This window comes from Xyrauchen texanus, chromosome 32 (assembly GCF_025860055.1).
Source record: "Xyrauchen texanus isolate HMW12.3.18 chromosome 32, RBS_HiC_50CHRs, whole genome shotgun sequence".
Taxonomy (NCBI): Eukaryota; Metazoa; Chordata; class Actinopteri; order Cypriniformes; family Catostomidae; genus Xyrauchen; species Xyrauchen texanus.
The window spans coordinates 34,116,012-34,260,190 of record NC_068307.1 but is presented as its reverse complement, the minus strand read 5'-3'; the positions used below and the strand labels follow the sequence as shown (position 1 = coordinate 34,260,190).

The 144,179-nt window shown below is 38.0% G+C and overlaps 5 protein-coding genes across 7 annotated transcripts; 2 read left to right on the top strand and 3 right to left on the bottom strand.

Annotated features, from left to right (window-relative positions):
* Positions 1 to 33,521: 33,521 nt before the first annotated feature.
* Positions 33,522 to 47,999, bottom strand: p3h1 (prolyl 3-hydroxylase 1). 2 transcript variants are annotated; one of them, XM_052101601.1, is made up of 15 exons: positions 47,499 to 47,999; positions 44,776 to 44,928; positions 44,457 to 44,646; positions 42,837 to 42,968; positions 42,131 to 42,270; positions 40,782 to 40,871; positions 40,638 to 40,690; positions 40,429 to 40,550; positions 40,122 to 40,279; positions 39,739 to 39,834; positions 38,471 to 38,612; positions 37,832 to 37,925; positions 37,674 to 37,749; positions 35,309 to 35,449; positions 33,522 to 34,413 (listed from the first exon to the last, which is right to left on the bottom strand). In XM_052101601.1, exons 1-15 carry the CDS (start codon positions 47,949 to 47,951, stop codon positions 33,850 to 33,852), a joined length of 2,604 nt encoding a protein of 867 aa, XP_051957561.1. In that variant the 5' UTR covers positions 47,952 to 47,999; the 3' UTR covers positions 33,522 to 33,849. The 2 variants fall into 2 exon arrangements, with proteins under 2 accessions (XP_051957561.1, XP_051957562.1); XM_052101602.1 differs by having other exon boundaries at positions 40,122 to 40,219.
* Positions 48,000 to 50,218: 2,219 nt separating this feature from the next.
* On the top strand, positions 50,219 to 53,465 carry LOC127626366 (uncharacterized protein C1orf50 homolog). The gene is made up of 5 exons (XM_052102105.1): positions 50,219 to 50,373; positions 50,679 to 50,794; positions 51,391 to 51,477; positions 51,589 to 51,720; positions 52,028 to 53,465. The coding sequence occupies exons 1-5, from the start codon at positions 50,325 to 50,327 to the stop codon at positions 52,211 to 52,213; spliced, it is 570 nt and encodes a 189-aa protein (XP_051958065.1). The 5' UTR covers positions 50,219 to 50,324; the 3' UTR covers positions 52,214 to 53,465.
* Positions 53,466 to 53,569: 104 nt separating this feature from the next.
* Positions 53,570 to 57,638, bottom strand: LOC127626365 (AP-5 complex subunit beta-1-like). Its single transcript, XM_052102104.1, has 3 exons — positions 57,582 to 57,638; positions 57,293 to 57,448; positions 53,570 to 56,360 (listed from the first exon to the last, which is right to left on the bottom strand). Exons 2-3 carry the CDS (start codon positions 57,434 to 57,436, stop codon positions 53,700 to 53,702), a joined length of 2,805 nt encoding a protein of 934 aa, XP_051958064.1. The 5' UTR covers positions 57,437 to 57,448; positions 57,582 to 57,638; the 3' UTR covers positions 53,570 to 53,699.
* Positions 57,639 to 58,850: 1,212 nt separating this feature from the next.
* Positions 58,851 to 96,637, top strand: cdc42 (cell division cycle 42). Of its 2 annotated transcripts, none has more exons than XM_052101391.1 (6): positions 58,851 to 58,920; positions 80,068 to 80,210; positions 80,894 to 80,966; positions 83,434 to 83,543; positions 84,167 to 84,364; positions 95,374 to 96,637. In XM_052101391.1, exons 2-6 carry the CDS (start codon positions 80,106 to 80,108, stop codon positions 95,461 to 95,463), a joined length of 576 nt encoding a protein of 191 aa, XP_051957351.1. In that variant the 5' UTR covers positions 58,851 to 58,920; positions 80,068 to 80,105; the 3' UTR covers positions 95,464 to 96,637. The 2 variants fall into 2 exon arrangements, with proteins under 2 accessions (XP_051957351.1, XP_051957352.1); XM_052101392.1 differs by lacking the exon at positions 95,374 to 96,637 and adding an exon at positions 92,435 to 93,163.
* Positions 96,638 to 114,667: 18,030 nt separating this feature from the next.
* LOC127626360 (protein Wnt-4a-like) lies at positions 114,668 to 136,902 on the bottom strand. The gene is made up of 5 exons (XM_052102097.1): positions 136,386 to 136,902; positions 120,567 to 120,802; positions 120,180 to 120,311; positions 117,788 to 117,930; positions 114,668 to 117,698 (listed from the first exon to the last, which is right to left on the bottom strand). The coding sequence occupies exons 1-5, from the start codon at positions 136,460 to 136,462 to the stop codon at positions 117,228 to 117,230; spliced, it is 1,059 nt and encodes a 352-aa protein (XP_051958057.1). The 5' UTR covers positions 136,463 to 136,902; the 3' UTR covers positions 114,668 to 117,227.
* Positions 136,903 to 144,179: the final 7,277 nt, after the last annotated feature.

The following is a 144,179-nucleotide window of genomic DNA, read 5'->3' as shown; positions in this document are numbered from 1 at the left end:
TCACTTGGTCCATACTCAAGACACGCAGCTGACAGACAGCGCGTGAAGGTCTCCCACACGCTTGACTGATGACAGGGCAGTCAGAAAACGGTTTTGAGTGAAAGGTATTTCAAATCCACGGATTGAAGTGGTTCGAAAGGGGGCTTTCATAGTTTCGAGAACTATAGAAAGATCCCAGATAGGAACCGATGGGGGCGCGGGGTTCATCCTTCTAGCTCCCCTAAGGAAGCGGATGACCAGCTCAATTTTTCCCCATGACTGGCCGTGCAGGGTTCAGCTAACGCCGCAACGGCTGCCACATACACTTTGAGCGTGGATGGGGATCTGCCCTTATCCAGCAGCTCTTGTAGAAATACGAGCAGCTGACGTACACCCCACATGTCCGCGGGTCCAGGTCTCTGTCGGTGCACCATTTTGAGAACACAGACCATTTGGACGATAGAGTCTTCTTGTGGAAGGGGCTCTAGCGTGTATAATGGTATTTATTACTCCTTCTGGCAGAGCGACGGGTAGTCGCTGATCACCCACGCATGCAGCCCCAGCTCTGGGTGGGGATGCCAGATTGTGCCGCGAGCTTGAGAGAGGAGATCTGCTCTCACTGGGATGGGCCATGGTGCTGTCAGTGACAGCTGCGTAAGCTCCGGAACCATGTCTGATTCTCCCAACGCTGGGCTATGAGGAGCACCGAGTGACGCCGCTTCCTGATCCTCTGCATTACCTGTGGCAATAGCGAGACAGGGGGAAGGCGTAAGCCGGCGCCTGGGCCAGTCCTGGGCCAGCTGCCCTCGCTCGAGAAAAATATCGGGCAGTGAGAGTTCTCTTCTGACGCAAAGAGGTCTATCTCTGCTCTGCCGAATAGGTGCCATAACGCCTGGACTGTTTGAGCGTGCAGGGACCCTTCCCCTGGGGGAATATTGTCTCTGGACAGTCTGTCCGGGCCGCCGCTCAGGTGGCCTGGCACGCGCGTCGCCCTCAGCGAGCGCAGGTGGCACTGGGACCAACTCAGTATGCGCTCCGTCAGATGGAAAAGGTTCCTGGATCTGACACCGCCCTGACGGTTTAGCTAGGATACCACAGATCTGTTGTCCGAACGGACCAGGACGTGGTGACCCTGAATGACCGGGAGAAAGCGCACAAGCGTGTACTCGACCGCTATCATTTCCAGACAATTTATGTGAAGGAGCTTTTCCTGAACTGACCATAGGCCGAAAACCGGAGAGCCCTCGCAGACCGCGCCCCAACCCGTGTTGGACGCGTCTGTCGAGATGACTTTTCGGCGAGATACAGCTCCCATTGTCACTCCTCGCTGATACCACTCGGCCACTGTCCAAGGCTGCAGAGCTGAAATACAGGTCTGAGTCACCTTGATGGGCTGGCGGCCTGTGGCCCAAGCCCGGCGAGATGCGCGGGTGCTTAGCCAATGCTGAAGCGGGTGCATGTGCAGTAAACCCAGCTGAAGTACTGCTGCGGCTGAGGCCATGTAACCTAGCACTCTCTGGAATTTCTTCAGAGGCGTGAGGCTGTTCATCTGAAAAGATGCGGCTAGTCGCTGAACACGGCATGCACGCTGTGTAGATAAGCGAGCCGTCATTGCCACGGAGTCTAGTTCTATCCCAAGGAAGGAAATTGTCTGACTGGGCTGTAGTGAGCTCTTGGTCCAATTGACTGCAAGACCCAAACTGTTCAGATGGCTGAGGAGAACTGCTCTGTGAGACAGAAGCTCCATATGTGACTGAGCCAGTCGTCCAAATAGTTCAGAATTCGCAAACCCTGAGCACAGGTGCACAGAAGGCTTGCTATTTCTGAACGAAGCATGCACGCTGCTTCCGTGTTCACAGTGGTTTCGAGCCGCGCTCTGAAGCGAGGAGGGCAGCGATCGAACTGTAGCAAATAGCCCTGTTGTATTGTGCTTAACACCCACTTGGATATCCCTGGAATAGCTTCCCACGCTTTGAAGCGTAACGCTAGAGGGTGAATGGCCAATTCGCTCTGATTGCCGCACACAGAGCGCTGAACAAAATGTGTGAGCGCGTTTAGTGTGTTTATGCATGATTGCTCGCAGACAGCATGAACAGGCTGTTTTGTGAGTGACTTCCGATTGGAATGAATGGGGAAATAGTCACATCTGTTACGTGATGCGCAAGCATAGTCATGGGCATGGGACTTACACACAGAGGAATGTTTGCTGGCCGTGTAACAGAGCGGGCAGAGAATGGGCGCACGACGTATTCGTGGGCGCATTTATTGACTCTAGCGCTCGAGCGGTTCAGTAATCGCTTTATGTGAGCGTGCTCTGGTGGGGACACGAGACATGCAGTGCTTGTGTGCAGAAGTGAACACTGGATTGTGGGCACGCTTTCTACACATAGGGCTGGTCGTGGTGACAGAGCGGCCAGAGAATGGGCGCACGCACGCATTTGTGGGCGCTTTCATTGACTCTGACGCCGAGCGGTTCGTGAATCGCTTTATGAGAGCGTGCTCTGATAGGGGCATGGGATGTGTTATGCTTGTGTGTAGGGGCTGAACACAGGGTTGTGGGCACATTTTCTACACATAAGACATGTTTGCTCTTTACAAGATTTATTTGGGTCGCCGTGAAAACGGCGCTTGAGTGCAGGCAAGCGGGCAGTGTCACCGGCTTGTTGGCTGCTAAATTCACCACTGCAGTAGCCTGAGAGAAGGGGACTGACAGGGGCTAAGCTTTGACGGTGGTCCGGCCGTGGCGGACTGAGCCGTCGCTTGTTCAACAAAGCTAGGAGGACTTCGGTTGTTCAGGTTTCAGTGCAATCTTAGGCCGAGGCCCGCTGGGGGCGGTGGTCTACGGCGGCTGTCTGAGCGCGATCTGGGGCGGCCACCCTGTCGGCGCTGGGAAGTCTGGCTTTGTTGAGCTGGGCGCTGTGAAGATGCTCGTGCAGGAGGCTGGTTACGTGGGCGGCCTGCAGAGGAGCTAGCGCGGCGAGGCAGGAAGAGATTCATGGCTTGGGTGACTTTCTGGACTTCCGAAAAACGGTCAACAATGCCACTTACCGCGGAACCGGAGAGACCGGACGGAGAGAGCGGCGCGTTGAGGAACGTGGAGTGCTCAGTTTCTCCCATGTCGGCTAGCGTTAGCCACAGGTGTCTCTCGGTTACAGTCAGCGAGGCCATGCACTTCCCTATAGCTTGGGCTGCAGCTTTGGTGGCGCAAAGGGCGAGGTCCGTCGCGCTCCTTAGATCTGTAACAGCCTCTGGGTGCCTGCCTCTCTCATCCCACTCCCGAAGAAGGTCCGCTTGGAGGATCTGCATGACGGCCATGGAATGCAGAGCAGATGCGGCTTGGCCGGGCGGCGGAATAGGCGCGCCAACACAGGCGGAAGTAGTTCTGCAGGCCTTAGACGGGAGCACTGGTTTAGACCGCCATCTCGCGGAGGGCGGGCAAAGGTGTGCTGCTACCGAATCCTCGACCGGGGATGGAAGAGTAGCCCTTCTCGGCGGCGCCGCCCACTGAAGCGAGAGCGGTGGAGACGTGGGATCGAAGTCCTGGCCGAGAGAGCGCTGCTCCACGATTTAGAGAGCTCGGCGTGGAGTTCCGCAGGAAGGAGCGGCCCGGCCGCTGGCGCCGCGTGGTGACGGCTTTGAAGAAAACAGCCGCCGAGTCTGTTGGGAGCCTGCTCAGGGGCGGTGACCACTCGAGCCCGAGGCGGTCGACGGCCTGTGTGAGGAGGCGTATCAGTTCCCCTTCGACTCGGGCGCTGGTCCTGCTGGATTCCTGGGCCGCTGAGGAGGCTTGTGACCACTCCTCGCTGTCCGAAGCCATGATGGAACAGCAGCCTTTGTCCTCCGCCTCGCTCTCGAGGTGGCAGCAGTGCGGCCGCCGGCGGCAACTGCGCGTCCCGGGGCGGGGAGGGTGAACGCGATGCTCGAGGGAGGGGCTCCGGCGAGACAGTCGCTTCTAAAACCGGTTCCGCAGCCTTTGGGAGCGGCGCTTCTCCGGCGCTGGCGAAACAGAAGCGCGCGGCAGCTCCAGTTTTGCATACTCGAAGTCGAGCCCGCAGGGTCGACATCGGAAGCTCCTCGCAGAGGTCGCATCCGCCATCAGCGAGGGCGAGCTCTGCATGCCCCAGTCCCAGGCAGAGAGCGCAGATGATGTGTCGGTCTCCGGCGCTGAGAGGAGCGCGGCATGAGCCGCAGGAAGTGCGAGGCATCTTTAAAAAGACGCTCGATACTCTTTTGTGAAGTTCGCTGAGGAACATAGCTTGAACTAAAAAAGGATAAATCGATGGATGGCGTAGCTCGCAGGATGGCTGAAGGTGGCGAAGACGGCCGGCTTCTTCGAGCGCTGTCCACGCTTGCTAGATGCCCCTCGAACGGCGACGCGGCTTCCAGTTCAGAGATGCGAAGAGCTTCGCTGAAGAGATGAAAATCAGGGTTCCAGCCTACAAACTACACTTATATGCACTCTAGTCACGCCCTTTTTGGCGGGCTTTGATGCAGTGAGCGCGCGGACGCCTCTCATTGGATGCGAGTTCGCCCAAGCTCGTCTATAGGCTGCAGCAGTTGCCGCAGAGCAACCAATGAGCTCGCTAGCTAGCCCGCTCAAGGTCTGCAGCTGCCGCACTGCGTTGACAATGGATACAAAATTAAGGATAATTTTTTGGCTTCAATATCTCAGAAAAGATGAATCTTTCCCGTAGCGTAAGCTAGCTAGTAGAACCTCTCGTAAGAGAACTTTTATTCAGCATTGGTGAATTACTTCCAAAATTGGAGCCGCTCATTGGAGAACTTAGAAAAACTTGAGTGGGCCCTACTGAGTGACATTCCAGAGTGGAAAGAGCATTCAGAACAGCATCGAACATATCTACCCCAGAATCCCCGCTCTCAGTTTGATTGACGAAACCATGCTCTTTGATGAGTGGGCTTGTGCAAAAACATTGTCACTCGTCGCATCACTGAGTGGAACTTGAACAAGACGGCTATGTCTGAGAGATGGGCAGACTTTTTCGTGAGCTGGAGAGCAAGACCATCAACTTCGGAGTGTTAGCCAAGGTCGTGAAGTTTGTTTTATGCCTGCCTGGGACATCTGCATCTGTGGAGTGAGTGTTCTCATTAATGAACACAGCAAGAACACCGGGTAAATCGCAGCTCTGTGTAACAGTCATGAAGACATTGCTTTTAGTTTGTCTTAATTTTGGACTGAACTGCTCTATCTTTTTATGCTAAACTCTTGAAATACAAGTGCACACTGAGAAAAACTGCTGCCAGCAAAGGTACAAGGTGACAACAGTTACAACTTTACATTGATCTGCATCTAGGTAAGGATACGTCAATTTCATTTTTGCTGGGAGGGGGCTGTCCCGTTTTCCACAAGCAGGAATCTGGTCACCCTAGACATATGGTTATTTGTCAGTCCCACCAAATTGCCAAATAGTTGGGCCAACGTAAAAGGTTGTGTAGGTAAAAAGAACATCAAACTTTTCCTCATAAATCAGCACGCTTTGACCAAACACAGGGTATTATGGTATTGTTCATAATTCGTAGTGTTTAGCCTTACAAGTTTCCCACAGATTTTGACCCATGCATTTTGAAGGCCTTTCCATGACTTTAGTAGATGGATAACATCCTTAAAGGTGCACTCAGTCACTTTTGTCTTTTTGTCATCTTAGACTTATGGTGCGTTCAAATACAATGCAAAGAACATTTTCGCCTTGCATTGCTCGAGCGAGTTTGACCGCTGGATTATAAATTTGTGTTTAAACTCGCGTTTGAGTGAGTAACGCGAACCCACAAGTATTCCCCCTTCTCTTCCAGAAAAGGACAGGAGGAGGGGCTTCTACAACTTGGTTCATAGTAAAATACAACCAATAGCTGCAATCAAGTAGATGCGCATATTTTCAGAACTTACCAGGTAGTCTAACTTCGTCCATATTTCTAGATTTCTTCTGCTACTACATCAGTACGTTATTGACATCCAGATCACTGCAAATTCACGTCTATTCGCATCTATTCGCATCTTTGCATTGACTTTGTTTGTAATCGCACCGCGTGAAACGCTTGCTTCATATTGTATGTGAACGCACCATTACTCTGACATGTAGCGGCTTGGATGCAGCATCATTTAAATTAAATAGTTTTCCATTTCAGATGCCACTGTAGAAATTTAGTATTCATAGTCAGTCATGATTACTTAACAATGAGTGAAAGTGTCTAATTAAGCGAGTAGTATTCGACTGGTCATGTCATTCTAAAATGGCAGCCCCCATGTGTGGACCCTCTCAATGTAGAATAAAACAGCTTTCAAAAGGTTACTGTTATGACTGGAGTCTTCATTTTAATGTGAGTGGTCATGAGTTCCAACATACATTGCAAAATTACAATACATATCTATAGGAGTTAAAACATTTTAATGAGTGTACCTTTAAACAAAATACAACCTTTTACAGCAAAACATAATTAAAACACATATAGAGCTAAAAGATCTATTATTTCAAAACAGATTATTTGCATATTATTTACATATCCTCATAATCCGTCTCTCTCTCTCTCTCTCTATCTCTCTCTCTCTCTCTCTCTCTCTCTCACACACACACACACACACACACACACACACACACACACACATCCTTCCATCCTTGTTTATCCAATTACTTGTTCGAGACAGCACATGCCGTGATACTATTTCTGAAGTGACATTTTTTAATTACTAATGGAGGCTTGGACGCATCATTTGGTTTGAACCAGCAACGGCAGATTCTGATCCGTCATGTAAGAAAGTAGTTCCATGCACAAATGCGTTTTTATGAATTACTTACATTTTTTAATATACTTGTTCATTGAACTGTTGTATATAGGCAATATCACACTCGCAATCGTGCTATATGGCCCTAAATTAGCACTGCTGTGATTACCTGCAGTGCTGATGTAGGGTTATATCGCACTCTTGTGAGTGTGATATTGCTTTATATCACACTCACAAGACTATTTACTAGAGTATTATTTTTCAGTGCTCTTTCCACACCTGATAAATATATGATATGTTACAGAAGAAAATATTTAATAAATATAATTATTTATATATAATATATATATATATATATTTTTCGATGTAGGCTAGGTATAGTAACAGACCAGGTTGTTAGAAAGTCAAAGGGGTTCAGAACAACTCTTGGGTCAGTAGATTATGACAGTATTGTCATTTTGAGTGAATAATCCCTGTAAAAACTCACTGTTAAACGACTCAATAAAAGGTAAAAAGACCACATGTGTGAAGACCTGTAATGTCTTTGCAAAAAGCCTCCCAGTGTTACTGTGTAAGCAATGTGGCATCTGCTGTTGAGTAAAGTTGTTTTCCTCATTTGAATGTGTTCCTGGATTGACCCATTTGAAGATACAGGCTTGTCTTGGAAGCACTAGAGAGGCACATATATCAGCTTTTAAACTGTGCTCATTTGAAAGGAAATGTCACCCTTGCACAAAACCTCTTGCTTCTTCTGGAGATTTAGGGGTGGCCAGAGACGGCTGGACAAATCTCCATGGGAACCTGCTTGGTTTAATCACCAAGTGAGGGAAACACACAGCGGGTCTTAGCATGGAATAGAGGTGCCTTTTGGATCTGATAACAGTGCAAATGCTGAATTTCTGTCCACTCTAGAAAATTGAACAAAGTTCTTACATTTGCTGGACTGAGGCTTGCCTGCTCAAAATTCGTCTCCACGTTGCCAGGGCATTGCTATTTTTTGCCAAGTTATTCTGACTGTTTTTTAACAAGTTGTTATGGAGTTGCTATGGTGTTCTGTGTGGTTGCTACTGTAGGTGGTTGCTTATACAGGCCCAAGTCAAAAGCGCTTACTCCTAAAAAAAAAGCTCTATGATTTTCCTTAGATTTCTCAGAACACTACCTTCAGTGTAAGTATAAGGGACTTTTTCAGCAATTTCATTGTCTGCAGGGTTGGGGAGTAACGCAATACATGTAACGGGGATACGCATTTAAAATACAAAATATAAGTAACTATATTCCACTACATTTACAATTGGTATTTAGAATAGAGTTACATTCAAAAAGTATTAATATTACTGAAGAGATTACTTTGCATTTTATTGTCATTTGTTATTGGAATATTTAGTCCTGTCAGATGGAAAACTTTTATACATATAAATGATGTGATCCAAAGCATATTTGAGCAGCGGTGAAACACTTTCTTATGATTTGTTACATTCATACGAGCCGTAAGTTTGGAGCAGAAGAAATAGAAATAAACCTTGTGTTAATTGTCAGCTTTACACCAAACTAAAATGCTATTTCTAGCCATTTTACATGCACGTTACTAGGCACAATCATATTTGTTATCAAGAAAATTCACGTTTTTTCTAGTAAGACATTTGATATTAGGGCAAAACTTTTTTATTGTTTTGCTGTAAAAATATCGAGATCAGTTATATTTATCTTGTTTTAGAAACAACACTGCATAAGATATTTAGGTTCTTCAGAGAATGTATTTTAACATGTATTTTAATGGCAGAGATTTTATAGTCAAAACAAGTGAAAAAATCTGCCAGTGCTGAAGAAGTAATCCAAAGTATTTAGAATACATTACTGACCTTGAGTAATCTAACAGAATATGTTACAATTTACATTTGACAGCATGTATTCTGTAATCTGTATCTCCCAACCCTGATTGTCTGCCAGATGAAAATGAAAAAAGTCTGATTGCTTAGAAAAGAACTAGACATAACTGGACCATAGCACAAATGGCACACCATTTGGGCGAGTTACACACCAAAGGTAAATTATTACGGTTAGGGGTTTGTACCTATCCCTAATTATAACTATGAGCAATAGTAATGTTGATGCTTGTCTTATCAAGCACCACTAATAATATATTTGATATAAGAAAGGTAAAGAACAAAATAATCACACAAAATAATCTCCTGAACTCAGACTGTAAACAACTTTTGGACTGATTTAAATTACATAATTAATCTGGCATCTGAAAACCATATTGTTTGCTATTACACAAGGCTGTGAGCCTTGAGAACTTATAAAAACAAGTACCGGTAATTATTTCATTGACATCAGAGAGGTGGTGCACTACTGTGTTTTTTAAAACGTCTCATTAGGTTTTTCTTTGAAGCATCCTTCCGAAACAGGATTAGCTAACACAGATTCAGGGGTCGGAAACACTCTTGCAGGCCCCTTGGATTGGTGTTATTACAAGGAGAGGGGTTAATTATCTAGATAGGCATGAAATAGAGACCACAAGACTGCCCAATCCATCCCTTTCATCCATTCATCCATAACCCTAAATACAAATCACACAATGATAAATTAGCAACCCTAGCCCTGTCAAATGTACCGAACACCCCAGGTTTGCTGTTTACATTTGAGTGGGTCTATGAACTATGAATTTAGACAAACTGTTCTACAAACATCTTGTCAGGCCATTAATCTGAATGGATTAAAATCCCATGCAAGCATGATTGTATGCATCTATTTATCCATTTATATATGTACTGTGGGAAACCATACAGATCCAAGGATTATGGCAGTCAGTAGGTGTTTCGTTCATGGATGGATGGATGGATGGAGAGAATTCACTGTGGGAAGACAACAAGCCATTGGAGGGAATGTGATGCTCTGGGCAATGTTCTGCTGGGAAACCCTGGGTCCAGCCATTCATGTGGATGTCAATATGTCACATGCCACCTACCTAAACATTGTTGCAGCCCAGTTACACCCCATCATGGCAATCATATTCCCTGATGGCAGTGGCCTCTTTCTGCAGGATAATGCACCATGCCACTCTGCACACATTATGAAGAGTTCAAGGTGTTGCACTGGCCTCCAAATTCCCAAGATCTCAATCCAACTGAGCATCTGTGGGATGTGCTGGACCAACAAGTCTCCACCTCGTAACTTACAGAAATGAAAGGATCTTTATCCAAAGTGTCTTACAGTGCACTTATTACAGGGACAATCGCCCCAGAGCAACCTGGAGTTAAGTGCCTTGCACACAATGGTGGTGGATGTGGAGATGGAACCAGCGAATTTCTGATTACCAGTTATGTGCATTAGACCACTACACCACCACCACTCCTTCAGAGGTCTTGTAGAGTCTATTCCTCAGCGGTTTGGTGCTGTTTTGGCAGAACACAGAGGACCAACAGCATATTAGGCAGGTGGTCATATTGTTTTGCCTCATCTGTGTATATAAAAATAAATATACAGACTGACAAATGCATAGATAGATAGTCTGTTCTCATCCACAGCCGATTGGATCGCTTCATAAGACATTAATTAAACCATTGGAGTCGTATGATTACTTTTATTGGTCTTTATGTGCTTATGGAGTTTCTACAGAAGAGAAAAGGTATTTGGAATAGCATGAGGGTTTGTAAATGATGAATGAATTTTAATTTTTGGGTGAACTATTCATTTAAGCCTTCACATTTACAGCTTGTGTTAGTTTGGACTATTTTCACTATTCTCAGCTTTATTTAGCATTATTTTATCAGAATAATCTGTATGCCTATAAGTATTCAGGAACAAAAGTACTCAGACTTTTTCCATTTTTGATAATTACAGTCGGAACCACTGTAGTAGTTTGATTGTGTACTTCACATTAATTGGGACATATAGATATAAATGATTGCTTGAGTAAGATGTTGGTCAATCATTGCACAGATGGCATGTATATTGAAGTCTTAAAGGGAACAGCACAGAAAACCTAGTGTTTTCAGAGAAATGGCCAGATACTGGGTGGAAACAGGTAATGTAATACTATAATGTGCCAAAACCTTTAACATTATAAGCAAACCTCAACAAAAATAATAAAGTTAAAAAAAAATGCATGACATGACCCCTTTTATAAATACGGCACATTCTGTACATAATTTAATATGTCAAAACATCAAATATGTGCTAAGCAAACAGTAGAATACAGCTATTGGTTCAGTGTGAGGGTCCAGATGGAAGTAGATCAGACTGAAGACAGGGTTTCCTCACAGTGGAGAGCTTGAAGTGGATTGTAGAGAAAGCTGCCCTCCTTAACAAGCCCAAATTTCAGCGGCTTAGTAGCTCTCTGGAAACTCTGAACATTGAAAAGACCATCTGGTCAAGTTCACTGCTGGCTAATTAGTGATGAGACATTCAAAGAGTTTTTTCACCTACTGTATGTAGATAGCAGACTTGCGTAAAAACAACAACAACAACAACAAAAAGGAAAAAGTTATTTGCATTTCAGATGAAGTTGAGGGAAAAATTAAGGTGTGCATATAAGACATTCTAAAAACACTGGGTTTTAATGCAAAAAGCTGTCTTTGTAGGAACTGAAAAAAAATTAATGTGCCATAGACATTGATGTAAATAAATGATTATTTTACTTATTATTATTATTTTGTATATTTATGTGCAGTGTATGGTATAACACTGTTATACAATTCAAATATATGACTGTGCTTTTGACTGTGACAAATCACATGACTCAGTGTCAACAATGTCTTCTAAACAGGAAACTGCTTAATGAGGTTGATGAATTTAGCAAATTAGGGTGTCAAATTGTCCACTTGTTTTAAAATTATTTGGCACCATTGTGTTTATGTGGTTAGAATCGTGGGAATCCTGCTATGTAATCTTTTTAAAAGAGACATTTAATTATGATGTTAGCATGTCAGCAAATTATTCATTTTGATTATTTGGAGAAAAGATGCAATCATAGTGAATGGTGTCAAAGGCTAACATTCTGCCAAGCATCTTCTTTTGTGTTCTGTGTAAAGAAAGTCCAAAGTTTGCAGGGTAAATTAAATTATGACAGAACTAAGAAAAACTAAGAATACCTTAAATATTGTACAGGGAGGCACATACAGTATATATGCCAGCAGTCCTAGATGTATTGACTTAAAATATGTATGGTTTTATATATTTTATATATTTTTGCTTGAAGATGTCAGTAAACTTCAGACAATGTGATTGTCTTTTCAAAGAACCAAGCTGTCAAATGTCAAGAGCATACCTGTCAATTTTTGGATTTGAAAATAAGGGAAATTTTCCGGCGCCCACCGCGAGCAGTCCCACCACCCCAACCAAGCTCCAGTATCCCTTACATTTTAAGAGAGGTGTTATAGCCTAAATGAAAACACAAAAGGGGATATATGAAGAGCATTTATTTAAAGGCTTATTTGCATATTTTCTGTTCATTTAACATTGCTTGTCTTTACATTTACATTTTATTTTCATTCCACACATTCTTAGCATTTCATATTGCTTTTCTTTTACAGTTTTTCTTTTCATTTCACATAACTTTCGGATTTCTCGTGCTAACATACATCATTCCTTCCCCCGTGTGAGATGCTAAAGTCGCAGTTACAAAACTTACAAAACGCGTGACTCTCCCCCACCCTGCTCCTCTTCGGAAAAGTAAATTCGCTGTCCCATTGATCGTGGTATTTACATGACGGTTTTGTTTTTTTGGCAGGAGTGCCTTCCATCTCTGTCGTAGCGTCCATCATCCGTCTCTGTTTTTTTTTTGGTATTTTTCCCCGCGTTGTCACTCATCATCTGACCTCACACACTAACCTCACGACAACTGCCACCTACAGTACCTGTAGTAGGTTACTGCAGGTGGCAGTTATCGCGAGGCTAGTGACAGAGCTCAGATTGGGAATGTTTTTTTTTACTCCGCCCAGGCCCGGGGTATTATTTTTTAATAACGCAGGTTAAAATACAGGAGATTTACGGGAAAATACTAATACGGGAGGATGGCGGGAAAGAAGGGTAAAATACGGGACTTTCCCGGCCAAAACGGGATACTTGACAGGTATGGTCAAGAGAGTCAGAAATGTATCTTAAAGTTAACATTGTCAATTTGATTAAGGTAAGTAGAACTAACCTAAATTAAAAGTGCTGTACTTTGTTGGACGTGGATTGAAACAGAACAATTCAATGCCCAGCATAAGCAAAGTGGAACTGGTGTAGTGGAAACACTTGCCAATGAAGCATTAACAGTGTTATTGAAAAGAGGAAAGAGAGGCTTGACCATGATCAAAGAAGCCATCTCATGTGATGATGCCTCGCCTGATCATCGTTCGGAAACTCTCCTGTATGTGTCTGCATGACCCCATTCTTAAATTTGCCACTGACCTGCGCTGAGCACGAAACCCTTCCTTGAAGGTAGTCAGATCCTGTCTGTTTTTTCACTCATTCTCCAGGACCTTACAACACTAAGCTGAGCTTAAAAGTCAGCTGACATGATCAAAGATACAAGACATATTCCTGTTAACAAGACTGGAGTGTTCCCGAGGCATGGAAAAGAGACCTCCCAGCTGAAGGGGACCTGCCTCCGTGTGCTCTGACATGGGAAAGGACCGACTTTTGTTGCGTAAGCTCAGGAGCCCCATTACTGTTTCTGTAATTACTTTTTCCATTGTTCTCTTCCACTTTTTTTCCTTTAGCTAAGGAAAGCCTCTTGCATTCTTCTCGCTTGGATAGAGGGATTTTTTCTTTGCCCACTTCCATAATGTACATTTGGAGGGTCCATGTTGTGTGCACTTCTTGGAACATCGGAGTGCACTCAACAGTAGCAATGTCTAGAAGGTAACGAGCACAACAGGGGGCCTTATTATTTATCAATGCACTTATCTAAGTCTGGATAGACTCTTTGTTGTGGCCCCTGAATTGCCTCTTCCACCTGACCGACAGAAAAACAGCAGGCTTGAGTGGTTTCTATAGAACATTCTACTGAAGAGTTTTCACCTGGGCCAAAGAGGGAGAGACGGTGGGTAAGGAGGGCCAGGAGGGGAGAGCAGCCAATGTCAACAACCCCTCAATGAAGGAGCCAAGCCCTGGGGCACAGTAGCTGAGTTGGACACAGAGGCTGAAAATGGGGAAGATTAGAAGGGGAATGTGATGGGCTAATCCACCATTATACTGCATCCCTCAGGACTTTAGCAAACTCAAAGACTAAAAGTGCATATTATATGTTATCATTTTAGCATAAAACATTATGCACGCAATTCTAAGGTTGCATTTTCCCTATAAGATTACATTTTTAATCCACTGATGGTTACGTTAATTTCTGTTCTGAATGACATCATTTACCACTTAAAAACAAAGCTTTGGGTGCCACTCTGTGGACATTTCACCTAGAAACTGGAGCTCACACATACCCTTACATTCAACAACCCTTCCAGCTTCAGCCACTGGGACAGTGATTTGAATTTCAGTATGCATAGACCAATTTAAGCTAAAAAAAACATAAAAAATACAAAGTGAGATCATTTTGAATTCTCAGACTTGCAACAACATACCACTATGTCTCGCACACAGTTGAGCACCCTAGCCTTTCAAAGTATACTCTTTTGACGGCAAGGACAGACACGTTCGATACACAAAGATATTAACAGTCTGCGCACACAATGCTGATGACAACATTTTCGTTAAGCACACAACTCACAGAAAACTGGTCAAGGACGGAGACCAGTCAAGACAAACAAACCACCTATGTCTGGTAAGCTTTTAAAACCTAGCAATGACAACATTAAGTCTGCTCTCTTCTTGTAGATGCACCTGCCTTTTTGAAGTCACTAGCTACTAGCCCACAAAGCCAGTAAGGATAGTAGCTTGCACACCCAGGATGAGCTTTACATAGATCCCAAGCACAATCACACTGACTTGGAGCCTGTCCCAGGCCGGCACTGGAATGATCCAAGTCTTAGGGGATATAAGAAGACAGTTCATTGTAGTAACCACTGAAGTCATCATTTCGGAATCCATCAAAATATTCAAACAGTACCACCCTCTGTTTCCATTAAGACACATTTTGGTTAAGCTTTTAAGGATCTTGATAAATGAAATGTAATTACTGGCATTATCATATCAATGTTGCTGTGTGTTTATGATTCCAGTGGAGTAAAACTGTCAATGGTTTAGGCACAGACAAGGACTTTCTTAGATGAGTATTACAACTATTAGCAAACCAACATCAAGACTGAGACAACTTTTTGCTCAAAGGGATACTTCACCCAAAAATGAAAATGCTTTTATCGTTTATTCACCCTCATGTTGATTTAAGCCCGAATAACATTCTTATAATCCATGGAAAACTAAAGGAAATGTTAGGCAGAATGTTAATGTCTGATCTGAAGTGACACCTTAAACTCAAAATTTGCTCATATATCTTTCTATTCAGAACTAGAGATGTTTTATAAAACATCCATTTCATTGCTTAAATATGATTTACTCACCTGGGTAAATGTAACTGTCAGGCAGGAGATGGTAAAAATCTGACATTTGATGCGTTTAGCACCATTTTCACCAGCTCAGATAAAAACTCCACAAAGTGTTTACTGTCACATTGCATTTTTTCTCAAGATGATTCCTATTAACATTTGACAGAATATTAGGATATGATGAAAAGGATCACAATCAAGGGTTACTTAGGTCCTGTTGCTTTGGCCTCATGAAAACTTTGGCTGATTCCATGTCAGGTCTTGTTAGCCTACTAGTTTTTTTTTCCCCAGTCACTTTTTATGCTGGAGAGTTGGAATTAATTTTGTCAGGACGAGTCCTGCTGCGTCCTGCTAAATCCTGTCCCGGGAGAGACATGCTGAGTCTGTCTCCGTGGAAACCACTAATGGATACTTTCAACCTCCTCGCTTTCATCTAACGTTTCTTCTGTGAACAGAAGGAAAACAAGATGAACACTGCCTGTTTAGACTTAAATGGCTCTTTCCTCAAAGGGCACATCATTGACTTCTCAGAAAAGGAGCTCCTTTCACTTTTCCTCCACTATTTTGTTTTTGAAGGACTAATTCCATCAGATTACCATATTATGGGACTCAACTTTGACAACTTTGACCCCAGTGCCATATAAATCACCTAGCTCTAAAAATGTCTTGCTATAAGGTGCCAGCAATTTTCTATTCATCATAAGGGCCCAATAAGAAAGATGGTCTGATGGTCAAAACATCTTACATTCATTATAAGCAAATTTAAACATTTGGATTTCTGCATGGTATGAGGGCTGAATCGAGGGGTGTGCTAATTGTCCCTATGCCCTACAAGCGCAAGTGAGGCAAAGGGTCAAACAAAGGCTTATATGTCCACATTAATCCGGATACATTGAAAACGCTGTTTTCGTTTTCAAAATTCTCACCGTCCACACTCCCTGAGTAAACTTCCCATCACCTTTGAAGGTATGCAATGTGAAGGTTGAACAAAGGTTTATCATTTATCTTTAACAACGCTATCAAAATTCAAAGATATCAAAGATAGCAGGCACAACATTATAGGCCACCATCTTGATTGTTTTGGGTTGAATGGATCGCATGACTGCATCAGATGACAGCAAATACGTCATCTCCGTTTTCCCTTTCCACTGTACAACACGCAGACAGCATTTTCAAATGTATCCAATTATTTATCCAGCATTTTCAAAAAGCTCAAAAAGTCTCAGTGTGGACGGAAGGCCAAAATGTAGAGAAAAAGATGCATTTTCAAACTAAAAGATATTAGTGTGGATGTGGCCAAAATTTGCTGGAACTGAAGACTCACTTATTCGAGCATTCCCAAGATGGACACCGAGTGGACTGGCTTGCCCTGAAAGGTATTTTGATGTTTTTTAAATTGGAGTTCAGTTATAGCAGTATATTTATCAGCTATTATTGCAAATTAAATACAAATAATTTTATTTATATATTTAATAGACGCTGCCCTTTCGGCCGTTCTGTCAGCCGGTGGCCCACCCCACCTCCTGTGAACCTGAACATGAGGGGATGTGTGGGAAGAGGGAAAGGGCGGACAGAGAGAGAGAGAGAGAGAGAGAGAGAGAGAGGAGAGAGAGAAGAACTTGCTTGCCGGCTCCCGGACGCGCTGTTGCCTGGTCCTCAACCGCTCCTCCACCCTCTGGCGGACGCCAGCTCGCTCCTCCCCCAGCGGACTCTGGCTCTGGAACCGCTCCTCCCCTTCTCAGCAGACGGCCTAGGTTCCTCAGGCTCTCGCCAGCCAGCAGCGACCCCTCCGTTCCCAGGCAGATGGCAGCAGCGAGGACTCCGTGACAGCACATCCCGCATTTCGGCACCACTGTAACAGTGTAAAGACAAGGAGGAGGCAAGAACCAGATGAACAGTAAACATAAACTTTAATGGTAAATGTAAAACCAACATAAACAAAGGTGCAGTGCGGCCACGTGCGTCTCGAGAGAGAGAGAGAGAACCGGCGTTTCCGGCCGCTCCTTATCTCGCTCTCTCGCTGATCAGCTGATTCACACCGGCCGTGCTCCATATCGGCACGGCCACGCCCTCTTCCTCGTCACAGATAGTTCACCCAAAACTGAGAATTCTGTCATTATTTACTTATCCCAATGTCCTTTTAAATGCATATATTACTTTCTTTATTCGGTGGAACACAAAACTAGATGTCAGGCAGAATATTAGCATATATTAGAATGCTAATTAGTGTGCATGTGAGCGTGTATTTATCAATTTGTGGGGACCAAATATCCCCATAAGGATAGTAAAACCTAAATGTTTGACATTGTGGGGACAATTTGTCAGTCCCCATGAGGAAAACAGCTTATAAATCATACTAAATTGAATACATTTAAAATGTAAAAATGCAGAAAGTTTTCTGTGAGGGTTAAGTTTAGGGTTAGGGGATAGAATATAAAGTTTGTACAGCATAAAAACCATTATGTCTATGGAAAGACCCATAAAACATGGAAACCCAACATGAAAGGGAAACAATATTTTAAATATTAGAGTTTTTAGAAGAAGGTTAAAATACACTCCGTATCAGATATATTTCTTTATTTATGTCATTTATGTCATTACATAATGATACTGTACATCTGAATATCTAACAAAAATGCACAACAGTGTCATTTATACTGCAAAGTTTTTGATTAATACCAGCTGTGTTTTAATACGTGAACTAATATTATTGTTCAAATTCTTGTTCACGATATACTGATTCACGACATAGGGAGCTGATTGAGACGCACCCAAAGACAGGTCCTGTGATTTCACGGAAATCACTCACTGGAACCTGTTGACAATCTGTAAGGCAAGGGGCAATTGCTGTTATGAACGTCTAATAATGGAGTAAGACAAAAGAGCTTGTGTGGACATAACAAAACATGTTTCATAGTACTTGGTACACTCCAATAAAAAAGGCATAGATCCATGCAGTACTGTTTTGTATGCAGGACAAAGTGTTAAAGCTTTGCTTTTCTTTTCGGTCCGAACAATAGCCAGCCACATACACCACGATCCCTGAAGCAGACAATGTGCTCTGTGTCTCCAAGCGTTAACCAGAGTTTGTGCGACATGGAGGGCAGCCCCACACAAAGACAGTATACAGCGAAGACACAAGGATGTAAATGCCCTCAGGCCACCAAGAATCATTTCAAAATGCAAACAAATTTTAAATGTAAATTTGTAACTTTGTCATCGTTCACTCACGCTCAATTTGTGTTCCATAGAAAATAGAAAGTCATACAGGTTTGAAAGGACATAAGCGTGAGTAAATAATGACAGAATTTAAATTTGGGTGAACTTTTCCTTTAACAGTTTCAAGACCAAGTCTCAGGAACATGATCTCTACTATAATTGTACATTTTATGGAAAATGTACAACAGGTTTTTTGCTGGCCAACAAATTCTAATTGATTGCAGGCCTTTTGCATAAGAATAGACATAACCCTAGTAAGTGTTTCCAAGGCCCTCAACATAGACCTCTGAATTATTTTGCATTTGTTTAACATCTCATCAACTCAAACAAAAGACAAAGGATGCGTGGTAACAGTAAAGATCTACACAAAGCATCAGAATACTCAACACTACAAAAAAGAAAATACAAATAAATAAATAAATAAAAATCACAATGGAAAATCTAAGAATGGAATGGAAAGAATGTGTTGTCATTGGCATGTAGCCACATTCAGTGGTGGATTCCCCTTGCCTTTTTAGTTATTGTTGGCTAATGCTGTTACACAAGAGTAAGAACATGGTGTAAAATGATTATTTCCTTGAAGAATTATGGATAAACCTTCAAACAATACAGCGAAGTGGTGGCTTGCAAGATAATTTCTTTCCACAAACCGTAAGACATTGTTTACTGGCTAGCATGGATGCTAAGCATGCTAAGTGGCTAAATAAGAAGTATGGTGTTTTTTAATCCAAAAGTAATTTTCTGTTCCCTTTCAAAAAGCTACACTTTAATTTAGTGCTTTGGGAACAACTTTAGGTGTGACCAGCTGTGAATATGTGTGCAACACGTCAATGAAATTGACCAGAATTTATAGCCTCTGCTGGTGACATCATTGGATGCACCTGTAGCAGGGCTATAAATAGATGCATCACAGGTGCATCATCAGATCTTTTGTCTTCAGATCATTCTGTGTGTGTTATGCTTCTTGACTCTCAGAACTTTCTACTTTCCTCTGATAGGAGTTAGAATTTTTAGGCAGTGCGCAGAAAAAGAACGACTGATAAACAAAGCAAGCGGTGTGTGTTCCCATGTTTATGCTCTATGGCTGATACGGACACACACCAGTTTTGTTTTGTGTGTTTGGGGGAAGAGCATGCTGCTCTTGCATTGGGGCAGGGCGGGTGCAAGCATTGCGATCTGTTTACAGTCAAAATGCTTCACACTCGTCTCACTTCCAAGAGCCAGTGCCCACTCTTTCATTGTGGGGCTCTCGCATAGATCTGGCTGAGGAGCGAGAGACGGGTCCGTCCCTATCGCTCTCTCCCCAGATCCAGCTGATCCTTCTCGTAAGCCTGAAGCACGCTTCGGCGTCTCTTCGGTTCACGAGGGGGACGCTGAACCTCTGAACATTCCACACACAATAATAAAGCGGCTGAGGAATTACTCGAGGTGGTTACTCGGGCTGTGGTCAGACTACAGTTAGACTGGCCAAATGAACAAGAGACCCCCAAATGCTCCAAACTAGAAGACATATTTCTGTCTGGTTGCCAAAAAAAAAAAGGGGGAAGGGAACACTATATCAGTCCCTTCCTTTCTTTGATGACCTCCATGACGAGCTCTCTCGTTCATGGAGGAAACCTTATACTTCCCATGTCTTCGTGCCGTCGACGTCTACATATTCGACTATTGTGGGTGCCGAGGCACGGGGGTATTTAGTGATGCTGCCGGTAGAAGAGACACTTGCAGGTTATCTCTCACCTGGCTTGGCATCATCACTAAAGAGACCCACTCTCCCCACAAAGCCGTGCAGGACCACCTCCACGCTTGTGGGGAAGGTTTATCAGTCAGCAGGTCAGGCTGGTGCTGCCCTGCACACTATGGCAGTGTTACAGGTGTACCAGGCTGATCTGTTGAAGGACCTAAGTGCGGGCACTACGGTCGACGAAGAGGCTTTCTCTGAGCTTCGTCGAGCCACGGATCTGTCTCTCCGCGCGACCAAGCAGACGGCCCGCACCATTGGCTGGTCTATGTCAGCTTTAATCAGCACGGACAGACACTTATGGCTCAACCTGTCGGGCATCAGAGAAAAGGACAAAGATTTCCTTCTCGATGCCCCGGTTTCACCTTCTGGCTTATTTGGTGATGCTATGAATGTAGTTTAGGTTCCAGGAGGTGAAAAGTCACGAGGAAGCCATTGGGCAAATTCTTCCTCACCGCACTCAGGGGGAGGGGTCATCGGCCACCCAGCCCCACCCCGGTCCTTCTAGAAGGGAGGCTCAGAAACAAAGCGTGGCGAGTCGATACCGTGGGACGGGGTGCATGTATCATCCACTTCGACCCTCCCGATACCCCCATGAAACCTCTCCATTAACGCCGCCTCTGGTGTTTCGGGAGTTAGAGGCTTCCAGCGAAATGTTGGGTGTACCGTTGCTTCCTGCCTTAGTCCAGGACACGGAACACTCAGCATCCCCTCAACAGAATGTGTCAAAATGAATTCCCATCTCAGAGAACCCGGCAGTGTGGAAACTTCTAACAGGTATTTCTATGTGGGTCCTAAGAACAGTAGAAAAAAGCTACAGAATTCAATACGTTCGCCATCCTCCGTATTTCAACGGCATGGTTTCCACTACTGTGAAACCGGAGCAAGGATTCCTACTGTGGAAAGAACTGCAAAATCTCTTGGTCAAAGGGGCCATAGAACATGTTCCCCTTCCAGAGAAAGTGTCAGGTTATTACAGCAGATACTTCCTGGTTCTCAAGAAGGGTGGGGGTTGCGTCCGATCTTAGATCTTCGAGGCTTGAATTGCTGAGTCAGGGCGTTCAAGTTCAAGATGCTAACTATCAAGACAGTCGTGTCCCAAATCCAACATCACGATTGGTTGGTCACGATCGATCTCATGGACGTATACTTTCATATAGAAATTCTGCCACAACACAGGAAGTTCCTGAGGTTCGCTTTTGGGGGCAAAGCCTTCCAATATCGGGTTCTTCCATTCGGCCTAGCCCTATCACACCGCACATTCACGAAATGCATGGATGCAGCACTGGCTCCTTTGCGACTCCAGGGCATCCGCATTCTGAATTACATAGACAACTGGCTGATACTAGCACAGTCTCAAGAACTGGCTGTTCAGCACAGGAATATCGTCTTAGCTCATCTGGTTTCTCTGGGTCTGAGACTCAACGTCAAAAAGAGTGTTCTCTCTCCCACTCAGGGAATTACCTATCTAGGCATTGTATGGAATTCGATCACGATGCGGGCACAATTATCTCCCACTCGAATCGTGTCCATTCAGAACACCCTGAGCAAAGTCAGGCTAGGCCAAGGCTGCACTGTTCGTCAGTATCAACGGATACTAGGTCTCATGGCATCTGTGTCCTCGGTGATCCTTTTGGGCCTTCTGCACATGAGACCTTTTCAGTTGTGGCTCAAGCCAGGGGATTTCATCCAAGGGCCAGTCCTCTAAGGCTAATAACGGTCACGCGTCACGTGCTTCGTACCTTTCTATGTGGTTCAGACCCCGGTTCCTTACTTTGGGTCCCACTCTAGGTGCGTCTTGCTGTCGCAAGTTGCTAATAACAGACACCTCCCTGACGGGCTGGGGAGTGGTCTTAAGTGGTCGTCCAGCTCAAGGGGAATGGGAGGGTCATCAGCTCGATTGGCACATCAACTGCCTCGAGTTGATGGCTGTATTTCTGGCCCTGAATTACTTCCTCCAGCATTTGAGAGGCTGCCATGTCTTGGTGTGGGTGGTCTATGTTATGTAAGAGACTACAGCAGCAGTCTCTTACATAAATCATCAAGGAGGTCTATGTTTACGCCAGCTGAACACTCTGGCACATCAGATTCTCCTTTGGGCCCAGGGCAAGCTCCTATCAGTCAGGGCAGTTTATATCCCTGGATGCCTGAATGTGGAGCAGATTTGCTGTCCAGACAGAAAATACAGATGGGGGAGTGGAAACTCCACCCCTAGGTAGTGGAACAAATCTGGGTGAGATTTTACAGGACAAAAATGGACCTCTTCACCTCTCAACAGACAGCGCAATGTCTCCTCTACTTCTCTATGAGTCACCCAGCCCCCCTGGGTCTGGACACGATGATGGATATATGTCCCAGAATGCGCCTGTATGTGTTTCCCCCAGTTTCTGTGCTCCTGGGAGTCTTGGCCAGAGTTTGCCAGCAAGGGTCTTGCCTCTTACTGATAGCGCCGCACTGGCCGAAGAGGGTATGTTTCTCGGAGATAATGTCTCTCCTCGACGGCTCGCCTTGGGCAATTTCGGACAGGAGGGACCTTCTGTCTCAGGTGCAGGGGACAATATTTCATCTCCAGCCCGAGCTGTGGAACCTTAACGTTTGGCCCCTGAAGGGTACCAACTGAGGGACACTGGGCTTTCACCTGAAGTTATCGATACCATTCTAAGTGCTAGGGCTCCCTCTACTAGAAGAAGTTACGCCAATAAATGTGGTGTCTTTGAAAGATGGTGCAGTCCACATAATGCAGATCCAGTTAACTGCCAGATTGCTTCAGTTCTGGACTTTCTGCAGGAACAATTGTCAGCAGGCACATGCCCCGCCACTCTCAGGGTTTACTTGGCCGCTCTATCGGCTTGCTACACCTTGATTGTCGGGGTGCCGTTGGGGAGACATCCTCTGCTCGCTCGCTTCGTACATGGAGCCATGTGACTGAGACCTCCAGCTAGGACCAGGATCCCTTCATGGGAGTTAGCAATAGTCCTTGAGGGTCTGGTTGAGACCCCCTTCGAACCTCTAGAGTCAGCGTCTGATAAACATCTGACTCTCAAGATTGTTTTTCTTATGGCAATTACTTCTCTAAAAAGAATTGGGGATCTACAGGCTCTGTCTGTCTTTCCAGCCTGCTTAGATTTTGTGTCCCTCTGCAGCATGTTCGTGATGCGGCAGGCTGGTCCTCTCCGCACACATTCATACGATTTTATAGTTTGGAAGTTCATGCCACTCCGGGCTCTTATATCCTTGAGTCAACATCACAAGCTCATGTCTGAGACCTCTCGTGCTCTTGTGAGCTCAACTACACAACCGTAAGGGGTTCGGGCATCCCAGTGAGGCACTGAAGCGCAGCATCAAAGTGTAGCTTTTTGACTTAACTGTAACCCCTGTTCCCTGATAAAAGCGGAACGAGATGCTGTGCTTCAGTGCCTCACTGGGATTCCCCAGGACTGCTCTTCAGACAAAATACCTGACGATGTACCTGTTACACATCTATTTATAGCCCTGCTACAGGTGCATCCAATGATGTCACCAGCAGAGGCTATAAATTCTGGTCAATTTCATTGACGTATTGCACACATATTCACAGATGGTCACACCTGAAGTTGTTCCCAAAGCGCTAAATCAGCGCAGCATCTCGTTCCGCTTTTATCAGGGAACAGGGGTTACAGTTAAATAACCCAAGACGTTACCTCTCTACTTGCTACTAGGTAAATAAGATGATCTTTGCTTGAACAACCCAGTTAAGTGTTTTTATTTTTTTTCATGTAACTTTTTTGCCAACACTAACTTGATTGTGAAAAGGATAGAAGCTGGTTTTAAAAATGGTAGCTTGTTTCTAACTGATCCATGCTGGTTTATCTGAATGGTCAGCTCGATTGCAAGTTGAAAGAGATCTGGCTGGGCTGGTATATAGACCACCTTAAACTGGCACAACCTGTTTGTTTAATGTTTTTTTTTTCTAACTAAGATGGTCTCCGAACTCATCCAGGTCCAAACGCTGGTAGTCCAACTTCTCAACTACCTAAATCAGTTTGGACCACCTAGAAACCAGCTACCATGTTCAAAACACAGTAACCACCTTTTTGTAGTTTTTTTAAAGATTGACTTTCCACCACACACCAACACTGTGAACTTAAATTTAACTGAAACACACTAGCATGTAGCCTTCTTCCATAGAACTTGACATGTTGACTAATATAATACATTGGTAATTTGGATATCTTAAAGGATCTGTAAGCAATTTTTTTTTCATGGAAGGGTATGCAAACTAATTTTCCCTCTCCCGTTTTCATAGTGTTGTAGTTGCAGCGAATTATTGAGGCATAATGCAATTTTATGTCATGCTGTTTATTACAGTTGTCAGTTGAGGGCGCTGTTTGCTTCTGTTTTTCTCAGTTGCTTTGGCTAATTGTTTTGACACAGTCTTAACATTATCTAAATTGTAAGTTTTTTTGTAATCGTGTGAGCAGTACTGAATAAAATGTTAAAATGTTTAAATTGTTTTTTCACCATGGCAGTCAACCCTGGAAATGTTTGTTATATACAAATGTCATTTTGTTCTACTTTTTTGCTGACACTGACTGCTTACAATACTATACAAGAATGTCAGTTTTGTCTAGCTGAATGCTATTGTGTCACATGCACTGAGATTTTTAGATACCAATTTCAACAGTAGGTAAAGGTTTACTGGGAAAAGTCAGTACTGTACAATACTGTAGTACACAGAAAAATGAAATGCACATTTGTATGTATACAGTTCATTTATTTTTATAGCAATGTAAACAGAAAATTCATGTATGTCTGACAGATTTTGAAAATTGAATGGATAATTTTGCATGCGATGGCTCACACGATGATAGAATGTTTAGAAGTTGTGAAGAGTGACAATTTAACTGAGAACCAACTCATCAGTTTTGATCAGCAAGCCATGTGCATTTAGTTTTTATGCAAATTGAAGACAATTGTACATACTCTTTTGCACACATGTGCTAAAACAAGTGCAATTTGCTTAAATATATAAGAAATTCAAATCTGGTGTGAACAAGAAACAAATTGTACATAGATCTGAACATATGGTTTTAAAAATATATATATTCTCATTCGAGAATTGACAACCATTTCTGCTCTCAATAACGCTCATTTTGCTATATTTGGAGTGCTGGGTTTTGGAAAGAGGGGGCGTGGCTAATCCAATGGCTCAGTCTCATGAAAGAAGAATGGCTGAAATCACTTACAGCAACTTTAAATAAAATTTGATGTTTTTTGGTAATTTACCTTACGCAAATCACCCGCTCATTATTTTCACATGAACATTACCTTGCGATTCACCGCAAATGTTTGTCAGAATTTGCAGGATTCATTCACAAGTCGCAGCAAACATTTGGCAACAATTAAGATTTTTCCGCAAAGCTCATTTGCATTTGAAAATAATGAGTGGTGAATTTGCTAGTTTGCCAGAAGTCATGATTTTTATAAGTGTCTTGAATATTATTTAATGTTAAGATATAAGCCAACTTTATAAAATTTCACTTAAAAATTAAAATTCTGTCATTATTTACTCACCCTAATGTCGACCCAAACCTGAATTACTTCCTTTTCCATGGAAAACAAAAAGGAGAAATTTGAAGAACTTCAAACTGCTTTTTGCCATTTAATGGAAGGGGAATATGGCTGGTTTGAGAGGCAATAATTACTTCCATTTTTGTCTGTTCATCAACAAAGTGATCATATGTCTTCAGAGGACTTGGAAAACTTTTTCGTTTTTGAAAGCTCAGATTCCCTATTAACTTTCATTATATGGCAAAAGCCTTATTAAATTCTACAAATTTCTTCCTTTGTGTTACATAGAATAAAGAAAGTCACACGGGTTTGGAGAGACATTAAACAGTAAATTAAGACAGAATTAACATTTTTGGGTGAACTGTCCCTTTAAATATCTTAACACTCCAGTCTAACGGGCCCCTAGAGTAACATTTTTACTGTAAAAGTCATTGTGTCCATCAGTTGCTGGCATTCTGGTCATGGCTGGTTCTACCCACTCCTCAGCAGAAGGGACTGTTTGTACCACTAACACAGGGAGGGAGAGAGAGTTGAGGGGTCAGTGAGGGATTCACTGCAGCTGTCACAGTTCAACGTTTACTTTAACCTCCACTATTCAACTGCCAAAATCAGAGTGATTCTGTATCTGGGTCATTCCTACTATACAGTAAATTTTTATGTCAACATGAACACAAGTTAGGCTCAATCGACAGCATATGTTATAATGTTATAATGTAACACTTATGGTTACAGTAAGGCACTTACAAGGAAAGTTAATGTTTTATAAAATAGACACTGTGTCAAAATTATAGCCACTAGACATAAAAACTATACATGTTAACATGATTTTAGTGTGTTTACATATTTCTAACCTTATCTGTTAAGTTGTATCCAATTTCACAACTTTGTTATGACGATGTAAAACCCTGTAATCTGATGAACACCGTAATGCTGTAAAGTCCCTGATTTTATCACACTAAAATCATGCTAGCACATATAATGTTTATGTCTGTGGCAATAGTTTTGAAACAGTGAGTATTTTAATGTTTATTGACTGGGAGTCCTGGGTAGCTTAGAGAGTACTGACGCTGACTACCACACCTGGAGTCATGAGTTCGAATCCAGGGGGTGCTGAGTGACACCAGCCAGGTCTCCTAAGCAACCAAATTGGCCTGGTTGCTAGGGAGGGTAAAGTCACATGGGGTAACCTCCTCATGGTCACTACAATGTGGTTAGTTCTCTGTGTGGCGCGTGGTGAGTTTTGCATGGATGCAGCTGAGATTCGTCCTCCGCCACCCGAATTGAGGCGAGTCACTACGGCACCACGAGGACTTAGAGCGCATTGGGAATTGGGCATTCCATATTGGGGAGAAAATTTAAAAAAATTATGTTTATGGACTGGCCCCATTCACATAAACGAGGGACAAGTCAAAATAATTTTTTGTAGTAATCAATGCCTTGCAACAAATGCCATTAAGCTTAACTTGTGTTAAAATCTCAAAACAAATGGCAATTTTATAAGACATTTACATGTCAAGGTGTTTCTTAATTATTATTATTTTCTTTTCTGTAATGAAAATGTTTCAGTGATCCCAAACATGATTCCTTGTTTTAATGTTGTTTTTAATTGGTAATCAAATTATAGAGGTTTTCTATGTCCTCAATATAACATTCCATCCAATCTTTTGAAAAAACCTTAAACAAAAGCTACTAACTTAAAGGAATAGTTCATCCCAAATGAAAATTCCTTACCAAATGTGTGTCTTTCTTTCTTTTGCAGAACACAAACGAAGATTTTTAGAAGAATATCTCAGCTCTGTAGCTCCATACAATGCAAGTGAATGGTGACCGAAACTTAAAAGCTCCAAAAGGATATAAATGCAGCATAAAAGTAATACATAAGACTCAAGTGGTTTAATCCATGCCTTCTAATGCAATTGAATCATTTTAAGGGAAAACAGACCAGAATGTAACAAATTTGCACTGTACATCTTACCATTGCGGTCTCTAGACATGATCATGATTTCAAGCTTGATTACACTTCCTAGTGCTTGATGCATGTGCAAAGCGATACACGGCACTAGAAAGTGTGATTGACCTTGAAATCATGATGGCCAAGGAGACTGCTGATGTCAAGATTTCTAGATTTACACTCACTGAGCACTTTAGGAGCACCTGTAAAATTACTTATTCATGTGATTATCTAATCAGCCAATTGTCTGGAAGCAGTACAATGCTTAAAATAATGCAGATACAGGTCAGGAGCTTCAGTTAATGTTCATATTAACCATCAAAATGGGGAAAAACTTAATCAGTGATTTTGACTGTGGCATGATGACCGTGGCATGTTCCTAATAAAGTGCTTAGGGAGTGTATATAGCTAGTAGTATACACTAGTAACTGTCCTGAGGAATTTGAAATGGTCTGTAAAGCATTTGTCTTTAAAATCACTTTGGGTTAAGCAGGCATAAAGAATAAACAAAATATTTTTTAAACAGAAGAAAAAGTAAAGAAATTACCATTTCATAATTCCTATTTTATAGAAAATTGTCTCAACAACTACAAGCAGCATATCATGTCATTGAGGACACAACAACCTGAGAGACGCATTTCAGAAATGGAAAAACATGGAATGTACTTTCAGCTCTCTGCTTCCACCTAGTGCAGAGTTACGTCAGTACATTTTAATATGCATTTTCCCCTGTTTGCTTTATTTCTCTTTAATATGGCTGTGCAGGAAGGTAGAAATTGAAAACATGGATGATTGAGTTGCTTGTTGTTTTGAGGTAAATTCAAACAGATTTTTAGTGGTTCTTGCAAAGGCAAGAATAGCTATATTGATCATATTGATGGTTAAACTAGGAATGTTCCAGGTTCAAAACAAGTTAAGCTCAATCCAAATCATTTGTGGCATCATTTTGATAACACACAAATAAGTATTTCAACTTGTACCTTGTTCATAAAAATAAAATAAATAAATAAATTGTGGTGACAGAGGCACTAACAATGGAAGTGAATGGTGTCAGTGTCAGACAAAAAATATAGCCACAAGATGTAAACATTATACGTTAACATGATTTTAGTGTGATAAAATAGCTTACTAACCTTATTTGAGTAAAGTTATATCCAATGTTACAATATCGTTGACATGAAGTTGTAACGCCGGTAAAGCCTGTAATCCAGTATAGTGCATTTAACACGGTAATTCCCTGATTTTATCAGACTAAAATCCTGTCAGTACATATAATATGTATGGCCTGTGGCTATACTTTTGAAACAGTGTGTATTTGAATGTTTATGTACTGGCCCCATTCACTTCCATTTCCAAGTGCCTTATACTGTAACTGCAACATTTATCTAATATTGAAACATTCATTAAATTATAGAAACTTTAAGGTAACTCATCCTGAACCGTCCTAATACCTCAAATTGTGCGGCTTGTCGAAAAGAGGAGTGCCATTAATTATTTACTTAGTATTTAAATTTTTTCCCCTGGCGAACAATAAACTGGTGAAACAAATCCTATAGACTTACATTGAAAGAGGGATATTTTGACTTAAGACAGTAAGCAACTACCTAACAACCACTCAGAACACCTTAGCAACTGCATAACAGTGCTCTACAACCACAAATAACATACTTGCACAACCAGCACGCACATTTTCTTCAGAAAATCTACAAAACTAGTTCCGTTATTAAATATTTACATTTATATTTTTGTCATTTGATGAAAATGTTCTCTAAAATTAGTCAATATTTTATGTCATATTCATGAATTGTAGTATATTTTTCTCAGACTAAAATAGCACATAATTTTAGTCAACAATAATGCTTTTTTTATCACGAAATGGTCATTTTGAGAAGAAAATAAACTTCAGACTTCACAAAACAAGAAGTTCCTAAATGTAACAACAAAATAAACAATAAAAATGCTGTAAATAAACCTGAAAACAGTGCATCCATGCAAGCAAGATCGTCTAAGTTACTATTGTAACCTCCGTTCCCTGATGGAGGGAATGAGACGTTGTGTTGAATAAGCGACACTAGGGGTCTCTCTTAAGAGCCTTGCGCATCTCTGAACTTGAGAAAAGGCCAATGAGAAATTGGCAGACAGAATTGGCATGTCCCTCCCCCGGACATACGGGTATAAAGGGAGGGAAATATGCATCTGTCCATTTAGGTTTTTGCCCTGAGGAGCCGAGAATGAGGTTCGGCCATAACAGTGGCTCGGTTCAGCGACGTGCCCGGGAGGACACAACGTCTCGTTCCCTCCATTAGGAATACATCACATGGGTTTTCAGGCCCCATGTGGAAATGCCGCGGTGGTAGATCCTACCTGCTGAGAGGGAGGAATTGCTACAACATGGCGACTGGGGGGCAGCGGGGACTGCCCATTGGAGATGTGGGTCCGCCCGTAGGGGGACCGTACCACGGAAAATACACACAGGGGGATTAATCCACACAGGGGCCCGTCCTGTGGAGTACCTATACCAGTTAAAAGTAGTTTCAGTACCTGCAGTAGGTCTGGTCGGGGAATTCCTCTGCTGAATTTGCAGACCAGAGGGCTAGGGAGTCGTCCAGGGAGTTTGTGGGGTCTTCTGGGATAAGAGTGCAATTGATCGCCTCAGTGGAGGGGAAAGGTGCTGGGTGCAAGCGGTACACCCGGTCATTTGTTCCACGTTACCGAGTTCTACCGATTCGGACCTGAGAAAACACGGAACGATACCGACTCAACTCTGAGATTGTAAAATCTCGAAAAGGTATTGGGTGTTGCCCAGCCCGCTGCTCTGAATATGTCTGCTAGGGAGGTGCCATTTGCCTGTGCCCACGAGGATCCCACACTTCTCGTCAAGTGTGCTCGAACCCACATTGGAGCGGGCACGGCCTGGGTGTGATAGGCCAATGCTATGGCATCAACAACCCAGTGGGGAAGCCTCTGTTTAGAGACAGCGTTCCCTTTCCCCTGTCCCCCAAAGCAGACAAAGAGCTGCTCAGAACATCTAAAGCTCTGCGTGCGGTCTACATAATTACGCAAAGCACGTACTGGACACAGCAACGAAAAGGCTGGGTCTGCCTCCTCCCGCATTTGCGGGTTTACTACTTGGTCCCTGAAGGAGGTCGTAGGAACCTTGGGCACGTAGCCCGTTTACGGTCTAAGGACGACATGAGTTTCTGCCGGACTGAACTCCAGGCAGGTGTCACTGACAGAGAACGCTCGTAGGTCCCCAACCCTCTTGATGAAAGCGAGCGCGATCAGGGGGGCCGTCTTCAAGGAGAGGGCCTTGAGCTCGACTGATTCTAGCGGCTCGAAGGGGGTCTCTGAAGGCCCGAGAGGACCACTGAGATATCACAGGAGAGGAACAGCCTTGGCCGGGGAGGGTTCAACCTCCAGGCGCATCTAAGGAACCTGATAATCAAGTTGTGCTTACCCAAGGACTTACCGTCCACTTTGTCATGGTGGGCCGCGATAGCGGCTACATACACCTTCAATGTGGAGGGGGACAGCCTCCCCTCCAACCGAGAGCACTAACCTCTTTGCACCTCTGCGGGTCTTTGGACCGGGAAGAACACCAATTTGCGAACAAGCGCCACTTCAGGGTGTAAAGTTGCCTGGTAGAGGGAGCTCTGGCATGGTTAATCGTGTCTACGACTGCAGGTGGTAGGCCTCTTAGATCTCCCGCATCCCATCCAGGGGCCAGATAAGGATGTCCCCCGTCCCTGAGAAAGAATGTCCTTCCTCAGGGGAATTCGCCAGGGAGCATGAGATCTGAGAACCAAGTCCGAGTGGGCCAGTAAGGCACCAACAGAGTGACTTGTTCCTCGTCCTCCCTGACTTTGCACAGCACCCATGCAAGAAGGCTCACTGGGGGATATGCATACTTGCACATCCCCCGGGGCCAGTGATCTGAGATGGCGGGCGAGTTGTGACATGATGTGCCTTGGTGATTTATGAACGCTACCATCACGGTGCTGTCTGAGCAGATCAAGACGTGCTTGCCCCAAATTAGTGTGAGAAACCTCCGCAGGGCAAGGAATATAGCCAGCAAGGACCTTGTACTGATACGCCTGGCCGTCGAATGCAAACCGTAGAAAGGGTCGGTGTTGAGGCAAGATAGAGACGTGGAATTATGCGTCCTTCAGGTCTACCACTGCAAACCAATCTTGATGCCGAACGCAAGTTAGAATGTGTCTTTGCGTGAGAATTTTTTAAGTGATTCTGTGCAAGGCCTGTTTGAAATCTCGCAAGTCGCCGTAAAAACTCGTAAACCGCTGCCTTTCTCTTACTTCATCTTATGATGAAGTAAGGGCTGTAGAAACCCTTCTTCATCTCGGCTGGAGAGACAGGCTCTATCGCGTCTTTGAGTAAAAGTTTGCAATCTCTGCACGCAACTGAATCGTGTAGCCGAGTCGGATGGTCCTGGCCAACCAACGTGACGGGTTGGGAAGTGAAAGCCACACGTCCAAGCTCCACGCGATGGGCACTAAGGGACGATCATTTTCGACGTACCCGTCAAGGCTTCTCAGCGGGGTGGAGCAGGTAGTATGGTGTCGGGAGGCAGAAGCACGTCCCGAGGCTCTGGTGCTAAGAGAAGACTCAAAGCACTTACACCCGGCAGGGGGCGGGTTAGTGACTGAGGAAGAGGTCCCATGTAGGCGTCCTCTGGACTCGTCATCCTACAAGCCTTGGAGGGGAGCGCGGGGTCATCCTCAATCCCGTGGGAAGAATCCTCTTTAAGAAGGAAAGCCGTGACTGCAACCTTGCCATTGGTAAGGTTCTCGCAGTGAGAACACGAACCATCCACAAATGCTGCCTCGGTGTGATCGCTGCCCAAACACACGAGGCAGCGTCTGTGACCATCAGGAGCAGAGAGAACTCGACCGCATCGAGGAACTACACAGGGACAGAAGGGCATCTTTATTAAAGACGTAGATCCAACAGCATACACTCTTGTAGAGATGAGTGAAACAGTCTGTGAATACAGCTCGTTGATCACACAACCTCTCCGCTCCGAAGGAAAAATCTGAATGGACAGACGCATATTTCCCTCCCTTATACACACATGTCCGGGGGAGGGACGTGCAAATTATGTCTGCCAATTTCCCATTGGCCTTTTCTCAAGTTCAGAGATGCGCAAGGCTCTCAAGAGAGACCCCTAGTGTCGCTTTTTCGACACAATGTCGAAGTGAGCGACAGACGGGGAACATTAATTATTCAAGTGTGTTGCATTCTGGGAACACCAGCTTGGAAAATTTACTTAATTTACTCAAATTAACACATATGACAAGGTTTTCTACTTTAGAATTGATACATGCCTATGGATTGTAAAGATTATAAATCACAGTCATAAATAATATTTACTTAAAAACTAAAGCAATAATTTCTACATTTTTGAGTACAAATGTAGAATTTGCTTAATATTTTCAAGTTCACCGTTAAACTAACGTATTCAATTTAGAAAGTACTTAATCTTTTCTCCTATATTTACTTCACCACACACACAAAAAAACAAATTCAGTGTTGTGGACTGTTTAGGATTTTGCGTTACATGTAGTGCGTTTTTATGGAAACAGACTATAACAACACGTTACGATACGACTAGCGTGAAATTTTGTTTACCTGATATTCACTTAATTGTGCAGACATTCTTTTTTTTCTCGTCATATTTTCGTCAACAGTATGGTCTAATTAAAATCCTTTGATTATTGTCATGATGCCTCTTTTCTGCCCAATCTTCATTATCCTTGATGAAATCATAAAAACCCTTCAGCAACACACATTTTCATCAGTAGTTTCGTTGACAAGATAAACACTGCTGTTATAATTAAAAGATCTTGCTTTTATTGGGGAATTGTAACGGAAATGCAAAGTGACAGACTGTATGTAATCTACGAAAGCTACCACACACTTTCAAAAGAGTATGAAATGTTTCTAATTCTGTTCCTGAGAAAATAATTGATTTAAGTACAATTAAGGCACAACAGAAAATACAACACTCAATTTGATTGTCACACAAAAATCTGCAATCATGTGGCTTTGATTTCCAAAGTGTTTTATAAAAATAAAAAAAAACAGCTCCAACAGTCCAAAGAAAAAAGAAAAGTTCAAACTTCAAAACAAATTTAAAAAAGAGAACCAGTTCTAAAACAAAAAGATTGCCCACGGCTCATAATTCCTCCTTGTGTTTTTCTGCTTTAGAGTCTTTAGCCTCTGTGCTCTTTGGCTTAGTTTTCTTGTCATGGGTAGTTTTTTTCACAGTTGCTTTATCTGTCTTCTTGGCAACTGGTTTCTCCTTTTTGTCTGATGTTACAGGTTTTGTTTTGCTGGCTGTCTTTGATTTCTTTTTCTCTGCTGTTGTGTTTTTTGTTTTGTCTGACTCTTTGATTTTTGTTTTGTCTACATTAGCTTTTGATTGGCTCTCTGTTTTGGTTGGGTTTTTTGATGCTTTGGCTTTTGGTTTTAGGTTTTTGTTGACTACTTTGACATCAATCTTTTTCTCTGCTTTTTTGTTGTCCTGCTCATCAAGGGTTTTTCTGGAATGTTCTGTAGGTGTGCTTGTCTTTTCTTCTAGTTTTTTAGTTCCTCTAGTCTCTTCTGGCTCTGCTGTTTTAACAGGTGTTGCTCCTTCTGGTTCTGAGGTTTTTTCTTCACTGTCCTTTCCTGTTTTCTGGACATCAGATTCTAGTGGTTTTGACAGTGTTTTCAGAAGGTCTTCAACCTGTAAACGCTCCTATGGACCCCAAAATGCAACAAGGTTAGAACACTGATGTACGAGACACCCCGAAGCACCCTCCGCCCCCCTATAAGGGCCCCCCCCCCCCCAAAGGCACGATGAGCCATTTACATTATGGTTAAATTTGCTCATATACAGTGATATTACTCTGCATTTAAGCAGCATGTAGTGACAAATACACAGTGTTTTTACATAGTTCTGATTTATTTTTCTGACTATTAGCACTGCTATTTTGCAAGTGCACACATTATATCTGTCTGTTCAAGTAGACCCCGTTTACACCTGGTATTACGATGCGTCTCTAGTGATACGATCACATGTGGTCAGGTAAGACACATCACTGTTTACAACTGGTCATTTAAATACGCCTCCTGTGACCACATGTGTTCAAATTTGGAGGGGAGGGTCTTTGTTCAAGACACATCCATCAATCACTGTGTCAGTGTATTACTGCGTGACATTAATGCGCAACAAAGTCAGTAAAGACAAAGAAAGCGCAAAAAAGGCGCTTTCCCCCCCCTTTAAAGTTGCTCGTAATCTGCAAAATGTAAACTCTTCTTTAAGCGCAGCGGTTGATTGACATGTGAGGGATAGCGCTTCACTACCGCTGGGACGCATACAGGGCGTATTGGTGTTTACACCTCAATTGTGATGTGGTCACATGCATTTTTGACCACATTCGTATGTGGTTTTTGTGATCTGATCACAAATCATTTTAGATCCTGTTTAGACCTGTATTTAGGGCTGACCACATGTGATCAGATCACCCGAAATGCATCTTAATACCAGGTGTAAACGGGGTCGTAGTGTAATTATTTTGCCTCTAAATGTGTCAATCACTGGAACTCGCTGCTAAATAAAAAATAATGTTGAAATTACAAATTATACTTACCTTCTCATTTTTATGAGGATCTTGGGTAAACCGAAGTGCAAAAGCACACCTCTGGCCTTTGGTTACTGCTGTAACTCCATGAGGGTTCTCCTGTCCTGCTCCAAAACCAACAACTCTACCACACTGAGGCTTCACCACAGCCTGGAGAGATGATAGATTGAAAATATTGGTTTCTGACTGAGTTTTAGGAGAATTAATGCCCCAACAGTTTGATGAAATTACAGTGAAAATTGTATAGAAAAAAGATGCAGTGAATGGTCACTGAGGCTAAGATTCAGCCAACCAAAATTTTGTGTTTCACAGAAGGAAGTCATATGAGTTTGGAACAAAATGAGGGTGAGTAAATTATGAAAGAATTTTCATTTTTTAGTCAATTATCACTTTTAACTACAGTAAAGCTACCCATTTAAAAGAGTACTTATCAACACTAAGTAGCTAAAATGTGTTTTTTACATTTTAAATATTTTTAACTGAATATTTATTAAGCTACAAAAAAAAGCATACACAAAATGCAGCACAAGGACTTTTGAGTAATATCACAAATTAATGAATTAACCAACTTATATAAATAAACTCTTTGCTAAAAAGGAATTTGACTTCCCAATGCAACTTGCGAGAGAAAGGTTATTGTAAGAGAGAGTGTTTGATTATCACCTCACTGACATATGACTTCCAGTATTTTAGCATATTGTTTTGACATAATATACTGCTACTTGATTAAAAAAGCTAGTAACCATAAAATGGTGATTTTTATACTGACATGCTACTGAAAAATTAGTAAAGTTGCTACGTTTAGTTAGTTTCTCCTCAACAGTGCTCACCGGTTTGACCAAAAATTATGTTACAGAATTAGAGCTGTCAAACGCATGCGATTAATTAAAAATGTTTATAATGCATCATTTTTCATTTCCCAATTTTGACATAGATTCTAACATTTTATTCAGCTCTGTGTGAGTTCGAAACACTGGTTGGAATAGGACGGAACCTTTGTGATGTGTCCGCCCAGGGACATCCATGGATCCACACACCACAACAGAGATTCTGTGTGTGTTTATCAGCAATTGGGAGGTGATGGAGAAAGTTCCTCTTACAAAACAAACCCAGGTGGAACAAAAATTTTGTACTTTGCATCCTTTGTAAGGCAGCATTTAATTACCACAGAAGCACATCAAGTCTTAACCTTCACCTAACAGCCAAACCTAACAGCTTGTTGGAGTTCTCTATTGGAATGTCTGTTGATGTGCTGCACAAAGTTCTAACAATTTCAATTAAACTGTTGCCTCTGATCTTTAATGATAACCAGAACATTTGGATGAATGGCAGTAGTGCCAGCACTAAAAGCTCTTTTCACTGGAGTTCAAACTTCAAAGCACCGCTCTACACTGGTGTCGAGTGTTGCTTTTAACGTCCTTATGCGACTCATGTGAATTTGACTTTTTAAATGTAATGTTACTTGAACTGGTGCTATTGAAAGTGATAGTTCACCCAAAAATGGAAAAAGAAAATTCTTACCCTCATGCCATCCCAGATTTGCATGACTTTCTTTCTTTTGCTAAACACAAACAAAGATTTTTAGAAGAATATATCAGCTCTGTAGGTCCATACAATTCATGTGAATGGAAGCCAGATCTTTTAAGGTCCAAAAGTCACATAAAGACAGCATAAAAGTAATACATAAGACTCCAGTGGTTAAATATATATCTTCAGAAGCGATACGATATGTGTGGGTGAGAAAAATAGATAAATTGTTTTCATCCTTTATTTTCTGTCCCTGCCCAGTAGATGGCGATAAGCACAAAGAATCGCCAAAAACAGAATATGTTAACAAGAAGAATATGGAGGTGAAGTTACAAGTGGACATTTATAGTAAAAAGCACTTAAATATTTATCTGTTTCTCACCCACACCTATCATATCACTTCTGAAGATATGGATTTAATCACTGGAGTCGTATGAATTAATTTTATGCTGCCTTTATGTGCTTTTTAGACCAAATATCTGGCCACCGTTCACTTGCATTGTGAGGGCCTAAAGAGCTGAGATATTTTTCTAAAAATGTTCATTTGTTTTCAGCAGAAAGAAAGTCATACACATCTGGTCTGGCATGAGGGTGAGTAAGTGATTAAATAATTTTTGGGTGAACTATCTCTTTAAGTGCATTTCTATCTTTGTACTGTGGAAGGTTTTATTTGGAAATTTTAATAAACATTATTGTTACATACTCTTTTGTTTAGTTTTTTTTCCTAAGAAGGAATATTGAAAGTAAAAGAAGTGTATATAGAGAAAATTTCAGCACTTTCAAAATCATACGATTAATTGCAATTACATTTTTTAATGAATTAACTAACAATAATTAGAAATCTTACAGTGACAGTTTTGGCATCCAGCTCAGTAAAGACAACATCTCCCCCTTCAAAGTCGTCATTGAGGTACAAAATGGCACTAAAAGCAAAATAGAATATATTAGTGAAAACACTGTGAACAAAATATCCATAAGACATTAGGTGATCTGTAAGTGGTGTACCTGTAATCTTGATGTGTGTATGCTGATGGATCTTTGATGCACTCATTGAGCTCTGAGATAAGCAGGCAGTTGTTCTCATGCTCTTCCTGTTTCTCTGGATAGAAGGTAACACAAATATGAGACTGAACATGAACTTCATGAAATCAAATAGAATTATGGTCAAGATTCTACAATAATCTTTTCTTTTTGCGCCACTAAGAGCAACAAATGGAATTACAACCTGATCAATTGAGCAGCCCTGATTTTAATGTACATAACAACATTGGCTCAACATAAGAATTTAAGGCCAGTATTAGACCAAATATGTAAACAAAATAAAATTTAAGCAACTGACAGTTAAATACCCCTAACAAAAAATAATCTAGAGTTCTGGCAAAGTAGCCTCAATCTTTCTGCATATTTGCCACCCTTTATTTTCGCATGCAAATGGGCATGTGATTCGCCGCAAATGTCTTTGGCGATAGTGGTGAACCAGCAGCAAACCTTTGGCAAAAATGGACAATCTGCCAAAAGTTTGCAGCAAAGCACATTTGCATGTAAAAAATAAACAGTGGCAAATTTGCCAAAAATTTGCCATGAACTCTTGATTTTTGTAAGGGTCTAGATCAGACTATACTGTATACCAACAACTTTGTTTACCATTAATGGCAGAGCGGCAGACCAGGTTTGAACTGGAGAAATAGAGGGGCGATTTCAGCCCAAAGTAAGACTCCAGAACCTTGCTGATCTTCTCACTGAGGTCGAAGAACAAATGGGCACTCCTCAAAGGAATCACACCATCCTGTCCAAAGGATCAACATAAATGAAAGGTATTCGCAAAAATAAACTTTTTTCCAAAGAGTACAAAGAGTATCACGTTTTTATTTTAAATACAAAGCACAAATTAGAACATATTTGAAGTTTAATATACAACTATGTGGAACAGAATTTAGGACCAATTCGATTTTACTGTGAAACAAATCTACTCAACATAAGCAAATTAGAATCCAAGCGACGGTCAAAATGTGTCACATCTCGTTAGGACACATTAGCTGTGTTGCACTATCGGGCCAAATGATGCATGCTAGTGCATGCCAGAGCCAGTTGCATTCCCACTGTCACTTCCGGGACTTTATCGTGCCAACAGTCAAACGCCCTGGCTAAGTCAGGTGAGGGGTTTCAGCACCAAAACACACATTTTCCAATCGTTCATATCTAGCTACCAGCATACGTTAACAGATCATCGGAGAATCATCAGGTAATGGTCCGTAGATGACATCAGGGCTCTGATTTCAGTGCTATTGGCCCTGGCTGACCAGTTGATAGCTCTGGATCGCACTGGCCCAATAGTGGAAAAGTGGCTATTGAAAACCCTAATAAGTTGACGCTACTACATTTTTTAAGTAAAATTGTTCCCTCAATTGAATTGAGTAATGGCATCCCCAAAGTTCAACATTGCATGATGTAATTGTTATTTGCCTGGGTAGCTCAGTAGTAAAAATGCTGGCTACCACCCCTGGAGTTCGCTAGTTTGAATCCCAGGGGGTGCTGAGTGACTCCAGCCAGATCTCCTAAGCAATCAAATTGGCCCGGTTGCTAGGGAGGGTAGCGTCACATGGGGTAACCTCCTCGTGGTCCCTATAATGTGGTTTGTTCTCGGTGGGGCATGTGGTGAGTGTGGATGCTGCGGTGGGTGGCCTGAAGCCTCCACACGTGCTATGTATCCATGGTAACGTGCTCAACAAGCCACATGATAAGATGCGTGGGTTGACGGTCTCAGATGCTGAGGCAGCTGGGATTCGTCCTCTGCCACCCGGATTTAGGCGAGTCACTACGCCAATACAAGGCTTAAAAGTGCATTGGGAATTGGGCATTCCAAATTGGGTGGAAAAGTGATCATAAAAGTCATACATTAAAGAGGGTCTTACCTGCAGTGCTTTGAGAACTGTGATGTCCTGGAACATGTTGCTTGGTGAATAAGGGGAGGGTTTTGCTTTATAACCATCATCTTGAAGCGCTGCTGCCTGTGAGGTTTACATTTTTAATAAAACATTAGACTGAAATGTTTTGTTGATTGCAGTAAATACAAACATGACTGATTTCATAAGAATCACAAAAAAAAAGTCTGCTCATCTTGGAAATCAAATAATCAAGAGTCGTGGTCAAGAGTAAACAATTTTGTCAGATAACCTAAAAAAACTCCTAGAGTAACTGGTTTTAATATAACTGACTATCAACCTGACTATTTTAGATAACACCAACTACACATTGTCATTTTTTACAGTGCACTACTAAAGGATGGAAAACGTACATTGGAGAGGTGGTGAAGTTCTCGACACACGCTGTCTGTGGTTATGCCATCCAGAACGACTCGTTGTGAACCATTCAGGGCCGTGGATGTCATGGTTTCTGTTATGTCATCAAACGGGAGATTGTTGCCAGTTGTTGGGGTAGGGGTTGGAATAATATCTGCAATAGCACCAGTTGGGTAGTACTGAATAATTTAATCAGTATTGAACTAGGACAGGTACATGAACTGGAGGATTCGGTCATGTGAGCAGTTTATCCCAACACCAACTGTATGCTGAATTTGACCGATTCTGCACCAAAATTCTTACCTTCTTTTACCACCTTGGTAAGGTCTGATGATTCTTTGCTCTTTTCTACAACAAGTGTTTCGATCTCTTTCATCAGGTTACCAATCTCCTCTGTAATACGTGCAGCTGTCTCTTTGTCCGCCCTATGTGCAAGAAAACACGTAAACAATAACAGAACAACTAAATTTCATCTCATGAATATTCTACTGTTTGAAACAAAAAGAATGTACTTTTGCTTGTCTCTTAATTTCTTGGGCATGACATCCTCAGGGGTCCATGTGTCCTGAGATCGAATGAGATAAAGATGATTTTATGACTTGTAAATGAACGAAAAACATATATGGAAAGTTCTGGGCAAATATGAATACACTTACTGGATCCACAAATGTTTTACTAAATATTTCATAGCCGAAGTAAAGCAGCTCTTTTTCCAACAGAGACCTCTTGATATGCAGTGTAACAACCTGCAAAAAATAAATAAAAGAAATGCATGTTGTGTTCAAATTGAATGAAGCTAATTAGTAGTGTATTTCGTCTTTTTGTCCAATTTTCAAATATGTTTTGCTTCAAATCAAAGTTTGTAATGTTGTGATTCCCCTCTGAGTTGGATGGTTCTTTTATGAGTGAATTAATGAAATCCCTATGGGAAAAAAGAATGGGAAATATACTCCTGGAACCAAGATGGCTGAGAAAGTTGGCCGGTGCTGTTGCGCTCTATTGGGTGGACCAGCTACAACAACCTAACATTGTGACAGTGAGTTTTGCATGGGTAAGAAGAACATGTGAAAACCTGGTTTCTGTATCCGTTAATTCCTCGGTTTTCTCCACTACTTTCTAACCTAGTTTTTCAGATAAATTATTGAAAGACTTACATTTGCCATATTTTATTAACTGATTGGACAAATAAAAACAGCTGTAGAACAAAAGCATGTTTGTGTATCAGTGCCATCAGCAGCTACTCTTAAAAAAATATATATTTTTGCTGCTCGTTCAATTTACTTAATTAAAATAAACTTAAGCAACACATTTCTAGAATGTTTTTTATTTCATTGCGTTCTATCCATTTAAACTTGTAAAATAAAAGTTTACTTAATCAATTTGAGTTGGGACTACATTTAGTACTTTTAGTGGTGCTAATATAACATTGATAAAACTGGGCAGGGTTTTCCATTTCCAAACATGCTTGGCATAGATATGCCAACAAGAGTTGAAATTAAGTGTCATTTTAATCTTTTTTGAGCAAGATGAGAATATGTAATTTGATAATGTTTAATGTTCTGTTATATTTGAATTTACAAAGAATTATGCTGGAATTTTTGGGGTTACCATTGTGGTGAAGAATGGCGCTTGTGCTTAGGTTCAGGATGGACTTCAACATTAAAGCAATACTTGATTTGAGTGCTGGTTAGCTCTATAAGCAATTGCTATTAATTGACAGAGCAACAGTTTCATTCTCCTTACAGTTTTTCACCTGACATATACTAATGAATAATGAAATTAATTAAGTTGGACTAACATAAGACATTTTAGTAAATTGAGTTTGACAAATCTAAAGAAGTTTAGTTAAAACTACTATAGTACATTTAATTTGCCCTATTCCAAATTATTCCTAAATTATGTTGGCTCCATGAAATTGACTTAATATGAACAAAAAACATTAAATTACTTGTAAAAAAACGTTCTACAATTAATTTAAGTAAGGGTAATGACTTTTTGAGTGTACCTCTCTAGCAGAAATGTTGGCAGCTTTGTCCTCTCCCAACACAGCAGAATAATATGCTATATTCTGCGCCATGACCTCATCCTCAGGATGGAACAATAGGTAGGTTTTAGCACACTCGATGGCTTGCTCGTATTTCTCACCTGAGAGAGAAACAAATGGATTGAAACTATAAAAGTGAATTCAAACTATATTATACACCATAAATAATCCAACATGCACTCCAAACATTCTGCAGTTCACAATAATGAAAAACTTTATTAGCAACAACCCAGGGCCTCTAAATGTCATGCAAACTTAGTTTCAGGGAAAAACTAAATTTCCAAAAAATAAAGTTACAATTTTATATGATAAATATTGTGCTTAGTAAAATATTATGCTGATAGAGACAGTGTTTATGTATTTTATGTAAAAGATCTAATTCAAAAGAATGATTTATTCGCAAATCAGTGATTGCTAGTTCTGATTCCAAAACGTTGACAGAAAATTCAGGACATACAACATGATTTTGAAATTTGTATTCCTTTTTTTTTCTGAAATCAACATTGATATTGATAATCATGACATTTAATTGCCATTGTTATTGACTACTGAAATTTTTGTATTGTGACAACACCACAAGGCACTGTTCATTGTAAAGCTGCTTTGGAACATAATGTATTATGAAAGCGCTATACAAATAATGTGAATTGAATTGACTGTTGCGTACTGTTATAGTATGAGAACTGAAGATAGTTAAAATGCGATGGCAAGAAATCTTCAAAAGGTTTCTCTCTTCCAGCGGTTGATGCCAGCTCCATCGCACAGTTCTGCTTACAGCTCAAAACGTGCAGGTAATGATCTGTAATCAAAGCAAATACAAGCACATGAATGCCTCACAAATTCATATTTACAACCAATTTAGTGTAACAGATATTCATACAATGAACACAGATATAAAAAACCACATCAAACCAAAAATATTAATATCACAAAAAAATGATCTCGTAGAGTAGGAATCCTAAACTACTACTTAAAAAAAAAATGCTGAAAGTAGTTTGAAATGAGTTTCTTAACTTAAAATGAATATGTAATATCAACACAAACAATTTGTGTAGAAAAACCCTAGTTGAATTTGGAAAACCCAACAAAGTTAGACGTGTCAATGTAACTTATTTTTCATGTTCAAACTTGTGATATTGAATATAATCATGCAAAAGAAATGCTGGTTGGAAAAGCTACAGAATATAGTTTAGTAACTGTGCTATGGTTAGAACAGCAAATATTAAATGAAACAAGCCATTAATGTCATGTAAGACCTGTCCTCATTGTTAGTTCAAGCTCATCTCTTCACCATTATGGTAACCCCCAAAACTCCAACATAACAAAAAATCTTCTAAATCTCAACATAAAACATTAAACACTAACAAGTACACCCCTTTATACTCATCTTGCACAAAAACAAATTAAATAACACTTAATTTGAACATTTACTCTCCCTGTTGAGACCCATGCAAAGCATGCTGGGAAATGGAAATCCCTTGCCCAGTTTCAACAATGCTACATTAACACCACAATGGCCCTGTTTCCGCCTGGTATTAAGATGCGTTTCGGGTGATCCGACCACATGTGGTCAGCCTTAAATAGAGGTCTAAACACGATCTAAATCATTTTATGATCGGATCATACAAACCCCATGCAAATGTGGTCAAAAACGCATGTGACCACATCACATTTGAGGTGTAAACGCTAATCCATCCTGTGAGCATCCTGGAAGCAATAAAGCATCACCCCTCACCTGTCAATCAACCGCTGCGCTAAGACAAGAGTTTAAACTTTGCCTGTTAGAAGCGGCTTTAAAAGGAAATAACCGTCCGATCTGAAAATTTAAAAAAGCGAGATTCACAGAACTTCTTTAGTGTGTCTGATATTAACACAGATGACAATGACACGAACACCAAAAGCTCCTTTAATACATGTTATCCACTAAACTAATGGATAATTCTGCTTGAAATGTTGCGTTTGTGCTTAGATAAAATTTCAACTACATCCGGGACGTCTTTACTTACTTTGTTGCGCTTTATTATCATGCAGTAACACACTGACATAGTGACTGAAATATGTCGTCATGAAACAGAGACCCTCCCCTCCAAATCTGAACACAAGTTGTCACAGGAGACTCATTAAGTTGTCACAGGAGACTCACTTTACCAGATGTTGTGATTGGATCACCCCAAGACTATTGAAATACCAGGTGGAAATGGGGCCAAAAGGTATTCATGAATCCCCAACTTCATGAATTGTTTTCTCAGGACTGAAGTAAGAAGGATAAGAGCAGAAGTCTACTTGCCTGTCATGGATTGAAAGAGGTCAGCATTGTACTCCATGTAGTTGTAACCGTCATAATCGAATGCCCCCTCGCAGAGAACTCTGCACTCCTCATACACAGTAAAGTATTCTTCAACAGCGGCCTCAAAATGCTCGATGGCTGGGGCAAATTCTTCCGCACTGTAACGCATCTTGCCTTCTAAAAATTCTGCCTGAAAATGTCACCATGTCAATGTTATTTATTGTCAAGCAAAGTTACTTTTAGTCAATTATATTTCAGCATCATAAACATGTTTTACAGGGCTTAAAATGCAGCTGTCAGAGTGCATGAATTTTTTTACCATGTGCGGTCTCTCCTCCAGGTCTTTGAAATCTGTCTCTTGCACTCCGGCCATCATCCTGTAGTACTCTAAATTCTGTTTCATCTCTGCATGGTCGGGATTTGCTATGAAAAATGTATTTGCTGCTGCCACCGCCTGCTCAAGCTTGTTTATCTGCAAATATACAGAGATGAAAATTATTATATTTACTAGAAAGGACTAGTGATTAAGTAACCTGTTCCTGTTTTAAGGAGTGAAAAACAACTGCAAATGATTCAGTCCGTGCAGGAGCTGTTGAATGATTCACACTGAATCACGAACTGATTCAGCCCGTTTTGCTAACCCGTTTGACCTATGTTGACCAACAGAACTGATGCAAAAAAATATTTCGTTCACAAATTAGGCATCACTACTTTTGATTGTAATCAATCAACAGAAAATACGGGACGTATAATAACATGATTTTCAGTCCCAGGCATTATAGTAAGATGTGTACAAATACTTTGTTAGGCTACTTCAGTACAGTTTATGAACATTTCAACTTTACTCAAGTATGAATATTTATGTCGAATTTACCTTTTACATTACTTCAAAAACTTTGAATAGAAAATTTATGCTTTTACTCCAATACATTTCTCCAGACCCATTCGTAACTTTTGCGACTGAACACCGCAAAAAAAAAAAGAACTTAGCTGCAAACAGAAACTACATGTCACTCTGTAATAGTGATGTCCGATTTGCGGATTAATTGTTTGATCATTCCATCCCCCCCAATTCATTCACTAGCCTACAGCACTGCCAAAGTCTCTTTTATGGCAAGTCAGTCCACTCAATAGCCATTTTTGAAACGCTTCCGGGAAGCTTTTTTATATGGTTGCAAGCGGCATAAAAGTACACCTCAGAATATCTACTTGAATGGGGAAAGACAGAATCTCCAAGTCAAGACTACGTTCAAAGAACATGTTACTAATCAGCAGTTAAATCTGACAACAACTGTATCATAAATGATGCATCTTTGGCTCAGATAACACTAAATAACACTATTTTTCAGGCTTGTCCAGCTACTGCGCATTCTCGATTTGACAGGTGATGTCTGTATCTAAAAGGTGGTTGGCTCTCTTTTCTACATAGGACATATATATCTGATTTATCCCATTCATATTAATACAATTGATCCATCTTGGGCTAAACAGTCTTTGGCATTACCACTTAACAAGGTTGCTATGGGTACTATCATCTGTGACAATATTTATTCCATTTATTTGTAGTTAGCTGCTGGAAGCAATTTTTTTTTTCAATTATATGCAACAAAATTTCCCACATCCTGAAATATATAAATTAAATACGTGTCATGAGATACCTCACCGGCCTCTGTGACAGCTCTAGACTCTATAAAGAGTGAAAAAAGTGTGTCCGCTCTCCCTTTTTGCCTGTCAATCATTTTGCACATTCTCTTAGTATTTAAGTTGCACAAATTTTGCTGCTGTTTTTGACAACCTCTTCTGCTCGATCTCAATAAAGCTAATTTGGTATCGCAAGGTTTTGGAGCGCAAGGTTTTTGAAAGAGGGGCCATGGCAAATTCAGTAGCTCAGCTTTTGCAAATCCCAATAAAATTGCTTACAGCTCCTTTAATTAAGCAATAAGGCATGAGAGGCAGTGCTATATTGCGAATATAGTCACGGCTGAAGGGTGTTGTTGCCTGCAACACCTTCAGCTGTGACCCGTGTATATATTCACAATATGGCACAGCCTCGAGTGCCTCATTACTTTTATGAAACGGTCACTACATAAAAATATTAAGGACACAAATGTAAATTAAAATTTTATATTTTGCAAATAAAATCATAAAATGCCATCCTTCCGCCAGAAAATATAGTCCCTGGCAGTATGCAGTAAACAGAATGAACTGCAAGAATAACTGTCGGCTATGGGTGCTGCGGAGTGATACAAACAGAGGTTCCGTGAAGAGGTCAGAAATGTGCTTTATCATGAATAAATCACGGCTGTTGACCAATAAGCATTCAGGACCGGAACTATCCATTATATAAGTGCATTTAATATCAGTAAGCTACATTGATACGTCAGACGTTTTCTCATGAGCTACTTTTACTTGAGTACATTTTTAAAACTTTTACTTAGGTATGACTATGTTGGGTACCTTATGCATGGAGAGCGTTAGAACTACAATTGTGTTTTAAAAGCGCCTTATTCCATATTGAACAATTATTAAGCACCAATGCAGCTCTTTAGTGTAGGAACCCATGTTTTTGTTTTTTTTTAATGCATGGGAATATGCAGATAAGTAGCCTACCATTACTCTGATAGGGGTAAGACATTTCATAATTTTAATAGATTTTGTTTTGTAAAAGCATAAGAGTTCTAGAAGTATCTGAGTCGGCAAGAACACTTTGCAAGGCTCCACCTAAAGACGTGGCACAATAAAAAGGGGGGGGGGTGACGTGAAAACGCTTCTCATACATTTACCCATTCCATGACATTTGCATTCTTTACAAAACATTAGCACAAAATAAAAGCACTTGTTAACATTTAACCGATGCAAATATGTATGCATTAATACAACATATCTGATGCAAAAGTTCTTAGTACCAAAAAAAGGATGCAAACGCGAAGCAAGCTGTTCCAACGAGCTGCACTGATTTTATCTCATTCATTTCTTCTTTTTTAATCTTTGTATTTGATTTTTTTTTTTTCTTTTTTTTTTTTAACAAAAGGCCCTGTTTACCTTAAAGTAAGCCACTTGAAGATAATTATAAGGCGTTCTCTTCTTAAACTCCAGTTCAACAGTCTCGCTAACTTTATGAAGTGTCGGTGGTCCCAGTTTCTCCACTTCACATGCACTCACACATTCGGCCCGTTTAAGAATCCTCTGGAAAAACGCTAAATCTTCCACGGCACCAGTTCCTGGGACGGGTACACCCAGACCTGGAAAATGATCACCGAAAGCGGTCTGATTTGCGCAGGATACTCGGCAGTGCGTCTGGACTCTACGCAACGTCGCTTTATTCCGCAAAGCTCTTTCCATGTTCAGAATAACAGACAGCCAGTCCTGCTTATAATAAGCCTCCACCGCATTGTCAAAAAGCAGATCGTATGGCTCAAATATCCAGTTCATCTGTGTACTGAACGTGAAATGAATAGCGGAGAGGATTGAAATCAAGGACAGTGAGGTCCACATCTTGAAGACTCTGGGCCTGTGAGGTAGAGCTCGGTTTGGGGATGTCGGAGGTTCTTCTGAACTTTGTGGAGAGGGAGGAGCTCCAGAGCTGTGAAGGCCTGTGTTTCCCATAGAGAAGTGAGACATGTCGGACAACTTTGCAAATCTGGATTCAGACTCAAAATTAAAATATTGGAGTTACTATTGAGGCGTTTTGGTCTAAATAAAATAAAGTAGCCTACATATGTTCCCCATGTGTTTTCCAATTTATTGCCTTTGACAAAAATGGGAAGTCTCAATCTAAACTGCAACAACATGAATGAATTGGGCTGGAATATACCCTACTAGAAGGGATTTTTATTTATAGAACTTTAACAAAATACATGAATTGCCTTGGTATACTACCAATGTAAAGATATGTAAATTTGTTTATTTTTTTAGAAATGTGACATTAAAAAGCCTGATAAATGTTGATAAATTGACTTTCTGAATGCAAGAAACTTTACATTGCATCTGCTGTTTTTAACCAGAGGCAACATTATGGGTAACATTATATAGTAAGTTTCTTGGTCCCACTATATATTAGGTGTCTTGAATTACTACTAACATTAAAATTCATACAATACAATATATTTATTGTGTAACTACATATTGTTCAGTAAAGATTCTCTAAAAACAAACAAACAGAACAAAACAAAACAGAAAAATCACATTTTTCACTACTGAGGTTGAGGTTTGGGTAGGTTTAGGAGTAGGGTTATGGATATGGTAATGTATGGGGTAGGTTTAGGACTAGGGTGGGGTTAGGGGTAGAGGTTAGGGTTAAGGAAAGAGTTGGGGTATGGTTATGTTTATGGTTAGGTTAACAGTGTAGCCTAACTACAGACCTAATTAAATGCAGGCACTTTAAATGTAAGTACAATGCATCATAGTATGTAGGCCTACATATGAAGTACATTATATTAGATGCCTAAGTAGCCTACATTTGAAGACACCTAATATAAAGTGGGTCCAGTTTTTCTTTTCATTTACTTACGTCATGTATTTTCAACTGTTGAATATAAATGCATTGATTTGATCACACAGTATTGTAATCTAAGCATTATATAATGTAATCATGTTTATTAATGTTTTCATGAAATTGACAAAAGTTGAGTTGCAAGTGCAACCATTATGAAAATTATGTTTTCTTCTTGTGTTGAGTCTAAAAAGTAACCAACATGTAGAAAGAAATAGTGTGCCTTATATAGAGTACATTATTTACTTATTTATTTTCATTTACTAAAAGTATAGGCTACAATAATATTTTTTATTATGGGGTCTGACATTTGTGGCATTCAATATGTCAAATAAGGATTACATTTAATAACAGAATGAACATTTGGTGATCATAATGTAAGTTATATGAGCATCACACACTGGCTTTCTAAGTTTCAGCAAAATTATAACATAAGCACAATTAAAAATTTATCAAAACATAAAAAACAGCTTGCATAAGTTAGAAAAGGTAACAGTAAAGTTCAACAGTGTAGTGCAAAACATTAACTTTTACAGGCTTGTAGTTTTTTTAAGCAGGCACTTATCATATCTTGCATGTTTTCCCACATGATTATTTCCAATACTTTAACCATTTATGTGGCTCTCTCAACAACAACAAAAATGGGTCAACTTTCCTTATTGTAATGGCAATGTACTGCTCTTATTATTCATCGCTCATTGTGAGCAAGCCAAGCATTAAACAGGCTGAAACTGCTTAAATAAACTAGCAAAAAATTTGCAAGAATTTAATATAATAATGATGATGAATAAATAACAGAATAAAAGCATGGAAAGTGAAATTGGCTAAAAAGATGAAAAATGAAATGAACAGAAAAAAAGCTTGCATACTTAAATGAAGAAATATAAAATAAAAGTAATCAGTGAAGTTCAAAAACGTAGTAAAAAAAAAAACTTGTACAGACTTGTACGTTTTGGTTGTATAATAGCAAGTACGCTACTTTCATAACTACAGAAATCTCACGTTGCAACTTTTGTCTACGGTTTAGATCACATGAAATGTGTCTTTGTTCAAAGGCTGCTTCTAAACATGCACGATCGACTTAGTTTTCGAGTTATCCACATAATGAATGTCCTAGTGTCTTTTAATAGCCAGAATTATCATACAACAAGCACCAAGAAAACATACTGTAGTTTCCCTCAATTAAAAGTGTGTGAAAAGTATTAAATTACAAAATAGAGGTATTATTATACAGGCATGTGTCGCGACTACTCATAGGGGCGGGAAACACAGCAGGACCCAGAAACGCCTCCTTCGTTTTTTAGTTTTATGACACCTTTCACGAAACTCTATTTAAACTCTGATTAAAACTGTTCAAAAATATTTCTTTAGCAAAAATGGATACAACTGTGAGTCTACCACACCAACCCGACAAAACCACCACAAGTAAGACAAATGGTTTCTTTTAAAATACTGTAACTGCCACAGCAAGTACATTTTGTCCCCTTGAAAGTGATCATGTTGCACAATTTTTAGGTAAATGGTTTGTGGAAAATGCAGTGAATTGTTTTTTTATACGCATATGAAACCAACATGGAAACTAAAATTACATTTCTATGAACTTACTTGACGAATGTGTTTTAAGATTTTTAACAGATTTCTCATTTGTAGCACTTCAATTTGGACAACATTATTTGTCAATGACCCACTTGACAATAAAGTGATTTGATTTAAAAACTTACATATTACAGTAACTTTGGTGGAGACCAGCAGTAATCCTAATGGAATGGTGCTGGTTAGCCCCTACCAAACTAATCGGGTTGGGGATCCTATGGATCTGGTTGTTCTGGCACAGCAAGTACAAAAGGTATGTGATGCTTTAAACTTATTTAGGTTATGACAACTCTCTGAACGATTTGGTATGTTAATGTGTATGTGACATTTATAGGATATTAGTCTTTGCGGACTAGATCTGTTATACCGCTGCATACAGAGACAGCTAGAACATACATAGACATAGTGAGTAAAGCACGCGGACAGGTTGCTGCGCAATTAGAAAAACACAAGACAGACTGCATCATGTATGTATGATATGCTGCTGCACAATAAGACATATATACAACCCTTATGTAGCATTTCTAGACAGTTGGAGATGGGTTGGAGGAGGGTTTCAGAGAAAACTCTTGCAACGTGTTGCAGTAAAACCAACTTACTTGCAAACTGAGCTAATTTCAATGTTAGGTAAAGAGAAAGTATGCAAGTTGATTGGTTACCCGATTACAAATTAAAGGCACTATCAACTTACACCATGCGAGACGATCAGCCATCCGCCAAGAAGTTTAAAGAAAACCTATCAGCTAGCGCTTTCAGAGTTTCATGTCTGAACTTAGTCAACTGGACCTTGTGACTCAGATATATTGAGCAAACATATGTAATTATCTTAGTTTTTTATTTTTTATTTAGGGAGATGAGTTTATCAGAGCCAATGCTTGCAACAAACTCACAGTCATTGCTGACCAGATAAGATACCTTCAGGAGCAGGCAAGAAAGGTGAGATTAAAATGTCAATTTAAACCAGATCAAAAACTCTCAAGCAATTAAAAAAAACATCACGGACCATGTTTTAGTAATTATTTATTTGTCATGTATTGTACACTTCAGGTGTTGGAAGATGCCAAGAAAGATGCTGAGCTTCACCATGCAGCCTGCAATGTTGTGAAGAAACCAGGAAACATGTACTACCTGTACATGCGTGAATCTGGACAACAATACTTCTCAATTTTGTCTCCAAGGGTGAGTTGACTGCCACATTTTGACAGTGGTCTTATCAGTGGAAAGTGAAGCCAGTCTGAAGTGGTGTTAACTAGCAGTGATAGTAAAACAAACATTGGTACAAATGACTGTAAACATAAGTCCACTCTGGGAAGCTGAAGTTATTGACTCTGGTGGATACAAAAGAATATGAACGTAGCTACTTTTTACACAATAAATTTGGTTTCTTTTTATAATGTGGGGAACTCTCTGGATATTCATAAAAGAGTCACCAAACACTCAGAAAACCAAAATAGCAAAATTTTTCAAGTTTCTCAATCTTTTACAGGAATGGGGTCCAAACTGCCCTCACAAGTTCCTTGGTGGATACAAACTCCAGCATGACATGTCTTGGACACCACAAGAGGTGGTTGAAAAGAGGGACGCTGAAATTGCCATCATGGACAAACTGTTGAACAGCCAAACAGCTCTGCCAGCTTGCACAGAGCCCAACTTTGAGAGTCTTTCAAAGTGAGAGGGCATTACTCAGTTGAGGACAGTCTTATCTGGCAGTGGAAGCCACCAAGATTTAAAGGCTGGGTTTAATATGCAGGGCAAATCAATGAATAGCTTTAGTTTTAAAGTGCATTTGACTTTTCAGTCTCCTTCCATAGAGAAAGAGTCAGTCATCAGTCAGATGTTTTGCTTTTACTACTGGGCCACACTGTGGACAAAACAGTTTTTTTTTTTTCTTCCTGATATTATCAGTATCTTTACAATCTGTCATTTATTTAAAGGGATAGTTCACCCCAAAATGTGAAACTAACTTCAGATAAACTCTTCTGATAAACTTACCATGTCATTTTAAATCTGTATGACTTTTCTTCTTCTGTGAGACACAAGAGACTACATTTTAAAGAATGTTGATGCTGTTTTGTCTTCCATGCAATGAAAGTGTATGGTGCGGAGCCCTTAGGGACAGAATTTATTAGTAGCAGCGTTGCTTTACCTCGCAATAGCTATATCCATCCCTTATGACAATTAATCATGGTTTCACCACTGTAACCATAGTTTAGCTGTGGATTTGTGGTAAAACCACACTAACCACAACATTTTCCATGGTTTTATTACAGGAACCATTTTGTTACCATTATAGTTATAGTAAAATCTTAATAAAACCAATACCATCATATTAAAAATCAACCTTCTTTCCGTATAACAGTTTTACTATACTAACATGGCTAATTTGTGGTTCATGTTCCTACCAAAAAACATGGTTACTGCAGTTTTACATAAGGGCATTTTTTTTTTTTGGTAGTAACCATGTTTTTTAAAACCATGGAGGTTGATAAACCTTGGTGTTACTGTAGTAAACATAATTTTCTTTCTCTCAGAATGATTCTTATTACTATAGTTTTTGTTTTCCTATTGTTTTACTTCAAGTAGCATGGTTAAAGAATAGTTACAGTTGTAAAACCACTGTGACTTTTGTCATTATGGTTGAACTATGACTACTGTATATGTATATTGCTATGGTTTTACTAATAATACCTTAGTCAATTCCTTATAATCTGCCTTACATCTCCATTTGTGTTCCACAAAATAAATAAAGTCATAAGGTTTTTAAATATCACGAGGGCTTAGTAAATGATGACATAATTTGGGGTAAACTATCCCTCTGTGTTCTGAAACGAATTTAAAAGATTTTAATGGGAAAACTTTTATGTATTTTTGTTCTGAATTTTGCTTTCACAAATGTATCTTTTAAATCAAGAACAACACATTTTGGGTCCATTAAATATTCATTCAATAACTCTCTATGCAGTTTCTATGCATTTTAAGTGCAGAAGAAAAACCCACTACTACATGAAACACAAAACAGCATAAAATATGTTCTTATAAACTTCTTTATTAAACATTTTAATTAAATTCTCAAATCAGCAGCAATGTTGATAGTTATAAAAACAAATTAAATTTATTAAAAAGAAGTAAATGTAAATTAAAGATTGCAAAACATCCATTTATCCATGTGCTATTGTCGAGCTACAATGTTCAGTAATATTTTGAAGGTAAGAGTTGACAAAAGGTAACAGCTCCCAATCATCCGTTCCAATGCTGATTTCAACAGCGTCCTCGGCCTGTTTGATCATCAGCAGAATGTGAAACTTGGGTGGAAGAAAGAACAAGACTTTCCATGATGTTTTGCTTTGCTGTTCTGTGATCAGGTAACCCTCAAAATTAATCTTGATCAAATCAGCCAGACTCTCATCTCCAGTCTTGAAACAAAACAGACTAATAGCAGACTTGTCTGGATTTCCAGAGGCTAAAGCCTTCCAAATGCTGTCAAACACTTCCTCTTTGCGTTCACGTGGTGTGTTTATTGGTAAAGGAAGAGGAAGAAATATCTCTGGGAATGAAACGCTTGCATCAGGTAATTGGGTTTGCCAGGAATGTCCATCTTGGGTGGTAAATACAGCACTAACGTGAAGAGTTGTTGGGTAAGGCTTAAAGGGTTTCAGTTGAACACTGACCTCGGGAGGGTTCCGGTCTCTGAACATGCATGGCACATGTATGTCACTTACCTTTGCGTAGTTGGAGTCTTTCATCTCAAAGTGGAGACAGATTGTAAAAATTCTATCAAACAAAGGATCAGTTTCTTGCACATGAGTAAGATTGTATCTCAAGGTGAACTCCGATCCAAAGCCGGGCATCTGGAACTGTCCTTGATAAACCTCCAACCAATTCATGGACTCTCCTGATGTCTCCAATGAGTCGGTACTTGCCAAAGTGCTTTTCAAGTCTTTCCCTTGCACTTTTATAAATTGCAAAACATGTCGTTCAGTTTTGTGTACAGTCAGGTTATTGGCAATCCCTTCGCCATCAGCAATAATGGCAGAATGCGACCGCTCCTTGGCTCGTCCTCCATCAGGTCCTTTAGCAAGAACCCCTGTCAACTTTTCCCATGAAAGGTTAGTGAGCAATGTGTAGTAGAAGCGAGCATGATCCTTAATGTCAGTGTCGTCATACTGCACCGATATGTATTGCAACAGGTCAGCCAACTCGATAAAGACTTGATCAATGGAAGGGTGCTCCAACAAGTTGCGACAAACTGCAAGAATTGCATTTCCAACTTGCCAATTTCCTCTTTCACACAAATTGGAATTGATGAGGACATCGAGAAGAAGATAGATTGTGTTTCTTTGTGTAATTTGTCCTTCTTTCGCCACTCTTTTCAACACCTTCAAGTGCCAGCTAAAATTATGAATTGTGAGCCGCAACTGAGGCATTTCCATAATGCATTTTTGAAGCCCTCTCAACAACTTCACGGACCAGATGGGGTCATCCAGACATTCTTGGATTCGATCAGCGAGGCCAATCAAGTTTGGCGCGAGGCAGCAATGCCTGGAATACAGATCACATAATTTGTTTACCAACTTCTCCGAGAGGTCTTTCATGCCATTGAAGTGCATGAGGAAAATAAACAACGCCCTGAACGAAGTCACAACCACTTCTCTGCTTCCATCATTGTCTACGATTTTGAGAAGTGCCATTATGTGATCGAACAGGTAGCCAATCCCTTTGTCTGCTTCACCCTCATCAGCTTCAAGGTGGACCAGACAAAGAAGGTTTAGTCGGCAAAGCATGGTTGCACTATCATTGAAGACTGTTGGAAGAAGAGATGCTGCCAAACGTTGCGTAACCAGCACAGGTAAACTCTCTTCTATGGAGCTCGATATGGGCCTGTTTTCAGGGAAGTGCAGGATACAATCCATGTAGAATAGCTTCTCTGGAATTCTTAGGAGTGGATGTTGAGCCATGCCCACAAGACGTTTGAGCAGGAAGTTCTCGTCCTCACCTGTAAAAAGACTATCGGTGAAGGTGTCCTTCATGAACAGCATAGCGTGCATGAGCTCAATTTCTGCAGTACCGAAAAGTCGAAGAAGCTGGGATTTGAATAGCGCAGGAGAGAGTCCTGGCACCATAGCGACGATTTCCACAAGCTCTCTGAGCAGGGCAGACTGGGAAATGGGCGTCAGTAAGTAAGACTCTTCCAAAAGTGAGGACATTATGGACTTCAGTTCCTTGCAATCCAGTCCTTGTGGTAAGTGTGGGACCTGCACCATCATATTTATAGGCAACAAGTTCAAGGGTAATGGGCTACTTTTCCAAGCAAACCCTTCATTTCCTCCTAAAACACTCTTGAACTCTAGATCAGTAACATCTTTTTGGTTTGTCAAGATCCGTATGGCATTCTTCAGTCCTAATGTATACAGCATGCAGTAAGACTGATGCAATATTGTAGTTTCTTGCTGTTTTAGAGTATATAGGGCCTCTAGCTTTTGAGAAAGCAGACCAGGGTTACAGGTCTCCATTTCTAATAGGCACTCACAGGCCATAGCCCTTATAGGCTGCTGGGTTAAGCCACATCTGTAGTCATTTGTGTCCTGAATGTTTTGAAATAATAGGTCAAGCCAGTCTTCAGCCATCTTTGAGTGGACGGCCAAGCAGGATGTGCATATTATGATGTTGGTGATGGCCAGCATTACATTGCATTTGAGATTGATGGATTTCTGTGGTGTGTGGGTAAAGACTGATAGAAGTTCAAGGGCTGTCTCTTCTCCCACTGTGGCAGAAAGGCATAGAATGGTTGGATGCTCCAATAACATAGACAGAAGGAGTATCTTGGAAAAACAAAAAACAATATTAAACAGGAAAATTACCAATTCTAACAAAGCTATAAACATACTAAGTCTAACAACTTCAAAAACTGAAAACCTTACATTTAAGGTACTGGTAGTACCATGATACATTGTTAGAAATATTATGGGTCATTGATATGATATACATCATGGTACTCAATCATATTATGATTCAGTACTTTTATGATTTTTGCATTGGCACAATTAAACATCCCCAAAATAATAAATGAGAAAATAAATATTAAATTAAATATTAAATGATTAAAAAAAAAAATTGATTTATATTTTTAAGTATTTATACATCATGACGGTGCTTGTTGTACAGCCGTTAATTTAAATGAAAATGGACAAATATTTTACAATAATTTTTACTACTGTTCTTCATTGTCATGAAAATTATGTCAAAGTGTAATGCAAAAAGTCCTAATGGTAATACAAATAGATCAGACTAGAATATACTTTTTTTTATACATGTTTAAACTACATTGTGGGGACCAAATGTCCCCACAAGGATAGTAAAACCTTAGATCACCTAACTTGTGGGGTCCCAGCCAGGGAAATGGTTTATTAAACATACTAAACGAAGTTTTTTTGAAAATGTCAAAATGCAAAAAGGTTTCTGTGAGGGTTATGTTCAGGGGATATAAATTATCGTTAGCTCTATATAAATTCCATAAAATATATGGAAGTCTATGGAGAGTCCCCACAATGACGTAAAAACAAGTTTGTGTGTTTTATGCGAAATATAATTTTGACATTTATATGCAATGTAATACATTAAAATACCGTGTTACACTACTGTGTTACGGTACTACTTCTAACGGATCATTTAGATAATGTATGGTTAGTGTGTGTGTGTGTGTGTGTGTGTGTGTGTGTGTGTGTGTGTGTGTGTGTGTGTGTGTTTTCATTACCTTGAGTTGATCATTTGCTTTATCATTCCTCAGTTCGCGTAGAAGTTCTTCCAAGAAACTTTCCGGAGTGGTTGTGGCTAAAAACTGAGACGGGCTCAGCAGAAAGGCAGATATTCTCTGATCCCAGACGTCCCCAATAGTCATGATGAAGATAAACTGTCAAAACAGAATATGTTTAAGCACAGATCGAGGGCGCTGTGTATGGGTTTGATAGTGTCATTAAACGCGATAAATAAAATATTGCTAAGGACTGTATTTTTAATTGTTTATTTTTAATGTAGCAACTCACCCGTCAGATCAACACATAAAAATCTTCCGACGACTCCAAAAATCACGTGTTCTCAAGCTGTCATGTGATAAACCAGGCAGAGACTGAAATGTATCCACTTCAAAATAAAAGACTTTTATCCCGCGAAAAAGTTTCAGAATAAATATTTATATGCTATGTTAGCTTTATTTTAGATTTTACATTTATTATCTCTATTATTTTATTTTTAAAATTATTTGAATATTTTACGACTATCACATAAAACATACCTTTTTACGGACTTTTACTATATCACGGTGATGTGACCCTAGTTTCTGTAAACGTATCTTGGTTTTAATATTTAGAGAAGTAGATCAAAAAGAAACCTGAATTAGAATATGGAATAATAATAATAATAATAATAATAAAATCAGAGCATCTACCATGAATTATGTTGTAATAATACAATTATTATTATTTATATTTTTATTGTGAAAGTATACAGTTGCAAGTTCCATAAAGTAGCTCCATACAATAATATATATATATATATATATATATATATATATATATATATATATATATATATTCAAAGATGTATATTTTCAACGACATTAATGTCTTTCAAAGTTGAGATCACATTCTCGTCATATTAAAAGGCGAATAATAAAACATTTGATCCAGCCACGATTGCCCCCATATTTATGATGTAAAATCAACCAATGAATTTATGGATTGCAAAGTAGATTACAAGATCTAATGTTTGGACGAAAAAAGCCCATTAATTTTTCTTTTACACTCAAATTAACTTCCAGAATATTATAAACATAATTCAAAATTCAAAAGTAATTATACTCAAAAATATAAATACAGATGTATATTTACAGCAACACTAAGTACTTTAAATATAGTATTCCAAGTCTCATGTAAAAGATGACATTAATAGTAATAATACAAACAAACAAAAATGTTTAATATGTATACAATGTTGATTGTGTAAAATATATAAATGAACTCGTGATTGGCAAAGGAATGCCATAAAATGTGTTTATTTCCAGACAAAATTAATTTAATTTAATTTGTCTACCCAAATATGAATGTAAAATATACTATTCATAGCCTATAAATACAAAAAAGGCCATATGTTGGCTATAAATAAGGGGCATGCACATCAAAAGGAAATGATTTAATATATTAAGAGTCATCTTATTGTTGTAATTCTTTCCATTTTGCAGTGTTTATAAAATCATCAAACGTCTATAGTTAAAGTCTTTAAATAGAGTGACGCAGCGCACTGCTCGCCCCTGCTCTATACTGCAGGAAACCCCGAGCGCGCGGACCTGCCAACGCCCGGCGCAAAGAAACAAACAGAAAGGATTCGGTGAGTGCCAATGACGCTCAAAATATAAACAATATCTGTCTTCTATGTCTAATACCATCGCTCAAACGTATGGGATATCAAGTTATGAATGTGCACGTAAATAACCGAGACATTTTGGATGGATATTTTATTAATTTAACGTGTTCAATGGCACCATACGGCAGTTAGCACAGGCGGCTAGCTGAGGCTGAGGAGAACCGGTCAGATTTTACCTCAGACACTTTTACAGCGATAATCATATTATTTTTAATCTATTTACTATCTATATAAATGTATCAGTTGATCTAAATGATATAAGTTTTAAATACAATGCATTTCTGGCTTTAAATCTCTCATCCGTAGAGGGCAATCGCCAGGAAACGACGGATAACTGTCATAATTTGTTTATTATTTCATATGGTCATTATATGAGTATTTATAGTGTAATTTGCTGTGGTTGTTGTGAAATGAATGTGCAGACGTCAGTTGAATTTTTGTGGTTTGATGGCCTGCAGTCACAGTATCACTGCGAGTAGAAATATGTTGAATTGATTTATTACACTGTAAAATGTTAGAAGTTGACTTAAAACAAATGTGAGGAAACCAATTGCCTTAAAAATCAAGTAAATGTACTTATTTGGCTAAAGTTTCCTAGTTCACTTTATTTGAGCCAAATAGTTACATTTACTGCTAATTTACTTAGATTTGTTTTAAGGCAATCGGTTTACATGCTTTTTTAATTAAGTTTGACTAATAGATTTTTACACCATATTAATTATTTGGCATTGAATCTGTGGTGTTGCTATATATATGCTGTAATCTGTTAGTTAGCTTTCTGAAGGTAATGTCTTTTTGATTAAATGCATTCTATTTTCTCACTGGAAAAATAGCCGTCCAAGTGGGGGTATTCTTCCCCATTTCACGGTAGCCTCTTCGCAAGAGTCTTTAACTATAGAAACCGCAATCTCCTACTACATTTTGAATAGTACGTCCTCTCCAATGTGGAAACTCCGGTAAAGAGGTACGCGCCTTGAGTTTGTGAAATGAATCCGTTTTGTCTCTCAGCTGTGATGAGCTGTAATGCTGAAGTTGTTAGTTTAAACTGTTTAAAGCTATTTTCTAGCTTTAGTAGTGTAGTAGTAATACGAGCGATCACAGAGTGCTGTTGAATATAAACGCAGAGTTATGCTGACTCACTTTACGACACCAACTGGTTCATATTTCACACAAAAATGGTCTTTTGCCTCCACCTGCTGGCTAAGATATGTAATGTCACAAAACTAAATGTAAAGAGACTAATGGCTCTTAACACATCTGCACTGCTCATACACTTTAGTTTAGAATGGCATGAACACAAGCAGAGTAATACACACAGCGTTTGAGTGCTGATGGTGTGAAACCATCTGTACTCATGGAATCGCTCTCGTCCAATCAGATTTGAGGACCGGAACTAACTGTTGTATGTATATATGTAATTTATGGGCATATGTTTCTGTGCATATTCCTATAGTCATTTATGTCATGTATTTTTTGTTTGTTTTATGTTTCAATTGTTAATCAGATTTGTGGTTCCGAAGGGACTAGCTGACAATCTCACAAACCTCATTGTGTTGGGGATATCTCTGACTCTCTCTTACACACATGCTCATTCTATAGCCCATGCCTTTTTGTTCTTATCTTTTTTAGCATAGTTTTTTACATTTCTGCAGGTTTTTGGTTGTGTAAATTTCTAAGAATAGCAGTAGTCAGCAGTAATTATGGATATTTGCATCAATGCAGCTGTTTTTGTATTGATTTCTCCCCCTTGGCCTATAAGGATGTGAGGTTATCAAAACATTGATCTGTGCCACTCAAATGAACTAAGTAAAACTGGTAAAGGTGGAAGCAGAGCTTAAGAATGGTAAGTTTTAATTGCATCACTGTGTGTTTTGCAACACTTTGACTTTCTTGGTTCTGCTCATTGAGGAAATGCTTTTTCCTGCCACAAATGAATTGTTTAACCATCACAGGAAGAAGGCAGGACTTGAACGAGAATCACATAGAATTAACTAATAAAACCAATTTTTCCTTGAGCTGTAAAACATAAGCAATATTAATAGGTGTATTTGGATGCAGGCACCCTTAAAATCAGAGTGTATTTGTGAGATATAGGGTGAGATTGACTCATAAATCATAGGCTAGTCCCAAATCCAAGATGATTTGAAAGAACTGGGATTTACTGTCTGGGTATGCCTGTGGGCTTCGGTTGCATTGCTAGACTTTTGAAATTTGTCCTTAATCCATTTATTTTCGGCACAGGACTTGCCACTCGCATTTGACCACATGGAAAAGTGCTTAGAATGCATTAACGCAGTATACAGGGAGTTCATTTACATGGACACCAGAAAGTGGTTCATTGCAAGAAAGCTGCTTTAGGCTGAAAAGTGGCATTCCTGTTTACATGCCTTGTGTTCGTGCTAGGGCTGGGATAAACGATTATTTTTTAAACGATTAATCTAGCGATTATTTTTTCGATGCATCGATTAATCTAACGATTCTATTTTTTTTTTCAGTCCGATTCGATTTTGATTAATCGACTTGTGACAACACCGGTAATACCGGTTTCATCGGGGGTGGGGGTGTAAAAAAAAAACATTTGCTGGGAGTTTGATTGACTGGCGATCTGATCAATCAATCATAATACGCCATTTTTGTCCGACAAAGTAGTCAGGAGAGAGAAGATTAACGTCAGTGGATTTGAATAATGGATTGTAGGCTACTGTACTGACGTCTTTCCGCGGTTAAAACAACAGTCCTTCTGATGTAGGCTACATTCATGTTTAGCCTATTTGATGCTATAAATTAACCAAGGAAAAGATGATCGGTTCACGAGCAGCTTTAACTGAGGCAATCTGTCACGACACATTAAAGAGCCACAAAATAGTACACCTATTTATGGTTTAATTTTCTTTGAATGTCCAAATTTGAAAGTTGAGGCTTTATTAAATGTTACCTGCTTGGTCCTGTCTGTCAGCGCGTTGTCAGTGTCCTCTATGTATTTTTCACGACATTCATAGCTATAAGCGCATTATTAATAGCTATAAGCGAAAACTTTAGGTGTCGACAACGTATTATAGCCTACTCCAACATCGAGTGCAAAGTGGGGAGTTGAAAAATAACTTACGGTGCTCTGTCATCTGAGGCTGCTCCCGGGTGGCGCTAGAATGGAAGGCCATCTCCATTTTGCAAAGACGACATATCACGGAATTGTTTCCTTTTAAATTAAATAATTCCCATACTTTAGAGGAACGAGTGCATGCCGCCTTGCACTTCTGATAGTCTGAGGAGCCACTCGTGTTGGCGCTGGCGCCGCCATCTTTGTTTTGGGTCTGACAATTCGACGCGCATATTTTGCGTCGACTTATTTTTTGTGTCGACGTCATCCCAGCCCTAGTGCTGGTGCATTGCCGTGGTGCTGGAATGGAAAGCCATCTCCATTTTGCAAAGACGACATATCACATAATTTTTTCCTTTTAAATTAAAGAATTCCCACACTTTAGATGAACGAGTGCGTGCCGCCTTGCACTTCTGGTAGTCTGAGGAGCCACTCGTTTTGCTTCTACTCTCCGGCGCCGCCATCTTTGTTTTGGTCTGACGAATCGATGCACATATTTTGCGTCGACGTATTTTGTGCGTCGACATCATCGATTACGTCGACGTGTCGTCCCAGCCCTAGTTCGTGCCTTTCTCTTTACTCCCTTATACATGCGGCTTGGTCAATTTGCAGCTTTCTCCACAGTTCACACCAACATAATTTTCCCTCTTCGCTTCTGTAAATAACATGCATGCATAGTATCCAACACTGAAAAAAGTAATGTGCTGGATTTGCTTAAAAAGTGGGACGCAAAAATTATGCACTATATTTTTAAGCAAATTCCACTAGGAATTTTAAGCAACGTTACCTAAAAACATTTTTGCCAAATTAATGAGCTTCCATTCAAATATGTTTACTAAAATACTGTGCCACGCCAGCTACTACATTTAAGGTTTTTTAACCCGACGAGTCCCTATTTACCCAACTATGAATTTTATGCTCATTTAGCTCAAATGCAAGTAGGGCTGGGCGATATGGCCGAAATTATCACGATAATCTTTTTCATATTGTTCGATATCGATATGTATCACAATATACATTTACACATTGCACTCTCTTTTTTTTATTTGAAAGTTGACGGAAGAAAAGAAGAAAAAATTAATTCTAAACAGTCAAAATAGTCTCTACAAAACTGCACAGGGGTCCAGAGACAGCAAAAGCAATGGGCTCTGCGGGATCTTTTACCAATTTTACCGTCTTTTACCGTTTATCAATTGAAAATGAATGTTAATAGATCACCTGTTTGTTCTGAAGATAGTGACAGCAGTCCAGTATTTGTTGGAATATTTTTACATTAATATTCTTTAGATTCAGATACCCAAGTATGGGGCATAGAAGTTCTTGTGACTGTGGAATGATGCTGAATGTGGGTTCAGGGGTTTCCTGAGAGAACATTTAGAAAACGTTTTTTTTAAAATGTAAAAAATATTTGTATGTTTTCATTAAAGTGAGAGACTAGTCTACCAACTCGTAATTTTAGTCTTTCCTTATCCATTCAAGACATCTAATTAATTTTCACAAAATTAGAACAGAAATCTATTTGTTTATTCGATTTGTTTATCACTAAAGGCTTGTAACATGCTGATTAATAAAGATACATTTAGAAGGGAAAAACTTTATGGTCTAAAAGGTGCTTTGAAACCACGTTAACTCATGCAGCGCTTCATGTCTGCACACTTGCAGGAAAGCGTCAACGTGTGCAGAGTGGGACAGGGCAGAACAGATCAGAGCTGTTGTCCACATCAGTGTTTTTCAGTCGCGCTCTTCACTAGAGAGAATGAGAGAGCACAATCATTGTCATGAAGTCTTGCGGTGCGGATGGAATCAATCTGGCGTCCGACGTAACCTAATTGTTAGCAGGGTAGCTAGCATTCGCAAGTTCATCCAGTCTGACCCTACGTTACCACTGGCTCATTGTGAGTGAAGCTGAGAGCGTTTTCAATTAATTCCTATGAAAGCAGAGCGTCATGCTCGAAAGGATTGGCCGTGGTGCGGAGCAAGCTCTCTCCTAGCGCTGAGAGCGCCTTAGAGCGGATTTAGTCCGCCCCAGTATAATGAGCCTGAGAAAGCCGAACCACTTGTGTTTTAGCGACACGCAGTAAATATTGAAAATTACTCAAAAGCTTATTGTGGATTTTCTTTATCGTGATTGTATATCAATATAGTTTTATTGCCCAGCCCTAATTGCAAGTACTATTAGCAGCTTCTATTAGATTCTAGGTTCTGTTCATTTAATTTCAATTAACTTTAATATAAAATTACCTGAAGAATTAAAAGACAACTGGTGAATGTCAAAGGTTTTTAACTGTTGTTTACAGATTTACAATTTAACATGGATATTCATGCTCTCCTAGAACCAAGATACATTCTCAAATACAAAAATAGTAACACAATCATGATGATAAAACAATTAAAACAAGTGGGCTATGCAATGATTTATAGAATTAAAGTAAATCTAAATAAATGCAATTCAAAATGCGTTTTAACAGAGTGCACACTGCAGAAATATATGCAGGTAGGACAAAACTGTCTGAACTAATACTGTAACAAAAACACCAGAAACCGTTTGTGTTTATTAATGAAACTATTCTTTCAAACGTTCTTTTCAACTTGACCAGACATTGCCATCATCAAGATGCAACACCATTTACTGTATGACATAAAAAAAAGAAAGAAAGTGTCAGCTTCTTTGGGTAGCTGATGTTAAGGGCATAATGTAGCCCAAAAAAATCTGTGCACTAGGGCTGCACAATTTGGGGAAAATGTCATATTGCGATTATTGATGTTAATGTTGCGATATGCGATATAATAAACAAATAGTATTATCTAGAGTCAACTTGCTTGGTTATAAAGGAAAATGCACAAATAGATTACTCATAATGCTGAAATGTGTATTTTTCAACTCAAATATACAAACTAGCAACAACTATAAATGCACAGTGTTTTCAAATTAAAATATTTTTACAAAATTAAATAATATCTTTGCATTACTGCAAACTTGTTATTTTCTCAATATTACACCTAAATAAAATAGAATAATAAATAAGAACATACAAATTTTCATGAAAATAAGATTGTCCAAACAAACAGGGACATTTAAGCAGGATGTAACATGTACTTTGTATAGCCTCTTTTGAAAAGGAAACTGGATATAAAAGTGTGGTTCTCTCAATCAAACCACTAAAACTGACACATTTTATTGTTGTAATTTTAATGTTATTTTTCACATAAGATTGATCTTATGATTATCTCATCAATGATGCAACACGTTGCAAGTTGCAGACAGCGGGGTGAGAGACGAGCGTCTCCGTGTTAAGATTGCGCACCAGTCGGCGGAACTTTAAAACTCCCGGTCTTGACTCCCGCTCAGATTGGGTCTCTACCGCGACTGGTTGAAGTGGCTCTGACCGCACAGAAAATGACAGTTTTGTAGTTTATTTACAAGTCACGCTCCCGTATCATATGAACTTTAATTAAGGATAAAATAAATATATCGCCAAGCTGTGATCTGTGCTTCTGTGTTATTTTTTCTGGCCAAACATTTTTATAATTGTAACTGACAAGAGAAGCAACATGTATGCTAGTTTACATTTAAGATTCATGACGAGACAAATTTCAACCGCAGCAAACCCTGCTACATACTGCAAAAGTATTATTATACTTATAATGTGACTTTATTTACAAACCAACTTACACATGTTGATATCAGGATGTCTTCTTTAGGCAAACCAAAAATTATAATTCTCTCATCAGTTATGCAGTCTTGGAACACAAACAAAGATTTTTGATGGATATATGATGCGTGTTTGTCCACATAATGGAAGTCATTGAGGTTAAAAACTTTCAAGATCCATAAAGGCAGCATCAATGTAATCCATATGACTTGAGTGGAAATTTTGGATTGTGTTCTACAGAAGAGATAATTTCATATGAATTTGAGAAGGCATAAGGGGTGAGAAGGCCAAACGACAAGAGAAATCGCATTTTTGGGTGAACTAATAAAAACATTTAGGATTAAAAGTGAACATAAACCAACACTCAGCTATTGTAAGCTGGTTTCACTTTAAGACGAAGGAGTTCAATGAGACATTTGCATTGAAACATGTTGAAAAGTGAATTACTTGGAGTTTCTGCCGCATGATTGACACCTGAGCAGCAGTTGAAGATGAACTATCTCTGGTGGAACAGTATTTTCCCATAAGAAAAGTATGGTTTAAGCGCCACATACAGAATATTAATTATTGTCATTGACAACCTCAATGTCGTTTAAGGCAAGTGGCAACCACAACAGTGAAACTCATTACAGATTCCGAAATGTATGCTTCCCATGATATTGATTAGGGAAGGGCATTTTTGTCAATTTCTTATTTTGATCATTCATTGGTCTCAAAAAACGAGTACTCGAGTTCTCGGGGGGCAGGGTGTGTGTGGGGTGGGGGGCATGTCCGTCATGGAGATAATTAAGATATTTTAAGATTGTTACGAAAATTAATGTTGACAAATAATGACATGAAAACATGTCTATGAAAACATGAACATATGACTATAAAAAATAACTGTTATGCTGCATCAATGTTATCGAAAAAGAAACATCTGAAATAGAATAGCTGCATGAGGTGATGCTGAAGAGTAAATGAACACCAGTAAACTGAAGCCCCTTCTATGGGATTAATCAGACATACTAGATACACAATATAAACATATATTTTCACATATCACATTTTTCCTACATATAGTACAGCCCTCAAATTAGTTTTCCAGTCTCTTCCACACACATGCAAACTTTTCAAAAACCTGTAAGAATGGCGCTAATATGTTTACATGGCCTCATCAACTGCAATCTCCAGGAGAAACCTGGGTGCGTTAAACCGCTTTCCTTTAAATGGTGTAAGGAAGCTGCATTCTTGTTTACAGGATGTTTCAGAACTCTGCTTGCTGCATAAACCCTGGAATAAGCCCTGCATAAAAGTGCATGTAAATGTGGTCGGGGATATTTGTGAAATTGTCCGAAATGGTGTAGGCCTTAATGACACAACTTTGAACAAGAGTTGCATCGTTTAATATTCATCCAAGCAGAGGCTTTCTGAGGATGTGCAATGTTTGTTTACACTGTCTTATCTAGGAGGTTTCTTATCACAACTCTGATTGGAATTTGTTGTGTTTGACAGGCTGCACCAGTTAATAGAACTGCCACTTGCCTTATCGGGCCAGTGTTGTCACCTACTTGTGTTCATCTGGCCTTATTAAAAAGTAAAAGCTATCTAATATGGGAAATAGCACATCATTACTTAGAGCACAGCTTTGAGATTAAAACAAGTTCAAACAAACCTTTATCTTGAAATAATTCTCACAGTCACGTGAGATGGCTAAAAACACTAGTTTTTGAGTGAAACTAATGTGCTTGTAATTTATGAGTTGAGACTTTTGTAATGTTAGGACTCATGACTATTCGAGCTGTATGATGTTACCTATTCCCATTATGATTGTTGTTTACATTCACAAGTAGAGTGTAACTGTCACAGATGAGCTCTGTAACAATCATACGTGATTGAGGCGCATATAGCACAATGCAAACACACACACACACCACCGACGCACTCAGTCTGCTGCACACACCATGTATACAGATATTAGGGTTTGTATTGTGTGTTTTGTTATTTAATATTAATTATATTCTGTTTTTCACCTCATTTTGTTTTAATGCATTATTACAGCTGTTTGAAGTTCATTATTCTTTCTCTGGTAGTGAGTCATCAGGATTACCGTAAACGCTCATATAAATGGGCACCGCAGTTTATGCATGTTGTAATTTTTTGTCATTCATATCAGCATACATCTGTAATATAGGCACATTTCTGGTTCATGTTGTGTTCCAAGATTTTTTTATGACACATTTTTTTAAATGCAAAGCTTTTAAAGAATTAGCTAGCAGTTCCAGGTTGTAGAATTACAAATTAATTTTTTTTGTTAAATTTGTTTATATTAGTTATCGGTTTTGGCCACAATGAGCTGTAAATGATCAGTTATTGTATCGGCCCAGAAATTCCATATCGTGCATCCCTAACAGTAACCTGAAGGACATGGTCCGAAATTAACACCCGCCAATGCCAAATGCGGGTAAATATTTTATTTGGTTGGTGAATTTCGTGGTGTCATACGCCACTTTGTCAGGCAATTCAGATCTCTTTTTTTTTGTTCAATTTAGTTGTAAGACCAGTCCACTTCATTCACACCCATTTGAACCAATTAAATGTAAATATTATTATAAATTGTAAATAAATACTAAGGATGACATTAATAATAAATAGTTATTCATTTTATTATATTTACTTTTTTTTTTTTATTTAAATTTAAACGCAACGGTAATATATTGAAATCGTGCACTTTTTAAACCCTCACACTTTTATTTTCACATTCCATCCAAACTCTCCAGGAAGTCCTGTAAGTGTGTCTGTTTGTAGGCAAGTTCACAGTAGTTTAATTCGTTTCTTATTCAAATTCTGGTCAAATCGGGTGCCGTTCTAAATGCATATTATAAGTGAACCGAACTATTGAGCATCTACATCTGAGATGCTGTTCGTGAATATCGCTCAAATATTGCGCAACGCATGAAGGCTAAAACTGGCCGTGTGTGTGTGTGTGTAAACGGAGCAGTGGCATTCACTAAATCGCTGGCACTGCGCATAGTATATATTTACTTATTTTTTCACAGCCTTTTGTGATTCACGGAGCAATTGCACGTCTTCAAGTGACTGATCACTTCACTTCTGGTGAGGGGTCTTTAATATGAAACTAGGGCAAACTATTGAATTGCAATGTCTTGTGCTTTTTTAATGCTTCTGTAAGATTCAGTGATATTTTTGTTTGTATTTTGCACTGTTTCGCTCATTTAAATTCTCAAAAACTCGTCACACACACACCGATCACTTAATGATTATCATATCAAAATGACAAATACGTGTTACTGCGAGGATAAAAAAAGATGCGTTTCTGATTTGTTTATACGTTTTTCTTGACTGAATGAAGATATTTTTCTTATCTCTCACTACCTTTAAATATACAACTTAGCTGGCTAAAGCATAAACGTGACTGGATATAAACTAATGCAAATAGATGGTAATACGTTTTATTTATAAATTTGGGTTGGACTTGTGTGTCTAACTTGAGGTTAGCTTTTAATGTTAGCGTCCTCTCAGACTAGTCTGCAAACATACTGCTGTTCTCTATTAATGCAGCATCTATTCAAGAAATAAATTACATTATAATGATATGACAATTCACCTCCTAGAGGCTGTTATCATAATGTATAATGACAGTACGCCCTTTCCAGCACCGGACACGATACACAACGGGGATTTCTGGAACTATAGGTTATCGGTGCCGTAACCTCTAGTAGGGATACCGCGTTCATATACTTGTATGTGTGAAGCCTTGTTTCACACTCGCGTGCTCTGTTTGTAGCAGATAACCAAGAGCGGAGCGCAAATTCTCTTCATACAGACTACATATTTATTTAATTAAATAGTAGCCGTTTGCAGTTTTATATTCACTGAGTCGCGTAGCGACTGGCTTTTCCGGAGGTGAAAAAAATAAAATAAAAGCCCTTTTAAACATTTAAATGGAAAAAAAAAGTGTCACAGAAATAAATTACTACTGTATACAGGGCTCAGCAATAACGCTTGTCCGGGACAAGTGGAAATTTTGAATGGGCGAGTTAAAGAGAATTGTACTGCCTGACCAGACAAGTAGCCTGATTAAAATTGAAATAAAGAAATGTTAGCTCAGTAGTGCAGGATTGCGGGGATTAAGCACAATTTTAATCATAAGCGGGGAATTCCCACTATCGCGTAGCCTTCTCATCTTCGCTCGTGTTGCAGAGTTCAGCAGTTTGTGAGTCCTAGCATTGCGAGATTTGACATTTATAAATGGTATAACCCTGTTAATTGGACATGCTAATGTTGTACCACGTCTCTATAAGAGAGCGATGCGATACAATTATTGCTCCCGTTTATCATCAACAAAGCTGTCTTCATTGCAAGTACGCAATATTAGAGAGATCTAATTTTGTCTTGTCACATCGTGGCGATCCCTCATAATCGGCAAGAAAGGCAAAAATTGCAAAAACACAGAGCAATAATACCATCTGTAGAGTGAAGAAAAAGGCTTAAAACATACTTATGCATCCGTTACATCTCATTTCTAGAGATCCATCTGAGGTATTGTTTCTGCCATGTGAATCCGTTAATTTTAATAAGTACATAATATACATTATAATAATTTTACTCCTTTTACACTGAAATCCACAATCATAAATCAAATTAAAATTGTGATATGTCTTTGTATTATAACACAAAGGCTGCAATCCGTTCATACACTGGAAAGTCCACAGACTATGAAAATCATTTGTTGTAGTAGACCACTAATCCACTATGAATTGTTTTTTTTATGTGTAATTATATCACAGCATTTGCGCTTTAACAGTCACACTGGGCCATGTAGCGTACTGTTTATCCATAGAACTTAAACTTCTGGCAAAACATGTCAAAATAAAAGCACGATTAATTTCTGTAGGGGATATTCATCCCTTACAAGGCTCATAAGTGTAGAATATACACACTTGGGGGGTGGGGGATGAAACTCTTAACTCTAAAACATCTGAAATTTTACAACAAACTCCCCTAAACCTCACAGTTGGCTACTTTTGTCAACAGGCTGTCAATTTTTATCAAGGCTATTTTTGTTAATATTAACTACATTGCAGCATTTGGTTACATTATATTTGTGTTCTCTCAGACCTGATTAAATTAATAAATAAAACACATCCATCCCTCACGCACTTTTGGCTTCTAGCAGGTGAGGCTTTTCAAACAGAGAGATGCATAAGTTAGATGAACCGATGGGTAAGTAAGTAGGCTATAGGACGGCGTGACTGTGTTACTTACTAGGACGGTATATTTTTAACAAAAGGACCAAACAGTCATGTAATTTAGCAGGTGAGCATGACACCGAACTACTGAAGAGCATGAGAAGTGAGTGCACATTTGTTTGCATTTATGGTGCAAGCATTCACCACTGACTTTGCACAACGGACATCATGAAACAATTGATTTTCAGCGAAAATTCCAATGAAGATCGCAATGTATGTATTTGGAAGTAGGCCTATAGGCTATCAGATGTTATTAATAAAATAACTCTTTGTGGGGGCATTTTTTGCCAAGAGCCCCCATTAATTTCTAACCCTGGATGGAGATATTGCGATGAGAGATGTTTGATACAAATACATGTTTATTGGTTTGATTTGTTCATCTGTATCTATTGGTTTAATAATTAGCAGCTGCACTGTAAAGTGAATAAAAGTGCAGGAATTTTCCATGCTATGAATGTGGAACTTGCAGGAATTATTAAAATTGTAACCATACCCACATCTCACTCTTCAAAACCTATTGCACTTCACTATTTACAGCCCAACTGTGGTGTAATTTTAGTAAGTCGAAAATGAAAAAACTTCACGTGGCTTATAATGATGCGCTGAGAATTGTGCTTAAAATTCCTAGGTGGAGTAGTGCCTGTGAAATGTTTGTGTCTAACAATGTGCCCACTTTTAATGCTGTTTTAAGAAATTGTATGTATAGATGCATGTGCAGACTGACAGGGTCTAAGAATATGATCATTGTGTCCATAGTTGATGTTTCTAAGAGTGACACAAGGTATACATCTTGCTTTTGGAAACATTGGACCCGAAGCCTGTATATGTTTTATAAATGATGCCACTTCCGCATGATTTTTAACTGTTTGTATTGTTATTTATTTATATATATATGTACGGTGTTGTCTCTATGGACCTTTGTGTCTTGAATAAAGTTGTACTTTACAAAATCCCATGCCGAATTTCAGGCCCTGGTAACTGTACTATAACTGTAGCTATAAATGTAATCCTCAATGTAGAAATAATAATAAATAATGATTAATGGATAATTATTGTAATAATAATAAAAAATATATCAAAAGCAAGAGTGCTTCTGCACTGAATAATAGTTTGTTAAAAATGTAATAGTATGTTGAAAATTAATTGTTCTTTTTTTTACTTTTTTATTTTTTTATCCCCTTTTCTCCCAATTTCGAATGCCAGTTCCCACTACTTAGGTCCTCTATTGGCGCGGTTACTCTCCTCAATCTGGGTAGCGGATGAGAAGTCTCAGTTTCCTCCGCTTCTGAGACCGCCAATCCGCCCATCTCATCACGTGACTCGTTGTGCATGACACCGCTGAGACTCTGCATGTGGAGGTTCATGCTACTCTCCGCGATCCACAGAGAGAGAACTACTGATCTCAACCACAAGGAGGTTTACCCCATGTGACTCTACCATCCCTAGCAACCGGGCCAATTTGGTTGCTAAGGAGATATGGCTTGGGTCATTCAGCACACCCTGGATTCGAGCTTGCGACTCCAGGGGTGGTAGTCGGCATCAATACTCGCTTGGCTACCCATGCCCATATTTTTTACTTGTTTAAGAAACGTTTTTATTAGACACCATTTTGATAATGAAATGAAATTAAACTTTTTAAAATATGGAAACCTGGAAACATATGTTTAAAAAGAAGAGGAAAATGTTTTTTTTTTTTTTTTATGTATTATTTACATTGAAATGTAACTTTAAATTGGCTAAAGGGGTGTGTTCAATAGCACAATATCATATTAGCAAAGATTTTCTGTGCTATCGAAACCGGTATAGAGAACCATGAAAATTCACTGGTTTCTGTACCGACTACTAAAATTATGGTACAAGTCTTCACATAATGACATAAGGATGCTTTATATTTTGATTATGCCGTATTTTGTACTTTTTGTAACAGACTATATTAAAACGGCCTATAGTAATGAATATGCAAGACCAAATATGAGATTCAATGCAGCAGCCAAAGAGGTTACAAAATTTAACACATTTGTGTTGGGGCCAATACAAATTTTGATAAAACAAAAAATCTGAACCTCTGGCCTGACTAGGCCAATAAAAAATATTCTTAGTGTTGAGCCCTGGTTTTTCCTACCACTAACAGTAGAATGAGGTCAGGACTCACTTCCGCAGTGTGCGAGGGGAAGGAAACAGCCGGGATGGGCTCCCATCTCTTTGTCCTGACCATCTGGGAGTTTGAAGGCTCACAGCCCGTTTACTGCTGCAGAGCACTGCAGAGGCTTAGCTTCTGTTCAGGCGTTGCACAAACAGCAGGAAGTGGTTCACTCAGTCTCGCACCTCTCTCCCCTACGCATACCATGGGAAAGGCGGATGGGGTTGTGCGTTTCTTTGCTACCTCTGTGTGCGCCACGGCACACTTTTTACGACAAAAAAAATTCTACGGCATGCCATTATCCCGCCCGCATAGGCTAACCATCATCAATATTTTTCCTTCTCAACTTGTCCATGTTTTCTCTCCAAGTAGTGCTTGTAATGTTTGAAATTTGGCTATGCAAACAAAACAAATAACAAGTCACTTACAGTGCTTGCGTTAGACATTTTCAACGTCCGTCATTTTGATGACAGGGTCGTAAAAATTCCGTCATAATCCATTATTCCCCGTCATTTTAATTTTCGGATTTAATGGTAATAAGACATTTAATAGCTTTTATTTTCATTAACATTTTCATTTTTTAATCATGAATTTACAGGACGTGCATATAGCAGATTATGCATTCATTTATTTATGAAGAGAACAGATGAACAACGGAGACACAAAGCAGATGAATATTCTTTTTTATTATTTATTTATTTATTCTCAGTGACATGGGAGGCCACTAAACACGACATGTGAACAACACAATATTACCAAAAACAAATACGATTAAAATATATATATATATATAAAATACTGATGCTGAGGCAATTACATTAGATTTAGCATCTTTGTCTTGGACAGATGACTTCTCGTGACAGTTTTAATTTGGTTCTGGAGGCTGAACCCAGCGTCAAGCACCGCATTGCCCTCCACATGAGGGGCGATTTTACAAGTTTGCCATGTAAAAATGCGGGTGGTGTGCACAATAAACATTGAAAACATGTAGTTGGAAGAGAGAAAATAGCAGAAAGTAATGAAAGGACTCGTTTATGTTTAGGTCTAAGCGGTTTTTTTGGTGAATTTAAATTAGTTTAATAACTGGGTTCTCTGATATTTGTAAACGATAAGGTAATATTTAATTAAAATAAATTATTAGACATTTAATGTCGCTTCACAAATTTGGACTTTTTTTTTTTATATATATATATATTTCTTGTTGCTTATTACTCTCAAAAACATTATTGGTGAAGCAAAAATTTGTGTGAAAAAAAAAAAAACTTTGGTGTAAAGTGATGTCATTTCATAGACTTCAGTGTATTCTGCTGCGCTTATGCGAGTCATGTGAAAGACCCTTAACAGTATAAATATCAGTCACATTTGCACATTAATCATTGTTCTTCTCAATCACAAAAGTGACCGATTAGTGTTTCAAAACGGCTAATTTCTCCGAAAGGTGAGGAGTTTTTATCCCTGAAATTATTTATTTTCATGCATTTATTTATTTTGTGGAATTTTATAATTTCTCACGGCACACCTGACAGTCTTTCATGGCACACTAGCAGCACAGTGGTTGGAAAATACTGGTTTAACATACCCCCTACTGTAAGTATAGCAACTAAACAGATGACGTTATGCCTGTGCATAAAACCACAGTGACAATCCAAACAGGACAGGGGCCAAATGGTCCATCAGGGAGGAGGAGCAGAAAGGATTCTAAGGATGTTTTGAATGCAATATATGTCAAATTAAGATTTAATAAGTTTAACTATATTCTTTGATTTATCTTTAATAAAGATTTAGCATGTTTGTTACTGTTTTTATTTTGCTGTATGCAAAAACTGTCAGAATAACTTTGCCTTTATTTATTGGGACAATAAATCTGCTTTCCAATAAATGTTATGATTTTCTTTTTATTATTAATTTATTATATTATTATTTTTTTTTTATTAGGGATATTAGAAGAGAAAATGAGCGATGTTGTGCAGGGCTCCAGACTACAAAAAATTACAACTGAGCCATGGGCTCCTAAACAAAAATCTTTAGAAGCCAGATTGCTGTCTTTATTTGCCAAATGACAGAATTGCTTGATTTTAGATGGTTGTTAGAAGCAAGATGGAAAGCTGAAGAAAAGGAAGTGTGAACTGATATATTGACTGATCTGTATTCATAAATAGATAGGCCTAAGGTAAACCGCATGTTCACAATCATTTATTACACTAAAAACACTACTAGGTGAAAATTTTCATATAACAAAAGCAGTAAATGAACAAGATGCATTAATAAAAATGGAATAAACAAATGCACTCACCCGGAGCTTACATAGAAACGAATACTGATGGCATTAGGGAAATGCCACATATATGTATAAATTCTGAGTCAACAAAGATTATCAAATTTTTTGCATTTCAAGTGCTTATTATTTAGGAAAAACAAGTGTTGGAAGTTGGCTTTTTATCAAATGCGCTCTTTCGGTTTTCAGAGACTTAACGCAAATACACACATATTTGGTGTGGAAAGGTTTGCACACTGCTCCGTATTTTTTCCATCATAAAATAGATCTTTATCCGTTGGTTTGCATTACTCCAGAACCAAATACCAATAAGATTACATTTCAATATATAGAATCAAAATATTACAAGTATTGCCACACTTGGCATTGCCTGAAAGCACAGACCACCTCCTCTCATCCAACACCTCAACACCATGCACATCCACAGTGCTCCACAGTGGACTCAATTATAACTGAAAAATGCGGTGAGAGATTCAGAGGGAATGGTGTAATTTGGTGTTATAGGGCTATGTGCAAGAAATATGTTTAATTTTTATATTAAAAAAAAATAGCGATATCCGATTAAATCAACCCCACTGCTGATGGTGTGTAAGATTTTAATAATTTTATTTTTATTTATGTATTTAAACATGACAAACTTAAACTTCAAATTCAAATTGCTCTTCAAACGAAACAAAGCATTTAAAATAAGTTGTCCAAAAATATCTTATATAATCCACCATCCATTAGCTGTCAACAGAGGTATATAGTAACGAAGTACAAATACTTTGTTACTGTACTAAAGTACAGTTTTAAAAATGTTCTACTTTGTGTATAAATAATACTTTTGACTTTTACTACATTTTGAAGAGAAAATTGAAACTTTTTCTCCAATGTATTTCTCCAGACCCTTTCATTACTTTTGCGAATGAACATAGCAAAAAAATTGCAGCTGTACGTGTAAAAATGCATGCAGGTCGGCAATAGTGATGTGTGATTCGTTAAGAGTCGAATCTTTTACATTTGATTCCTTTGAACTGAACAAAAAGATTAAAAAAAGCAGTCTGAATGAATCAAAATCACAAGCGAAGCACGCACCAGATTACTTGCTCTGTTGTCTGTCTGTCTCTGGGGAAGACAAGAAACTGATCATGTAAGTTAATTTTTTTGACTAATTCATTTGAGAAATTTAGGCTTAAACATTATGAAAGTTGTGCGATCAGTCTCCCGCCTTTCCAGGAGACCTGTTCATATAAAATCATGAGGTGGTGGTGGCATAGTGGTCTAAAGCACATAACTGGTAATCAGAAGGTTGGTGGTTCGATCCCCACAGCCACCACCATTGTGTCCTTGAGCAAGGCACTTAACTCCAGGTTGCTCCGGGGGGATTGTCCGTGTAATAAGGGCTCTGTAAGTCACTTTGGATAAAAGCGTCTGCCAAATGCATAAATGTAAATGTAAAAGTCAATCACATGCTTTTACGTTTTACATTTAAACAAGGTATGATGTGAATGAATAATTACCAGCACTCATGAAATGTCCAACAATATTTATTTTGATATTTTCTTATGAATATGTCCATAAATATTTATACTAGTTTTCTGGTGGTTGCTAAAGTGTTATATTTGCTTTGTAGCATATGCTGCAGTATGTGCTTACTAGGGTTTTCTGGATGGATGCTCGGGCATGCTATGCAGTTGTCAAGGTGATCTCTGTTGTGTGTTTGGTGCATTGCAACAGTATGTGGTTGCCAGGTTGTTTTAACTGTGATTCAGCACATTGCAATTTCCGGGGTGTTCTGGGTTGTTGATTATTGGCCCAAATTAAAAGAGCCCACCCCCAAGATTTTCATAAGAAAATCGCTGGTATGTAGGTCAATTTTTAATGCAAGTGATAGGTGGCCAGAACTTTGAAGCTCAAGAAAGCACATATATGCAGCATAATCCATAAGACTCTAGTTTTCTCAACCAATGTCTTCTGAACAGATCCAATCGGTTGTGGGTGAGGATAGACCAAACTATAACTAATTTCTTTTACTATAAATCTTTACATTAGCAGTCTCCTTGGCAATCAGGATTTCAAGCTCTATTACACTTCCTATAGCGCCATCTAGGGTCTGCCCATGAATCAAGCACTAGAAAGTGAAATCAAGCTTGAAATCATGGTCATGCCTAGAGATTGCAATGGCAAGATATTCAGTGACAATGAGTTACAATTTGGTTTGTTCTCACCCAAAACCAACTAAAAAGCTTCAGAGGATATGGATTTTAACCACTGTAGTAGTATGGATAACTTTATGCTCCCTTATTGTGCTTTTGGTAGCTTCACGTGTCTGGACACCATTCACTTGCATTGAAATGACCTATAAAGCTGAAATATTCTTCTAAAAATCTTTGTGTTCTGCAGATAAAAGTCAAACACGTTTGGGATGGCATGAGGGCGAGTAAATGATGAGCACCACCAAATAAATTGCCATGGATTTAATGAAATGTTCCATAATTTATGCAATTTTCTTGTACTTTTGATACTCAATTAAATGTATTATCAGTTACTTCAATACTTTTGCTTGAGTAGTTTTCTCATGAGCTAATTTAACTTTTACTTGAGTAAAAGTAAAGTTACCTTCTTGGAAACTGACTCAAGTATGACACATGGATACTTTATACAACACTGGCTGTCAAGGATCTGTCTATGGCAACAGGTGGAAAATTACTAATCCACTTTTTTCTTGGGTGTCTTACTGGGGAATCGGATGCGGGTCGACTTCCACTGGAAGTCGTTTTATAGTATTCGCTAGCTTTGGCTGCAGTTATTTTAGACAGCGTTTACAGCTGGTATTAAGATGTGTTTTGGATGATTCTATCGCAAATGATCAAATATAGTTATAAATGGTGCAAAACATTTTGTGAATGGGTCACTAAAAAAAGCACGTACAGAGGCAGTCAAATACACAAGTTACCACATCACATTAGAGGTGTAAATGCTGTCCTAAATGATGCGTCATGCACTGCAGCGAAGCACTGCCTGTCAATCAACCGCTGCACTGAACAAAAGTTTAAACTTGCTTGCGGATGTAAAAGTTTGCCTTGTCTAATATCCACGAGTAGGGTGACAAGATGACAAGCGCACACGTGTAGCTGAACTAACGAAGATACTCCACTAAAACAATAATAATAATTTTGCTCAATGTTACATATGTGCTTAGATTACATTTCAACTGCATCTGGCAAAAACAGCGTGCTGGTTTCTTTTCCGTTTTCTTTGTATTTATAACTTTTTGCTGTTTATTGTCGTTCAGTAACATACTGACATAGTGATTGATGTATGTCCTCATGAGTTTTCCACTTTACTTGGTAACTGAATTAAAGCCCACATTTCACGCTAAGCATCACAGGATTTAGGAAAATGGGGATACAAATTAAGATCTAAAGCAAATAACTGTAAACACAATACATTTTTTTTAATAATAACATTTGTTAGACTTTGACCTAAAATATTGAGTTCTTGTGGTGGTGCTTTAGAGTTTGGCCTAGATTTCCCAAATATGGTCTGAGGTCTATTCATATCACCTTTCAGTGAGGGTTGCCATAGACTCCCATGGCTGAAGAATAATAAGAAAAGTAACAAAAGCAATAAGGGCCTTTACAGTTTCATATGTAAATTATGTATTATTACATATTAAATCTAAGAAATACCTGTATACATCAGATAGAGCTCTTATGAGATAGATATGTAACGGGTGTTAGCGTTTCTTCACCATGCAGCTGAATAGTTCTGGTGGCATTGCACAATGCATTTTTGCTATTTCTGTCTCCAGAAAACGGACTCAAACGTTTTATACATCTTTAAGATCAGCAAACATGCGACAGCATGCTTCATCACTGCGTGGACTCTTTCTGGGTGCAGCAAGATGGGGACAGATCCCTCTCAATCCTGTGCCGAATTTCATTCTAAAAAAGATTATACCTTTTGGCCTGTTCTCCTATTTTGCTGAACACAATTTAGATAATATGGATTTAAAGCATATACAATATGAATTAATGAATGTTACATTTATATAGCACTTTTTTGACACTGCACTCAAAGCGCTTTACACAGTGAACAGAGACTCTCCTCATCCACCACCAGTGTGCAGCATCCACCTGGATGATGCGACAGCAGCCGTAGTGCACCAGTATGCTCACCACACACCAGCTATTGGTGGAGAGAGTAGAGTGATGCAGCCAATTAATAGAGGGTGATTATTAAGAAGCAATATTCAATATGGAATATACAAGTATACAAGTCCCTGACACTTGTCACTAAAAACTAGAGACAAATTGGATTACAAGTATCTAGGCTGTATGGTGGGCAACTTGTTCTCTGTATATTTTAATAGAATCTCTACATTTGCTGTCAATCTTTATTTTAATCTTGAATAATGTTCTTTATCTTAACAATTGAATTAACAATTTGTGTAAAGATTTAGATTTGTAGTTTTATTACTTTGTCGTAACGAGTCATGTTTCCATTTACCTGCCACAAGTGTTTGTCCTGCATACTATTTCCCAAACACGCATGATATTAGTTGTCAACACGGAGATGTTTTGCAATGCATATTGCCACATGCTTAACTATCTGTTTACACCTTTTGAACTTGAGACGCTGGTGGAAAGTCAACTATGTCTGTGCCACATGTGTCTCATATAAACACTTGTGTTTTTCTCTAATTTCAGATCTTGAATGAGAACAGTGGATTTGTAAAAGCACAGCTATGCAGACGATCAAGTGCGTTGTTGTTGGCGATGGTGCAGTCGGTAAAACCTGTCTATTAATCTCCTATACAACTAATAAATTTCCTTCCGAATATGTACCAACGGTGAGTACCACTTTTCCATTTTCTTCCACATTCGCTTATATAGTTATGCTCTGCCTTAGTGTTTTTTAATGTCTTTTCATGCCTTGACCTATCCGTGCAAATGTAATGTCTCTGAAATTGAGTGGTTTTAAAGATTTGGTAACACTTTTTAATAAGGTTGTGTTCGTTAATATCAGTTAAGACAATTGCTAACATGAACTAACAGTGAATTTAATACTTCAACAGCATTTATTAATCTTTGCTTAATCTTAATTTCTACATATACAAACACTTTTTTTTTTTTTACATTAAATGTTGTATATATATTAGCATTATTTGCATTGTACATTATTAACCAACATGAACCAACAATAAAACAATATTTGCAATTTTATTTTGATAAATTGACACCATTGAGAAGTCAGTCCAAAATCTGATTTGAGTATCTTATAAAGGTTTTTACTTTTACTTGTTTTAATATTTGAACCTGGATTTGGCCATGAAAATAGCCTTAAAAGCTGGCATGGCATTTAAAACAATGTTCATTTTAATAAGTGCACATAAAAAATATTTTGTTCGTTGTATCGAATGCATTAATTCATGTTTACAAATAGAACCTTATTTTAAAGTGTTACTGGTACTTTTATACTGTACATAAAAAGGGAATTGTATGTATTGGCAATTTTTTATAACTTCAATTATAGGTCTTTGATAACTATGCAGTTACGGTTATGATTGGTGGTGAGCCGTACACCCTTGGGCTGTTTGATACTGCAGGTACAGTAACATTTACATGGCACATTACCTTTTATACAATAATTTCACTTTCATTTAGAGCTGATTTATTTTACAAAACATTTAATTAGTGTTTTAATTAGCATTTGATGTTTGAAAATTCACCTGTGGCTCTGATTTGTTTTATGGTGGAAAAAAAGCATTTGTGATTGTCATTGTTATAGAAATAAGACCTCAGAGGGGTGTTCCAGAAAGCAGGTTAAATGACTTACCTGGGTTAGTTTACTCAGAATAAGCTGATAACCTCAGATTTCTGTTCCAAAAACTAATGTAACTTTCAGGGTATGTTAGTAGCCATAGCGACTTATGTTATGTTCCAGGTTGGTTATTATTTCAGATAGATGTGGGCATGGAAGTTCAGATTACGCACAATATTTTACTTTTAAAATCAATGTTAAGGTAAACTTCTATCTTTACCTGAATCTTCTTTACTCTGGCATTTCCCGTCTCACACACAGCAGATTTGCATTTAAAAGTGAACAAACTGTGTATATTGTACTTTAACTTTTAATGTTTTTAAAACTATATTTTTAATGCAGAACACGTTGGAAAGGCTTCCATATTCTTCACCGCTTAGACAGGGCTTTATGTATTTATATTTATCCCTTCTAATAAATAATTGTTATTCTATAAATTTCATAGAAAAAATTATTATTCTACCCACATTTTATTTACCATTTCTTCAGTCAATTAATATTTATACAATTTCATTCCATTGTATCAATATGTAGGTAATGTCTGCCAATTAAAATCTTGAGCAACTAATCACTCTGTAAAGGGATATAAACAGACAAGGAGGCGGCGAGAACCGGCTTGACAATATTTATAATGGTTTAATGAGAAACTTGAACAAAAGACACAAAGACACACATGACGGACATGCCCGTAAACGATCTCTCTCTTTGCCGCACCATCTTTCACTAACTAGATAATATGTGATCATTTCATGGACCACAGATATAGCATAGAGGTTACGCATTTTATTTATTGTCACTTCAATGTACTGTACATATACAAATGCACACATTTCCAGACTTTTTCATTGTACTATTTTATTATCTGAAAATATAAATGAGACCTGCTGTAATTTAGTCACCCACAGTGCCCTCATTTTAGCTGGTGGTCAGGTGATTCAATGAAAAGATGTATCTTTCTGATGCTCAGCCTTCTCTACTCCTTCAGAAGCTGTACATGGTCGATCTCTAAATTACATTTTTAATCTGCCTTTCAATGGGGACCATTTACAGCTTCCTATTAACAAGGAAGAGATTAGTTACCTTTCTCTAATGCTGAGATCATAAACATCTATAATGTATAAACAGACACAAGATCTTCAATTAAAATTGGTGGAGGCAGATGGACCCTACTGTACATGACAACACATCATGACAAGTGACATGTGACTCCTATCCACAAATCATGTCCACATCTGTTACAGCAGATCTTCATCTTATAATGCACAGAATAATCATGTGTGGCCTACTGAAAAATATTACATTAAATCAATGGAAAATGATGACAACTGTGGGAGATCCTACAATTGAAAGAGTGTCTATTAATACAATGAGACCATCAGCAACTGTGGGAAATTAAATGTGATATGATTATAAGATGTTGAAACCCCAACAGGGTACATCAAATGGTATTAAAAATAAAGCAAATACATTCAGTTCACATGACATACAGTAACAATAACATTAGCATGCATAAAACATGGCAAAATGTAAAATAATTTTATAGTAAACCTATAGCTTATTATCATAATATCAATAGAAGATTGATAAGAAGTTTAAGTACAAACAAATAATATAACGGTCGAACTATTGAACATTAATGTAGTAGAGAGAGGTCTAATAATAATTGTTGAAATTAGCTTTTACATGTACAGTACAACTTTTATAGTTTTATTAATTAAAAAATTCACTCAATGTTTCAGTATACATTCTGTCAAGCAAACTCAGTCCTAAACCATTGTAATAATGTGCGTTTGCATTCATTAAAACTTCTGTTTCCATGAAAAGCTTCTGTTTCCATAGTGACTCGAGAATTCGTCAATTTGTTGAGAATGCATTTCTGAATTCACAGTTGAGTGAACTAACCCCGCGCTGGTGTTCTGAAACCCACATACCGCAAGTAAGCAAGTTTTGGATTAATCAACTGAGAGTTCAGGGTTTATGTCACAGTAAGTGAACCTTGCTTTCTGGAATACCCCTCAGGAGCTTTACTGAATTCTATACATTCCTGTGGAGCTTGGTTGTGCTTGGAACTGCTTTTCTTTCTTTTTTTTTTTTTTTTTTTGGAGGACTGTGGGTCCTAGAGTTTTTAGCTGTGAGTGTGTTCAAATGCACAATCAAAAACATGACTGAATGATCTCCATCAGCATTGGGCAGTGCTCAGGATCTCAAATATCTTCTATATAATTTATAATTTTCTTTGCATTTTTCTGTAGGTCAGGAAGATTACGATAGATTACGACCCCTTAGCTACCCTCAAACAGATGTTTTCTTGGTCTGTTTCTCAGTTGTATCACCTTCTTCATTTGAAAACGTCAAAGAAAAGGTGAGATTGCACACTTACATTATTTCTACTATTTTGTCTATAATACCACAGTAACTTTGTGACCTACCCATGCACAATGTGTAAAAGTGGCAAACAATAAATCCTTTATCTTAATGTCAGAGTTTTTCCAAGCCAGTTGTGAAAGTCTCTTGGTTTCTATTTTTGGTGTCTTGCACTTGGAATAAAGAATAATTAATTTCCATAATGAATTTCAATTAGTCCAAAACATACATGAAACATGGGCTGGTTGCCTTTAGCACATTAAAATTAATTTATATAATATTATTTAAATATTATTTCAGTAATGTGATATCACAACTAAAATGAACAAAAAAGAATCTTCAGTGAACATTCACACGTTTCGTTTCCCCACACTGTGTGTGGACCTGGAATGTGGATGTTCACTGAAGATTGTTACAGGAATTACTATATGTGGGGACCCTCTCCATGTAGAATAAAACATCTTTTATAAGGCTACTGATTTGACTGAATATTTATTTCTTGAGTGGTCATGATTTGATGCATATGTTTCAAAATTTGTATTCATTTCTTTGAGCAAAACTTAAATAAGAAAATAAATCACCTGAGAGCGATCAGCTGATTTGTTGTTTATCCTCCTCTAGTGGGTACCTGAGATTACTCATCACTGTCCAAAGACTCCCTTCCTGCTGGTGGGGACACAGATTGATCTGAGGGATGATCCCTCTACTATTGAGAAGCTTGCCAAGAACAAACAGAAACCCATCACCCCGGAGACCGCAGAAAAGCTGGCCCGCGATCTGAAAGCTGTCAAATATGTGGAGTGCTCTGCTCTGACGCAGGTGAGTGCAGTCTCATTATCACTCAAAGCACAGAAATGGGATCATAAATGTTCATGAACAAACATGCATTATTTACATTGGATGCAGGAACTGCTTTTTAGTTGTACATTTAATTTGTTAAAATATCCTATAAATGTGTTCTTTTAGTTAGATTTGTTTAGAGAATGGTGCCTTTTTTAATAATTCTTATTGGTCATTAAAAGTCTCCAGTTGACATGCATTCGAAGTTTTAAGGGTTGGCATTTTATGAAGTTGAATCCAAGTCCCTCCAGTTTATGTTCTTAGTTTTTCATTTTATGTCAAAACTAATTCCCTTTAAACATGAAAGTGGAATGTCATAGCATCTGGCCAGAGACTCAGAGACCATGTTTGCTTGTTTCAAGGTCATACTTGTGGAATATTAACCTTTTTGTTTGGTTTGTGATAAGTGACTTATCCTTCAATGACCAGTTCTTCACTGCCTGTTGATGCTTAAATGTTAGAATATATTTAGTCATGTGATTTTTTTTTTTTTTTTTTGATGCAGTAATAAAGACAACACGAAGAGGCATTTGAAACTCATAACTTCCATGTTGAAGTATTTCCAAGTGAAACCGAAAATTCTGTGGGAAATAATGTAGATATATAAATAGTTCTCTAAATTAAAATATAAAAGTGTTTGTATTATGTAATTGTTTCATTATTTTGTGGTTGACCGATATGTTTTTTTTTTTAATGGCCGATGCTGATATCCAGAGGGCAGGGTGAGCCGATACAATGTGAATATATCGAACAATTTAATATAGTGAACAATGTTAACAAAAAATATAAATATATATATATATATATATATATATATAAAATAAACTCTTATTTAGCACTATTTACTCAATTTCACAAAACTTTAACTTTGTAAGACTTTGGCTGCACTCACACGCTCGTGCTGGAGCAGCAGCAATCTCCTGACTGTTTTAACAGCCTGGATTGACTGCTTGGATTGTGACCACTGACCATCATGATTTGTGAATCAGAGGAACTTTTGATTCTGGCTGATAGAATCTGCGCTTCAGAGGAAGATATTAGACGAGCGCTCGACGGAATTTTTTTTTTTTTTTGATTTTCGTGAGGTTCGTGAATTATATCGGTTTAAACAAGATATCTGCATATTTGCAAATGGTATATAATAGAAGTTTTATTGATATGCCTTTTATCTTTAGTAAAGTTACAGTGAACTGTTGAGGAGAGACTGTTAGAATACATGCTTTAGAGGTAAATAAATGAGCTCTCCACAGGATGCTGGATCTGCTGAAGTTGTGAGGTTTGTGTATCTGTTTAAATGAGATATGTGCTTATTAGCAAATGGTATATGATATTAAATTTATTGATATTTGCCTTTTTATCATTAGACAATACCGTTTAAAGTTACAGGGAACTGTTACAGAGAGAGGAGGGAGAATAAAACAGGCAAGCGCTTAAATATTATGTACTCAAGCACATCTCCTGGGACTCTGATATGCCGACTGTTTAAATGAGACGTTTTCACACCGGCTATTGTTGTAGTAACACGATACACATAACAATACGAACTGTGACTGGTCATTTACATGTCTCATTACCTTCAAATGCAAGCAAGCGATTTTTGGCGACCTCAAGAAAAAAAATCGGCCAAACAGGAAAATGCATCAGCCATGGCGATAGATCGGTCAACCACTAATACATTTTCCGTACCAATGCAGCCTTGGTTACATTAGCAGAAAAGCTGTGTTTAGGTAGAGAAAGTTCTTAAATTTAGTACTAGTAAGTAACCAGGGTGGGAAATTAGCACCCGCCACCAGCCAATGGCGGGTACTTTTTCAAAGTGGTGCGTGACTTTGCCTTGTATACCAGCCACAGTGGCGGGTAGATTGTAAAACATATTTTTATTGGTTACTACTTAAAACATTCCTTGTAACGGATTGGACAGCTTTTGTCAAAGAATGCTGTTGCTAAGTAACAATAATGCACTTTTGTCGAGTAACTAATTTGATTGGTTTTCAGTGACACATATAGCTGAGCTGAGGTAGGCCTATATACAGTACAGATGAAAGGAAAATTAAAAAAATGTGGCGACATATACCCGGTGTTAAGAGGCCCGCCGCGGAGTCAGCAGTAGCTGTACAAACTGTTGAGGGCGAAGTAAATAAAAAGAGAAGGTACTTTTTGAACAAGTGGCGCATTGATGACGAAGGGAAAACGAGGGAATGGTTAGCCTACCTTCCCGTCGAACAGTCCATGCACTGTACTTGCTGTCGAACCTATGCGTCGTCCGAAAATGCAAACAATTCGTTCGTTAGAGGAACAACTAACCTTAAAATAGAGTCAATAAAAGAGCACGAGTCATCCAAGTCTCATATCAAGTGCACTGCCATACAGCTGGCGAAGACGGAACCCAGGAGCAAAGTGTGGCAATAAAGGCTATCTGCTCTATGCAATCCGCGCAGTTGGACCGAATGAGAATTCTATTCAGAAACGTCCATGCGATCGGCAAAAAGGGCAGACCTTTTCGGGACTACGTTTGGATGTGCAAGTAAGTAACGTTAAATTACTAACTTGAAGTTGTGTGTTTTGTGATGGCTAGATAAGCTATCGTTTTTTTAGTTTAGCGATAGTTTTAGCACCCGCGAGGATAGGAGCCGATAGCCTACCGTGGGTGCTCCAGAGCTCGATTGCGTGTCAGTTAAACTTTTCATCTCCAACCCTATCTGTATTTGCTTTATTATCGAGCTTTCATGGAAAGAGGAGCCAAGAATAGCCAACTTGAAGATGAGGAGACATCTGAAGATGATGATGACTCTGAAGAAGACTAAAGTGACTTTTTTCACATCAATTTTTATTGATTTATTATGTATTCATTTTGTATTAATAATAAAAAAAAATGATTGAAGCAATTCAAAATATGCTAGTGCACTTTCTTTTATAAATTTGAATTCCGGAAAAAGTGGCTAGTAAAAAATATAAGTGGCTGGTAAAATTGGGCATCCACCAGCCACTGTGGCTGGTGGGCAAAAAAGTTAATTTCCCACCCTAGTAGGGATGGGCATTTGAGTCATTTTGTGCATACTGCAATTAAAAAAAGATCTGCCCTGAATCTAAACACGATCAGCCGATCACAGATTTAAAAAGAATATCGATTGATCGAGATAGGTGGCCGATCGGTCGGTTGCATTATCAGGGTCTGTTTGTCTAACTTTGCAAAAATTATTGTTTTAGTCCGACTGAAATTGTACACTTAAAGTGCATTTTTAAAGGTTTTGAGTTTTTTTTTTTTTTGTTTGTTTTATTGTTAAAATATATATATATATATATATATATATATATATATATATATATATATATATATATATATATATATATATATATATATATATATATATAATATTTACAAGTAATGTGTCCTGTTCAAGACCTTGGGCAGTTTGTAAAGTAAATATGGTTAATTTTGGATTAATGTTGTCCTCATTGGCAGTCTTCCTGAGCATATTGACCTGATTGATGTTTTCCTTTTGAAAGCATCAAATCAAGCTGCATTGCCTGCCTGCAGCACATTCATAAAAATGGCTGGCTGCTCTTTTGGATCGCTGTATTTGATTACACAAATGTTTGCTTGCAATCCGATGGGCTTTTTGCACTGAGCCTCATGACGTACTTCCGCTTTGAAATAGTCGGGCTCGCTAGTTTACAGTTAAATGTGTTTACAATTTGTTGTATTAGTTCATGAAACTCCACTTAAGTGTTTGGTGGAAGATTTTATGGTCCAGACGTTTTCAGAGACAGAAGAAATATTCCAAACATTACTGTGTACGGCGCCTTCAGAATTTAGTGGAATAACGTAAATGTAACACTGAATGCATTTCACCGTTTCTCCTCACATGGAGGTCTGTAGCAGAACTAAAATGACTTCAAGCAAATCCGCTTAATCTGCAGATGGCAGAAGGTGGAATAAGACAAGGAAAGGGTGTCGGCACCAGCACTCTTGAAATAGCAATACTCCATTTGTGAGAGACCTCATGAAAGCATCACACCATTTTTATTAAATGCATGCTTTAATCTCTATTCTGTGTGATTGTGTTATTAATAACTATTTTTCTATATGTTGAAATGCATACGTAGAAAAGCTGCCAAAGACAACGAGTTATGACGTTTGAAATTGATTGTTCTGTCATATATTTTAGCGCAGTTAATATATTTATTATATTTGACATTAAAACAGGGTTACAAATTCCATTTGCTGTTTTGAATACAAAATTGGTCACTGTGATTTGTGCAGATCTGAAGAGTTTTTGTTTTGGGGGTGGGGTCAGATTCCCGCTTGATTGATTACAGCTATGGCCAATAGCTTGCTTGGTCACTGCAGTGCATGCAGAGTTTACACCTGGTCGCTTACATGCATCTCCTGTGACCACTTGTGTTTGGATTTGGAGTGGAGGGTCTCAGTTTTATGACTAGATACATCAGTCACTATGTCATTGTGTTACTGCATGATATTAAAGCACAAAAACTCAGAAAATACAAAGGAATCACGAAAAAGCGTGATTCTCCCAGATGCAGTTGAAATTTAATGTTAGCACAGACACAACATCTCAAGCATAATTATCTGTTATTTTAGTTTTTACCAGTATTTAAGGAGCTTCAGGTCATCGTGTCTCATCTGTTTGATATCAGACACTCTAAAAAAGTGTGTGTGTGTGTGTGTGTGTGTGTGTGTGTGTGTGTGTGTGTGTGTGTGTGTGTGTGTGTGCGTGTGTGTGTGTGTGTGATTTATCACTTTGTGGGGACCAAATGTCCCCATAAGGATAGTAAAACCCGAAATTTTTGACCTTGTGGGGACATTTTGTCGGTCCCCATGAGGAAAACAGCTTATAAATCATACTAAGTTATGTTTTTTGAAAATGTAAAAATGCAGAAAGTTTTCTGTGAGGGTTAGGTTTAGGGGTAGGGTTAGGTTTAGGGTATAGAATATAAAGTTTGTACAGTATAAAAACCATTATGTCTATGGAAAGTCCCCATAAAACATGGAAACACAACGTGTGTGTGTGTGTGTGTGTGTGTGTGTGTGTGTGTGTGTGTGTGTGTGTTTTTTTTTAATTTTCCGATCGTATGGTTATTTCCCTTTAAAGCCACTCGTAACGCAGGCACTACACTGCTGCCAAAGTTTATCTCAGTAAATAAAATAATTTCTGACTGTGCTTCCCTGCCAGTGATGCAATGATGGAGAAAAAACCTCAACACTATTTGAACACAAAAAACAAGCCCAGATGAGACTTGTGATAGAGATAAAAGTATTTATCAGCCTATGTAAGGCACGTTTTAAGTACCACAGAAGCATACCAAATCTTAACTATCACAAAAAATGCAGAATGAGACGTTTTTGTTTGCAAGCACATTTCATGGTGAGTTCAAAGCGGCACTCGATGCTGGCATTGATGCTCTGATACGAAATCATGAATGCAGCTTCAAGATTTCTATAGTAAAGCAGATTAATAGTGTGGAGGATGAGAGTTTAAGAGATTTAAAGCCAATTGCAATGAATATGCAACCCATGTGGGGACACTTTTTTTTCCAATTAGTCAAACTCCCACTCCGAACTCCGGGAAACATTTAATATTACTTGAATTGGTGATATTTTAGTACATTGTCTTTGTTGTGGAATGCTTTGTTTGGAAAATGTTAATAAAGCATTATATTGCTATATATTTTTTTTGTTTCCTTAAGATGGTAATAAATTATGACAAGTGTGTATGTATAGTCAAATTTCAGCATTTTTAAAATCTGTGATTAACTACAAAAAACTGTCCGATTAATCACAATTAGAAAATGCAATCGACTGACAGCACTAACTTTTAATTATTACATTATCGTTTTCAGAGTCCCCAGTTATTGAACTACACTAATTACATTCGCAAAAAGATAAGATTGTTTGTTATTTTAATTTACATTTAATTTATTCATTTGGCAGACGCTTTTATCCAAAGCGATTTAAAGAGAGGAATAATACAACATAAGCAATTCATCTTAAGGAGACAGAAGTATGAAAATTGCTGCTTTACAAAGTTTCAATTACATCAGAAAAATACTATCCAAGACAGATTAGAGTTCAACAAGAATAAAATATATATGGTTGGGAGGGTTATTTTTTAAATGTATTCCACTACAGATTATATAAAACATGCTGTAAAATGTCATTTGTAATGTTAGATTACTCAAGGACGTTAATGTATTCTAAATACTTTGGATTACTTCAGCACTGGTAGATTTTTATTTTTTTTCTCACTTGTTTTGACTATAAAATCTCTACCAGTACAGTAAGACAAAATACACATGTTAAAAATACATTCTCTGAAAACCCTAAATATCTTATGCAGTGTTGTTTCTAAAACAAGATTAATCTAATTTATCTTGTTTTAAGGATTTTTTTATGTTTTTACAGGAAAACAATACAACAATTGAGAATACAATTTTTGCTCTTATATCAAAGGTCTTACTACAAAAAATGCAATTAGGATCCAACGTGCATGTAAAATGGCTAGAAATAGCGTAAAGCTAACAATTTTCACAAGGTTTATTTCTATTCTGCTCCAAACTTCAAACTTCTCTGTCTGCTCGTATGAATGTAACGCATCATAAAGTGTTTTACTGCTGTTCAAATGCACTTTGGATCGCATAATTTATATGGATACATTTTTCCATCTGAAAGGACTAAATATTAAATTAAACAAAGGCAATAAAATGCAAAGTAATCTCTTCAGTAATCAAAATACTTTCTTAATATAACTAATTCTAATTACCAATTATTTAATTTGTAACTGTTGTGGAATATAGTTACTTATATTTAGTATTTTAAATGCGTAGTCCCGTTACATGTATTCCGTTACTCCTCAACCGCGCGTATATTAGGGCTGTTGACTTAACACGTTAATTCGGTACGATTAATTGTTTTAAAAAATAAAACGCGAGTAATCATGTCCCTGTACCGTGATAACTAATATTCCTTCCATCTGAGCAATTCAGGCTTGAAGTAACACCTGTTTTCTCCAGGGGTCTGTAAGCGAAACTTCAGCTGTTTGGGCAACATGCTTGTACAGAGAACAAACCACACTCACCGTCAGCAGACAAAACAAGATGAAAACACTCTTGCATTCAAACACAGATTGATGGAGTGCACATATGAACACGGGATCTCAAGATTTGTGTTTTTCCAAGATTCAAACTATGTTTAACTTGACACAGCGACTTAAAAACTGTATATTTATGACACTACTCAAACAAGACGCTCAAAGCGTCTGACGGTGGTTTGCATTGATGCATCCTTTGAAAAGCCCTCATTATAAATATATCTCGTACTGATTAATTCAATTGTGAACTGTAGTCCAATTATTGGTAGATGATCAATTGAATAATATGGAAATAAACATGTTGCATACTAAAGCCACTATTTGAATTGTCTTTTTGGTAAAACTTTACAATAAGGTTCTATTCGTTAATATTAGTTAATGAACAAACAATTAACAATACATTGCTAGTAGCATTTATTAATCTTTGTTAATATTAATAAAAATGCAATTGTTGATTGTTAGTTCATGTTCGTTCATAGTGAAATTAACTATTTATAAACAACTTTTTGAGAAATGTATTGGTATATGTTGAAATTAACATGAACTAAGATTAATAAAAGCTGTAAAATTATTGTGCATTGTTAGGGTTAGTTAGTCCAGCCCTAATTTCAACCGACTTCTGTTTAATACATTTTACTATTTTTAAATTAATTCAACAGATTTTTTACAACAATGACCGCAGAAAATGTGAACCATTGTGCAGTTCTTATTATCCTTGGTCATTCTTCCTTTACTAGTACATCGTTCTGTGCAAGAAACTTCCTCACAATTGTGATTCTGCTGTTTGTTTCTAGTTCCCTCTCAAAGAGTCCAGCTTCTGTGCTCTTTTGAAATGTGCTTGTTCCCCTCTGTACATCTCGCCTCTCCTATCTTTCTAATGTTTTCTGTAACTGCTAACCTTGCTGCTTTATTCTCTTTCCCTCCCTTTCTGTCTTCATAGCGAGGTCTGAAGAATGTATTTGATGAAGCTATCCTAGCTGCCCTCGAACCTCCTGAAACGCAGCGAAAACGGAAGTGCTGTATATTCTAAAACCTCTATCTCTTTCTAATGCCCCACTCTTCTCCAGATGTTTGCTGCTTCCTTTAGTTACTGTACCTCTTGCTCCACAGAAATGACAAGTTTCCCAATCTCTTAAGTGACGTCATATGTACCTTGTTTCACCAATACTAAAGATTTGATTGCTTTTGACATTTCTTTTTCTACTTTTTTCGTTGTCTTTTGAGACTAAAGTTAGATTCATCTTTTGGCTATGACATATTTTCTCCTTTTTAAAGAACTATGTTTTTGTTTTACATGCCCTTTGAGTATTAAAAAAAAAGTTTACAATGAAGGTGTTACATGTAATTATTATAATTTTTTTTAAGTATTGATATGTTGCTTTAGATTTTTGATTAAGTTCATAGTCTTTGTTTTTTTGTTACTGTTATTTTAGAGCAGCTCAGGTAAATATTTCAGTACTTTGTTGCTCAAATTTATTGTATTTGAGAATCACCATTCCTCATGCCAGTGTATTTATTTTGTACTACAAATGTATCATACTTAATTATAATCTTAACATATGGCTTCAATTTGCAATTTGGTGCCATTCATATCCATACAACGTATTTAAATGGCTTAATATTATCCTGTAAAATGATTATTGCCGTTAATAAAGGACAGCTCCAATTGCCATTATTTCAATGTGTCTCTCTCATCAATTATGCATTAATGCTGTCAATTAATGGTGTGTTTTAACCAGAGAAATATGAATGTTCTGCCAAATGGTGTACATTTTATATTACCTATACTTTATTGGACACAGTTTAACATTTCCTACGATGCCTTGTTTTACAAAGCGTACCTGTTGTTTGCAGATAAATCGGGGCTTTCTCATATCCTTCATTTAGAATGCATCAGCAGCCGAAGATCTTGGATCTCATCTATGCACGTGTACAGAAAAGCATATTATTGTAATTGTTCTGTTTCTCCCGTTAGCAGTTACCTGACTTTTGTCGACAAACAATAGTGACTTGAAACCTTGACATCTTGTGAAAGTGCAGTACTTGATGCGCACAGATGAGGGCAGTCTTGTAGCACTTCCACACTGCAGGTTGCATTTTCTCACAGGTTGCAATTTATCACTTGTCTCTGTGTATATGTTTGTTATTTCACCTTGAGGCTTAATTTTCTGTTTTGACCTGCCCTTCACCTCACCAACCCTTCAGTCTCTGAGCCTGTTTGCTTGCACTTCCACTTTCTTGTTTGACACACCTTGTGTTATGTCCGAATGGCAGCCGGCATGGCTAATTTAGTTGGTTTCTGGGTCCAAACTAAATGGTTAAGTCAAGTACAGAGGTGTTGAGGGTTAATGGAATTTGACCAGCTAGCTGAAATTCTTTTTTGTCATTTTTGTTTATTAGCAGGCTCATGTGGAATCTGCACACACAGAATTGGAACTTTCAAACCACCCCCCTGACCCTTGCATGTTCGTTTAAGGCAATGTCCAGACTAATACATTTTCGTTTTGAAACGCATTGATTTTGCTACGTTTACGATCCTGCATTCACATAGTTTTCGGTGGATGAAAATGGCATTCCAAAGCATTTTGAATGCTATCCATTTCTGCATACTTCGGAAAATGAATATGTTAGAATACCGAGTTTTAAAATTGAATGTTGTGAAAACATTTAGATTTTGCTATGTTTATGTCACTCATCCACACTGTAACGTGGTTTCCTGCACCGATAACAAGGACTTTCACACTTTTTAACCCCATACTGTTTTTTGAAACCAAGGATATTAGGATACTGAAAACTTTTTTTTCAAATGAAAATAGGGACATGTGGGTGTAGCCTAAATATTTGGGCTCATTTTATGTTTTTAGCTACCAATAAAAGTAATATCAGCTCAGTTTCGCATGTTTTAACTTGTCTAACTTTTTCTGCCGAGTTTAGCACATAAAATGCATAAAAACAACTTCAAATTTCATCTGGGCCTTGTTATTAGGACACTTCCTGCTTAATTAATTTGCTCTTTGTCTTATTTTCATTTTATGTTAGTTGCTTGATTCCACAGAAAATATGATCCTTGTGGCATGTGCATTTCTTAAACATCAAATCAGCCATTTATTTTATGCTTCATATCCATTGGTTATACTCATGAAACCGGTCAAGAAAATATCCTGTTCCTATTTTATTCCAAAATCAAAAAAATATTTGCACATAGAAAATTAAGCCTATTTTTAGGGCCATTACGATTTTTTTTACATTGTGACATTTATTTTCATTACAGTTTAACAAATTTTACACCCATCTCTTATTACCGCAACAGAAACAAATATGGTTATTATGATATTCTAATTACCGAATTTTGCAAAATGTGATATGTGAACTTAATATACAATTTCAATAATATATTTTTTATCGTAGTAGTACATCCTGGGTACTAATTTTACTGCAATACAGTATGTTTCATTAATGAGAATCATCATTGAAAACCATAGTAAAAGTGAAATGTCAGAACATATTAGAGTATTAATGATTGGTTTGTGAAATGTGCTTCAGTGTCCTGAAAATAATGTAACTATGCAAAAAATATATAATCCTAAATGTAGGCTTTGTTTTCTTTATGCAAAATATAATTACATATTCTTTGTATTGATTTTGTGGTTAAGTTTGATCAGGACTTGTCAGGTTTTGTGGGAATCACCCATTAGTTTTACAATACTATACTTTTTATTTGTTCTATTCATTATTTTCAGATGTCTAATATCACCCGATTGTGTCTCAATGACAGAAATGATTTCATTTCATTACAATCCCATCTAATTTTCTTTAGTTTTTCTTTGTCTGTGTGCTGACCCATGTTGTGTCCATCTCTCCCTTGCTTTGTGTTCACAGAAAGGACTAAAGAACGTATTTGATGAGGCGATTTTGGCAGCCCTGGAGCCCCCTGAGCCCAAGAAGAAGCGCAAATGCGTGCTGCTCTGAGCTCACCATCTTTTCCCTTATACCCCCACCCTGTCTCCATTTTTTGCTCTAAGGCTGTGACACGGCTTTACACTCTAAAAGCTATGTGTAAAAGAAGTGAGTTTCAATATTTTGCACTGCAATAAAGATATATATAAGAGTTACCCACAATACACATGCACATATATGCATAAAAACACACAAACCACAAGCCCATTAATGTAAAAACCTAGAGGGCCAGGGGTCTTCTGTACTTCATGGTGAGTTTTAATAGAGATGCTGCCTTGTCATTTAAGTGGGTGAATTTGATAGTAACGCTTTGCAAGTTGCTCAAGTCTTAATTGGGTTCAGGTCATATTTGTCTCCATTGTGTTTCCATTGGTCTGACCTGAACAGGGAAGATAGCAGTCTAAACAATTTAAGCGCTGAATGACCATTTGAATGACGTGCACTTGAGTTGACCGTAATCCCTACCCCCCACCCTTGAACATCACCACCTGAAGTGCTTAGAAGTAATAGCTCCTTTTTCTTTGCCAATATTCCCAATTAATAGGCATTTGAGATAATAGCTCTATGAATGGTTTTCTGCGATAATGTTGACTCCTCACAAAAATATGTCCGTCTCAAGCAGGGAACTTTCTAACAGTGTTAGCAGAACAAGTGGCGTGTTATATTGCGTTGCTAGGGACCATGGAAGTGTGTTTCCAGATCTTGTGATGCATGTAGGTAAGCTTTCAGGTTCCTTTGGATAGGTTAACATTATAATAATAATAATGTAAGCTGACAAAAGTTGTTGTAGGCTCCAGCAGTTTTTACCAAATGTTTATTTTTTTTTTTCTGTTTTTGTGTTTTCTTTTTTGTTTTCCAAATTTTTGTTTTCTTTTAGTAAGGTTCATTTCACTCTTTTCCTTCTTAGGGGCTGGATCCCAGCATTTCTTTGATCCACCTGTACTTTTAAGAAAAAAACAAACTAGCAATCCACTGAAGTATATGTAGTACTGCACAGATGTTAAACCCTCAACAGAGCCAAGTTTAATTGTGCAATGCAGACATATAAAAGTTTGTTTTCCAGTAACCCAACAACATTTTTGTTCATTTGTGGTATAAACCAATCGCTCTGTATGAAGTCTCTCCTTTGTACTGTATATGCATTCTTTTGGATAAAAATATTAAACTTATACCTTAATTGCCTTTATCATGTTCCAATCCCTGTTTTTGTTATGAGGCACTATATTTAGACTGTCCCCAAGAAACGGCTCTCTTGAAATGCTTCATTTTTGTGTACTTTCTCCTTATAAACAGGACAGGGTATTCAATTAAAGTTCCAAGAGATCAGCTCTCTACATATCCTCCTCAGCAAAGGTCTGGACAATCATAACCATGATCTGGACTCTGGATGTGTTCAATCCATGCTGCTAGACGTTATCACAACACAGTGTTGCCAAGGCCTCTTATTAGAAGTAACTTTGGACATATTATTTTCACGAAGTCACTTCTAAATATCATCAGTTGTTATTTTTAGTTTTTGGCTCATTTCCAGACCAGATTGAAAATAATGTAGCAGTGGACATCGGAATGGCTAAGGGGTGTTTAGCACTGGGCTTTTGGAGCTATATTCCCAAATATTGCCGGCATACCCCCCCTAGGTTTTCCTTGTGCCCCCAGAAACATTTGATACCCCTCCTAATGGTCCAGTGAAGAGACAACCACTTGCCAAACCTAAAGGTCAAGATTGCATATAGTAGCTGCCCTGTCCCCAAATATTATTTTTATCAAGCACTGAACTCTTATTTCCTTTCCCATTTATGTGAGTAGAGTTGCCACAATGGTTATTTTAACGACAGTAGAACGTAGCAAGACATACAGCAAGTGGCATAGTTGCATACTGGCATCTTTCTCTTAAAACACTGCAGAGAATGAGGCAAAGTGAAACTATCTGCACTTGTCTGACAGCAAGTCCGACTTTGATGGTTAAACTGGTCAAATTTGATTTGGTGTGTGTGTGTGTGTGTGTGTGTGTGTGTGTGTGTGTATAGTAGTGTACAGTGTGTGTGTGTGTGTGTGTGTGTGTATAGTAGTGTACAGAATATACCAAGTCCAAGTGTTATTTTTTTTTGTTCTTCCCCTACAATGATCTTTAACCAGCATTTCATATTGAACAAACAAAAGAACACTATTTTGTGAAAATTAAGTCAGGGATGGCATCATCTCCGGTATAAGGATGTCATGTAAATACAGCCAAAAGACATCCCATTAATAAATAACTATAGCAAGCAGTATTTTGTAGCTGCATAGTTGTTAACTGTGAATTGTGGTTGGTATATTTTCACATTCAGACTCACCTGAATTTTCATCTTATGCCCCTGAAAGCCCTTTCATATTTTAATCTGTTTTCTTTTGGAAGAAGATGCATCAGACCCCACTACTTGGGCTTTGTCTATGGGCCCGTAATCTCCTCATCCATGCTCCTTGAGTTTTATTTCTTTTATAAAGTATCATATAAGAAATGTATAAAAATTTTCCCAAAAAAAAGCACTTATATCATTTTATTGCCATACAAGCCATATTGGCTACTGAACCCGTGTAAGTTATGCGTGTCCAGACCTTTGCTGGGGAGGAACTATAGACCGACCCTCTTGGAACTATAATTAAATACACTGCTCTAAGGATTTTCTGTCAGCAGGGTTCGCTCTATGACAACATAAGTAATGTATCTGTCACTGTTAGGTTTTCAAGTATTTTGCAGTGACTTTCTTATCTAAGCATTAATGTATACTGAAAAGCAACATATGGCTCCCCCAGAAGTGCTAAAAGGTAAGTTCTGTAGTCATATAGAAGATACTTACCAAAATGCTCAAAGCATTCATTTACATTTACATTTATGCATTTGGCAGACGCTTTTATCCAAAGCGACTTATTACAGGGACAATCTTCCCAGAGCAACCTGGAGTTAAGTGCCTTGCTCAAGGGCCCAACAGTGGCATCTTGGTGGTGCTGGGGCTTGAACCCCTGAGCCTCAACCACTGAGCCACCACTGCCCATTCAAATACATTTATACAGACAAATTGAAAAAAAAAAAACAATTGCAAGTCATATGAACATGTCAGTAATGACACTTATTTAACTTTCACAAATCTTAATTATACATAATGACTCTTGCTGCTTTTCTGAAAAGTTATGAAAACTACAGTTCATTAGTTCATTAACTGATTTTTCTATAATTTGTCTGACTGGTTTTAACCAGTAACTCATGAGTTTGTGAGGGTTTTAAAATATGAATTAAAAGAACCTGTTCAAAAGAGTCATTAGCTTGTGAATCTGCCAGCACTGCAAGATCACAACTCAGTCTTGTTTCTAAAAAAGTAAAATGAAAATAAGATAATCCCTTAAAAGGAATATTCAGGGCAGTTTTGGGAGGGTTCCTTTTGAAATGTATTCCACGACAGATTACAGAATGCATGCTGTAAAATGTCATTTGTAACATATTCCGTTAGATTACTCAAGTTCAGTAACATTCAAAATACCTTTGGAATACTTAATCAGTGGTAGATTTTTAAAACAATTTTTTTTTACTTGTTTTGACTAAAAACTGCCTGTGTCCTCTGTCTGTAAGAAAAAATATACATGGTCTTGTTTTTAAGGATTTTTTGATATTTTCACAGGAAAACAATACAAAAATGATCAAGAATATGATTTTTGCACTAATATCAACCTAGAAAAACAAATGATGTTCCAACGTGAATTTTCTTCATAAAAAATACGATCGTGTCTGTTAACATGTAACAAGAGAATGTAAAATGGCGTGAAATAGCATTTTAGCTTAGCCTAATGCTGACAATGTACACTAGTTTTATTTCAATTTCTTCTGCTTCAAACTTCTGTCTGCTTGTAGCCTATGAATGTAACACATCATAAGTGTTTCACCGCTGATCAAATGCACTTTGGATCACATCATTTATATGTATAAATGTTTTCCATCTGAAAGGACTAAATATTAAATTAAACAAATGACAATAAATGAAAAGTAATCACTTCAGTAATCAAAATACTTTTTGAATGTAACTATTCTAATTACCAATGATTTAAATTGTAACTGTAGTGGAATACAGTTACTTATATTTTGTATTTTAAATACATAATCCGAAACATGTGTTCCGTTACTCCCCAACCCTGATTCCGGGTTTAAATAAATCAACAGCATTTGTGGCATAATGTTGATTATCAAAAAAAAAACAAAAAAAATTGAGCTGTCCCTCCTTAAAAACAAAAAAAACACCTGGGATACAGTTTGGCACTTACTATGGAAGTGAATTGGGCCAATCTGTAAACATTGAAATACTCTGTGTTTCAAAGTATAGTCACAAGATTTAAACAGCATGCTTGTAAACATGATTTTTGTGAGATTAAATTGCATACGAAACGACTGTAAAAATGACAGTTTAAGCGACTTTACAGCTTTATAATACACTAATTAATACAAGTGCTTTTATAAAATTATAAGATTCACTTTTCTACCTTTTATAACACCTCCAAAAATTGGCCCCATTCACTTCCATTGTAAGTGCCTTACTGTAACCATGATTTCGTCTTTATTTTTCTTAAAGAAAAGGGACAAGTCAGAAATACATAGCCTACTTGTTTTTCATATTTATGTTCATATACTTTAAATTCCTGTTTTTTCCTATGGGGAAATTTAACATTTAAGTAAAATTGTTTTGATTACGCTGTCTACTCAAGATGTACAAATGATGCTGGGGGAGATGAGTTAACGCATTCCATGAGTGTTTTACCTGATGGCTGTCAAAATACACTTGAACTATCCAGCCGCAGAAAGCCATTAATTATGAAGGGTGGGATTGCAAGCATTCTTTGGTTTGGTTCGTGGGGGTGTCCACCTGCAGGAGTACACTGATTATCATTATCAGTGTACAGTTTGGACCTACTGACAACTGTGGCAGAACGGTGACGCAGATGCTGATAGTTATGAAAACATCGCCAGCTGCGCTGTCGTCATCATGTTCAATTTTGAAGTGAATCCGGTCAAGGACAGGTAAGAATGTCTAGGTCAGATTTCACCCCCTTTATTAGCAGATTTATTATGATTATGATGATTATTTTCCTTTATTTTGAGTGAACCGTAACCTGTACATGTTTGCATGAGATTTGTCTTTTTATGGGCCCATGCTTTAATGTTATAGATAAAAAATAAATAAAATTGGCTTCATTTTTCAGTTGTTTAGTTTTAGTGCCTTTTAATAAGATGGTAGACCTTCTTTTTTTTAAAGAACTATCCGTTGCTTGTCAGGGCGACTGTGTGTTCTCTATTATTTTTATAGGGATGTCCTCAGAGGTTTGATTTGAGGTCATTGTGATCTTGTGCAGGTCAACCTCATTAGCTGGTTGCACTTTATGCTCACAATTCCCAGGTTGGTGATTCTGAGTTGTTAAACCTATCGTTCTTTGTCATCCATTTAAGATTTTAACAGGTTGTTCAAGCAGTCCAGTGCTCTTGGCTCTCTCTGGTCCTAATTGGGTGATCCTTGAAGCTGATTCCAAAGCAAACAATGGATTTAACTTTTTTTTTCTCGTTACCCTGCCATGTACACCATAAAGGATATTGCAATGCCTCCCGCAGGATGGATTTTCTCTTCATGTTGGACCGTGTTTTAATCGATGTCTTTGTGGAGGGCCAATTAGAACCAAGGGCTTAACCTGAATGGTTGCAAGAATCATATAATGGGGCTCAATTGTTGGATTCTTCTCTGCTTTTCATATTTTTACTTGCCCTGCTAACATTTCCACCCCACCCACTTAAGCACTTTATTTTTAGCCCATATATGCAGGGATTAAGTAGACTATTCACTCCTGGAAACATAATAAACAAAATAATTTTTAAAGCATGGTAATACAAAATTCACAACATAGTCATGCTGTCCACATATGTGGACATCAATTGTTAGGAAAACTATTTGCTCTAAAAAAAAAAAAAATGATGCACCGATTATGCTGAAGAATTCAACGCAAATAATTTTTAGTTATCAGCGTATTGGTCTGCATGTTAATGCACAAGCATGTTTATATGCTCACAAAACGCTGATAACAGTCAAAAATCAGACAATTAATGCAAGAAAACCACGTTGACTTGAAATCAATTGGTTATTCTTTGCTTTTAATGTCAAAACGTAAACCTACAAGTTGGACACATTGGATAGGCCAGATAAATGTGTTTACGTGCATCGTGAAATCAGATTAATGGGGAAAAAAATCTATTTAAACTGTTCCTATCTACTGAAATAATGCTTAAACTTCATGACCTTACCCTGATCAAAGAATGCAGTTTAAAACGTACACATGACCACACACGTTGACGCATTAGTCATAATCGCCTAGTCGTTGTGAGATTGTGCACGGAAACGCATTCAGTTAAGTTGATTCTCGCAATTTCTCCAAAACCTTATCTTAACAAATCAGCAGAATTTGCAGCAACAATGCTCAGTAGTTCACAGAAAACAAATGATTTGCATTTGGTATACAAACACATGCACATAATCAATTAATGTAAGAATTCGTGACAAAGCAGCACTGATGGAGCACATGACAGTTTCATCAACTAGCCTCAAACTCTTAACTCTGGCCATCCTTTTTGAGCCCTCTGTAAGCCTCCAAATGCCTATGACTATTATCGTTTGAGGTGGCTGAGGTGTTAAGCGCATGTCCGCACGGCGAGAGATGAATCCGCAGATAAGCCCCCTTGCAGTGGGAGAGACTCTGGTTGAAGCCTCAGATGTGCCTGTCAGAGCCAAACATGTCGGGATATGTTGAAAAGTTAGCATGTGGACTTGAGACTGTTATGAGCGTTGAAATATTACTGGGTCTTAAATCAAAAATGCACATCCTTGCTCCCCACCACCCTTTGACCATCAGTAACATGGCAACAAGCGAAGCTTAAACGCAAACTCTTGCATACCTACCATGGCTGCACTGTAAGAACATGCAGGCTATCTATATTGGATTGGCTTTGGGAAATGTTTCTCTCTGATTTGTTTTTCTGTTGGTTTTGGGACATGAAATATAGCTGATGTTGATCTTGCCCCTTGTGCTTCTACTTTCCTGGGCCCAGTTGCAATAAACCACTTAAGTTAAGAAAACCCTTCGTTATAATTAAATGTGTATTGTCACTAAGGGTTTTCTTAAAGGAATAGTTCACCCAATAATTAAAATTCTCTCATTTACCCATCCTCATGCCATCCCTGATGTATATGCATTTTTATCTTTAGAAGAAAATCTCTTCTCTGTAGGTTCATAAAATCCAAGTGAATGGGTGTCAAATTTGTAATTGCACATTAAATGGACCTCAACAAAAACCTTCCGCTGGATTCACAAATGCTTCATACCCCTCAGATTTGTTAGTAAAACATGTGAATGTTTGTGAATTCCAATTTATTTATTTTTATAAAAAAATCAGTCAAACTCATCTGGGATGGCATGAGGGTGAGTAAATGATGACAAAATTCCAAACATTTGTAAATAGTTCATAGTGTAAATAGTAAATAGTGTGCACGTTCATTCACAATTATTGTAATCAACGGACATTAAAACGGCATACAAGCTGCCAGACTCTCTAGTAAATGCTGTTAACATCTATGCGGAACAGTAATGAAATATCTTTTTCTGAATTAAGTGCATTCAAATCATAGAATTTATTTATTTGTAATCTTTTTTAGGAAGCACGGTAGCATCTCAAAGAAAGTGAGGACTTACTGTCATCGCATTTTGCTGTTTAACAGCATTAGCATTGACAATACGCCATCAACTGGGGCGGATGTAGATTTATTTAAATTTGTTGTTATTGATTTCATGCCCAAAAGTTGTTGAGGGGTTGGGGGTGTTTATGTTTTCATTGCCAAAATTTGTTGAGAGGGGGTTTGTTTTCATTGTTGATGGGTTTTTGAGCAGGGGGTGGATCGCCAAACTGGATCGCTTAACCTTAAAGCGATGCATATCCCATGTTATTCTGCTAATAAAGGCCTATCACCATTGTAACAGCTGGAATAATCCATTTGAAAGTGAAGATTAACAAGTTAGGCCTAAATAAATATATAAACTTTACAAAAAAATTGTAGGCTACTGTGGGGGGCAGTGCTGCGAAACTCGTGAATATGAATTATATTATGCACAGTATAAGTTTTGATCAACAGTCATTCTTAATGATCGTTTCAAGCACTCAAATATTTCACATAAAATGATAATTTAATATCTACATCTGCAACTATCAGTCTTGGGATTTTGTTAGTAGATGAATACATAGATCAGAACTTTAATTTAGAACATGAACATTAGAATAGAACATTAGAGATAACGTTTTGCCTTTTAGTTTTTAGAGGTTTTGGATTCTAATTCACCCAAATATAACTTTTTATTGTAATAAACCAAGATTGCATCTATACGTCAGTGGATGAGTGTTATACTTTAAAAATAAAATGCCATAAAAGATACGAGAGGGTAGACGAGAGTAGCAGAAACACAGAAATTTATGTTATATTTTATGTTATATAAATGTGTTATATATATATATATAATATAACACATTTATTGGCAGTAATGAAATAGTCTATATGAAATAACAGTGAACTCCGAAATTCAGACACCAACGACCACAAACTCCACACCAGCAATGGGAAAAATTCAATATGCGCCTCAGTGCCTGTGAATGAGATGATACCGTTCACGAACAACCACGACCCCACCGTGAAACGCACTACGCAACGTGCGCCCCATCAACAATCAGCTCACCTGGTTACTGCACACCTAAGAGCAATTGAGAGAGAGGGAGAAAAGAGGAAAAGACATCAGACTCACACTTCATGCACACAAACAATACGGTCGAGAAGGCCATCACGACATGGAAAAGAGCGCAAGCTGCAGAAAAATTGCCAACATTAAACAACAGCAATAAAAGCCGCAACGTACACATCAAAACATTAAAAATGACACATTCCAGCAGATTGACAGTCAAAATGCACAGTGATGAAAAAGAACCTCCTAGTCAAGAACTGGAGGCGTTTCATCTGGATTATACACATAGGCCTACCTGACGAAAGCAATTTCAAAAAGTGGTGAAGACACATACCACCCGTCTCAACCCAAAACAGCGATTCATCTAATAATCATTCAATGAATAATTGGAAACAATTGAGAAATTAATCTTTTACCTCTTTAATTTTTTTTTCACGTGTTTGTCCCCTTAGTCATTGTTGTTGAGGAAATAAGCTCATCAACCCATGAGAACCAAAACAATGTACACGTGCTGTAATGGTAGGTACGCGATTGGACGGTGCTGTGATTTGGCCCGCTGCTGTAAACAATCCTGCTATGGGTCTGGAGTCATTTGTGCCTTCGGTAAGAGTTTAGGCAGTTTGACATGGATGAATACATACACAACGTCAACATCAACTTTAATATACTTAATTTAAATGTAATACCTTTTGGACACGCTGGGGTGGCAGCTATGCTACCCCATGCTACACTTGTGGCCACGCCCCTGTATCAACTGAATGCGATTTACAGATGCCTATACTAAATTATGGAACACAAATCATAAAGCTCATTTAAAAAACACTGTCCAACCAGTCACGTTAGAGGGCATTAATTATTTCGAGAATATCATGCAAACTGCATCTTTCCATGAACTTTTCACCCAATGTCAGCACTTCTGATGGAAAAACTATACTTAAAAAAATAAATGCAAGCAGCGAAGCAAAGTATAGGCTATGTTTTACATTACTATTTATGTTATTTTAAGGGTTAATTTCACGCATTTAATTATTAGTTAATTTTCTTGCAAGGTCCATACATATCTTTCCAAACTTGATAATTGGCCTTGCCAATAATATAACTAACAATATTTGCCTGTATTTATTTGGCTGACAGATTTGATCACAATCAAAACTAAGCCTTTAAAGGAATATTCCGGGTTCAATTCAAGTTGAGCACAATCGACAAATCGACAGCATTTGTGGCATAATATTATTGATTGCCACAAAAATCTACTTCACTCATCCCTCATATTCTTAAAAATAATAATAATAAAAAGCAAAAATCGAGGTTCTATTGAGGCACATGCAATGGAAGTGAAAGGGGCCAATTTGTAAACACAACAATACTCCCAGTTTCAAGAGTATAGCCACAAGACGTAAACAATATGTGCGCTAACATGATTTTAATGTGAAAAAATCACTCAATTACCTTTTCTTTGTAAAGTTATGGCCAATTTTACAACTGTTACCATGACGATGTCAACAAACCCTAAAAAGATTGTAAAAATTACGATTTAAACAACTTTACAGCTCATATAAACATGTGTTTTAACCGAATGAATGGAAATGCTTTTTTTTAATAAGCTTCACTTTTCTGCCTTTTTAAACCCTCCAAAATTTGTCCCCATTCACTTACATTGTAACCTCGATTTGAAAAAAAAAAAAAAAACTTAAAAGAAAATAATAGCAAAAAGCAAAAAAAAAGTTACAGTGTGGCACTTACAATGGAAGTGAATAGGGTAAATTTTTGGAGTGTTTGTAATGCATAAAGGTGAATCGTATAATTTCCTGTTAAAACTTGTTTTATTTGTGCTGTAAAGTTGCTTAAGCCATAATTTGTATGTTCTTAGGGTTGACAGCATTACATCGTCATGGCAACGAGTTATAAAATTGGTTATAGTTAGCAATTTTATCTCACTAAAATCATATTTACATGCATATCGCTTACATCTTGTGACAATTGGAATTAGAACGCAGCAGATACGCAGCTTGGCCTGTTCGATGCATTTCTCTTTTTGTACAAGCTCCATATCAAAAATTTTCCTTGTTGCACCCACAGTGAAAAAACTGTTTTAGTGCAGAGAAGCCAACAGTGATGACTCTAGTACCTTAGTTTGGTTTATTGTGACATGCTAAATCACTGGAGGTTTTCAGATACATGTGTCACATCCATGGGCCATCTCCGTTGGTCACCCCACAGCTAATGGGAAACCCTTCAGGTGTGTAGGGTGCCCCATCTAACCATTAAACTTCACTATGTGTTGACAGATTGACCTCGTGCTTGTTAAGCAGCTGACCTCTGTGGCCTTGTTTCCATATCATGGATGCAGTACAACCATATCCAAACTAGTGATACCAGCATGCACTCCCGGTGCAGGTGGCTGAAAGATTTCAGTTTGTACGATGGCATAGCTGAGATTGATGGATTAAGTGTAGGGCCTGTTTACTGCCATATCCTCTCATATTTTGGTATTCATGATCTCATGAGAGTCTGTACACCTGTGTCCTCTGTTCTGACTGATCACAGGGTCTGATATTTGGCCACATGGAAAGAACCTCCATAGTTTTAGTCATTGCATAACCACCAAGATATGTGTATACAAATTTAGATTCCTAACTGCTAGGCAAAGGGGGTTGCGCATCAGGGTAGAAGGCCTTATATATCACTTCATGATGGATGAGCCAGGGTAGAGGAATTCTCTGTGGTTCATACTAAAACAATGCTTTGCACTGAAGCGCTGCACCAACCTGAGCTATGTGGTCATTCACGTTGCTCACAATGGTAACCATTGCTGTTAAATCGTGATTGAGATTTTTAGAGGAATGGCAGTTTAGAGGTGCAATTCATTTCATTTGTTTTCAACTTTTTTTCTTTTTGACATATGAGGGACTCATTAAATATGATGTTCATTATTTAACAATGGAAATCTGTAAAAAAAAAAAAATAAATAAAAAAAAATATATATATATATATGGATGCATGCAGCATTTAAAATCAAAAGATTTAGTTTCAGATGCCATTGTAGAAATTCACTTTGCACATTCATCCATGATTACTTTAATCCATGAGTGAAAGTGTCCAATAACAGGGTAACTTGGATTAAGTTAGTTACTATTCAGTTGGTCATATGATTCTAACAATGCCACCCCATGAAGAGACCCTCTCCATGTAGAATAAAGCAGCTTTTATAAGGTCACAAATATGACTGGGAGTCTTAATAGAAGAAAATACATCTCCAAAAAGAAAATCCAGTGAAGAAACAACATTGAAAAACACTGGTTATGTATATAACATTTTCGAAGACCTTCAGACATCTTATTGAAGTGATTATACACTCACCTAAAGGATTATTAGGAACACCATACTAATACTTTGTTTGACCCCCTTTCGCCTTCAGAACTGCCATAATTCTACGTGGCATTGATTCAACAAGGTGCTGAAAGCATTCTTTAGAAATGTTGGCCCATATTGATAGGATAGCATCTTGCAGTTGATGGAGATTTGTGGGATGCACATCCAGGGCACGAAGCTCCCGTTCCACCACATCCCAAAGATGCTCTATTGGGTTGAGATCTGGTGACTGTGGGGGCCATTTTAGTACAGTGAACTCATTGTCATGTTCAAGAAACCAATTTGAAATGATTCGAGCTTTGTGACATGGTGCATTATCCTGCTGGAAGTAGCCATCAGAGGATGGGTACATGGTGGCCATAAAGGGATGGACATGGTCAGAAACAATGCTCAGGTAGGCCGTGGCATTTAAATGATGCCCAATTAGCACTAAGGGGCCTAAAGTGTGCCAAAAAAAAATCCCTCACACCATTACACCACCACCACCAGCCTGCACAGTGGTAACAAGGCATGATGGATCCATGTTCTCATTCTGTTTACGCCAAATTCTGACTCTACCATCTGAATGTCTCAACAGAAATCGAGACTCATCAGACCAGGCAACATTTTTCCAGTCTTCAACTGTCCAATTTTGGTGAGCTCTTGCAAATTGTAGCCTCTTTTTCCTATTTGTAGTGGAGATGAGTGGTACCCGGTGGGGTCTTCTGCTGTTGTAGCCCATCCGCCTCAAGGTTGTGCGTGTTGTGGCTTCACAAATGCTTTGCTGCATACCTGGTTATATCAGGCAAAGTTGCTCTTCTATCAGCTTGAATCAGTCGGCCCATTCTCCTCTGTCCTCTAGCATCAACAACGCATTTTCGCCCACAGGACTGCCACATACTGGATGTTTTTCCCTTTTCACACCATTCTTTGTAAACCCTAGAAATGGTTGTGCGTGAAAATCCCAGTAACTGAGCAGATTGTGAAATACTCAGACTGGCCCGTCTGGCACCAACAGCCATGCCACGCTCAAAATTGCTTAGATCACCTTTCTTTCCCATTCTGACATTCAGTTTGGAGTTCAGGAGATTGTCTTGACCAGGACCACACCCCTAAATGCATTGAAGCAACTGCCATGTGATTGGTTGATTAGGTAATTGCATTAATGAGAAATTGAACAGGTGTTCCTAATAATCCTTAAGGTGAGTGTACATCTGTCCGGTCAACTAATTTCCACCGCTGGTTTATCAAGATAAATTAAGTAGTGTTCTGCTTGGCATTGGATCTCAACAAGGATGTAAAAAGTACTGCAAAATTATACTTAAGTGAAAGTATGGATACAAGTATTTAACTAGAAACATACTTGAGTGAAAGTAAAAAAAGTATTCACATTAAGTTGTACTTGAATATTAAAAAGTTACTTTATTTTCCTAGCTAAAATGAAATGAAGAGAGGAGATTGTGTGAGAGAGGATGTTAAATCCGATTGGTTTGTTAATTTGCATTTTTACTGTCTCTGACGACTGTCATATTTCTCCCTTAGTGGCATTCGCAACCTGGTCATACAATCATGTTACAATAACTACATTTTTGCTAAATAATTTTTATGTGGCCTGTTGTACGTAACACAATTTCCCGGTGAAATGAACAGTAGAGGCACTAAAACAACAATGACTTTTATTCAGATCACACAAATTACGAGTAAAAGGGCAGATTATCAATTAATAAACTATGACTTTCCACTCTGTTCCTCACATAGTGCTATTTTATGACATCTAAACGCTTTTAATATATAGCGCATGACTCATTTTAACATTGCATACAAGTGTCATCAAATTGGAGTGGTGGCGGTGTAGTGGACTAAAGCACATAACTGGTAATCAGAAGGTCGCTGGTTCGATCCCCACAGCCACCACCATTGTGTCCTTGAGCAAGACACTTAATCCAGGTTGCTCTGGGGGGATTGTCCCTGTAATAAGTGCACTATAAGTCGCTTTGAATAAAAGCGTCAGCCAAATGCATAAATGTAAATGTAAATTGTGCGGTTGCTCAACCGATAGTGCGTTGCATATGCAATACAAAGGACTGGGGTATGAATCCTGAAGAGCACGCAAATTCACATGTTAGCCGAAAGTGTCATAGATTCACCACAGAATGATGTGGTTGCTTCAGATGTTACTCTTGATTAATAGACATGATTTTGTTGCCGGCAGTAATAGGTCAGTTCCTTCCATTTGCATCAAAACACTGATAGACAGAAAATGCAGTACCAAATGAGAAAACGAAGAGTAATTACTTGACATGAATGAAGGATTTGAAGTGTAGTTTGACATCATTTCCTGCAAAGACTCTTTGAGCCACTGTCAATAATATTTGACTAAGGCTGCCCCACATGTATCAAAAGAAAAAAACAAACTTCGGTATTTACTTGACTTGCGTCAGTCCCGGCCACTGGCTTGGGCCAGGAGGAATTGAGTAAACTAGTAGAACAAAGTGGATTCCAGTTGGAAAAATACTTTTTAAGAGTGTAAAACACCTATTGATTAAGGCACACTAAACAACCATGATAAATGCTATTCACCACATGTTACAACTTTGTTTTAGGGTAACGTTTTAATGAGAGCTTCATCATATCAATGCTTGATGGTTGGTAAAGAAAAAGAAAGAAGGGCGGAGGGAGTACGGCAATTGTCATCACAAACAAGAAACATCTGTCTCATTTGTGTAACTTGTTTTCTTTTAATATGAGAAGTATGTTGGTGGAAATCTGAGTTTTGAAGAAGGCCTAGAAGTAGAGAGGAGCGCTTTACGTCTACTGTTTTTTTTCCTCGGTTTTTCACTCATGGAATCATTCTTGCAGACCTGCACTGAACTTCTGTGTTTCTCTCCAGAAACATCCTCTTTTTACATCCTTCAAGGTAAATAAAAGATTACCAGAGAGTGAAAAGTGGATAAATCTGTGGATAAATCTACACCCCTGCCTGTATGTCTACTCATTCATGCGATTATCTTCTCAGCCAGTAGTGTGGCAGCAGTGTAATGTATAAAATCAAGAAGATACGGGTCAGGAGCTTCAGCTAATGTTCACACCAACCTTCAGAATGGGGGAAAAATGTGATCTCCGTGATTTGGAGCGTGGCATGATTGTTGGTGCCAGATGGGCTGGTTTGAGTATTTCTGTAACTGCTGATTTCTTGGGATTTTCACGCACAGTTTCTAGAGAATGGTGTGGAAAACATAAAAACAACCAGTGAGTGTCAGTTCTGTGGATAAAAACGCCTTGGTCTACGGAGAATTGCAGACTGTTTCGAGCTGACAGAAATACTACAGTAACTCAGATGATAACTCTGTAGAATTGTAGTGAGCAGAATAGCATCTCAGAATGCACAACATGCCGCATGCAGCCTCCGTTTCCTGTTCTAAGCTGACAGAAGTGATACCCAGAGAAGTCTTCTGCTGCTGTAGCCCATCCGCCTCAATTGTTCGACATGTTGTACACTCAGAAATACTACATAGCACTGTTGTAATGTGTGCTTAATTGGGTTGCTGTCAACTTCCAGTCAGCTTGGACCAATCTGGACATTTTCCTCTGACCTCTGTCATTAACAAGCACACAGAACTGCTGCTCGCTGGATGTTTTTTTGTTTTTGCATCATTCTCTTTACACTCTTGAGACTGTGGTGTATAATTATCCCAGGAGATCAGCGGTTTCAGAAAAACTCAAACCAGCCCATCTGGCACCAACAATCATGTCATGGAAGAAATTACTGAGATCAAATTTTTTCCATTCTGATGGTTGATGTGAACATTAATTGAAGCTCCTGACACATTTGCATGATTTTATACATTAAACTTCTGCCACACTATTGGATGATTAGATAATTGCATGAATAAGTAGATTTACAGGTGTACCTGATAAAGTGGCGTGTGTGTGTGTATGCATATGTGTGTATATTCATGTAAATGTATGTGTGTGTGTACAGTATATATATTAATTACAGCATATCAACTCAATTAAAGTATTTGCCATTCACTTTCATGTCTAGGCCTAATCAAACAAATATTCCCGAGATGACTTCAGAGACCAAAGTCATATTAAAAGTAGCTGATAGGCTAAAGCCCCCGATCTTTGAGTTTCTTTATTGAATTGTAGGTTGATAATTATGTTATGTCCCTGGAAAAGCCTTTCCAAATATTAAATTACTATGTGGTATTTTCCATCAAAGAGGCGGTGACAGGGCCATTCTGTTGACAGGATTAGATTTCTCATAGTGAAATCTCCCTCAAGCATATATTAGATCTATTCTCATACACTGATTTTTCCACATTCATGCCTGGTGCCGTGCATATTTTACCCCAAATAGCCATAGGAGAGATTTCTTACAAAGACAGGTTGTCCTTGCTTGCTTACAGTTTAAAGAAAAAGTTCACCCAATTATGAAATTTCTCATAAAACTTGACTTTCTCAATGTTTGACTAAAAAGTATGACTTATGTGGAAAACAAAAGAGGTTTAATGAGTATCACGATTCGGTTTTTATATACAGTGGCAGTTGGTAGTGCCTCATAACTCACTTTAAAAAAGGGTCCAAAAGCATAATTCATGCTATTTATGGATCATATTAATATACTGTAAGTCTTCTAAAGGCATACAATAGGTTTTGGTGAGAAAGTATTTTTTTCAGCAAAGCAATCAGTTCTCGTACAAATACACACGCAAACTGTGAACATAGAGCTCATGAACGTGAAACGAACGTCAAAATTCTTTCTGAAATAAAGATAAATTTGTTTTTTTCTCATCAAAACCAAATCTCACATTATGCCTTCAGAAGACCTGGATTATGACTCAAGAGTTGCATGGACTTTATGATAATTCTGAATCCTTTTTCAAGCTTTGGGTGAACTATCCCTTTTTGTGTAGCAAATCTACACACATGCTTGTGTCTTTCAAGCAGCAAGAAAACAGCAGTGAACAAAAACAGTTGTGTTTTAGGCTCCAATATCTCAGCTTCCACAAACACAGGATGTGCTGGATATCGTAAGGATTTCTTCTTGATTTCCACAGCCTGCATCCACAGATACTGTATGCCCCCCACTTTAATTTCCCGGTGCGCAATAAAAGGCAAACTCTCCTCTTTTCAAACCGCCTCTTCCTCAACACAGCTTATTAGAAACAGACCTTGGCATGACCAAACCACTGCAAGGAATATCAAGCAAGCCATGGAAGCAGACAGTATAATGTAACATGGTGGGCTTGTTTTGGACCTCAGCAAATTGCGAGTGCTCTCATGGTTTTTTCAACAACTTAAATAAATCCAGAGGTGATTTGATGACATGTGGAACATAAATTGTGTAATTGTGTCATCTACGATGGAAGGAAACCTGAGGTTGTAAGTCTACCTGTCTCACTGTTATAACCGCAATTAAAGCTATAGTTCACCCAAAAAATGAATATTCTGTCATCCATTTTGTTTCACCCATATATATAAAAAAGAAAGTTATACAAGTTTGACAGGCTTTAATGTAAGTCAGTGATTTATAGAATATACATTTTTGGGTGAACTATCCCTTTAAGTTATGCAAAATGGTTTTGCTTTTTCAGTACAATTACATAATTTTACATTATCTCAATGGATTCTTGTACAGATTGAAATAGTCAATTTTGCGATGCACACAAAAAATACAATTTACATCAGACCCCCAAAATCTATTGGACTATTTAAGAAATATTCCAGGTTCAAAACAAGTTTAGCTCAGCTGACACCTTTTAATAAAAAAAACCCCCAATAATTTCCATTTGTAAGTGCCTCATTGTAACAATTGTTGTTGTAAAAGTTGCTTAAGTCTGCATTTTCTGGTTTTTTTTATTTATTTATTTTTTTTTTTATGGTTTACGGCATTACATAATTGCAACAAATTTGTAAGATTTGATATCACTTTTCACAGAAATGGCAAGTGTTTTTATCACATTACAATCGTGTTAACATGAATATTGTGGCTATACATTTGAAACGGTATTTTAACATTTACAGATTGGCCCCATTCATGTAACTTTGATATTTGTGTTTTTTTTAAAGAAAAGGAGGGACAAGCCGAAATTACGTTTTGTGGTAATCAACATAGTCACAAATGCTGTCAATTGAGCTTTACTTGTACTGAACCCGAAACTTTAATTCAAGCTATTAGGCCAAAGTTAAGGGGCCTTTATGAAAGTCACCTTTGAGGCTGCTTTGTTGCAGCACCGAACCACACTTCTGTGTGTCCAACATCCTTCATTCCTGCCATTATTCCATGAATAGTTTCTATAAATATTTATTGTTCTTGGCGAGATGGTATGGCACTCTGGGTACGGTCTAGAGCATGTCACAAAGCAGCTGTGTGTAAGAGAGCAGGCTTACTGGTACACCCAGAGCACAAGCACTGGCACTACCCTGATCCATCTGACCCCCTAAAACATTACACAGGCCTGTAGAGCATGATGTAAATGGAAGATAAAATGTTTTATAAAACGAACATTTGGCAACTGTTAATGTTTTCATCTGAGAATTTTAATGGGTGTAAGTGTGGTTAACATTTTGATGTCAAAATGGCCGCGTAACGTTGAAATTGCGCTGTTACACCACACTCATCGACAAGACATTTCTGTCCGCAGAACTGCCACTCACTGGATGTGTTTTTTGTTTTTGGCAACATTCTGAGTACATTTTAGAGACTGTTGAAATCCCAGGAGATCAGCAGTTACAGAAATACTCAAACCAGTCCATCTGGCACCAACAATCTGAGATCACATTTTTCCCCCTTCTGATGGTTGATATGAACAATAACTGAAGCTGCTGACCCGTATCTGCATCTGAATTGCGTGAATAAGTAGGTGTACAGGTGTTCCTAATAATGTGCTCTGTAACTGTGTTCTTGTGACAGCAATGCAGGTATTTTCAACAGGGTATACTTCCATATTTTGTCATTCTTAAAGAGCAATGAAGGCATTTTCACCCAACAACAAGAAAAAGCACAAGAATGTCAGTCTTTGACACAGCATATATTTCAATTTAACATACATTCATATGAAATACAGTCCTCTTCAGTGTATAAGTCTTTACAAATCTATGTTTCTTTAAAAGCATACTGGATAGCAGTTTTTACTATAGAAAAGCTAGGTGTTATGGTATTGTACATATTTTCCATAAATAATTCAGTCACTCTGTATTTTAATGGAGCAGGGAATGCTGGGAAATTTGTTTATTTGTAGTACTGTATGTGCATCTGGAGAGGAAAAGTGCTGGAGTCATTGTGCACAGAATCCATAACCTGTGGTTGACTTGGGGTGCCATTTGTTAGCCATTTTTGCTTTGCCTCGGATGCATTGTTACAGAACCAATGATATACTTGCTGACTGTGTGTCTGAGTCAATAGATTTCTGATTAAAAAATTCAATGCAGTTTTATTTTGAAAACACTCCTTTTCAACAGTTAAGTCAGTTTTCTTAATCGCTTTGTGCAAGAGCAAAATACTTGTAATATTTCTACTCCATCTTGATTGGAGTTGGTTTACATCCCTACAAAAAAAGCAGGAGGCACTTTAATACTTGTATACAGAAGACCAAAGCTGTACATTATGAGTGATTCTGAAATTTAAGCAGCATCACAGCTACACGAATGAATGACCACAATTATTTAAAAATGCTACTTTTTTATTGGAAAGTACAGAAAATCAATTGCTTACTCTGTATTTTTGTCTTGTTTTCCATGAAAAATAATCCTTACAACAAGATACACTTACTTGAGGTGCAAGCTAAGTCTTGGTTTCAGAGAAATATGACAAAATTTTGTGAGGTTTCCTCTTATGAATTCTAGGCTCTCTATTGACATCTGTGGTTGAAACGTAAAATTGCAAGAAACTCAGGGGAAGATTGTTTTATCTTTTACGTCAGTTGTGCCTCACCAACGCTCTTCTTCACTGATGAATCTCAGGGTTTGAGATATACTCATGGTTGCCTGTAATCACCATAGCAAAGCTGATCTGACAACTGGAGCTACGCCAAGATGTACAAGTATTCTGAGAAAGTAAGTAATCTGCTGATGTTCTTTTGACCTACTGGAAACCTACAAAATTTAAAAGTTTACAAAGATTACAAAAGTTAAGGCTGAAATTGACTCTACTCAAGTACATGTACACAGGTGCTTTTGGCTGCAAAAACTCGATTTTGTGCATTGTTCCTTTCCAAAATGTTTCAGATCACAAATCGTAAAGTATGTTTTTGGCCTTGAGCAACGCTAACCTTTGAAATGACGATTGGATTTTGGAATTGGAAAATCATTATTGTGATTTGTGGCGGTGGCGTAGTGGCTAAAGCACAGGGTTAATCAGAAGTTCGCTGGTTCGAACCCCATGGTTCTCATCACAAACATCAGAACTACAGACTCTGGACAATATAAATTAATCACCACCAGCAAAGAGACCCGACTGAAAATATTCTATCTATTACTGACTATGCTGAGTAGAGAAAACTTGGCCTGTTTGATAACGCGTGCGTGTGCGTGTGTGTGCGTGTGTGTGTGCGTGTGTGTGTGCGTGTGTGTGTGTGTGTGTGTGTGTGTGTGGTGGTCTAAGCACATTACTGGTAATCTGGTAATCAGAAGGACACTGGTTCAAACCACCATTGTGTCCTTGAGCAAGGCACTAAACTCCAGGTTGCTCCAGGGGGATTATCCCTGTAATAAGTGCACTGTAAGTCGCTTTGGATAAAAGCGTCTGCCAAATGCATAAATGTAAATTATTGTAAGCTTAACGTAGCAGGTTTATGAAAACGGATTGTTTCATGTATGGCCAAATTTTTTTATTTTGTTCATTTCAAAGGAAAAATGAAACAAGAATCCGTAGAAATTGATGTAGTGTACTTTAAAACAAGAAAAAACTCTTTGCCAATGGGATAAGAAAAATAAACGTAATTCAAAAGGAAGACAATTTTATTTTGTTTACCTCATTGGCAAATCGTTGTTTCTAATTTTGAGCAGAAACCTCACTAAATGTTGTTAAAATGTCACTGATATTGTTGTCATTTTGCTTCTCAAGTATTTGTAAACAAGACGTTTTTTGAGTAAGATTTTAAAAAATTTTTTGCAGTGTAGATGTACAACTGGACTGCATCTCAATGTGTGGAGTATGATATTTCTGTTTGTCCAATGTCCATCTTTCGAGATGAAACCCCAAAGCAGCATTAACAATGGAAAGGCTTTTAGAGCCAATGCCCCAAACAATATGACCTTTCTCCATATTCATGTGCCCATTATCCCTCAGGTTCAATTCCCATTGGCACTCTCCTGGTACGTACGTCACATTAAAGATTCACTTTCTATTTTCATTCCAATAAGTTAAAAAAATATATATATATAAAAATAAGAGAGCAACCACAATCAAAAGCAGAACGAGAGAGAAAAATACTCTCAATTGGGTCTCAAAACTATATTTGCCCCTATATTTTCGTGTCTCATGTATGACATGTTCTATCATTGCATGAAATGTCTGGGAATGTCCTCGTCTTCCCTTCTTGCGTATTGTATTAGTCTAGTTTCCCTGGGCTTGTAGGGAAGTGGTGGTAGGGGTAAGAGGGAACCATTCTAGAAAGTTCTGTAATTGTGAATCACCGACACGTGTGCATCTCCACCATCTTGCGGCACTGTTTGCATTTGACGTAGCAACACCAATGGAACTTGCAGCTGCATCGGTCCACCACCTCCACCTCCTCTGTGTGGAATCCTCGACCACAGCACATGAGCTCGCAGCCATCGATGGCCTTTGAGGTCTTGTTGCAAAAGCGACCAGCAGTTCCCAGTATACCCGGTGTTCTGGGGTCGTGTTCGCAGAAGTCTGGGCTCGGATCCAGGTATACCAGATCTTCATCAGTGTGCGGTTTGAACTGCGAGTTCCGTGGAACCAGAACTTTGGTGGTACCCACTTTTCGCAGCTCGACTTCTGTGGCTCCATCAAATTTCTCCTTGATAATGTTGCCCACTTTGCGAAAATGTGGCATGGCCTTCCAGCAGGTCTTCACCTCGCAGGAGCCTGAAACACCATGGCACTTACATTCCACTCTCATGTGGTTCAGAATTGCCTTCAAACAGTAAAGGAAACATTATTTATTAATGCCTGGATTGTTAAAAAAAAAATTATTAAATGACTGCCTTTAAAAATACCTCTTACCTTTCTTCCTGCCTCATTATTATGAAGGTTCATTAGGGCTCTGTTGGATGACTGTCCTTTACCTCTTTCCCTGACGTCTACAAAAGACTGGGAAAAAGCAACCCCGTAGGCAATGTTGTCAGAGCATCCTGACCACTGGAAACCTGTTGAGATAAAGAGTCAAGGATCGGAAAGGCTTTACAAGAAATACATTTTTTTTAGGCCACCACTCTCTAGTTTCTACATTTATGTGAGGTTATCTCTATATACACTCACCTAAAGGATTATTAGGAACACCATACTAATACTGTGTTTGACCCCCTTTCACCTTCAGAACTGCCTTAATTCTACATGGCATTGATTCAACAAGGTGCTGAAAGCATTCTTTAGAAATGTTGGCCCATATTGATAGGATAGCATCTTGCACTTGATGGAGATTTGTGAGATGCACATCCAGGGCACGAAGCTCCCGTTCCACCACATCCCAAAGATGCTCTATTGGGTTGAGATCTGGTGACTGTGGAGGCCATTTTAGTACAGTGAACTCATTGTCATGTTCAAGAAACCTATTTGAAATGATTCGAGCTTTGTGACATGGTGCATTATCCTGCTGGAAGTAGCCATAAGAGGATGGGTACATGGTGGCCATAAAGGGATGGACATGGTCAGAAACAATGCTCAGGTAGGCCGTGGCATTTAAACGATGCCCAAATGGCACTAAGGGGCCTAAAGTGTGCCAAGAAAACATCCCCCACACCATTACACCACCACCACCAGCCTGCACAGTGGTAACAAGGCATGATGGATCCATGTTCTCATTCTGTTTACGCCAAATTCTGACTCTACCATCTGAATGTCTCAACAGAAATCGAGACTCATCAGACCAGGCAACATTTTTCCAGTCTTCAACTGTCCAATTTTGGTGAGCTCTTGCAAATTGTAGCCTCTTTTTCCTATTTGTAGTGGAGATGAGTGGTACCCGATGGGGTCTTCTGCTGTTGTAGCCCATCCGCCTCAAGGTTGTGCGTGTTGTGGCTTCACAAATGCTTTGCTGCATACCTCGGTTGTAACGAGTGGTTATTTCAGGCAAAGTTGCTCTTCTATCAGCTTGAATCAGTCGGCCCATTCTCCTCTGACCTCTAGCATCAACAAGGAATTTTCACCCACAGGACTGCCGCATACTGGATGTTTTTCCCTTTTCACGCCATTCTTTGTAAACCCTAGAAATGGTTGTGCGTGAAAATCCCAGTAACTGAGCAGATTGTGAAATACTCAGACCGGCCCGTCTGGCACCAACAACCATGCCACGCTCAAAATGGCTTAAATCACCTTTCTTTCCCATTCTGACATTCAGTTTGGAGTTCAGGAGATTGTCTTGACCAGGACCACACTCATAAATGCATTGAAGCAACTGCCATGTGATTGGTTGATTAGATAATTGCATTAATGAGAAATTGAACAGGTGTTCCTAATAATCCTTTAGGTGAGTGTACTTATACTAGTGAAGTCAAACATTTTTCATACTCTTAAGGCTAATTTCACAAGTAACATTTTATGTATCATAAATACACACACTTAAATAGTATTTTCACACTTTTTTGTAGCATTTTACAAAATGACGACATCACTGGAAATGAAGGCAAATAAAAATACTCAATAAAAATAGTGAATTTTACCAAGAATTTTCTTTGCGTTTCTTTCAAACATCACTTGTATCATATTTCATGCTCTTCACTGATACTTGTGTCGACTAGGTAAACAAGTACGTTACCTTTTGAAAAAACGTTATTAGGGGCAAAATTGTTTGGTTTGGTGAAACTATGGGACATTAAAATGTTTTATGTTTATTTCACTCTGTTTAGATCATCATACCTTTGAACATGTCAGAATTTGTAATCTTTATAATGGATTTACATAGTTCAATATTAAAAGTCTGGGTCAAGGCTGAAATCATAAAATCTATACATAAAAGGCATTTAAAAAGTACTAAAAATAAATTATAAAGGCCTGGTAATTTTTCATTTTGAATGAGACATTATTATATCATATTACAAATAAGGAAAAGGGTGAAATCTGTTAAGTTTTTTATAAAAAAATGAACCCCTGGGACGTGTCCAAAGTTGAAGAAACGAACCTGAATGCAATTCAAAGTTAATTAGTAATATACCATTATATTGGCATAAATTAAGCATATTATTGACAAATTGTTTGTTACATTTCAGAATATATGTGTACATCTCGAATTGCTAATGGTGAATTAAATTGTATTAGCTTATGTCATATACAGTACTGTAAGCTTTATAGAGTATATGAACAATTTATCATCCCTCAGCCACACTTCTCTATAGTTATCTGTATCTGTTGACCACTAATCCTTAAGACCAGTATTCAAACATTGACAAAACCGACATACCCTCAGGACTGACACCATGTACATTGCGGTCACATCCACACTTGTCGAGCTCCCCGCTACTGCACGCCCGAGTCACTGCAAAGGCTACGCTAGAGGCAGATATGGCATACACAAAGGCAGCTTCCCTAGTACCTGTGATTATTAAAAAGCACATTTAAGAATCCACTTGGTGTTAAATGAATAGTTCACCCAAAAATAAAAATTCTGTTATTATTTATTTTTAGTTTCTCCGAACCCTTATGACTTTCTTTCATCCGTTGACCACAAAAGGTGAATTTTTAAAAAGTCTTCACACGGTTTATTTGCCATAATAAAATAATGACTGAATTATCATTTTGGGTAAAATAGTCCTTTTAAATCCATTCAAACAGCCGTAGAGGTGACTACCTTGGGTGACTACTTTTCCAAAGACAGGAACACTCTCTAGCGTCGAGCAGTTCCAGCGTCGGTTGCGGAACTGAAACTGGCACTCGTCAATGGCAAGCTGCGCACCTCTGCGGACGGCATCCATCACCTCCACGTTACGCTTGCAGATCTGAACCTGCCTCTGAATCAGTCCCCGGAGCTTCTCACACGTTTCTTCATCGGAAATACTTCCCACCGATGACAGCTTTGCCAGGTATCTGAGGGCAAACCAACAGACTGGTAATTAATACCCGTTCACATATTTTAATAAATACAGACCTTATTGTATTAGTCAAGTTGCTCATTTGTATAGCGCTTTTCACGCTAATCATGCCTTGGTGTCTTTAAGCCCAAAGTGAGCAAGCCAAAGGCAACTGTTGCAAGGAAAAACTTGATAAAATATTGAGGTAGTGGAGAGAAAAACCTTAAGTTATTTTTTTATTTTAACTTTGTATCTAGAAGCTTTTATAGATGGAAGAAGGAAGTTCAAATATGGTGTTTGTGATTTGTGCATGCTGTTTGACGAAAGTGATCAACCTATGCATCATTCCACAAGTTCAGTGACCCCCTTACAACTTTGTGTTTGTTTAAGGAACTCCAAAGCACAAAAAGCATAAACTGTGGCCTTTCCGTCCTACAGTATGAGGTTCTTGGAATACTCTGCTTAGCAGATAAGGTATGAGAGTTGTTGAGAGAAACGGTTGGACATCATCTTCTCCCATCACCTCCAGGGCCACAAGGTCGGGGAAGCACTCTGAGATGTGAGGGACAAAAGCATCACTTTCAATGGTCTGCCGAGCTTACTCGGGTTCATCTCTGTGTGGCACCTTATAAATATAGGCTTTTTTCTCCAGCTCAACAAGTCATTGACAAATAAGGATGTCCAAGAAGATAAAAGTGTGAATTCTTTGAAAAAGATGTGTCAAGTTTGTAGAAATTAAATTTGCGTCCATTTTGGGTTTATACATTTTTGAAAAATATTGATTAAATTTTCTACAAAAATATAATGTGTATTATGGTGGAAAGACCTCAGGATGGCTTTGAAGGTGCTGTGCTCTGTAAATATGCAATTACTTGCAAAGAAAGTACCAAGGGATGGCATGGTTTATTTAGTCAGGTTCTGGCTCAAAATCAAATGTATGCATCATCTTTATCAAGAAGAGGAATGCACCAATACAAAATGTGTGTGCCAATATTGATATCTGATTGTTTCTGTTTTATGCTACCTTGTTTCAAATTACTAATAATTAATGACACAACTTTAATGCCCTTAAATGCATGGTCATTTTCCCAAGCACTCTTATATATTCGGGTCTTTAGAGACCCAGCACATATATCTATCAAAAATGGATGTACAAAATACCCAGATAATGTCAAATGTTAAAAATATTTTCAAGACGATTTGAAAATAATAAAATTAAATATATTTTGATGCTTTATTTTTCATAAATCAAAAGAGATAATGCAACAAATCAGGACAAATCTTGAACAGGATTAATTATTTTCTCACTGAAGTTTCATGAGATGCAACTGGCTGTCAAACACATATTGAGCAACACTTAACACATCAGATACACCTTAATTGCACGTACATTACACAAATGTACTTTCTCAGGCACTTAGTGATGATGCCTAAATAGATGAACAACTTAATTTATTTCAGTAGAACACCCAAATGACAATAGTCATATCATACTGTTCACGTGTTTTACTTCAATGGTCTTTGTACGTCAGTTAGCAATGTCACATGTAAATAAATTCCATCACTGAAACATCAGCACCACATTGAGTAAGACATAACAAGTACAATATGTATGTGTACACGCATATGAGATACTGATAATTCACCACTGTTGCACAGAAAATCAACATGATTTAGTGTTTATTCGTATGAATATACACAGCCAGGCAAAAAAAAAAAAAAAAAGAAGTCACCATTTGTATTTAAATAAGCAGATATTTAAGAGCCTATGATTGGATCATTATTGCAGTGATTAATATGTTTCAGCTGGCAACAATTCTTTTAACCCTAACTGATGCAGAGTGTAGTTTCTCGTTTCTTAAACAACTATGTCAGAAGACCACGTATCCCGTGGTCATAGAAAAGATGTTACTGTATTTCAGAAGGGGAAAATTATTGGCATGCATCAAGCAAAAAATCAACTAAGGAGATTGCTGAAATCACTGGAATTGGGTTAAGAACTGTCCAACAAATTATTCAAACCTGGAACCATCAGCTTTGCAGAATAAATCTTGAATGATCGTGATTGTAAAAAAATTGACAGTGGACCTCACGGCTATGTAGTGAAAATAAGAGCATTTACACATGCACAATGCATCGAGAACTTACAGGATTGGGATTAAACGGCTGTGTGGCCACTAGAAAGCCACTTGTTAGTTAGGCTAATTGGAAAAAATTACTTCAATTTGCTAGGGAGCATAAAGATTGGACTGTAGAGCAATGGAAAAAGGACATGTGGTTTGATGAGTCCAGATTTACCCTATACCAAAGCGATGGGTGCATTAGGGTAATAAGGGAAGCGATGTAACCATGTATAGTGCCCACTGTACAAGCCTCTGGAGGCAGTGTTATGCTCTGGGGTTGCTTCAATTGGTCAGGTCTAGGCTCGTTATACTGCAAAACAATTACGTCAGCTGACTCACTGAATGTACTGAATGACCAGTTATCCCATCCATGGATTTTTTCATTCCTGACAGCATGGGCATATACCAGGATGGCAATAACAAGATTCATCGGGCTCAAATTGTGAAAGAGTGGTTCAGGGAACATGAGGAATTATTTTTACACATGAATTGGCCACCACAGAGTCCTGATCTTAACCCCATTGAAAGTCTTTGGGATGTGCTGGAGGAGACTTTACTGAGTGGTTCGACTCTCCCGTCATCAATAAAAGATCTCGGCCAAAAGTTAATGGACTGAAATCAGTTTTGCAACTTTGTTTAAGGTTGTCGGAACAATGCCGCGACGAATGCGTGCCTTAAACAAAGATAAATGCGGTCCAAAGAAATATTACAGTATGTAACTTATTTTTTTTGGCAAGGCAGTGTAGTACTAATTTCTCTTGTAATAAACAAAGAAACCAATATCCTGTGAAAAGTAAACTTAAATAGATATGAAATAATCATAAAAATATAATTTATGGAAGTGCAGAAAAACAACACTCTTACATATCGCAGGGTCTCTAAAGACCAAATACACTTTTTGTTCTTAAACCATTAAACAAATACATTTTGTTGCCTTTTTTTTTGGTATTACACTATTTATAAGAGATAGATTGAGGAATACTAAAGGGGTTTGGGCACAACTACAAAAAATAGATGAGGTAGAGGTAAGGGTTATATAATAAATGTATTCTTTTTATCTCTACATGTCCTCCATGTCTCAGTGTAACTGGTCATAGTTATAAACAAAACACTGAAACAAAAAGCACATTATTAATTTACATTAACATTCTTAACTCACATTTAACTAAATTCTGAATAGCTTCCTGTCAAGCCCATATTAAATTGGTAAGAAATTTTTTTGAATGTTCTCAACTCACATTAACTTGCTGTGTTGAGCTAATCAAATTAATTCTAAACGTTTTAACGGTAGTTCCAAGCTTACGAATTGAAACACTGCTGTCCTTGTCACCCAGTTTAAAGTAATTCCACAAGAGACATTTTCTTTCACACACAGTACGAGTTGTAGGCTAATTGTCCTATGTGTTTTTTGTTTCACCCCCATCTGATTGTCAGGAAATAATTTGCCCTGATCATCGGCTGTTTTAAGCAGATAATTGTTTTTATCGACTAGTCACAATATGTTCATCTTGTAATTCTGGGAAAAAATAAACATTGGCATAATGTTGGCTTTTATAATCGGCCCTGATCATCTGCTTTTTTTAAATAATAGGCTGATGTCCGGTAGCGCAGACGATTGCTTTTATCGACTGATACTAATAACATCGGTGCATTGTTAGTCACGAAAGTTTCATCTTGTAGTTTTTGAACTACAACGTAATGCTGTATAATGTTAGCATAAATAATTGTCCTTGATCATTAAACAATCGCAGATAACTGCTTTTAACTGGCTTGGGGTTGGTCGGCTGCGAAACGGGCCGAATGGTCCGCGATAAGCTAAAATTAGCCGCTGCGTTATGCTGAACAGACCACAAAATGGTGCTGCCATTGCAGAAAAATACAGCGAACCCCCCCGCTCAACTCTTGGCTGAACCCCGCCCCATTTTTGGGCCAATTTTTATTGCTTTTATCGACCAATACTAATAACATCGGTGCATTGCTTGTCACAAATTGTTTCTCTTGTAATTCTTGCAACAAAAAAAAAAAGTGTTGGCATAATAATCAGCCCTAAACATTGGCTGTTTTTAAACAATGGGCTGATGTCTTGATAGCACTGATAACTAGGGCAATTTGATTGCCCTATACCAATCAAATCTGTGCATTTCTAGTGACGTAATGTTTATCTTCAAATTCTCTAAAGAAGAATTGTTAAATAATTGTCCATGATTATCGGTTGTTTTTTTTTAAACAATTGGCCAATGTCTTATAATTACTATTATTGGCCGATACCAATTATCTCTGTGCAATTCTAGTCAAGAAATCTTGTAATTGCAAATATTTTTTAGTAGTGTCTTAGTGTCTGCTTCATTTCAAGAGGTCCTGTGCTCTTTACATACTCATACTTTTCTAGAGTTAAAAATGGCACATCTAAATCCTCACAGCTTGGAATGCTACATCCTACCTTTCTCTGCTGTTGACTAGCGATGATTTGGTGGGCCATAGATGGGGCAGATAATAACCAAACACCTCCTTGTCCAGAAGACCATCCTGATAACCTCTCCCTATTCGTTCACAACCCTTGCATCCAACCAGGGGATGACATCACCGACCAGATGTGTGTACGTTTTTGTGTTGTTGTATGTGGGATTACTTAGCTGTTTGTGTCAAAGGCGGATTGAGTTTCTTTTTTATCATGTAAAGCATCTGTTGACTATTGCATGCTTTTTAAGCTTGCATGCATGTTTACAGCTTTTGTTTGTTTCACTATTTGTAAATTACCTCTGTGATCCTGACCTGATAATGAATCTGGCAGCCAAATGGCAAAAGGAATCAGGGTTGTAGTCGAGACCAGCTCATCCGAGTCCAAGTGAAGACCGAAACCATAAGAGGGTCGAGTACGAGTCAAGATCAAGACCAGAGAGGGCCGAGTCCAAGACAAGAGTTTTTTATGACTGTACTAAATGTATAATTTAAATAACTATTGAATCTAGGTGCATTTATCAAATAACCCTCCTTTATTATTTTCTTAAGCTTATGTTGGTTACACTATATTACCAGTTGAGAATAAAAATGTAATAAATGACATGTCCTAGGTTAAGTGAACAAATTGGTATTATAATTACGACATGTCAATGTTAACAAAATATCAGTGAAAACTTAAATTTAAGGTTCAAAGTTCTTATGTTACAAACTACCAGCTTCTGTAAACTATTATATTCAACAACAAAAAAACACAGCGATACATAATGCAACAGTCAAAGACATCCGTTTAGCATGTTTACATAGAAAAACAACTGAAAAACAGCATGAGTGGTCACAACAATGCATTTGGTGTGAACAGACCTTTATTAACCAGTCACAGCACCAATGCAAGTTTCTCAAAGTTCTCTCAAAAAACAGTCTTTGGTTGACTGTAGGTAAATATCCACTTTATCCAATGATTAATTTGTTTTCTAAAATATCCCGATGCTGTTTTAATGAGTGAGAAGCTGCTGCAAATAAGTGAGATAGCAGTCCGAACTAATCGGACTGAATAGCCAAACGATTCAGAACTTTTTGCTAACCTGTTTGGCCAATTCACTAAAAAGAACCGACTCAATAGAATTATTTATTCATGAATCGGGTATCACTAGTTCTCATTCTAAGCAGTTGATTGAAATGCGGGACAAATGTCAAGATCTCTGATATTGTCAGTCAAAAATGTTTGTCAGTTAAATCGAAACTTTCACTGTATAGATTTTTCGATTCACTGTAAGAGATTAGATTGAACTCTGGGTTAACACTTGTTCGAGTATGAGTCAAGACCAAGTCAAATTGGTCACGAGTCCATAAGACCAAGACCATGAAAATATGGTCCGGTCTCACGTACTACAACACTGAAAAGAATATAGAATATCAGTGCCAGATGCTCTCGTATGACTAGCGTCTATATCAAACTTTGTAATTTTGACAAACACCTGAAGCTGCACATTTGGTTCTTTATTTTGAAACTTCTTGTCTGGGAAAATTATTGTTCAAGACCTTGAGGATAAAGAAGAGTTGTTTGTCATTGCTCCCCATTTCTATCTCCCTGTTTTCCTCCATATCACTCTTCTTTATTTTCAAACAATGTATTTTCTACTCCCACAACTAAGTTGAGGAAAGCTGTGGGATTTTGACGCCCAGAAAGAGAATGGAGATGCCTTCCTTTGCGCTTTCTGGGAGGTTTTTGCTGGAGCAGTCCACCTGGAGCGTGGTGCCTTCTTCTTTTGTGTCGTGTTTATGTTGAATTACTTTTCCCTGGCCTCCAAGCACTGTTGGCTCCAGATGGCTCAGCAAAGCACGACTTAGCACGCAACCAGGCCGTATAAGATGGCCGTATGAGAGAAAGAAATAGAATAAGATGACACAGGTACCTGGCTGCATACTGGCCTTTTAACTGCTGTCAACATCTAAACAAACTACCAGCTGCAAAAGAAACAAGGTCCAACAAGTTCATGGTGAAGGATGTCGGCATAAAAGTAGAAAGTTTCACTTTCACTGTGCATCTTTTTATACCATTTATTGAATAACCAAACTATGCCTGTTGACATTTCCTGTCTTGGAAAGAATTAGCACAGTAAAAGGTAAATAGCATCCCTGTACAAGCAACTGACAGAAAATAAACATGCATGCTACAGGGTCCAAGGGCCACAATCTCATGATGTTTATAACAATATTTGATATTTACATATTTGTCAGCTGTGCGTCACAGAGCACTAGTGCTTGTATTAAAAGATGTTTGTCGGATATAAATTTAGTGTTGTACGACTGGGGTGTTTCGGGGAATTGATGCATTTCCGTCCTTCATATTTCACCCACATATTTCCATTTTTATTATCAATACATGCACAGCTATTTAAAGACATCAGATGTCCATCAGCAAGTAATTTCTGTACACCATAATACTATAAGTATTAATAAAACACAACATGACTATTACTATTGCTTATAACCCCTAAACTAAGCCTTGTGCGATTTAATTAAATAAATAGTCTGCACATGCTGCAAAAGTTTGACGATTTAGAACCCCTTTGTTTAACCGGACTGCATAGCAATGCCCTGCGCAAGAGTTTATTAAAGGGGTCATATAATGGTACATGAACTTTTTCAAGTTGATTGTACTGAAATTTGTGTTGGCTGTGCCTGTACACAACCATCCTATTATGATAAAAATCCATCCAGTGTTTTTGTTTTAATCTCCTTATATATTTTCCCCTGCCTCAAATCGAGCCGTTCGACCGTGTGACGTCACACGGTCGGACGCCCCTCCCAGGATTGTTGATTGACAGCAGTGTTTCAACACAGACCCGCCCTCGTTGTGAGCGAGCTGTCAATCATAGTCCGTCATCATTGTTGATACACTGGAGCAGAATGGCGCCTAAGCGATTGTGGTGTTCTGTTCTTCGGTGTAATAACGAACACAGCAGTCATTTTGATGTTCCTAAATCTGAACCGCTGAAGACGCAGTGGCTGAGTTTTGTTTACGATGGGAATATTCCCCACGAGCAACGTCAATGCGTTCATGTTTGCGCGAATCATTTTTCACCAGACTGCTTTATAAACGAGGGTCAGTATAAAGCTGGTTTTGCTAAGAAGCTGCTGCTGAAAATAGATTGGGTACCAACTATTTATATTCCCTCTGCACCTCCAGAAGAAGTAAGTGTAACGTTTTATTAACCTTTATATTAATCTTTGCAAATCGCTAACCCTAACGGAGGGGCGGGGTGACCAAAGCTCATTATCATTTAAAGTCATATGCACTGAAACGGCGTGCTGAAAACAGAGCTGTTTCTGAGCAGGTAAAATTAGTGTTTTCTTAAAATACTAATGAGAATTTTTAATAAAAGTATATTAGAAAGTTTTCATTTAGACCCTAAAGATTCATATTAACTTGTACAAAAATGGCATTATATGACCCCTTTAAAGAAATATATTACTACTGTATAATATCATATAATATAATATTCATGTTAACTGGGTTCTAGAAGATAATGATGAAAAGTGGGTTGAGAGCCTATTATAAAGTGGACATAAACAGGTACAATGTTATGGAGGACGAAACCTGAAAAATATTAAATAAATAAATAAATGCACAAATACATGTATAAATTAACACAAATAAAGTAAATAAAACCATATACTTGTGAATAAATAAATATATAAATAATGAAATGTGCGAGGATATATACAAATAATTAAATAAAAAGCAAACTCCAGCCAAAAACCGTTACACCTATCGATAATATGACTGTGATGCCTGAACAGCTGTTGACATCCTCTCATAAGCATGTTGCGTGAAGGAAAAACAAATACGGAAATACACATTTATATGATTAAAGAAATATAGAATTGTGAATTTTGCATTTCCAAAAAAATGCATTTTTGTGCATTTTCCCCAGCCATTTATTTATTTATTTTTATTATTTTTGCTTTGATTGGTGCATTTATTTATTTATTTGTATATCTCCTAACACATTTGATAATTTATATATTTAATTATGCACGAATATGCAGATTTTTTTATTTGTGTATTTATTTATTGCTTTTGCAGGTTTCATCCTCCGTAAGTGTGAACCCGAACAGACCAAGTCTTTATATGTTTGTTTTCATACTGGGCAAGTTAGCTCTGGTCCGAATCCGAATGGGATTGTTCCTGGCTCCCCCTGCAGCACTGGTCTGGTTTCAGATTCTTTCAGATTCAGTCAAACCCCTGTGCTTTTCTGTCCTCAACATGGCCAATAGGAATGATGGAGAACACAATGCTGGTCGCTATATAAAGTATTTATTTATTTATGCCATTATGCACACCAGAGTGAACGACACTTGCGCCTCTGTTCATCGCATGCCAGGAGATATGCATGTCCAGGAGAAGGCGATCATTTTTAATGCTTGCAAAGCATTTATTTTTAAGATTACTTCTTTATGCAATCAGACTTGTGATTTTCTTCTGGCAGGCTAAAAAAAACATAGACTTGCTGTATATTTAATGAGGGACACATTCCAAACCATATCTAGGTACAAGAGGAGGTGGGCTCTTTTGACTTGAGCCAGTAAGCAAACACCTGGAACAATCAAGTAACCATTTATTCCATAGCAACCATCCAGGGCACCCTAACATCCACATAGCAACACCCTTGCATTGTTGCAGTGAGTTTTGCATGGACAAGCACCACTCACAATTTCTTGAGATGTTAAAATCTAGTAATGAACTTAAATATACAACCATGTAGCTGCTTTTTGCACATGACTTTGTGAAGATTATTGAGGTGAAATAATATATAGGGATGACTGACACGCTACTGCAGAGCATTACTTTGCAAATTAATGGAAATTATTTATTTCAATTTTCTGTTCATATAACTCACACAGATGGTGTTGAGAAGATGTTGCTTGTTATTGCAAGCTTTCCCCACACACTATTGTGTGCATCATTGAGATTATAAACAAGATGATGTCATCCAAAAGGGCCCAAATGTGAATCAAACGTCCATGCCACATGTTTTCAAAAACAAATGTGCCATTCTTGTTTAACTTTGTTTCTCTGAGAAACCGCTCTCAATTCCTCGATACCTCAGTGACTCAGTGGTGTGTTTAAGTCTTGTAGAATGAACCAGGAAACAGCACTTTCTGCAAAAGTCTTTTGGCCTTTTGCTTTCAATTATGAGTTTGGCTGAATTTACAAGATGAAATACTTAGACCTGCAAGGCTAGAGAATCTTTCTTTAACTCTAGATGGCAGTGTTATCTCATTTATATACAATATCAACAAACCCAATTAGTTTACTGCAAAACAATAAAATAAATATTTCATATTTAATAGAATGTTTAAAATAATTCCACTCAATCATATGGATGTAGTAGAGGAAATCATGTCAGTAACTCACACCGTTTCGTTCCTGGAATGTTAATAATTACGTTGTTTCTGACTATTTCAACAAATTGATAAGTATAAGAATGTTTATTGAGTTAGTCATGTTGTATGTACAATGCACTGATTTAGGATTAACACCAGTCCAGGATTTTCCAGGATCGTCGTGGTTTTTGGCGGCCTGTTCTGGAAATTCTACAATTTGTCCCAGAATTTGAGCATTTTCCAGATGTGTTCACCCATATGAGCACTTGTTTATATGCACATCATTCAAGAAGAAGAAACTGATCAAACATGCTCTCCTAAACCGCTCTCATATGAATCATTAGAAAGTCTGCTTCATTTGAGTGAATTTGTTCATTTGGATGATGTATTTTAAACTATCCTAAACCATCCTCTCACTCTCATATAAGTCATTGTGAAGTCTGATTCATTTTAGTGAATCAGTTTGTTAGGATGAGTCATGTAAATGAATCATATTAAAGGACGATTTATTCACTCTCAGGAAAAAACATACAGTTTAAGGTATAAGGCAGTGTACATACGGTATCTGTAACCTTAAGCAGACAAAAAGGTGTTTTTTTTTTTGTTTGTTCCCGAGGGAACTAAATATATAAATGTACCTTTAAGGGTAGCGCCTGATCTAAGGGGGTGCTGGAGTAAACTTTGCCTCCCCAAGTTATCCCTATGCCACCCCAAGCACAAGTGAAGCAAAAGGTCGAATTGTATTGTCATGGCGCTAACTCTAACCCTAAACCTAACCTTAACGGAATGTGCTGGAACTGAAGACACGCACAATTGTTATTGATAGGGTGTCCAGGAATTTAACAAGGCCAAGGTGGCAACCCTACAGTGATTATATAAAGAATTAACTGCAATATGTGCCTCAGGAACAAGAGACTTGTGGTGAAAGATATAAAAAACATTAAAGTTTATTGTTTAATTTGATTAGATCAATTAATTCAGCTTTGGTCATTCCAACACAATGATTATTTACTTATACAAGGTAAGAACTTTTGGACAAAATGTGCGTTAATATTATATATTTTATTTTCACACACACACGCATATATATATATATACACTCACCTAAAGGATTATTAGGAACACCATACTAATACTGTGTTTGACCCCCTTTCGCCTTCAGGACTGCCTTAATTCTACGTGGCATTGATTCAACAAGGTGCTGAAAGCATTCTTTAGAAATGTTGGCCCATATTGATAGGATAGCATCTTGCAGTTGATGGAGATTTGTGGGATGCACATCCAGGGCATGAAGCTCCCGTTCCACCACATCCCATAGATGCTCTATTGGGTTGAGATCTGGTGACTGTGGGGGCCATTTTAGTACAGTGAACTCATTGTCATGTTCAAGAAACCAATTTGAAATGATTCGAGCTTTGTGACATGGTACATTATCCTGCTGGAAGTAGCCATCAGAGGATGGGTACATGGTGGCCATAAAGGGATGGACATGGTCAGAAACAATGCTCAGGTAGGCCGTGGCATTTAAACGATGCCCAATTGGCACTAAGGGGCCTAAAGTGTGCCAAGAAAACATCCCCCACACCATTACACCACCACCACCAGCCTGCACAGTGGTAACAAGGCATGATGGATCCATGTTCTCATTCTGTTTATGCCAAATTCTGACTCTACCATCTGAATGTCTCAACAGAAATCGAGACTCATCAGACCAGGCAACATTTTTCCAGTCTTCAACTGTCCAATTTTGCTGAGCTCTTGCAAATTGTAGCCTCTTTTTCCTATTTGTAGTGGAGATGAGTGGTACCCGGTGGGGTCTTCTGCTGTTGTAGCCCATCCACCTCAAGGTTGTGCATGTTGTGGCTTCACAAATGCTTTGCTGCATACCTCGGTTGTAACGAGTGGTTATTTCAGGCAAAGTTGCTCTTCTGTCAGCTTGAACTATCTCCACTGACCTCTAGCATCAACAAGGCATTTTCGCCCACAGGACTGCCACATACTGGATGTTTTTCCCTTTTCACACCATTCTTTGTAAACCCTAGAAATGGTTGTGCGTGAAAATCCCAGTAACAGAGCAGATTGTGAAATACTCAGACCGGCCCGTCTGGCACCAACAACCATGCCACGCTCAGAATTGCATAAATCACCTTTCTTTCCCATTCTGACATTCAGTTTGGAGTTCAGGAGATTGTCTTGACCAGGACCACACCCCTAAATGCATTGAAGCAACTGCCATGTGATTGGTTGATTAGATAATTGCATTAATGAGAAATTGAACAGGTGTTCCTAATAATCCTTTAGGTGAGTGTATATGTATATGTGTATATATTATATACACATATACATATGTGTATATATTATATAATGTATAATTTACATATCAATTAAGGAAGATAAATGGTTATTTTACAGACAGGACAGTCTTGCTCATGAGATTTTAGTAATGAAACTTAATTTTATTAAACAGCACAAAATTATAGTTTAATCTTTTGGTCACAGAGGTGCGCACGCCTCTAAGAGGAGCTGATGGGGCTCCCAATCTTTATAATCCCTGGAGAAAAACTATTGTAAATCTTCACTGGAATGAAAGAGAGACAGGTCAAAATTATCTTTCTGTGGTCTTATGTAGTATTCAATCTTTCTCTTTTACTCCTGTCATCCATCTTTCAACAACATCTTTGAACATTCGCCCTTGATTGGCCTCATGACAAGAATGAAAGTTGCCTGTTTTAAATGATTTAGCCTTTTAATAGGCTGCAATATGACTGGAGGTATGTGACAACAGATTTTACAACTTCATTACCCTCTTGTCACTGCTGTTATTTGTGATATCAGCCCTCGGCGCCAGGATATATTTTGCATTAGGGGTTTCTCTTGTCTCATGTTGCTCATCAGCTGCAAACTATTTATTGACTGTCCCATGCAAATGTCCCCACCTCTATTTTTTCCATTTAATGCAAAGAATAAACACTCTATCATTTGCCCAAATGTGCCTTTTTGTGACCTGAGCACACCAAAAATCATTTGCATCTTGATGCAATGTATCTATAAAACTGCAGTATGTAACTTTAATGTGTTTATTTAAGAAATGATTGTGTAATGGAACAAGAAAAGGAAGGTTTTTCCAGATAGATAGATAGATAGATGGATAGGTAGAGTTTCAGGTCCCTTATCAATAATTTAGTCCTTGACATTAATACTCAAAACAACCGCAAATGTTGATTAATGAAATATTATAAAGCAACGCAGTCGTCAGTCGGTGAGTAAGCGCGTGCATTTGATGGAGGTTTGAAGGTGCGCAGGTGCACTTGAACATCTCTCGTGACCTGCACCTGCGCGCCTCAAACCCTTGATAGAGGTGCTGATTGACAAGCTCACGAGTAATAATAGATTGGCTCATCTCACATATGAAAAGGTTTTAACTCGACATCCAATTATGGCTGTTGAGTTCTTTAATGTCATGTAACTTATATAAATTATTTTCTGTTACATTACATTACATTTATTCACTTTAAACACATACATTATGGATAACAATTAAGTTAAAACACACTTATTTAGATTAATTTATTCGCGTAACAGAGAGAGAGAGAGAGTTTATTCAGAGCACAAGGTGCGTTTGAACTGTACACTAACAACAACTTACAGCTTCTTTAAAATACATCAAAGAATTGCGAAATAAAACAGCAAGAGTTAGTTTACTTAATTTGACCTTTAAGCTGCTTTCATTTTAAACAAAGGAGACAAACATAAACAGAACGTTTATTCAATCTCTTATCATGTATATAACAAAACATACAAAGTAAATTTACTAAATCACTGCTTTCATCTTTTTTCGATTTAAGATCAGAAGTAACCGCTTTGAGAGTTTACATTTGAAGACTTTAGGATTGACAAAACATGCAGTGTTGTTGCATTTCACTGTAATTTAATTTTATTTTATTTGAACTAAGATCAAAGTGTGGAAACTGTTTCAGTTTAGAAGATTTACCTCAGGAACACGTCTGAAGTTGTCTTCATGCAACGAATGTAATTAAATGTTTCTTATAGTAATGGCATAATTTAGCTGAAGCAGTAGATTTAGGCTGAATCCAGGTAAACTGGGTGACTTTTCCCCATTCATCTCTAGAAACAAAAGTGGCCAAATTTACCTGAATTGATCCTATTAATTGCCAGTTGTCATGTCGGTTCCTATTGAGCAATATTAATTATATATTAATTAGGATATTAAAAGAATATCCTCCTTTTTTTAAGAGACCCAATATTGAACCTTCTAATGCTTCAATGCGTTTTGGATATTGCGCAAATTACAGGAGGTTTACGCATGGGTAAACAATCACAATGTGAGTGTATCTAAGACATGTCTTATTTCCTTCAGTGTCGAATTATCCATAAACTTATATTAGCTTAACCTTACAGTTTTATTTACTGTCATATGCTACACCTACCATGTACTTTATATACAGTATGAGTTCAAAATCTGTATTCGGAGTCAAACAGAAAAGTCGACTAAATAGCTAATATACAAACATCTATATCAGTGAAAATTAATTACACAATTCAGACCTAATAAACAGTTTTTCTTGATCTACAAGGAATATTTAGATCTCCTTAACAATTCAGCACGATATCCACGTGTTTCTAACAAAACCTGGAACAGTGGCATTTTCAGTTTGGAGCAGAAAACTTGTATAATGTCTATGCGGCTACCTGCTAATACCTGTCCTGAGATGGGCCTGGAATAGTGTACAGACTCCCGTCAGAATGATCATATTTTGTAGACAGGTAGAAGGTTTTCCTTGTGTGAAACGTGTCTCTACATGTCCAAGACCTGTCACCACGCCTTTAGTTAAAAACACCCTTCCAACGAAATATAAACTTCACCACAATCGATTAAATTATGAGCTATTTCTCCCCTAGGGATATAGATAAATATACTTATACTGTAAATACCTTGAAATGCACACTTTAATGTTGATATGGTCCTAACCAACCATGCCATTCGCATAAGGTACAGAGATATAAAAAACGTATCATTAATTGAGCATGTCTTTTGCAATGTCTCATTGCAAAAAAAATTCGAATATGAATTCATATAGCTCACCTTTGTGTTGTAAATATGACAATCAGTGCTGTCATTACTGTCATATTCATACATTGCTGTCTTTGCTGTGCGCGCCACATGCACAACTGAAAGAATGGGTAACAATAATGATTTCAGCCAAATGACCCATTTAATTTCCTTAAATTTTCTATTTGACATAAACTATATGCAATAGCTTAATTTGACCGATTTATTTACTCCTATACACCATATTTCTCATTCAAAGTGTACACATGCATCCAACCTGCAATGCATGCCACTGTTGCAAAGACTTTCTAAAAGTGGTTTAAACTCACTCAAGGTCAAACCATCTTGAATTAACACGTGTCTTAATTTCATTTAGTCATAATATAGATTGCCAAATTAACAAGTCATTGCAAATTCTCTCTGAAATTGTGCATTTGTTGCATTTGACATGCTACATTTAATTGTTTTGTAACTGACTGACATTAACTAGTCATAATAACAGACAACATATACATCAAATTGTGAGTGACTGAGAAACAGTGTTTTTCACTTACAGCCAGTTGCTTGCATTGGCAGAGAAGAGCGCGAGAAAGAGCATAAGCAGTGACCTTATCAAATACCCAGATGACATCTTGAGAAGAAGGGGATACAATCAGTTAAAGGTTGGTGGTATATAATCCGCACGAGGATCTTATCGGGGCACCGCGATGCTGGCTGCTGAAACGCGCATGAATTGATCCCTTCAAAAAAGCGATTAATCCATCATTGCGCATCCACTGAGTTAGATGCAAGGCTGTCTGTGTCAACAGTTCTTGCCTCCTCTTTTAAACAAATGCTAGAACTCAGTGCTTATCTTATGTGGCAGCAACCTCACGCCGACCAATATCTACTGATGCGATGTCTTCACAGCGCATGCAACGGTTTCCACGGTCCACTTTTGCGCAATAACACCATCAGGTAAAGATGAACCGAGGCGAGCCGGTAAAGTGACTCTAAATGACAGCCCTAGTCTTGTGCATAATATCATTTATCTAAAGCTCTCATAAAGTTCTCCTCAGTTTGATGAGCCCAGTAGATGCCACACTGAATTCAGGCAGAGAGTGAATGCTGAATTTACCGACTCCAGGAGGGTTTGGTAGGGGCGGTGCGACATTTGGGGGAGGTTTTGATGTGTGGGAAAGGAGATAAAGGCGTGTTTAGTGCATGCATATATTTTGTCTTACTCTTGGCTGCCAAGTATTTTTTTAGAGATCTCTAGAGAGAATCTATGGCTGTAGTCGAGGTATAACCGCTTATACTTTTTGGCAAAGGCAAACGCAAACTCAAGTACTTTGTGGTTAAGATGCTATTTTAAGGCTGTCTCGAATTCTAGCAGTTTTGTGCAAAAATAGACTGGAGACATTTATTATTATTGCTATTATCGTTACATATTACACTGTAAAATCTAATTAGTTGACCTTACTTAAAGTTAATATACTTATTTGGCTCAAGTAAACTAAAATATATATTTTTAAGTTACGTTGACTAGTTACAAGTAAACTAAACTCATCTGTTATTGCAGTATCATTGTAATGCTTTCATTGTTTAAATTGGGTTTAACATGTATTATACAGTGTAAAAGAAATGATGACTGGCCTCTAGGTTAGTCAGATGGCACATTGAATTCTACTCAGTATTTCTTAGTGCACATAAATCTGCAGTTTTGTAAAGTTCAATTGAGTAAAGCAGAATGGCTTAAACTTAACAGGCTCCAGGTTCACCAGACATAAGATTAATCACCCTCAATTATCAACCAGATACAATAGTACAACAACAACAACAGTGATAAGATATATATATATATATATAAATTCTAAATGAGTTCCATTGTTTTGACCAAATATACATAAATTATTCAAGGGCAAGGGCTTATGGGTATTTTATTGATTATTTTGAGTTTCTAGTACTCAAAGCCAAAATTTATAGATTGTAAATATTTGAGTTATGTTTCCAAAAAGTGACATTTCAATTACTGTTTATAGTAATGCTTTTATTAATAACAACTTTAGAGATTTATTTAGAGAGTAACGGTAACTTAATTAAAACTAGGAAGTATAATAAAAATATAAGCAGACTTTAAAAAAGTAAAAAAAAAAAAAAAGTAAAGCACACTATTCTTTTACAATTTGAGGTTACTATTACTATTTACGGCGTATAATTTAATGTTGTAATATGGAATTGTTGGGTACATTTTAGGCTTTTTAATTAAACATACCTGTGGATAAGGATATGTGGATTTCATAAGTCCCTTCCCTTAAAAACATTCTTTTTTTTTTGGTAGATACCATAGTTTTTCTACAGTAATAACCATGGCTAATAATAATAATTCCTCACATTTATATAGTGCTTTTCTAGGCACTCAAAGTGCTTTACATACTATAGTGGAAATCTCCTCAACCACCAGCTGTGTGCAGCATCCACCTGGATGATGCGATGGCATCCATATTGCGCCAGTACGCTCACCACACACCAGCTATTGATGGAGAAGAGAGTAGAGTGATGTAGCCAATTCAGCGATGGAGATTATTAGGATGCCATGATTTAAAAAGGCCAATGGGGGGAATTTGGCCAGGACAGACAAGGTGGTTGAATGGGACACTCAGATATCTCTTTGTCGACCAACAGAGGGAGAAAGTGAGTAACATTAACTGAGGCATTTGTCAAAGAAAGGCTGGTGTTGATTGTCTGGATCTGTGAGTTTGTTTAGAGGCATCTCACTTGCAATTTCTAAATTATTACACAACCAAATCTATGGTTTCATCTTTGTTATCCTCCTTTTGGCCACTTTTTTATTTACAGGTATAGAAGAGGATGGGCAGTAAGTGATGGAGAAAGGAGAGGCAAATTGAGTCAGAAAATGTCATGAGCCCGCCTTGAACTGACAACGCTCAAATGAGCACCACGGCTCAACGGGTGTTTTTCTTTTAGAAAGAACCATTCAACCCTGTTACATTCAAAATGTTCTGGGGCTTGAATGCTGCAGGGTTGAAGACCAGTGAAAAAAATTATAGTAATAAAACTATACAACATTATTCACAGGTCACAGAACATAAATGTCCTTTGTGCTAAGAATTCAGAAAAGTTCAAATTTTGAGCTTCATGTGCAAACGTCATTATTTTTTTAATTTGTATTTTACATATATATCAAATGAATATTTAGCCTAGGCAGATGTCAAATAAAATAAATGTATTCTGGATTAAATTTTTTTTTTTAATGTTTTATATTAACCAGGGCTGTCAAATTTTATATATATATATATATATATATATATATATATATATATATATATATATATATATATATATATATTTTTTTTTTTTTAATAAAAATATACAGATTAATTTATCTAATTAATAGCAATTAATCACATATCAATATTTACAGAGAAAGGTCCCCAAATAAAGATAATTTAGAATATAATAAATTAAATAACAATAAATATTATTATATATAATATCTAATAAAATGCAGATAATTCAAATTCATTATATTCTAAATATTATTTGTTTGATTTCCATATCACTGAACTGAATAGAGTATTATTTTAATATAATTTATCACACTAAATTAACATGTTAAATTAACAGCCCTAATTTTAGCATTTATTTGAGTTACACACTAAGAGATAAATCTATCTAATCAAATGTCCAGTATTTGTTGTTGTTAATTATATTAGTAAGTCATATAGGGACACAAATGGCACTAGTTACTGTCATTGGTAGATTTATCTCCCATGAGGTCTTTAAATAGTATACAGTAGATAGCTCAGACTCACTGTCTAAACTTCAGGGCCACGGTCATCATGGATAGCTCCTGGCTCCTTTTGCAAGTTCTGTTCTCACTGGTGCTGATTTACTGAGTTTTGGCCCATGTTCAATACCACACTCACAAAAAAAGGTGTGATCCGTTATCCCCACAAACACCACTGATAATACTGGAGCAATAGGACAAGGACTCAGTGGAGCCAAGGAGATGAGGTTTGGAGAGTTGACAGCCTATATGGCACAATTTTTTTCACAATTGTTGTGCTTGCATTCTCTCTTTCCCATTAAGGCAAAGCAAACAGTCTTGGAACCGCAATCAGTGGAGGCAAATTGGTCTTACTCAGTTAAGTGAAGAATTCTGTAATGATGCTGATTTGGGAATGCTGCAAAACATACTTTTTCCATCTTGCATAGACTTTGGGGTGTTCTTAGATCAAATAAAAGCTACAAATGGAATAGAACGCAGGTCTCTTCAGGTCTCTTAAAATTTGAAGTTCTTTTAACTTGGCAGAGTGTCTTAAAAACATGACACACCTGTGCAAGATGCAGAAAAAACAATGATACATGGCGCAACGATCAAAGATTTCCATCTAGTGCATGTTTACATTGAAAAACAATAAAAAACAGTGCAGGCGGACACAGACATGCATTCAGTGTGAACGGCCCCTTAGGCCAGAAACATGCTTTACAAAAGTATGCAAATGTTTGGTCAACTCATTGCAAGTGAATGGTTCTGTTGAACATAAGTTAACTTTTGCGTTACTGTGGCGGTAACAAACCTTAGTACTCAAGAGGGCGATAGAGTTACCTTCAAATATCTGTTCATTAAACCACATGGTAAAACAAACTGATTTACTATAATGAATTGACTTCCCAATGCTACATGCAAGTGAATCCATCAATCGTTTTAAACCAATTAATTTACATTAACTGTAAGAACAAACTGACTCACTTAAATTATTTGGACTTACCAACTCTCAATCATTCTGTGAGAAAGAATGGCTTAAGTAAGTGTGTTTGATTCCTCTCAGCTGTATCTCTTGGTGTGACAAATGTAGCCTATTGTGATGCTACAGCGCTACTCATTGGAAAAAGTAGCTTATTACTAGAAAAGCTACACTATTGTGAAAATAGCAGAGCTACTGTCATGTTACTAAATAATGTAGTTAAGTAAGTAGCATCGCTAATTTTAGGTAGATACTCTCCAACACTGGTTGTTATTGAGATAGCTAGCAAGATACATGTTGACTTTAATTTACTTAGCAAAATTCTCTTCAAACTACTCCACCATGGCAGTAGTTGACTTGGAAAAAGAAAACTGAAACTGACTGTATGACTTTCTTTCTTCAATGAAACAAAATTAGAATTTTAGAAAAATTTCTTGGCCACCCTTTTCCATATAATTCAAGTGAATAAGACATAAATGGTTGTGTGTGTGCACATTTGAGTTGTTTTTTGTGGTGTATCAGGACCTTTTTTAGGTACACACTAGTAATTACGAGGGTATTATTCTATAAATGTGGTTTATGAGGACACCCCTAGTGTCCCTGTAATTCAAACGGCTTTAAAAACATACTATATAAAGTGTTTTATTTGTAATTTTGAAAAAATGCCAAAAGGTTTCTATGAGGGTTAGGTTTAGGAGTTGATGTAGGGTTACGGGTTAGAATATATGGTTTGTACAGTATAAAAATCATTAAGTCTATGGAGTTTCCTCATAATTATATGAGTACCAACATGTATTTGTGTGCGCGTGCACGTGTGTGCGCATGCTTTATTCTCACATATGTGTGGTGGACAAACAAGCATTCAGTGATGCTGACTTACGACACACCATGCTAAGAAATTAAAGACATGTGCCAGCACTGAATGAATCCATTCTTGTGGTGCAAGGGCTGCAGACGTCTGGGTAGACTCCTCACAGCATGCGCTAAACATGCAAGTGCATAACAGTAATTTCATAGAAGACAGCAATGCTTGCAGTGCCTAGCAAACTTTACATGACTTCTGCTTAGCGTCTGCTCTTCAATGCGTTCCTCAAACATTTTATCTTGAATCCTTCAAATTAGACAGCATCATCTCCACCTGTATTATAAGTTTCCATTGCATTTATTAGCCACTAAAATTACACTGTTCCTAAAATTCACACTGTTTTTAACATATGTCTTTAATACAATTCCATGGTATAACCATAAAAGTAACCATGGTAATACCCTTTTATTTCTTTTTGTTATTTATTTTTGACATAATCATGATGATAAGACTATGGTACTGTACAGTCAAATTTAAGTGCTATAAATATTGTAACCAAACAACACCAGGTGTGGAAATTGCTGTTAGTCTAAACTGGTCTTTTAAGCAGGGGTGTTCAAATGTATTCATCTGTCTGACGCCAGAAAATTGCAAACCTATAGCACGAGTGGTTTTTGCAGCTTAGTTTCAATTAATCTTTTTATCAATGGTGGGAGGTTTTGAGTTTTTTAAAGTTAGAGTATGTTTTCCAGCCTGTTCTCATGAATATTACTTGACTGTGGAAACAATTTAGTAAAATTATATTACGTGGTTCCTAAAAAGTTTAGCTGCAGTTCTGATGTTAAATGTCCTACGTGTGGTGCCAAAAGCGAGCGATATTTTCTCCCAAACAGGTGAGGTTTTAAAGTTAATGTTCTATCGAGTTTTAGAAAAAAAAAAAAAAACGACCTCCCTACACTAAACTTTAAACCTAACCGATAATGTCATAAAAAGCAAATGTGACATAAAATGCAATTGCTGAAGCAACCATGTCGTGTTGTGGTGCTTCTCTGACACATTCGGCTAATGTGTTGACATGCTTTTCAGGACTCGCAATTTAATCATGCCTGAACAAGCTTGTAAATGTAGTTGGTTATTTAATGCAAATGTCATGGATTGTATTAAAAGTATTTAGATGTAATAAAATAGCATTGTGTGAGGAACACTGAAGTCATTGTTGTTGTAGCACCTCATGAAATGTATATAACTGCCAGCCACGTTAATATAATTTAGCAAAAGTATAGGTATAGTTACGTGATTTAATGAGACCAGGATGATGTTTTCATAGTACGATGAATTCTTTTATCTCTAAAGAAATTAGTATGCCCTATGATAGGACCCCTTTCAATTAATGTCCCACCACTTGGTGGAATCTCTAAGAACTTCAGTTTCTGATTGAAACTGCAAACAAAGAAAGGAAAAGGTATGGGGGCAAATGTGTTTTGTTGAGCAGATACCAGGAAATATCTAGGAGCAGCAGATGAGGAAATGACATCAGCATATATGGCCCATCTGCAGAGATTGTGCAGAGTTCAACAGAGGACACTGAGGCTAAATTAAAATCAGATCTTCTGTTGCTGATCAGATCTATTTTCTTTTTCACAAATACATATATTGTTGTCTTTACAGACCAAAGCAAGCTGGCTTGAATTAGGCAATCCTTGTTGAAGTTAGAACAATCTGAGCAGAGAGGTGCAGAGGTTAGACATCAGAAGGTTGATCCGATCATCCCTGTCTGTGATAAATTAAATCCAGAGTGAATGACTCCTGGGAAAAGGGGAAAATGGGCTTAGTCATGACAAGGCGTTCCAAACAGATTTTACACAGCTTGTGTTTGTAGAGCTGTCACCAATGCAAGGGCATCCCAATGGCATGTTAATGGTGCTGCTCCGGACCCCTTTAACATTTAGCGCTTGGTACCATAAATATTTATATTTGCATTCTCTTCACGGTAAGTTATGGCTGTATTATGTTCAAGGGGCTTTTCTTGCCCCTTGCTATTGCATCTATCATCACAGGTCTAACAATACCATTTAGTAAATAAAAATAGCTTTCAGAAAGAATTTACATTAAAATTTGGAAGCCAGTTGACTTACAGAAGACAATATAATAGAACATGAGCAATTTTATTTGATAAAAGTCAACAGACAAGGCAAAGTTGGCATGAAAATTGTACAGTATGCCCACCTCTTCAGCCCCCACTACACCACTGCTGAGGGATTTATTATTATTACAACTAACAGATTTGTAAATTTTCTGATATGGTCACATGCATTTTATTTGTTTTACCAAGCCTTCAAATGCATTTTATGTACAGATTTTACAGTTTTAATCCAGACTTTCACTATTAAAACCATGAAAGTCCATTATAAATGTACAAATTATTGCCTGTTTAAAACTATGATAAATTAAACAAAAAGTGAAATAAGCATAAACCACTGCAACATTTATTGTCTGAAATGATTTCTATAAATCTTTCAAAAATTACAACTGAGTTGTAGTGTCATTTCCACTACACCAAACAATTTTGTCCCTAATAAATAAAATAAAAAAAGTTAGCATACTTGTTAACCAGGTTTACAAAAGTGTCAATGAAGAGCATGCTTGAGATGAAATGTGAGACAAATGATGTAAAAAAAAAAAAAAAAAAAAAAAATTAAAATGTATTTCTCACCTCAGAATTCTATTAAACCCTTAGTCCAAAGGGGGTCACTATATTGTATATATAACAAAATTTACATATTAAACGTTAA

Bases quoted from the DNA above. Each gene is read 5' to 3' on its own strand.
- p3h1 (XM_052101601.1), bottom strand. From the start codon at position 47,951: ATGTGGACCTCACTGTCCTTGATTTCAATCCTCTCCGCTATTCATTTC. The intron at 37,926-38,470 runs GTAAACAAAGTT...CCTTCTATCCAG, and splicing joins CTGCCGCTCTGCCATTAATG to AGAAACAGGAAGAGCATGAG. The intron at 37,750-37,831 runs GTACACCACTTA...TTTTGCTTTTAG, and splicing joins TACACACATCAAGATTACAG to TGCCATTTTGTACCTCAATG.
- LOC127626366 (XM_052102105.1), top strand. From the start codon at position 50,325: ATGGATACAACTGTGAGTCTACCACACCAACCCGACAAAACCACCACA. The intron at 50,374-50,678 runs GTAAGACAAATG...TACATATTACAG, and splicing joins ACCCGACAAAACCACCACAA to TAACTTTGGTGGAGACCAGC. The intron at 50,795-51,390 runs GTATGTGATGCT...TTTTTTATTTAG, and splicing joins TGGCACAGCAAGTACAAAAG to GGAGATGAGTTTATCAGAGC.
- LOC127626365 (XM_052102104.1), bottom strand. From the start codon at position 57,436: ATGACTATTGGGGACGTCTGGGATCAGAGAATATCTGCCTTTCTGCTG. The intron at 56,361-57,292 runs GTAATGAAAACA...TGTTTTTCCAAG, and splicing joins AAGCAAATGATCAACTCAAG to ATACTCCTTCTGTCTATGTT.
- cdc42 (XM_052101391.1), top strand. From the start codon at position 80,106: ATGCAGACGATCAAGTGCGTTGTTGTTGGCGATGGTGCAGTCGGTAAA. The intron at 83,544-84,166 runs GTGAGATTGCAC...ATCCTCCTCTAG, and splicing joins TTGAAAACGTCAAAGAAAAG to TGGGTACCTGAGATTACTCA. The intron at 84,365-95,373 runs GTGAGTGCAGTC...TTGTGTTCACAG, and splicing joins AGTGCTCTGCTCTGACGCAG to AAAGGACTAAAGAACGTATT.
- LOC127626360 (XM_052102097.1), bottom strand. From the start codon at position 136,462: ATGTCATCTGGGTATTTGATAAGGTCACTGCTTATGCTCTTTCTCGCG. The intron at 117,931-120,179 runs GTATGTCGGTTT...TTATCTCAACAG, and splicing joins ACATGGTGTCAGTCCTGAGG to GTTTCCAGTGGTCAGGATGC. The intron at 117,699-117,787 runs GTAAGAGGTATT...TACTGTTTGAAG, and splicing joins ATAATGAGGCAGGAAGAAAG to GCAATTCTGAACCACATGAG.